Consider the following 144,179-nt stretch of genomic DNA (forward strand, 5'->3'; position numbering starts at 1 on the left):
AACTGTGTATGCATGGTTAGAGAGCAGTTTCCTTTCTGCCTTATGTGTCGTTTCCTCCCGTGCACACTGGGCCTCATTACGAGTTTGGAGGTAGACATGCCGCTTTTAGCGCCATGGCTACCCCCAAACCGGGTACTGGGTCCGGGTCCCGAAAATAGGGAATTACCGGGCCATGCCGGCTTTGGCAGGCCCGGGTCTGCTCGCGGGTGCTGCTAAGTAAGTCTGGGCTGACCAGACGTCCTTAGCGGCACCCGCGAGCAGACCTCGTAATGTGGTGGCCCGGAATGAATGGTGCCGGTCTCTTACCGGCACCGTTCATTCCGCAGCCGCCAGGGTTGTAATGACCCCCACTGTGTTCGTTCTTCCCAGCACCGGCGGGGGGCACCCATCACTCTTGCTCCTCACCCGAGGCCTGGATTGCAGCTTTCCCCCTTCTGCTCCTTGTTTACGCTCCCCAGAGGGTTCAGGTACCTCACGGTCTCTCGCTCCCTTCTGCACGTCGTTTCGGTGGCTCTGCACCTTTCCCGCCCGCGTAGCTCCACCGGATCTGCTACAGGTCTTCCGCAGCAGTTGTCCGTGGGTGCCCGACCTTCCTCGCCTCTCCTATCTGTCTATGGGCAGCTTCTCAGGTGCGGGGGTCGCCTGTCTTGTACCTTCCGCCCCCGGCGCCGGCGTTGCTCTCTCCTTCTTCCCTCAAGTCGTGGGCACCATGTTGGATTCTTGGAGCCTCAGGGTTACGCAGCTCTTCCTCCTTGTTCGGGACCTCTTGGGCCATGAAACTTGCCCTGCTGGCTCGCGTATTGCTCCGGTCCTTGCTGCTACTTTCAATTCAGTGCTTGGTCGGGTGGAAATCTAATCACTTTGCGGAATGTGCAGGAGCTCGTAGAAGGCTCTTCCTCACAACATGGCTGCTGGCCACGCCCCCCTTGCCTGATCATAGTTATTGGGACATGCCTGACCCTCACAACAGTCCTCAGGCCTCTTCCTCATCTCAGGACCAGAGTGGTGAAATGACAAGTTAGTGTGTACTACTCCTACTCCCTCGTCCCAGTACTATGGTGATATGAATGTGGGAAAGTGGGTGTATGTAACAGAGGGTAAGGGTGATAACCTATACAGGTCAGAGGAGGGTAGGGTGCATTCCACAGGTTCTAGATTTTATTTGAGGTTTTAAATGTGGGTCTAGTCTATCCACATAAGAAGGGGTTCTCCTTGTTGTTTTCTTCCTTGTCCTTCTATTGGAATGATCTATCTGGGGTCCGTTTTTCCATATAGATAGGGAGGGAAGTTGACAATACCCCATGAAAGCTTCAGGGACTGGTGGTTCATTGTGAAAGGGAAACGGGGAATACCATGTCTCGCCAGAGGAAATATTCCCTAAATCCCTAAGAACCCTCTACCCATCTAATTCTCCCTTGCATCCCCATCCCCAGAGCCAGGATCCAAAAGCAATGGCCTTTCCCTGGCCACCTGAGAAGAGGATCCAAAGGGAGTAGATGTGAGGAAGCCCTCAGGTGTCTCACAGTCTCCACTTAGGGCATTTCTCCCACTGCTGTTGTGTTTCTGGTCTAGGCGTTTCTTCTATCACTACAGTATCCCAATCCTAGGTAGTATTGTGTTTCAATTCTAGGTTCTCTAACTAACTCCTGCAGTATTTCCATTTCATGCGTTTCTCAAATTACTACTGTGTTTCAATTCCAGGTTAGCTCTCCTACCACTGCTTGTTTCAATTGAAGGTGTTTTCCCACATCTGGTATATTTCAACCTCGGTTGTCTATCCCATTGACCGCCATCTTTCAATTTTATGAGTTCCTAGGCATTCCTAGGCATTTCTCTCTGCTGGCATTTTCTAATCTAGGTTGTAGTCCCACCACTGCTACTCGGTCTGGCATTTTAGGCCTGGCTCACGAGTAGCGGTTGGATGGTAAATGCACCGAAAAAGGCCCGAAAACGGGCAGTAAGTAGACATTTTTACCTCCATCTTTTTGCTGGAGGTAAAACTCCAACTTACCGCCCATCTCAAGATTGGGCAAACCCTTAAATGCGGTGGTAATAGCGTTACCAACACATTTAAGGGCTGAGGCCTAGATCGTGATGAGGCCCTAAGTGTTTCCCATTACTGCTAGGTTGTAATCCATGCACTCTTTCCTATACTGCTCCTCTGAAATGGGGTGGTCTAGCGTCCCTGTCCCAGCCCCCCTCCAACCTGGTCACCCGCCAAGACAGATCCACCACAACCGTGACTGCCAACGCACACTCGAGCTGGGCACACCGACAATATAATTGTCATCCATCACAACCACTTTCGCCCAGAGTCACACTTCTGCACACAGCCACACCCACACACCCTCCAACTCACAAACAAGAGGAGCTCCCTGGCAGTCAAAAAACACCACATCCGCTCTGTCCCCTTTACCCTTGCACCCTCATTCATTAACCCTCCATTTCCCCCTGCAAAATCTTTTCATCTCCAACCCTTCCACTCGAATCCTACCTACAGACCGACCCCACCCCATCCCATCTCTCCACATACCCTCCAATTTTCACACTAGTCAAGCTCTCTCTCTTGCGCACCATAAAACACCCCATCCCTGACCCTTACGCAACTTCCTCTGCCCACACCGCCCTCATTCCCATTCCCCTTTCCCAGCTACCGCACCGGAAGATATACACCCACCCTCCTCCACACACTGCACAGCTTCCAACTCTCAGACCAGAGGAGCTCTCTGGTGCACCAAGAATAACCCCCACCCCATCCCTGCCCCCTATTCAACTACCTCTGCCCACCGCCTCCTCATTTCCAACTCCATCTCCCACCTCCCCATCCCGCCTACCCGGCCGGAAGACCTACACCTACCCACAGCCACACACCACACAGCGTCCAACTGTCCGACCAGAAAAGACCTCTGGCATTCCCTAAAAGAAGACAGCCCTGCTACCAGCATAATCCTTGCGCCAACTTTCAGGAACTCACCTTCCACTTTAGTCCCCCCGCTCCCGCCTCTCTCCTCCACAGCCAGAACCATAAGGACCTCCTCACATAACACGTCAGTGAACTCTCAAACAAGGGGATCTCCCTTGCATTCCAAAGACCCCACTCACCTCCTCCACCCTCTGACCTCATACCCACTTTCCCATGCACTTCTGACCCGTCCCACACCCTCTCCAACCCCACTTCCAGGAAACCCCAGCAGTGCTGTTGACAGCCAAAGCCAACTCCCACTGCTCTGCACCACTACCCCTACCAACATGACTGACCTAACATCCACTTCCCCAGCCACGTCCACACCTCCATCAACAAACATGGCCCCCAGCCACATAACCTCTCACCCCCCTGACCACCACAACAGGACAACCCCTGGCAACTCCTTTCCCGCCCCTCAGTATGTCATGTTTTGCTCTTTCCTGAACTATCACCTCAACCCCCTTCCCTGCAGACCCCCCATCCTCTCAGAATCTGAGGGCAGCCCTCGCACTCAACTCTACATGCCTGCCCAGCCTGCATCGGTCTACCCACCATACCTTTCCTAGTCCCACTATCATGCCCCCTCTGTTACGTATGCCTCCCACTTCCCTCTTTGAACACAACCTTTCCCCCCTTCATCTCCAACCACCCACAACATCACCACCTCACCCATCCTCTGGGCATCAAACCCAAACAGCACCAACCCTGCCACCACTGAATGCCCCAGCGCCACGTACCACGCCCCACCAACCTCTGAGCCAATCACTACCAACCTAACCTCCAATCCCACGCCAGTCCTCTCTCGAAGGCTTGTGACCGCCTGCTCTGTTTTCCCGCTCCCGATCCACCACCCACACTCTCTACTCCCACCAACTGAATCCCTACCTCTGACCAACACCGTCCCTCAGTCACACCGACTGACATAGTCAAACAGATCACACCATCCTTCCCAGTGACCAACACAATCCCACCGGCCACACTGAGCAACCCAGTCCTGGTGGCCCTGGACACCCGGGGAAATACTGGCCCAGCAACTTCCCACAAACTCACTTGCCTCCTAATCAATGTCCGCTCCGTGGCCAAAAACAGACACAGTATCTATAAACTCCTAACCTCTGACAATCCTGATCCCATTTTCATCACTGAAACATGGTTCTCGGATGGTTTCAAACCAATCGCACACAAAGCATTCCCACTGGACTACTCACTCATCACCCACAACAGACCCTGTAGAGGAGGTGGTTTAGCCATCCTCCACAAAACACATTTTCCATCACCTTCACCAAAACACAGCCCTGAAGAGCTACTTGCGAATTCCTACTAGTCAAATTCTCTCTCCTGCCCAATCTCTCGCACAGCTTCCTACTCATCTACAGGGCCCCGGATATGATAGACATTTCACCAACAGCCTATGCGACTCGCAAGCAGCCACATTAGTTGACAACCCAGCACTCACCCTACTCGGGGACTTCAATATCTGGTTTGATGTGCCCAACAACTCCATGACTCAACCCCTTGTCGACAGTCTACAGGCACTCAACCTTACTCTATATATCACAGGACACACCCACACTGCAGGTCACACCCTTGATGCCATTTTCAGCTCCTCCAACCTCATTTCCACGTCCACCCCTAAACCTTCTTCTGGACAGACCACTCAGATAGACTTTGCTCTCTCTGCACACCACCCCTGCCTCCCAAGGCTTCCTCTATCCCTCCATCTCAGTTCAAGTGCTGGAACAAGGTCAACGCATTATCCGACCTGGCTGATGCCCTGCTACATGCTCCCCCCCTCACTCCCAGCCACAGATAGACCTGTACCCATTAAGCTCTTTGACTCCTGGCTAAGCGACTCACTCCTTCCTCTCACCTCTTCCAGCTGTGCTCCCTCCCGCAAAGGACCAAGCCCCATGTGGTTCACCCCCCACCTGAAGGCGTTCAAAACCCAAAGCCGCCCCCTCAAGCACAAATGGCAAGTCTACATAACCCTTCAAAGCAAATCAGTGTAAGAGCACCATCACTGAAACTACAAATCAGAGATCCAAAAGGTAAAAAAAGCCTATTACAATAAAAGAATCCTGAGCTGCCGGAGCAGAAGCAGCAGCAGTAAAGAGCTCCACAGGATCATCAAGAATTCCTAAACCCTTCTTGTACCTCTGCTCACCTCCTCGCAAATGTTCTGCAACTACCTCTCTGAAGACTGCCACAAAACAGCCCTAGATAGGACGGCCACCCTCAACACCCAACTTTCCAACCTCACCACCCGCCCACACCCGCTCTGCAAGTATCAACCCTCCTGCCCTCCGAGACCCCTTCGTTCTGCTCTTTCAACACTATTTCGAGTGAGCAGTTCATCAAACTACTTTCCGACAGCCGACCTTCCGGCTCCCCCCTTAACCCTTGTCCCACCTCTCTCCTCAAAGAAATGTTCAACTCCACATGTGCAGGAGAACTGGTGAGGTCCATCCTTAATGACTCCCTTACCTCTGACAACTTCCCAGAACCCTTCCAAAATCACACATGTCAAACCCCTTCTAAAGAAAGCATCCCTCGACCCTCTCCAACCAATCAACTACAGGCCCATTTCCAACACCCGATTCTTGTCAAAGCTCATCGACTACACTGCATACTCATAGCGCAACTGTTTCGTGGAATGCAACAACCTCCTAGACCCTGCGCAATCAGGTTTCCACCCGTGCCACAGAACAGAAACCACACTGATCGCTATGTGGGATGTTTCAAAGTCACTGTAGACTCTGAAGGATTTTCAGCACTTGTTCCTCCTGACCTCTCAGCAGCGTTTGACATGGTTAACCACACAATCCTCCTAGACAGATTACACTCTCCAGGAATCTGAGATTTGACACTTAACTGTATCGCTTCATTCCTCACCAACAGACAGCAAATCACCTATCTCCCCCTTTCCTCTACACTGCACGCCCAGTGAGCACTGGAGTACCCCAAGGTGCATGACTCTCACTCCTTCTCTTCAACCTTCACATGACTCCTCTGCCCGGGCTCATCTGCTCTCACAACCTCACCTGCTATTACTACGCTGATGAAACAGAAATCATCCTGAGAATTCCCAAATCGACCTCCGATCCTCACCTTGACCCAGAAGCATTTCTCATAGCCATTGACCTTTGGATGACAGTAACCATCTCCTTCTGAACCATAAAGGAAATGGAGGTAATGGTGTTAAAGAGGCTATTTCTTAGCCATAACTCTTTGCTCTCAGCCATCCCATGAAATAGATATACACCATGCAAAGAAGAGACACAGACAGTCAGCTGGGAGCATCTTGTTTAATCAACTGTCATACAGGCTGAAAAAGAATATCTCACTGCATTTCTACATCCATGATGGTTTTGTAAGGTGGCAAAAATTACACAATAATTTTATGCTAATCTGAACCTTATATTTTGATAGGCCAATTTACATAAACCTCAAATACATTACTTGCTTTCCTTTGGACATAAACACTCTCTGAAACACATGATCATTTCCTGTCACAATTACCTCATTTATGCTAACCAGCTTGACTGGTTGTTTTCCACATTTACTCGATCACAAGGCATATGTTTCAACTTTATATTCTATGTTTTGTATGTTGTGCGCAATGTAAGCATTTCTTAATGCTTTTATGTTCTAATAAATGTGTGCAGTGTCACCTATTTTCTAATGTACCTGCCTATAATGAGACAGTGCCTCTGACTTTACAATGTTGGACAGCAGGGCAGGGCACATGTCCTGAATGACATTTTCACCTGTCGATCACCAGAGAGATGGGGAGGATCTACTCCTCTTCAATGGTGTGCGGCAACTGACTTTCTGGCCACCCTCCCTCGGCTCTTCCCCCAACCTCCAGCACTGTCAAAAATCTTGGCTGCACAATGGACTCTGTCCTAACACTGTCTCACCATCTAACAATGTATCTAAATCCTGTCACTTCCACCATAGACTTCTGAAACACATCTTCCCTTACCTCACCTACCCCAATAGACTGGCTGCAATTAGGTCCATTGTCAGGTCCAGACTTGACTATGCAAACTCCCTTTACCTGGGTGCACCCGCCTGGCAACTAAACAAACACAAAAGAGTCCAAAGCTCTGCTTCCAGACTGCTTCTTGCACTGGGACGAAGTGATCACATCTCACCTGCTCTCCACACGCTACAGTGGCCCTACACTGGCTCCCAATTGGAGGAAGGGCCACCTTCACAATTCTGTGCGTTACTCACCAAGCAGTGCACAAAGCCGGCCCCAAAGAAAACCTTATGCATTTCCTCACAACTTGCACCCTAAAGTCAATCACAGCCCTCCTCCTAGTGGTTCCCGCCTCCAATTCATCCATGATTGTAGGGTCTGCCTACTCAACCCTGGCGCCAACATTGTGGAACTCTGTGCCTCCCGGCATTTGACAGAGCCAAGACTACATGGCTTTCCGGAGGGCACTGAAAACCTGGCTAAATTCATGTAAGTGACCGTTTTGGCCACTCGACCTACCACCAACGGCCAAGAAATGGTTTGGAACCCCCATCAATACGGGCAGGTAAGAACAACTGGGACACAGAAGCCGGCATCAGTGATCAATTAAATTGAACGCTATGAATCTGCTGACCCCCTTAACTCTCGGCGATGAACGCCTAGTTGCTCTCATGCACGTTGATTGTGCTAACCTAAACCAGTCTAGAAATTAATGCGCAGGACTCCAAACCCGAGACATTGTAGCACTTATGTCCTTATGGTATAGCTGGGCTTGTTCATTTTCTTCCACCAGGTGTGCACTACATTCTCAGAACAGGAGATGTTTATGTCTATTTATCTGCACACTAATGCCCAGGACTCCGAACCCGAGTCCTAGTAGCTCTTATGTTCTGACACCATGACTGGGCTTGATCATGGTTTTCCTCCAGGTATGCACTAAGTTATCAGTCCAGCAGATGTTTATCTTCGTTAATCTTACTTATTTGGAAACTAATGTGCAGAACTACAACCCAAGTGCCTAGTACTTATGTTCAAATGATATGATTGGGCCTGATCTTGTCGTCCACCAAATATTCAATGTGCTCTCTGATCAGGTGATGCTTACCCTGATCTGTCTGGGATTTAATGCCATGACCTTCTTTACCCAGGACCCGGAATCACCTATGCTCTGAAGCTTTGATTGGGCTTGCTCCATGTCCCTTGTGGATGTGGATAGGCACTATTATGTCCTATCAGATGAGCTCTCTAGCACACTTAGCTCTTTCAAGGGACAATTATGCAGTGTCCTTTTCCCATTTCAAACTGTAAACAAGGATGGAAATACCCAACCACTCGATGTAAACAAATATCCAGGACCCTGAAAAATTGGCCGATTAGGACCTATGCTCTTGAAGTAGAAATGGACTGATTTTGTTCCACCTTCAAGGGAATACTGTTCTGACTTGAGTGTCGTGTAGACTGATGAGACCTCCGTCCCCAAGTGACGCACAGGGGAACAAAATAGAAACCCGCTGTGCGACCCTTGAGGCCACAGGTGAGAGATGTCTTCCCAGATCCATGGAGCCTCTGGAACACCGATGCTGCTGTCAAGAAGGAATGAGGTTAAGCACCAGGCAATCACAATACATGCAGGAAAACAAAAGAATCTAAAGTGTCTTACCTATCTGGTGTAAGGGAGACCCAGGTAACCTAGTAGGGAGGTTCGAGGCTCAAAAAGATACAGCGGTCCCTGGAGTGGTAGAACCGCAGGTAAGCGTGGATACAGGTAGACCACCTGTACGATAGAGCTTGACTTGGGCGTAGAAGTACAGCAAGATACTCAGGGATGATCCAAAGACAAGTCGATGTGCAGTCCAAAAATCCGGCAACAGGTAAACAGTTCCAAGCAAAGGTACAAGGGGTATCCAAGAGAGTCCAAGATCGAGTTCCGTGGTCGAGGTAGCAAGGAGCAAGTAATAACGCCAAACAGGGTCCGAAGCCAGCTGAGAAGCAATGATCGTCCTGCCTCTCAGTTCTTTATACTGTGTGTCCCTGGGTCATGTGACGTCTCTGGGCCATGTGACGTCCATCAAGATCACGTGAGGAACGCCACACTGTATCACGTGACCGACGTGATGACGTAACGCCGTCCCTTCTGCGATACATCCTCCAAGGCAGTTGCCAATGCAGGAAAGGTTGTAAACGAGCCCGTACACCAAAGAAGGTACGGTGTTTTCGGTTCTGTGGGTTCACCGAATCCCTTGAGCCTCGAAGCTGGGGTGGAGATGTTTGGGGAATGTGAGCAGTGTTCTGATGTGGGGAGGCCTGATGTGCTGAGGATCGCCTAACATAGCCCCTCCCCAACGGCCCACGACCCCGTGGGCAGGATGGATGGTCTAAATGGAAACGGGCTACCAAGCGAGGGGCGTTCAGGTCAGAGGCGGAAACCCATGATCGTTCCTCCGGGCCGTAACCCTTCCAATCCACCAGATACTGGATCCCTCCCCTAAACCATCTGGAGCCCAAAATGGCCGACACCTCGAAAACATCAGGAGAGGACAAGGACACCGGCGCAACAGGGGTACGAAGACGGACAGAGTCAGGACAGGGTTTGAGGAGGGAGACATGAAACACAGGATGGATGCGCCAAGAGCTGGGAAGCACTAGACGGAAAGCCACCGGATTAACAACCTTTGATATCACATAAGGACCGACAAAGCGAGGTAGCAACTTCCGACAACCCACTAGGCGAAGGTGACGGGAAGACAACCAGACCCTGGAACCCACCACCAGAGGGGGAGCAGCCCGACGTTTGCCATCCACACGGGCCTTCATAGCAGCCTTTGCTTCAGTGAGATGAACCACTGTACTAGCGTGTAAGGCAGAAAGATCCCTAAGACATGTCGTGGCCGCAGGGTTCGCAGAATCAGAAGCATCAGGGACCGGCAAGACCTTGGGATGTTGGCCATAGAGGGCGTAAAAAGGAGAATAACCAGTGGCTGAATGAGCCGCATTATTATATGCGAACTCCGCAAGCCGTAAAGCGGCCAACCAAGAGGTCTGATGTTGCAATATAAGGCAACGAAGGTATTGTTCCATAGATTGATTCGTCCTTTCGGTCTGTCCATCGGTCTCAGGATGATAGGCCGAAGAATACCTGGTATCAATGCCCAATAGCTTCGTCAGGGATCTCCAAAACCGAGAGGTGAACTGTGACCCTCGATCAGATATAATGACCGAAGGAAGACCGAATAGCATGAACACATGTTCAAAAAACAAATCCGCTAATACAGGAGCCGAAGGGATCCCTTTGCAGGGAACAAAACGGGCCATTTTAGTGAACGTGTCCACCACCACCCAGATGGAGTCGAAGCCCTTCGACTTGGGGAGATCAGTAACGAAATCCATCGTCAACGTATGCCAGGGCCTGGGAGGTACCGGAAGCGGTAGCAACAACCCAATTGGCCGACCCCTTTGATGTTTAGCCTGAGCACATACTGCGCATGATCTAACATAACATTCTACATCGCGCTTCATAGAAGGCCACCAACACCAACGCTTGAGAAGATCTAAAGTGCGCTCTTGTCCGGGGTGAGCGTTAAAGGGAGCGTCATGAGACCACTCAAGGGCCAGATTACGTGTGTCAGGTGTGGGAAGGAACAGGCGTTCATGTACGAACGGTAATCCATCAGAAAACACTGGGTCCCATTCTCGCAACTGGTCAGAATGATCGCTAGTCCAGGATCGAACCGAGTCTATCAGTGACAATGAGGGAGTACAGAGACAAATCACATGACTCTTTCCGAGAACAGTGTCGGGGAATGTAGGCAATTGGACCCCCCCCGGGGAACGTGACAAGGCATCCGCCTTCCCATGTGCCGTTCCAGGACGGTGCATAATACGGAAGTCAAAAGAGGAAAAGAAAAGATGCCATCGGACCTGTCTGCTATTAATGCATTTCAGAGAGGCCAAATCCTGTAGATTCCGATGATCGGAGTATACTGTGATGGGATGTTTAGCCCCCAGAAGATGATGACGCCAAACACGGAAAGCGTCCATGACAGCCAAGAGTTCTTTTTCCGTAACGGTATAATGAGACTCAGTACTGGAAAACTTACGGGAGTGGTATGCCACTGGATGTAATTTGCCTGTATTCGGACATGTTTGTGACAGTACCGCCCCGAGGGCAAAGGAAGAGGCATCTGCCTCGACTATGAACGGAAGATCAGGATTGGGATGTTGGAGTACCGGTGCGGTAGTAAAGGCGGTTTTCAAAGTCTCAAAAGCCTCCTGCTGTTCTCTCTGCCACTGATATGGTACCCAAGGACTAGTCAGGGCCGTGAGCGGGGCTACAATCGTAGAAAAGGAAGAAATGAAACGCCTATAAAAGTTGGCGAATCCTAAAAAGGCCTGCAAGGACTTGAGTGTTTGAGGTACTGGCCAATCTAAGACTGCTTTGACCTTAGACTCGTTCATGGATAACGCCCCAGGGGTGATGTGGAAACCCAAAAACTCAACAGAGGTCTTATGGAACTGACATTTCTCAGGTTTGGCAAATAAGGAATGTTTGCTTAAACGGGTTAATACTTCTCGGACGTGTTTTACATGGTCATCAAGATCACGAGAGAAGATCAGGATGTCGTCCAAATATACAACCATGTACACATCCAGAATATCCCTGAAAATGTCATTCATGAATCGTTGGAACGTGGCCGGGGCGTTACATAAGCCAAAGGGCATGACAAGATATTCGTACAAGCCGTAACGAGTACAGAAAGCAGTTTTCCACTCGTCTCCCTCGCGAACGCGTACCAAATTGTATGCGCCGCGTAGATCAAGTTTGGTAAAAATGGAAGCATCTGTTAAATGATCTAAGAGTGGAGTAATTAACGGGATGGGATATCTATCCTTCTTGGTGATCGCGTTAAGACGCCGATAATCTACACAAGGACGTAAATCCCCCTCCTTCTTGGGTACAAAGAAGATAGGACTTGCCGCTGGTGAAGTGGAGGGGCGGATGTGTCCTAAACGCAGGGCGTTCTGTACATATTCTTTTAACACCAGTTCCTCCGAAGGAGACAGAGAGTAGATCCTGCCCGAAGGAACAGTGGAATCAGGAAGCAATTCGATTGGGCAGTCATAAATTCTATGTGGAGGAAGTACCTCAGACGAGCCTCGATCGAAAACTGATTCGAAAGCCCGATATTCTGGCGGAATCCCAGACATCAACCCCCCAACAGTATGGGACTGTATGACTTCTGGATCGTCAACTGTCAGTGTGAGTTGTGCTAAGGCTCCCAAGACCCGAGAGGGTGTGTCAGGGGCTTGATGGGTCGGGAGACAATAAGTCTGACAAATATCGGACTCAAAGAGTACAGTGCCTGCTTGCCAATTGATCAGTGGATTATGTTCACGTAACCAGGGAATCCCTAGTATGATACCGAATTGAGGTGCGGTGATCAAATCAAAACTTAAGGTTTCTGTGTGTATGTCTTGTATGTTCAACAAGAGGGGTGCAGTTTGATGTCTAACAGGACCAGAAACCAATGCGGAGCCGTCTACGGCTTGGACATGTTCCGGTCGTGTTTTTACCACTAAGGGTAGATTGAGGGAATGGGCCAAATCAATATCTATGTAATTACCAGTGGCACCGGAATCAATAATGATATTGACTGCATGAAGAAGGCCAGTAGAGGGACATAGAGTAGCCTTTACGGAGATGGGTTGAACACGAGCAAAGGCAAGAGGGGTACCCGGAGAAGATGATGGGACACTCGACCTGGTCTCCGGTTCTAAGGTCGAGCCATCCGAAAAACCTGACTCTTCTTGGGGCGTCGAGGACACTCTTTCACGAAATGTCCAGTGGTGCCACAATAAAAGCACGCATTATCTACCCTTCTACGTTCCCTCTCAGATGTTGTAATAGGACTGCGTAACCCTCCCACTTGCATAGGTTCTTCAGTACCGGAAGCGGGAGTATTAACAAGAGTAGGAGGGGAAGAGGCCCCCAATTCAGCTCTACGCTCCGATCGGCGTGCATCTACCTGCAGGACGAGATCAACCAATTCCTGATACTGAGTAGGCATAGAAGGGATCACTGCTAAAGCGTCTTTCATGGTGTTACTCAACCCCCTATAAAAGACCACCGCCCGCTTGTTTTCTGGCCATGATGTTTCCGCAACTAGCTGATTGAACCGGGTGATGTAATCTATCAGAGTTCTTTTGCCCTGAGTCAATTCCAACAACTCCAAATCCCTAGACTGTGCCTTGTGTCGAGTATCGAATACTCGGGACATTTCTAGGACCAACAAATCAAAGTCATAAAGAACTGGGCTATTGTTTTCTAACAGGGGATTAGCCCAAGCGGCAGCTGTTCCAGCTAAATGGGAAAGGGCGAAGGCGGCCTTAGCAGTGGATGTGGGAAAAGCCAAAGGCCTGCATAAGAAATGTAACTTGCACTGGTTAACAAAGGTTCTGAATTTCTTGGGATCACCCTGGTAACGTTCAGGAGCAGCCAGGGGGGAAGGAGTTGGGAGGATTAATGGAGTCGGGACTGTAGAAGTAGCCAAGGGAGGGGGTGTAGTGGAGGAGCTGCCATCTCCAAACTCAGGGTCTGCAGGAAGGGAATGCTGAACGCTCTGTATGGTATCCAACCTTTGATGGATCACTGTGTTCGCGGCGGCCATATCTGCCCTTAATATTGTAATTGCCTGAACTAAAGCAGTTATGGGTTCGTCCGTGGATCCCTGCATCGTCTAACACGACTATACGGCTTCTCAGTCTGTTCTGACTTGAGTGTCGTGTAGACCGATGAGACCTCCGTCCCCAAGTGACGCACAGGGGAACAAAATAGAAACCCGCTGTGCGACCCTTGAGGCCACAGGTGAGAGATGTCTTCCCAGATCCACGGAGCCTCTGGAACACCGATGCTGCTGTCAAGAAGGAATGAGGTTAAGCACCAGGCAATCACAATACAGGCAGGAAAACAAAAGAATCTAAAGTGTCTTACCTATCTGGTGTAAGGGAGACCCAGGTAACCTAGTAGGGAGGTTCGAGGCTCAAAAAGATACAGCGGTCCCTGGAGTGGTAGAACCGCAGGTAAGCGTGGATACAGGTAGACCACCTGTACGATAGAGCTTGACTTGGGCGTAGAAGTACAGCAAGATACTCAGGGATGATCCAAAGACAAGTCGATGTGCAGTCCAGAAATCCGGCAACAGGTAAACAGTTCCAAGCAAAGGTACAAGGGGTATCCAAGAGAGTCCAAGATCGAGTTCCGTGGTCGAGGTAGCAAGGAGCAAGTAATAACGCCAAACAGGGTCCGAAGCCAGCTGAGAAGCAATGATCGTCCTGCCTCTCAGTTCTTTATACTGTGTGTCCCTGGGTCATGTGACGTCTCTGGGCCATGTGACGTCCATCAAGATCACGTGAGGAACGCCACACTGTATCACGTGACCGACGTGATGACGTAACGCCGTCCCTTCTGCGATACATCCTCCAAGGCAGTTGCCAATGCAGGAAAGGTTGTAAACGAGCCCGTACACCAAAGAAGGTACGGTGTTTTCGGTTCTGTGGGTTCACCGAATCCCTTGAGCCTCGAAGCTGGGGTGGAGATGTTTGGGGAATGTGAGCAGTGTTCTGATGTGGGGAGGCCTGATGTGCTGAGGATCGCCTAACAAATACGCTCTTAAATCAGGTGAGAAATCTGGCAAGGCAAGCTCCTGCAAGTGACATTGATGGGCTGTTGCCTGCTATCAATACTCAAACCACACACTAGACCAGGAACACCAAAGCCTCTGCTGCACGTAATAATGTCATTCAGACACAGCACCAAAAACATAGCCTGGTCTGAGGCTGGACCTTCGGGTTCACTGAGTACCAGTCATCCTATCTAGGATGTACTCATAAGTTCAATAGAACATAACTGGATGTAAGTGCACACTGAGATAGCGTCATCCAATAAGCAATTGCAGACTGAACAAGACGCAGCGATGACCATAGACCTGCAATCGCTTAGCCCATTAAAGGTTTGGAATCGGGCAACTCAACACTGATGACACTGCCAAGCAGGGAAAGACAAGCTCAAACTTGGTAATCAGAACAAACTCCAGAGAACTAAAGCTCTGAACCTCTAAAAAAGGGAGATACGGCAGACATTCAGCAACAGGGGACTCCCTCCAATCCACACAAACACTCACAAATACCAATATTCTAATTTTCTTCTCTGCACCAACAAACAATAAAGGGAGATATACCTCTCCATTAATTCGGCATAGCTGCATGCATACTTATACACCTCCATGAACACCTCAACAGTCTTTAGAACGCAGCTAGCCCCAATGAGGAATCAGCCTAGCTGCACACATAATCTCATACACAAGCTCCACCCCCAACAGAATGCAGCTACCCCCAAGTCAAATCAGCCTTGTTGCAAACATTCTACTGATCTCACACAACCACTGCACCACACCTAGCATTAGAATGCAGCTACACACCTCATAAACCGCCCTGGCTGCACACATACTGGGTGCACCCAAGCACTATTTACTACCCTACTCTCTCCAATGATCTGGACTGCTTTCATCCCCCAGCACTTTGAGATCATAACAATGGTAAAAAAGGCATTATACAAACGCCCAAAAACAACAAAAAAAACATATTTTGTTAACACTCCCCCACCGTTCCTCCCTCCCCTTCTGATAACCTCGCCTGTGATATAATTAATGTGTGCTCCATTTGCACCCACAACCCTGACATTCATCACCTCCTACTAGGATCTGATTTAGACCTATTAGCTTTAACTGAAACCTTGCTAGATGATGCTGCCGGCCCCCTCCTCTCCCTTGCTGCACCCACTGGATGCTCCATCCTACGAGTCGACCGTCTAGATGGCCCAGGACGGGCTGTAGCCCTCATTTACAAATCCACCATCCCCATCAAAGCCTCACCTTTGCAGCAACTACCAGGCTATGAGATCCTCCTGGCTAAACTTCAAATTTCCCACAAAAGTACCATTAACCTACTTCTCTATTGCCAACTCTCCCACTCTGGTAATCCAGAATCTGACATCCCCCTCCTCATCTCCCCACTTCTCAAGCCCAAAACCAAATTGATTCTCCTAGGAGACTTCAATCTAGGCCATAATGACCCCTCTGACCACAAGGCATCCACCCTTGCATCCACCCTCTAAGACATGACCTTCACTCAATTAGTCTGCCCCCCAATCCACGAAAAAGGAAAAATACTAGACTGGATTCTCCCATGCAACACCCCCCTCCAAGTATCTACCCCTCTACCCCTCCCATGGTCAGATCACTCTTTGATCCCTTTCACCCTCACCACCACCAACAATACCCCTATCAACTTTGAACCCCGTCGCATCACTGCCAGACACACCCGCAAGCTCACTGACGAGCTGTTGTCCCCTTCCATCCTAGCCTCCCTCAAATCAACCCCCACCAGTTCTCTGCCAGTTCTCTACCCAAAGCCATCCTTCCTTGTTACAATTCCACACTTCTTTCTGCATTGGAAGTGTGGTAACAGGAGGGACAATCCCTCAAAACTACCTCCCCGTAAAAAAACGAAATCCCATAACTGGTACACTGATGACTTAGCTTCCCTCCGGAATAAGAAATGTGCCCTTGAACATCTCTGGAAAAAAAACCGACCCCCGCCAAAAAAGCAACCTTCCAATGCTCAGCCAACATCTATAAATTAGCCATCATTGACACCAAAGCCACCATTTTCAACACTAGAATTTCAAATACAAGTTCCAACACTAAATCCTTAGAGAGCTCGAATCCCCAGTCCCACCTTCTGACTACTTCCCCAAAGATAGAGACTGGTGCAGCCTCATCCAATCCTCCCTGGACACCAAAACGCGGATGCTAAGGGACAAAGCCATTCTTAAAATAATCCCTACTACCAGCCCTGCCCCCCCGCACCCCTGGCAACACCTCTACATCCACTACCCCTCCTCCACAATTTCAGTTCTCTACCGTCTCCTCTCCTGTAGTCCTCACTACCATTCAGCAACTGAAAGCTTCAAATTGTGCTGGAGACACCTGCACAGCCCACATTGTCAAAATGTGCACAGAATCCCTGGCCCATCATAGCAAGCTTCATCAATGCCTCCTTCAAGACTAACTCCATTCCCATGGCCAGCAAAGAGGCCTGAGACACGCCCCTCCTGAAGAAACGTTCTCCAGACCCTACCATCCCTGCAAACTAGCCCCCCATTACCACTGTTCCTTACCTCCTCAAAATCCTGGACCACACCCCCTATTCGCATCTGCAATTACATCTTGAAAGCCACAATCTACTATGCACCCGCCAATCAGGCTTCAGATCCAGACACAGCACCAAATCTGCTCTCCTGGACCTCAAGATCCAGCTAGACCACATTAGGCATAATGACAAGCTCGCCATCCTCCTCCTGGTAGACCTATCTGCAGCTTTCGACCTAGTAGATCACCATATCCTCCGCAAACACCTCACCACCACATTCCACCTCGCCCCTGAAGCCACCTCATGTATCAAATCCTTTGTTTCTGGTAGATCCACCAGTGTCTCTGCAGGTCCAGAATCTGCTGACCCCATTCCTGTTTCCTACGGTGTCCCACAGGGTTCCTGCCTCTTCCCCACTCTCTACAAAATGTACACCAAGCCCCTCTTTGACCACCTAGACAACCTCAACATTCAATATACCAACTTTGCCGACCATACACAGGTCCTACTCAAAATCACTGGTGACCACGACCTAGACTCTACCAACATCAATCAAGTCTTCAGCATCATACAGGCCTGGATGGCCACCCATCATCTCTGCCTCAATGACGGAAAAACTAAGCTCCTTCTTGTGGTCTCCCCACATCGCTTAAAACTCCTCAGCCCCGCCTTCTCTTCCTTTTTAATTGATGGTAATACCATCCCTGTATCTGCATATGTAAAAACACTAGGCGTCTATACGGATGCTAAATTAAATATGCAAAAACATGTTAAAGCTATCACCTCCTCTGCGGCCTACTCTACAAAACGTTTAAACCTTTCTAGGAAATTCCTCACCTCCAACTGTCTTACCTTATCCAGAGCCATCATAGGCAGCAATTTAGATTATTGTAATGCTATCCTAGCAGGGACCTCCACTAAAAACATTAACAAACTCCGACTGATCTAAATCAATGCCCTCAAAGCAGTTTGGAGCATGAAGCACTTTGAACACATCTCTCAAGGCACACTGGCTTCCTATCAAAGCCTGCATCGAGTTCAAACTCCTTTGCATCACCTACCACTGCTTACACAACACGGCCCCCCCTACCTCACCAACCGCATCACCAAGAAACACAACATGCGCAATCTCCACTCTTCCACCACATCAACGTTGAACATACTTAGATTTGCTAGCAAGAGAGCCAGGGGCTTCTGCCTCACCACAATTGCTCCCACATTGTGGAACTCCCTCTCTCAGCAGATCCAAGACGAACCTGCCTATGCACTCTTCCGTAAAAAAGTAGAAACCTCACTATTTAACATATATCTGTAATTCTTCTGACTGCCATACCTACTCTGAACATGACTCACGATCTTTGTCCTAAGATGCAATGTAATCTCCTTATTCTGTATGACTCTAGCTCTACATGTAATGTCATTACCATACTGTTTTCCATTGAGTGCTAACAATGTACTTTAGCGCTGTGATACCTCCGGGGTTTGGCGCTACGAACAAATACAATAAATAAATAAGTTAATAAAATAAAATATTGGATGTATCCTGCTCTGCAACCAGAAAATGACAACTGCGTCTCACTTGTATCTACCCTGTCACATCTAATCTAAAAATATGAACACTACTTGGTGCGCTGATACTTGAACATGAAAAATATATAATACTCATATATCCTTGACTTTATTAAACACTTATCAGTATACTCAAATGATTCTCAATTAGTGCAAAAACTGAATTCCTTGAACTACATGTACCCTTTGTGTTCACTGAAAGTACTAAATTAATTCCATTCGAGCCTTTGATCATGAAAGCAAACAAAAACAAAAAAAAAGAAAAACCTCTTAAACCTCACACCCTAGGATCTATATAGATCCCAAAGTTATAATTCAACATACATCTCCAACAATTCTTGGTATTAAACATTCATATGTAACATGTATTCACAAAATTACAGCTTAGATTCTGGCAAAGAGCTTTTAATCATGAACCTTGTTTGTGACATCAATTCATGTTGTCCATTGTTCTGCAACGTTTGAAACGCAATTCACAATATGAGTAACTGCTGAGTTTAATCAAGTCTACTTAGCACTTAAGGCATTAAACAACTTTGAGCCATAGACCCACAATTTGGGTTTAAACACTTTGAGCCGGAGACCAATACGGGTTTCACACTATGTTCACACAACGCATGCTTCCTCAGGGTTTGTGAATGGAGATGTGATAGGAGCCAAGATTATGTATCTCCCTATTGTGATGTATAGGTGGCAATATTGTCACGTTATGTGTACATAGGTATGTATTTTACAAGGAGCACACACAGCTCATACCCTTCTGTCCTTGATTAACTGTATCTAAAACTGTGTGCACCAGTGTCACTGCAATCATTTCTAAAAGGTCTACCACTTTTCTGATTTGCGAAAGTGTCCTTGAGCCTTCAGTAAATCGGAAAGGTGGTTCTGCCTTCTGTGAAATGTTTGGTTATAATGGAGGCATGTGTGCACAGATGTTAATGGCACCTCACAGGTGCCGTAATTTGCAAAACCAGGGCTTTGCAAGGAAAATCCCCTTGCAGTACCTGCCCTGCGTTCACTAGGGCCATTGTCAGGCCGTAAATCAGGCACATTCAAATGTCAGGCTTTATTGCCATGTTACCACATTATTTCATTAACAGAAGATGGTGTTTTTAAGAAAAGTGTTCTTCCTCCCTGGAACACCTCTTTTCTATGTTTGCACGCACTACAGATTCGAGCCTCGGTCTGCTTGGAAAGGTGGATAACACATCTGCGTTTGGAGCGGACTGCGAGCTGCAGGCCTCTCACTGCTGCCAGCCGTGTTCCCACTTGCCCACTCATGCCTAACTGATCCCACAGAGAAGCCCCACACTTCCATGCACTCACTGTTTTCTTAATGCCTTTTTAAGTAAACATTTTTTCATGTTTCTCTTGCGGCCATGTTGCCTTGGCATTGTTTCCCTTTCATGTGAGGACGTGTGTCCCAAACTGTATGTGTCAACAGCGACGTTAAATCGAGGGATGGGCAATTCATGCCATAGACGTCACTGCCAAGCTTTTAGATGAACTCGCTTCATATGCCATTCTTATCTGTAATGCCATCAGAATTAAAGCATACCAGATGTCCTGAAGTGACAAAATACTGAATGCACATTTACAACCGCTTATTCCATATGTATGACATCAGAATTGGGTCCTCATGGTGTTTGCTCTAAATGTATTTTGCCTTGCACTGGTTTAAATGAGTGAACGTTCAGATATGTCTAATTACAGGTTTGCCATTTATGTGAACAATGTTGTTTGCTACTTTTTTGTATGATTGTGCACAGTGCTAGGAATTGCGGTGCGCAAACATTTGAGGTTTTAACCTTTATGCTCCAAATGAATTTCCTGCAACGCACCGCCCCACATTCTATATCACTTGAAAGTGTAATAGACATTGTTTGTGGTGTGAAAATGTGTTTGCTTCTTTATGAATGTAAAGTAAGGGAAGTAACAGGCCCTTATCGAGAAGAAAATGGGAGAAACATGTTTGTGAGTGTTGACTATTTTAAAAAATGACTGTTCCTCATGCGAACCGGTGTCCAAACAAATGTGTTTAGGCCGATGAACGTTGCCAACAAAAGGAACATTGATCCTTTTTTCCTCCCCCCTTGCCCGTCTCTTGCCCCATTCCTCTTAGAAAAGGCCACTATACCAGTTCGTTCATGTGTTTACCCTCCTTGTAACTCATGTGCAATGTAATCTGATGTATGTGACTTGTATGCTTTGAATATACACCCTACCTTTTGTATTAGCTATGCTCCTCAATTTATAAGCTGATTGCCTACGGGCTACATGTAACTGGTTTCCACAAGTGCCCTGATGCCTGGGGGTTTGTGTGCACTATATAAATACAAACATAAATAAAATAAATAATAAATAGGTACCCTTTCTTAGTATATGATCAAAATGTCACAGTCTCCTCACATTCAAGGACAGCCGAGACGTCATTTGGGGGTAGCCAGGGGTCGCAACTGGGCCACAGTTGGGGGCCACAGTTGCAACCCCTGGGGACTTCCTTGCAACCCAAACTTAAAAAAAACTATTTGTAAAAATAAAACAAGTGCTCCTGGTGTAGCAGGCCTCCCTCGGCGCGGGGGACCTGTCACCCCAGGACCGGTGGGTCCCCAGCCCAGTCCTCATCCATCAGTGTGAAGGCTGGGCCGGGGAGGCACTAAGTAGGAGTTGGAGCTGACTGTGACATGTCGGACATGTTACATGCCATATTGAGCTCCAACCCCTTCTCCCTCGGCTTCCTTGCAGTTCATATACAGCAGCTTCCTGGTTCCTGTTTGTGAGCAGCACAGAGGAGCCGAGGGGGCCTGGAAGGACGGACCGAATCTGCAAGAAAAAGGTAAGAAGGCTTTTCTTTTGTAATATGTGTGATTTGCATGTGTAAAATGCGTGTCAGATGTATGTGAATGGTGGGTGAATGAGGAGTGATGTGGTGTCCATTTTTGAATGCTCTGGGTGGGTGGGTGTGTGTCTATGATTGGATGTAAGAGACGGTGTGAGTGACTGGTGGGTAAATGACAAGTGATGTCATTTGTGGTTTTGAATGTTCTGGGTGGGTGGGTGTGTGCCTGTGTAGAGAATGCATTGAGTGAATGTAAGAGAATGTGTGTGTGTGATTGGCTGGTGGGTGAATGAGTATGAATGTGATGGTGTGTTTTTGAATGTTCTGGGTGGGTGGGCGTGTGCCTGTGTAGAAAATTCTTTGGGTCGAGGTAAAAAAAGGTGTATGATTGAGTGACTGGTGGGTGAATGAGTATGAATGTGATGGTGCGTTTTTGAATGTTTTAGGTGGGCGGGTTTGTGCCAGTGTAGAGAATGCAATGAGTGCATGCAAGAGAAGGTGTGAGTGAGTGAGTGAGTGAGTGGTGAGTGAATGAGCATACATGTGGTACTGTGTGTTTGAATGTTCTGGGGTGGGGTTTGGTGTGTGCCTGTGTAGTGAATCCAGTTTGAGTGAGTGCGAGAGGAGATCTGTGGGGGTGTGACCGGTGGGTAAAGGGGATGCATATGTGTGTAAATCCTGGGGGAATGGGAATCACTGGAGCATTTTTGCCACACCCTTTACATGTTTTATTTGTATTTTTGGGCAAAGGCAAGTTTATGTGTGCCATTCCCCGGCTAGACTAGCATTTTGGTGAATTCAGTCTAGCCATTGCTTACTGTGGCATGACATGTATTACTCTGCAACTTTAAAAAAGCAAGCATGATAAGTAGTGTTGCATGACTTTTTATAAACTGAGCATCTATGATCAGTCAAGCAAGATCAGTTTTTTTATGGGTCTAGACTGTCTTACATTGGAACCAGTTTGGACAGGTTTTCCTATTGTGACATGTCACTTTCAATGGTCAAACCAACAGGAGTATGTACTTACATAGGAGTAAGGGCATATATTGGCAGAGCCAGTTTTGTGCCGGTGCCAGTAATGATACTATAGAAAAACATCTTAAAGCGAACATAAGTATGGTCTTATATGGGAATACTAGCATATGTTGGTGGAGCCAGCATGGAAATGTCTGTGCACAGCCAGCATATAAATGTTTTCATACTGGCATATATTGCAGGGACCGGCATGATAATGCATTGGGAAATGCCTTGTGCATTTTTGGTGACTTGCAGCTATTGTACTTTTTTTCATGATTTACCCTACCACCCTACAAATCCGATTGTTGGCCTTTTACCCACATTGTTGGCCTTTTACCCACATTTTTCCAGAAAGTGTGCTGTGTAATGTACCATTTTAACCCATCATTCAAAACATTTACTCTGGGGAGGGAGAAGAATCACCCCGGAGCTCCCCAACCCATTTTTGTTAGTTCGGGCCCCCTCGCTATGCTCAGTCGCAATCACATACTTGTGGCAAATATTTACACCCTCCAAAAAAACAACTCATCAGCCACTGCTAGTGGCTGGTATATTTGTGGACCAGGCACCGTCCCATTCTCTCTTTTGTTACGTTAAAGATTTAAGTTGAAAAACCTATTTACTTTTTTCACTTGCAGTAGTGCATGCCGCTGCAGCAGCATAATCATCATGGACATTGCGCACACGTGGTGGTCCGGACCAGCCCGGGATGCGGGGTGCCCTGTGTTTTCTTAAGGTGCTTGGGGTGAGAGGGACCCACAGCATGGCTCGGAGGGAAACTGCCAAATTTTGTGCTACACCATTGGGCACCAGTGGGTCTGAGAAAATGGTAGCGTCTAGTGCACGCCTTGAAGTCTGCCAGTGAGTCCCCGGCTGAGAAGTAACTCGTGGGTGTTTTCAATTTTATATAACTTTAATGTGCTATGAATTTATGTGTGCAGAAATGATATTACATTATCATGCATTCCTATGGTGCCCAACTGCAGCCTTTTCATGAGGCCAGTGCAACAGTTTTTGGCGGACCGTTGGACGCAGGCTCAGGGCCTCTGGTCAGACAGGCTGACTGTCGACGAGCTCCTATCAACTTTTCGGTGGTGGAAGAAAGTTCAGAATATTTCCAAAGGGGTACCCCTACAGGAGCCGGAGTTCCGATTCACCGTGGTGACGGACGCATCCCTAACTGGCTGGGGAGCGCACATGGGAACTCTGCAGACACAAGGCTGTTGGTCTCAGAAGGAATCTCTCCTGCACATCAACGTTCTGGAATTGAGAGCGGTCCACTGGGCCCTGAGGGCGTTCCTGCCTCACATCAAGGGATCCACAGTGAGAGTTCTGACGGACAACACCACAGCAATGTTTTACTTAAGGAAACAAGGCGGCACGCGATCCAGAACCCTCTCCATCGAGGCTCAGAAAGTGTGGCACTGGGCTCTAAAACACGATATATCCATCGTAGCTCATCACCTGCCAGGAGTGAGGAACGAGCAGGCGGACTCGCTCAGCAGAAATATGGACCAAATTCACGAGTGGGAAATAGACACCCATCAATTGTCAAAGGTCTTTGAAAAATGGGGGCGACCTCAACTGGATCTCTTCGCCACAAAGGCGAACAGGAAGTGCAAGATGTACGCCAGCAGGTGGCCACAGGAAGATTCGGTGGGAGAAGCGTTTTCCTTCCCGTGGACGGGCAAGTTCCTCTACGCCTTCCCTCCGTTCCCTCCGATACGGAGAACTCTGCAGTGGATACGCAGGTACAGGTGCCGAGTCATCTTGATAGTACCGTGTTGGCAGAGGCAACCATGGTTTTCCGACCTGCTTCATCTGTCAACGGATCGCCCAATAGTGTTCCCGAAGGTGCCCAACTTCTTGTCCCGGGACGAAGGGACGGTGTGCATCACAACCCGAGCAGCCTCAACCTCACAGCGTGGCTCCTGACTTTTCAGAATTTGGTGCCTTGAACATTCCCTCGGACTGTTGGAAGATATTACAGGCTGCGCGGGCCCCGTCCACCAACAGGTCTTACAGGTGTAAGTGGAGGAGATTCTGTACGTGGTGCCAAGGACAGGCAGGAGTGGAACCTCTGAGGGTTACTCCGGAACAGATTCTCCCGTATCTACTACATTTGGCGAAGAGTGGTTTGTCTTCTTCATCACTAAAGGTTCATCTGGCGGCCATCTCCAGGTTCACAAGAGGGAGGAAATCAACGCCCTTGTTTAGTGACAGGTTAGTGAAACACTTCATGAGAGCTTTATTCCGGACGTTTCCCCCAGTTAAGCGGTTTCCACCGACATGGAGCCTTAACATGGTACTTGCAGGGTTAATGAAACCACCCTTTGAGCCGATGGCCACGTCGTCGATGAAGTTTTTATCATGGAAAGTGGCTTTTCTAATAGCCATAACATCAGCTAGACGGATCCCACGACTTATCATAAACATTCATTCATTGTCCTGCCCACCTTCTTCGCGACTCCCTCATCAGCTGCGGAAAAGGTCTTGCATACCCTGGATGTCAAGAGAGCTCTTAAATTTTACCTTCATCGAACTCAACAACTTAGATCTACGCAGCAACTCTTAGTTGCATATGGGCCTTCGACAAAGGGGAAGGCAATTTCAAAACAAGGAGTGGCCCGATGGGTCTCGTCGACGATTGCCTTCTGTCACTCAAAAGCGGGGAAACCGCTACAAGGACGTCCGAGAGCTCATTCGACCAGGGCGACTTCGTCGTCGACGGCGTTTTGGGCGGGGGTTCCACTGACAGAAATTTGCAGGACGGCAGCATGGTCAGTGCCCCATACATTCACCTGCCACTACTGCCTCGACCGACAGCATGCAGACGAGATTCAAATGGGATGAGCTGACTTGTGACATCTTTTTCAATAAGGTAAGCCCTTCTCTTTGAGGAGGGTCTATGCTGGTTTGGATATGTATTTGTATAGGCATATAAATATATAAATATAAATATATATATATATATGTATGTATGTATGAATATACACATGGAGGTAAACGCGTGTGTTTTATGTATGCTTTTTTGGCTTATATGAATGTTACTCGGTGCAGTACTGTGGCATATTTTTAGTTTCGTATCCTATTTGATTATGATTCGCCTTTTGCAGGATGGGGTGGGTGCTGGATTGCATTTACACCTCCTCCATTGTTTCAAGTTCACTGCTGTGCATTCTATTCTAAGCATGTGAATCCATGAAAGATCCAATGCTGGAGAAGGTAATAGTTTCTTACCTGTAACTCCATTTCTCCAGCATTGGTATCTTTCATGGATTCACATGCGCCCTCCGGCCTCCCCAAAATGCAATAATCTTGTAATTTTTGTTTCACCCCGTTCCACTTTGGAGGGGTCGAAACCTGAAGGAAGCCACGGGGGCGGGGCATTTATACCACTACGTCCTAGTGGGGCGTGCGTGCGCGGCCCAAAACGACGTAGATAGGACACTAAAGTGTCGAACGTTTTCCTACGGGAAAAGGCTTTATAAGCTTACCGAGGGTTCCCAGTCTGTCGGCGGGGAATATTTTAAGCATGTGAATCCATGAAAGATACCAATGCTGGAGAAATGGAGTTACAGGTAAGAAACTATTCCCTTATTTATCATGGCACAGATCTCTTCCCAGAATGCTGTCGCTCTATTGCAGTCCCATATCATAGTTCCTGCTATACTTACACCTCCAGCAAGCACTAGAATCACACATCTTCATCTTAGACATTCTTTACGGTGCCCAGAACGTTGTGTTCTGAACATATAGCCTCAACAGTTTAGGATCGCCTACTAAGAACTCGAGAAATGGTCGCACAACCTAACGTCTGGCATGGATGAAAGTAGATGGGAGCTGATTTGCAGAAACATCACACTAATGTCTCTAAATGGCGGGGAAAGGGCAAGGCTGATTAAACATTTTAATTAGGTGTAAATTCATATATTACTGATTCATCACATTTGACATACTTCCTTTTTTCAAATATACTCGAGGAGTTGTACCCAGGGGGACAGCTTTGCATCAACATATATAGATTGATAAACTTCTCACAACATCCCATATTTTTCTTTGTAGAATTTGTTCTACTGTACTAGCTTAGTACTGCCACACAAAAGACGGTACATGCCAATTAGAACAAGCATGGCCAGAGCTTGGCATTGATATTGCCAAGATAATGCTCTGATAACTTACAGGCAATCTTCACTGCACCTAGTCCTCCTCTTCCTCGGCCCAGTCCTTACATATCTGAAGAATGACGGTCTGCCCCCAGTTCCTTCCCACACCTGCTATCAATTTATTCTTTACTAATCCTACTTACCCCATTGCCAAGGGGGTATGAAGCCACTCCAGATGCAGCCAACTTCCTGTCCACTAACCATGACCACGGACAACAAGCCCCCTGGGCAGGAGAGGCAGGCATCAGGACTGTGATGAGGAAGTGGAGGACTAGTTGTAATGAAGATTACCGGTAAGTAATCAGAACATTACCTCCACGTTTCCTCTTCTTTGTCCCAGTCCTTACATATCTGAAGTATCCGAAAGACCAGACCGATTGTCTGTCCAAGCCACAAACCAGGTCGCTCCTGGAATACTGCAAAACACATGCAACTTTATTTCACAAAATAAAAAGTGCATCAAGGAAAATCAGATGGTAACACAGCAGAAGTAAACCCCTCATCCGCCCTTCCCGGAAGAGCCAAGTGATAATGGTGGACAAAGATATTGGGTGAGGTCCATGTGGCTGCTCTTCAAATGTCCATCAAAAATAAAGATCTTCTAGTAGATCTTCTCACCACCCTACCACCCTACCAGGCAGAGGAACCACTCCCCCTGATCGTAGGCCAACACAGGTGATGGACAGTGATGACGCTTGGTGACCCTCGTGCGTCCCTCTGAAGGTGACAAACTGTTGGACAACCTGAAGGGAGCGGTCCTGTTTAAATACGTCAGTAGAACCTCTCTCACATTCAACCGCCTCTCAGGGCTTGGGGTCCCGCAGGCATCTCCTCAGGCGTAGCTGGGATAACAATGCCCTGCCTTAAATGAAATGTAGAAAATAAAATGTAGAAACAACTTTAACACGAAATGTAGGGTTGCACCTCAAAGCAGTGGCCTCAGGCGAAACTGAAAAGACCGGACAAGCAGACAAGAGGTCCCCTAATTCACTGATCCTCCGGGCTGATGCGAAGACTGCCTTTGTGGTCCGAAATGCTATGTCAATGGCATCCAAAGGTACAAATGTCGGGCCCTGAAGACAACATACAACCATGGGGAGACCCCACAGAGGAGAAACACACTCTATCCTAGGCATGTCAAGCGAAAAGTATACAACACCCTGGTCAAAACCTGATCAGACTTAGGCCCACCATCGAAGGAGCCTGACTGCCCTGATTGCCGTCCACTGAGCCCTCAGAAAGGAGACAGAAAGATCCAGCTGAAACTCGTCCTGCAAAACCCTAGGCACCTCAGAGGATGCACAGTCCAACGGGAGACGTTTATTACGCTGACACGAACCTGAGACGTTCCCCCAATGCCTATTGCAGGCTTTCTGCAGGGAGGGTTTCTTAGATACCTAGGCTGCTAGCGAAGCTGGGGAAGATGAGCCTTGATGCTTCAACCCCTCCCTCTCATAAGCCAGTTGTTGTATTGCATCTGGTTTAATGTTAAAATTGAAGGAAGATGGGGTGGGAGAAACAGTGGTTGACCCACTGCCATCCAGACCAAGAGAGGAAACCAAGCCCGCGTACCCAATAAGGGGCTACTAACAGCAGCCCCACCCTGTCGCTTAGGATCCTTTTCAATACACGAGGCAGCAGAGGATTCAGAGGAAACATATACATCAGCTCCATCGGCCAGGGAATCGATTAAGTATTCACTGTTTATGCCACCTCCTACACATTCCTGGAACAGATATTCCGACTGGAGGCAAATATGCTGATGGTCGGAAGGCAAAACTGGGCTACCATGAGACTGAAGCCCTCTGCACTAAGAGACAGCTCCTAAGATGACAGAAAATTCCTGCTCAGGGTGTACATCACCACGGGAAGTGGAGGGTTCAATAGAATCCCCTTGCTCAAGTTGCCCGCTGCAGCTACCATGACAGACCCTTCATCACCTTGTGGGAGATCAAAATTATCTTCTACAAGTTCTGGAGGACAGATGGAGGACAGATGCCAATAGGAGTGCAGATGCCACAGGATAGGGCAAAGATGCAATCTCGCCCAAGGCCTTATGAAGACCGTTGCTACCAGCAGACCTAGGACACTCAACGATTGCCTGGTCGATGCCCACTTCCGCTGACGCAGGCCAGTGACCTCTTGTCTTATTGTGAGAGCCCTTTCCTTTGGAAGAAACATCGGGCCTAGGTTGGACCGAAGGTGGGCCCGGATGTACACCTGATTCTGGGAAGGTCAGAGGTGTGAATTCTTCCACTGACTGACCAGGTAGTGGCGAGTACTGCCGATACTCGACCTGTCGGAGGTCACAAAGGAGTCACCGCTGAGGAAAGGTGCTCCACCACCTGCTCCCTTCCTCTGCGTGATCACGCTGTGTCACTGGGTGGCCCCACCCAGCTGGACGTGCCCAGGGCTTTCTGCTGTATTCCTGAGAGCCAGGCCCTCCGGCAATGCTCACAGTCTCTGGGGCCTCCACTTACCATGGAACACGATTGCCAACATGCTCCACCGCCCACTGAGGCCAGCATAGAGGACGGGAACAAACTCTGTTGCAGGAAGACAAGAACACAGCGCAGCAGGTACCCACCCAAGACGGCTGATGACACGATGGAAGAGGGGACATGACCACAATACCCCTTCCAAGAGGTGCCGGGGCTTTTGTGTTCCTTTTCCCAGATCAGTGTTTAATTAATAAATGTATCTTTTAATAACAAACGTAATACTGGTGATCAGTCTGTAAGTATGGGACCAGGATTTGAACCTGTGTTGCTCTGCATTGTCTTGCTTCCAAGACAAAAACGTTGCCCCTGGGCTATCCTCTCGGTCCCAGTATTCTTCAGAGGGATGTCCAGGGGGTTAAAAAGGAGTCTTTGGGTTGCTTCATTGAAAACATGTTCGCAGGTTCAGCATTGAGGGGCAACAAACATTTATTTTTTCTCTAGTGGGCTCAGCTATGAAAGGTTTGCAGACCGCTGCCCTAGTGTCCAGCTAGTTAATGGTGACTCCCACGACCCAGACAAATGCAGGACATGCACAAATGAGTTCAAGGGTCCTCTGACAAACCTGACAAACGCCATATTTTTCTCCACCACCTCCAAGGTGACAGCGGGCTAGGGACCCCACAAGTAGAACCAATTCATAAAAATCCACACCCAGATTCTGCTTCGCGCTATCAGACTTCCTTTACCTGCGCAAGAGCCCGTAAGAATTAAATAAGTTCTGAACCAGGCATTACACAGTGTGTGGCGACATTATGTGGTGCTGGCCTGCCTACTTCTCCCTCGTGTAATTTATTACTCTTTTAGTATTGGCCATTTTTAAATCTTGTGGGTGGAAGTGGAGGAGGTGCAAAGGCACTACACCGGATCCACTAGTAATTTCTTATCAGATTTCCAAACTAGATTGTATCAATGTATCCCCCATCTAGTCAGATGAATCCCTCATTTTGGTCTTTGCAGAGGACAAATGATGCAGTTGCTAGTAATTCATAAGGACGCCACAAGGCTGTTTGCCAGTCCCCAGTACTGGGCCACATTGTCTTTCAGTTCAGAAGTGCCAGCCTTTACAATGCAGAGTAATAAAGTCTCATGTGGCATAATACAGAACGGGGTCCTGGAGACTCAGGTGGCCAAGGACAGCCAATCACTTTGCGATGCTGACCCTGTAGACCATATATTATTATTATTATTATTATTATTATTATTATTATTATTGTATTTGGCTGACTAGTATTGCCTTTTTGTAGCTTCTGGCAATCCTCAAGTTCTTCAAAGAATGATCGCAACAATGGAACACTTCTGAAGACCTTCCAAATCCAAGAAGCCCAACATATATTGCTTGGTTTCTCAAGAATACACAGACAGGCAGTGCCATTTCTGTTTCGAGTCTGACGAAGGCATGAGCCTACGCACTGCTAGGGGTTAAAAGGGGTAAGCAGCACAAAATGCCGAGGCAGTGCTTTCCCCATACATACACCCTCTGGTGAAGGACCTCAAAGCTGTCGTAACATTTGCTTATCTAGCCTGCAAGCACTAAAGCCTTTCCCCAACACTTTCTTTTCTTTACTTTGTCTTTTATTGTGGCCCCCTGCAGACACTGCAGGGAATGTTTGTGTCATTAGCATTGCGATGGGGGCATCTAAATCTTAAAAGCCAAATTCTGACATGCTGTTGTGCACTGTTTGCTATTATTATTTACATGGGCTTGTTGCTTGTACATCTTGTAATTATTAAGTTATTTATTGAGCGTGGACCTATCCCCGGGAAGAAACAGAGCGCTTTAGAATCATAAGGGCAACAACACAGTGAGGGAAGCAGAGAAAAAAGACCGAGGAGCTAACAGGGGAGGGCAATGGTGGGCAGTTGATAGCAAGGGATGTACAAGCAACCAGGGGAAGATACAGTGGGGAGTAGATCACCAAGTCTCAGGTAGGGTGGGAATGCAGGGTGTGTGAACCTAGGTGTTAGGGAGGTGCCATTGCTTTCTTGAGCTCTTTCTTTTTTTTTTTATACTTTTTTATTAACTTGACAGCACAACAAAGAACAACAGAGGGAGCCACATGGCACCAGCGCTGAAAACAAGCAGTGCGAATATTAGACAGTAGAAATGAATAAAATATGACATATTGGTAAAAGGCAGATTACAAGTTATTGCCTTAACAGGTCATTGACTAAGGGGAAACACCTGGGCAAACAGAGGGGGAAGTTGATGGTAAGGCCAAGGCAGAGATAAAGTCTCGGAATCTCGGCCAGATATCCCTCGGACTGGAGCGCGAACACTGCATCGCACCCCAGGACTGCTCAGTGTCGTGAGCCCATGTAACCGATCTAAGCCATTGTGTATAGGTAGGGGCTCTAGGGCGGAGCCAACATAGTAATATACAGCGGACTGCCAGCAGCATGCAGAGGCCTGCCAGTTTCTTAGAGTCACGAGGCAACCGGGGGAAGTCGTGGAAGAAGCAGTGCAGTGGGGTAGGGGTTATCGGGTGTTCCAGAATGTCGGACAATGTAGAGCAAATGTCTAGCCAAAATTCGGATAGCCGGGGACAGAGCAACAACATGTGTATGTAGGTAGTCTGATCTTCGCCACAACTAGGACAGGAGGGGGGGGGGGTGAGCATCAAACATGCGATGGAGTCTCATGGGTGTATGATGATACCTGTGCAAGATTTTAAACTGGATAAGTTTAAATTTGGTGTTGTAGGAGACCTCGTGGGTACGGGCGCACATCCGAGCCCACCTCTCATCAGTGATCTCAGAGCCAAGGTCCTCCTCCCATTTGCGCCGCAGCTCGGTGAAGTGGGGGGCTGCTCTAGATTGCAATAAGGAGTAAAGTCTAGACACCTTGCCCTTGAAGGAGAGATAGGAGCAGAGCTCCTCCACTATAGGTTCATCAGGGGGTAAGGCGGGGAAATCCGGGTATCTGGCCTTAAGATGTCCACGGAGTGACGAGTACTGCAGCCACACCGATGGTCGGCGCCTAAGTGAGGGAGGAAGGTCAGACCATTCTATAAAGTTTCCCTGTTCAAAGACATCGCGTAGAGACAAGAAGCCAGCAGCGGCCCAGCAAGTGACCACTGAAAGTGGAACGTGCGGAACATCGGGCAGGAAGTTCCACAGTGGGAGATCCCCGTGGAAAGGGTAGGGGATGTCGACCATGGACCAGAATTTGGACAAGGCCAGAGATGTACTGGCTACTGGATTTGCAGAGTTTGAGTCAGGGGAAATCGGTTGGAGGACCAGGGAACCGATCACACGGTCACAGACAGTGAGCTTCTCGAGACGAACATGTGGGGGGGGGTCAGTGGTATTGAACCAGAATGCAGCAAACTGTGATTGGGCCACCACCCAGTATCTGACAAAATCGGGTGCGCTAAAACCGCCCAACGCCTTAGGGGCGGATAGTGTGGAAAGTTTGAGGCGGACGGCCCCGGAGTGCCAGAGGAAGGTATTACATATGCAGCGCAGTGTTCGAAAGAAAGTGTCCCCTGGCCATAGAGGCAGATTGGTAAATCGGTACAGCAATTGAGGCAATACAATCATTTTGAGTATTCCAATCCTGCCTGCAAGCGAAAGGGGAAGTTTAGTCCAGCTGGAGGTTTTAGCCTCCAGGTTAGTTAAATAAGTATGGAAGTTATCATCGCGCAACTGAGGCGCGTGGCGGGAGACCACCACCCCTAAGTAGGTAAAACTGTTAGGAGACCAGTTAAACCCATGTAGGTCGGGGGGCGCCAGTGTGGAGTCTGTAAGCGGAAACAATGTAGACTTAGAACAGTTAACCCTCAAACCGGATATGTCACCAAATCGAGCCACATCTGTCAGTATAGGCAAAAGGTTGACTGCCGGGGATCGAACATACAGGAGGGTATCGTCAGCGTAGAGGGAGACTATGTCGGTCTGGCCGGTCGTGCGTAATCCCCTGTGTGAATGCGATTGTCTAATCATGTCAGCGAAGGGCTCCATGGCAATAGCAAAGATGAGTGGGGAAAAGGGGCATCCCTGGCGGGTACCTCTAAATATCTGAAAAGGGGAAGAGCACCTATCTTCTGTGCGGACCTTAGCCGATGGGGAGGTGTAAAGGAGCTTTATCCAGGTGCGGAAGTTGGGGCCGAATTTACATTTCTCAAGAACACACCACAGGTATCTCCATGAGACTGAATCAAATGCCTTTTGCATGTCCAATGTAGCTGCTACTGCCTGAGTGGAAGGGTAGATTCTGCTGATTACATTGATGAGTCTCCTCAGATTGAGGGATGTGGACCTACCGGGAACGAAGCCGGCTTGGTCCGGATGGATAATGTGGGACATGAACGGGGCTAAGCGGTTAGCAAGAAGTTTGGCAAATATTTTGATCTCACTATTAATCAGAGGGAGGGGCGGTATGAACTGCACTGCGTAGGGTTTTTACCTGATTTAAGGAGCACTGTAATCAACGCCTCCCGGAGGGACGGTGGAAGTATGCCCCTGTCACATGATTCTTCCCAGAGCGTCAGTAGGTGCGGCGTTAGTTGGGCCTTGAATCGTTTATAGAAGTCTATCGGAAGCCCATCGGGGCCAGGGGCTTTACTTGATGCCAATGACTCAATGGCCTCAACAATTTCCTCTAGGGCAAAAGGCCTCTCGAGGGAGGCGCTAGCGTCGTCTGACAAGAAGGATAGAGGAAGGCTCTCTAAAAAGGAATTGATGTCAGAAATCTGGGATCTGTCTACCTCAGAGTATAGGGACGTGTAGAATGCGAGGAACTCGGAGTTAATGTCCTGAGGGGAGGTGGCGAGTGTGCCATCCGGTCTAGAGATTGCCGGGATATTGGGGGCACCAAATTCGCGGCGCAGTAGTCTAGCTAGCATTCTGGCGGGCCGTTCACCCTCGCTGTATTTCCTCGCGATTGATGGGAGTCCAGGAATTTAACCTCGCGCTCGGCAAGGCCCCGGAACCTGTCCAGCTCAGAACCCAGCATCGCCAGAGTGGCCGGGGAGTGGTCAACCGCATATTGGGCTTCGTAGACGGACAGGGTTGATTCGCTGGCAGCAATATCGGCACGGATGTCTTTCAGTATGCCACTGCACTTGGAGATGGCAACCCCTCTAGTGTGTGCTTTAAAGGCCTCCCAGAGCACCGCTTGTGTTGAAACAGAATTCATATTGATCTCAAAGTATTCTTCGATAGAGGACTCAAGCTCAGAGACAAACGCCTGGTCAAGGAGCGCATGGGGGCACATCCTCCACTGTCTTGTTTTGTTGGTGTCTAGTCCCCAGTTTAAAGAGATGAGTACAGGTGAGTGGTCTGATAGTGTCCTGGGAAGGATGGCTAAGCGGGTGATGCATCTGATCAGTATGTCTGTGACGAGCCAACTATCTATTCTGGAGTGTGAATCGTGCACTGAGGAGTAAAAGGTGTATGTACGGTCGTCAGGATACATCAGGCGCCAGGCGTCCACCAGTGCCAGGCGGGGAAGCAAGGTCAGGACAGAGTATGCCGCCCTGGAGAGCTGGCGGGGACGAGAACCCGATCTATCCAGGGTGACATCAAGTATCGTGTTGAAGTCGCCACCCCATAGGATAGGGATTAGGGGGTAGCTCTCGAGTAGAGTGGCCAGGTGAAGGTAGAAGTCAGGGTCATCAACGTTGGGACCATATATGTTTAGGATGACTATCTCCTGATGTTGTAATATACCGGCGATGAGCACAAACCTTCCAAGTGGGTCTATGTGGGAGTGCTGACACGTAAACTTCAGGCTTTTATGTATTAGGATGAGGGTGCCTCGGCTCTGAGTGGAATAATTAGTGTAATACCTCTGGGGTCCCCATTGCTTGGCGAATCGCTCACAGTGCTCCGAGCGGGCGTGGGTTTCCTAGAGACATAAGATCTTCACTCCGTGGCGTTCAGCGTGGAGCTGAATCTGTCTCATCTTTTTATAGTTGCCTAACCCCCTGACATTCCAGCTCATAAAGGTCAAAGTCATATCAGCCATATTTGGAGGGGTGATAGTGGGATAAGCAAAAGAGGATTCCAGTGAAGTGAACGGGGTGGACCCTAGGTGTATGCGGACTCTTGACCATATGTATGAATTGATTGGGCGCGGTGCCTGCGGCGCCTCTGGAGGCTGTCAAGACTTTTTCAAACCATAACATTCCCAACCTACCCCCCACCCACATTCCTCCCCCAATCAGAGGGACGAAACCCAAACAAAACCAAAAAACACATAAATTGTTAGGCATCAACGCCTGGGGGGCTGTTTGCGGCCGGGCTATGGCGCGCCGGACCGGGAGAGCGTAAGGAGAGTTATGCTGCGTAGTAGGACAAGCAGGGCGTTAAGGGTGGATGCGAGCAACATCGGGACCGGATCTATAAGCAGAGGGCTCATCCGAGTTTGGGGTGTGGCCGTGTGCCAGGACACGGCAGCAGCATAGTCGGGTGCGGTCTTAGCCTGGGGGGGCCCGGGTATCGGGCATGATTGACAAAAGTAAGTGGGATGAATGGTGGGGTAACTCTGAGAGAGGGACCCCACAGGAGATGGTCAATACAGTCTACGATGGCACAGCAGGGCGGGAAAATACACCTACACAGATAGGTAATGGCGCAACATCAACAACATAAACAACAATGAAGTGCGATGAATAGTGGTCATCGCGGGGGGGGGGAGCGCGGTGGCGGCCCCGGCCCGTGGCCTAGGTATAATAGCAATTATAGCAAAACCCTAAAGCTTATGTGAACATTGTTTACATCAACCAGGAAAGTGTTCATCAATAAACTTCGAGGCCTCTTCGGGGATGGTGAAAAAGTGTGTTTGGTTAGAGTGTTCGATCCTCAGTTTGGCGGGGAAAAGCATAGACTACTTAACTCCCAGGTCCCGAAGTCTCTTTTTCACCGCCAGGAAAGTCTTACGCTCCTGCTGCACAGCCACGGAGTAATCCGGGTACAAGTGTATCCTAGCCGCCCCGAGATGAAGCTCACCCTTGGCCCTGGCCGCCCGGAGCAAGGCATCGCGGTCCCGGAAATTGAGGATTTTGGCTATTTTTTTTTTTTTCAAAGTATTTTATTGGTTTTGTGATAAAAGTGAGACAATACAAACTTATGAATTAAAGCAAACAAAGAGAAAAACAACTTAAACAACAATAGTCTTCGTGTGATGTAACATGTAGGGTTCGAGATGGTGGTTCAGTCCATGTTATGACTTCTCAGGAAGTGGAGGGGAACAGTTTCAGGGGACATCTGCATTGTGTTAATGCAAGGAACCTGTTACTACAAAACACTACAGGTGCTCAGGGGGGCTTATGGTCTGCGTCGAAGTGCATATCCATCAGAAGAGCCTTCCAGGCGACCAGGGTGCCGCTTGTGGTGTCCCCACAGGATGTAGTTCCTTCCTGCCAGGCTCTGGTTTCTGCAGCTGTCCATCTCGCCATTTTGTTTAACCAACGTTCGTGCCTGGGGCCTGCGGGTGTCTTCCAGGCCATCGCTATGGTCCTTTTAACAAGTATACATGAAATGTCCATTAGCTTCACAAGGTGTTTGAATTTGCTTGGTCTGGGGTATGTACCCAGTAGGCATTCTCCGGGTGACCATTCGTATCTCTCCATTCCGGCGTCTCTGCAGGACTGCTTGGCTTTTGACCAGAGTGTCATCGCTTTAGTGCAGGTCCAGAACATGTGAATCATGTCTGCCCTGTCGTTCCCGCACCATGGGCACACCGGTGGGACCTTCGCGTTGAACGAGGCAACTCTGTGTGGAGTCATGTAGGTTCGGTAAAGGACATTCAGCTGTATTTGGCCAAATCTGGAATTTCTTGACACTTTCTTGGGGAATATTAATGCTCTTTCCCATTCCTTATCAGTGAGTGGGGCTACGAGGTCTGCTTCCCATTTTGCCCTCAGGGCCGCTCCCTTAGGGTTAGGTTTGTCGATGAGCTTGTTGTACAACCTGGAGACCGGTCTCCATCCATCGGAGAGGTCGTACATTTCCTGTAGTAGAGGGTCAGAGGTGGGTTCCTCTGGCCAGGAGTGCCACTGCTTCTTGGCGGTTTGTTTTAGCCTATGGTACCAGAGAAACTGGCCTTTGGATAGTCCTTCGATAACTTGTATCGACTCAAAGTCCCTGAACACTCCACCTTCAAACAAGTCTCCCCATGTATATATAGCAGCTTCCTCCCACCTCCTTGCTATGGGAAGGTCTGCCTCCGTTTTGCACACGTCTACCATTATGGGATGGTCTGGAGAGTACGGGTGTTGCACCTTCCTAATGTAGCAAGTCCTGGCCCATATCTGTCTGACAAGCTCCACAACTAAAGGGGTTTCCGGGGAGCCGCAAGGGGGGTTCCATAGGGTTTCTTTAGGAATTAGGTTGGTGTGAGGTTGCTTCAGTAGCCCCAGTTCAGCTGAAGGTTCGTCCGACAGCCACTTCGTGATGTGACTGAGCTGGGCAGCCAGGTAATAGAGCTGGAGATCTGGAAGTTTTATTCCACCTTCTTTATGCGGCAGGGTTAACGTAGCTAGTGACAGTTTGTGCCTGTGGGGCCCCCACAAAAAGTCCTTAATGATGGCCTCCAATTTCTTGAAGAAGGGAGGCCGTACATAGTGGCAAATGTTCACAAAAAAATACAAGAAACGGGGGAGGATTATCATCTTGACAATCGCCGCTCTCCCCACCATTGCCAGTGGGAGTTTGGACCAGACTTTTATAGATCGCCGGAGGTTGGTGATAGCGACTTCTGTGTTGTGCTCATGTGTGAGCTGTGGGGTGTGGCTGACATCAATCCCCAAGTACCTGAACTTCTCGAGTTGCCATTTTATCCCTATATTTGGGAGGTCTTCTGCTAAAACGTCTCTCAATCCGGCTAGGGGGAATGCTGAGGATTTGTGTCTGCTAAATTGGATTCCAGAGTATCTCGCGTAGTTGTCGAGTACCTCCAGTGTTGTCGGTGCGTTGATCTCGGGGTCTTTTAAATACAGGAGAACGTCATCTGCGTACAATGATATTATGTTATAAACGTTGCCCACCTTGATGCCGGCGTTGAAGAGCTGTTGACGGAAGTATATGGCAATCGGTTCCAGTCCCAGTATGTACAGCATGGGCGAAAGTGGGCATCCTTGTCTCGTGCCTCTCTGTATTTCCCAAGGTTCCGAGACTATTCCGCCTGTCTTGACACTGGCCACTGGAGAGTTGTAGAGAACCTGGACCCATCTGATGAAGCCATTTCCGAAGCCAAAAGCCCGCAAGGCCTCCACTAGCCACTCCCAGTAGATGGAGTCGAAGGCCTTGATGGCATCAAGCGACAATATCGCTAGGTCTTCCACAGAATCGTGAGTTTCGGCCATGATGTGTTGAAGCCTCCTCAAATTAGCTGTGGTGTTGCGCCCTGGAACAAATCCGTTCTGATCTTCGTGAATTATAGACCCTACCACTCTAGCAAGTCTGCCAGCCAGTATTGAGGTGAGGATCTTGCTATCGTAGTTGAGCATGGCTAGGGGTCGGTATGAGTCACAATCGGTGGGCGGTTTGTGGGGCTTAAGCATGGGGATGATTATAGTTTCTCTCATGGTGTTGGGGAGGATCCCGTTTGCGTAAGCTTCCTGGTAGACTTCGTGTAGGATGGGGGTGAGGATGGGCTCGTATGCTTTATAAAATTCCGGCGTAAATCCGTCGCTGCCAGGGGTCTTGCTGGTAGCAAGCGACCTGATGGCCCATCTTACATCGTCGAGAGTGATTTCCATGTCCAGTTCAGTTCTCTGTTTGCTGGATATTTGGGGTAGACCAATCTCTTCCAGGGTATCTATTATTTCTGTGGTGGGGATCTGGGCTTCATGAGCGTATAGTTTTGAGTAGAACTTAGCAAATGCTTTGTTGATCCCCATCTGTGTCCTGTGGGATACACCCTCTGTGTCTATTATTTCCGTTGGTAGGTGTTTAGGGTGCTCTCTTCTGCATAACCAGGCCAACAGCCTACCTGGTTTGTCTGATTCCCTGTGGGATCGGGCGATGTACGTGGCAAAGTCGAATTTTTCCAGCCTGTCCCAGGAGAGCTGACGTTTTTCTCGGGCTGCTTTCAGTTTCATTTCGACCTCTGGGGAGGCGTTAGAAGTGGACTCCAGACGAGTGATCTCTGATTCTTGGGCCTCAAGTGACGTCTTTAGTTGCCTGCGGGTGCCACCAGCTCTTGATATGATTTCTCCTCTGGTAACCACCTTCATGGCTTCCCACAGTGTGCTCCAGGTGGACACGGATCCTTTGTTGATTTGGACGTACTCCTCTAGTCTCTCGGCAAGGTCTTCTCTGAACTGTGAGTCCTCTAATGTCGCGGAAGGCATTCTCCACATGGGGATCGGGGGTCTGGGTCCCCTCTGCCGCCATTGCATGGTTAACGGAGAGTGGTCGGAGATAGATCTCCCCAGGTACTCTGTGGCCATCGCCAGCGGGACCTGGTCCCGATCAATGAACAAATAATCTATTCTTGTGTAGACGCTGTGTGGGGCTGAGTAATGTGAGTAGATCCTGTCAGCCGGGTGTTGTATCCTCCAGATGTCCACTAGATTGAGTTGGTCTAGTGTCTCCGCCATAGTACGGGTTGCGGGATTGCTCTGTTGGGGGGGGGGGAGTGATCTGTCCATAGCTGTATCCATGACACAATTAAAGTCTCCTCCCCATATGAAGGTTTGGCCTCGGTGGTGTGCCAGCTTGGGGCTCAGTGTACTGAGGTAAGACGGGATTCAATGTTGTGGGAAGTATGTGTTAGCCAAGCAGATCGGGGTCTGTTCTATAGTTCCCCACATTATTACGTATCTTCCGTCCTTATCAGATTCACATCCGTGTAACTGGAAAGGCACATTCGGGTTTACCCATATTAGCACACCCCTCGCGTATTTGGAGTATGGGGATCCTCTCACAGTCTCATCCCATCGGTCTGCCAATTTGGACAGAGCGTCCTCAGTGAGGTGCGTCTCCTGTAGCATCGCAATCGAGACTTTCTTCCTCCTAAGATAAGACTGTATGCGGTTCCTCCTGAGGTACGAGCCCATTCCCCTTACGTTCCATGTCATCACGTTGAGTTGTGATGCCATTGGTTCAGTGTTCTGGGTTTGGCGTGAGGCACAATCACGATGGCCTGGTGCGGCATCAAGGCGTGGTTGGTAGGCTGTAGGCGATGGACCTCTGATTCATCAATTCCTGGAGCGTATCTTGTGACCATCTCGATTTTTTCAAGCATCAATGGGGCGAAGACTGTAAAACTAACTAAACTAATAACATAACTCAAACTGGTGCGCCCAGCGACTACAACACTGTCGCGGTGCTCAGGCGCTCCCGCGCCGTCTAAACCCATCCGGGAATCGGGCGCGAGTTGGGTCGGGCAAAAAAAGACCGAACTAGCCCGGTTGGATTTTTCGCTGGGGGCGGGCTGCTGTGAGGCGGCGAGGCCGAACGAGGGTCGTTTCCATACGATATACTGTTAGTTGGATTACCTTCTTGGGTCCGGCTGTTTATGCTTCATGTGTGGGTGGTGCGGAGGGTCCCTGGGGTCCAGTTTTCCTCCCCCGGGGTTCAGTCTTCCTCCCCTAGGTTATCCCCACCGTCAGCGAGGTTATTGTCCTCTAGCCACATGTTGGCTGCTTCCGGGTTTTCGAGAAATATTGCTCGCCCTTTGTGGATGACTTTCAGGCGGGACGGGTACAGCAACCTATATTTAAGGTTCAGTTGGCGAAGCCTTGCTTTAATCGGAACAAACGAGTTCCTCTCCCTCTGCACTTTCTGGGTATAGTCAGGGTATATGGAAATCTTAGAGTCGCCCTGTACGATAGGGCCTGTTTCCCTGGAGTATCTTAATATAGTTTCTCTGTCTTGGAAATTTAGTATCTTGGCTATTATTGGCCGTGGATGCGAGCCGGGGGGAGGTCGTTTCTGGAGGGACCTGTGGGCCCTCTCCACCGCAAATCCCTGAGTCAACTTGCCGGCCCCAATCTCCTGTAGTAGCAGGGTTTCGACATAGGACGTAGTGTTCAGGACTTCATTTCCCTCCGGGATACCCAGGATCCTGATGTTCCCCCGTCTAGCCCGACCTTCGGCTTCCTCTGCCCTTTCTTCTAGGAATGCGACCTTCCTTTTCAGGTTCGAGACTTCGGATTGTAGGGCTGCTGTGGCCCCGGACTTTTCCTCTGTAAATTTCTCCATGGTCGTCACCCTCTCCGTTAAGTTGCGGGCATCTTGGCGAATGAGTTGTATGTCTATTTTGAACTCGTCTATCTTGGAGTCTATATGAGTCTTTAATGAGGCAATAGCGTCCATTATCTGTGAGTGATTATCATTGGGCTCCGCCTCATGCGAGCGAATGATTTCAGTGGAGCCAGCCCTGGCTTGGGTGGGAGTCTTTGCCCGGGCTGAGACGAAGGAGTCCATGGTGGCAGCTCTGGTTTTGTTTTTAGCAGCCATGTTAGAGGCGCAATAGCGGTTGCCCAGGAGCTCTGAAACTGGTGGGGTGGGAGTCAGGGCCGCTCGCTTATGTGGCCTGGAATGGAGTTCTGGAGTGGGCTGTGCCCCAAAAGTATAATATTGTCAGTGGTTAGGAGCTGTCTGGGGCGCAGCTCTCTGGAGTTATGTATTCCACTATATTCCACTGTGCGTTCGGATGCTTTATCTGCTACCTTGGCGCCTTTGTCGCTGCCTCTGGACTCGGGGGTGTTGGTGTTGGAGCGCTTAGGGCTCAGCCGTGTGCCGCAACCAGAGGGCAGGAGTTGTCGCCCCTTGGTGTGTGAGTCTTATTGGGTGGCCCAGCCGCAGAGTTAATGCAGGCTGTAGCTGGGGGGAGCAACAGGGGCCGCACTCACAGTTGTTCCGTGGTTTGACGCACCTCGTCTCCCAGGGCTCCGCCGTCGCAGCTTTCCGAGTCGTTTCTGGTTTCTGTGCCGGAATCCGATCCTTTGGATAAGGCGGCGGATCGCAGTGACCCAGCGGCTGTTGCTCCTCCGGCTCTGCTTCCCGGCGGCGGCCTCGTTGCAGTTGGATGTGGGCCCGGGGGGCAGAGGCTGGTGGTGCCTCCGCGTGATCCTGTACTCGGGATGTGTGCCGTGCTTTTTTGTAGGAGGAAGAACGAGAGTCTGGTGTGGGCTGTGGTCGGATGTTACGTGGAGACCCTCTCCGCCGTCTCCGGGATGTGTGTTGTGCCGCAGTGGAGCTCCGGGGATACAGCGGCTCTCGCTGTGCGAGGTTCCGGCACGTAGTGTCGACCGGAGCCGTCCGGCGTGGTGAGGGGGGAGAAGGGCGAGGGTCTGGTGCCGACCACAGTCTGATGCTGCGAGGAGGCCAGCACCGCTGTGATACTCCTCCTCAGTGTTCCCAGCCGAGTGTGCTGGTGGGAGTACTCCGCACGGAGGCCCCGCTAAGCTGTGTGGGGCGCCATCTTGGGTCCAGGCACGGCAGGGGGAGGGAGCGCGTTCCAGGACCTGCGCTGCCGTCCAGGGGGCCGGAGATTCCGACCCCTCGAGCAGGTTTTATGCGGGATCGCCTCTCGCACCGCTGCGTGCTTCTCAGCGGGCTGCTGTCCCACTTAAGCCGGAGAAAAAAGATTCCGAAACGGCGTCTCGGCCGGAGCTCGGCGAATCAGCCTCTGCACGCCATCGGCTCCAGGCCACGCCCCCGAGGATTTTGGCTATGATGGGACGGGGTGGGGCACCTGGCCTGGGCCTCGCGGTCAAGGAGCGGTGAGCTCGCTCCACAGAAAATTGTGCCGAAAGCTTGGGGTTATCCAAAAGAGTCAAAAGGGTACGCTCTACATAGTCCTCCATTGGCTCCATGATGTTGTCCTCCGGTATGCCAACAATGCGAAGGTTATTCCGCCTGGAGCGGGATTCGAGGTCGTCATTTTTCTTTTCGACAATAGAGACTCGGCTGGTCAGGGTGGTCACAGCTGCGCGTAGGGAGACCAGGCTGTCCTCTGCGGTGCCAACCCTTGTCTCAATCTCAGCAACTCTACTGTCCGTTCTTTCGATATGGGCCTTTATGGATGAGATGGTCCCATTCATATCATCTAACTTAGTGTGGAGCGTAGTGAAACCCTCTCGCATGTACTCCATCATTTTGTGCGCGTCATCGGAGGCTGAGGGAGGTGCAGTGGCCGGTGACTCCTCCGGAGGGTCAGTAAGCGGCTTGGAGGGAGTTTTAGAAAACATATTTAGTGAACTCTGCTTCTTGTTAGACCCTGCTCCCTTGGTCATGGTGATAGGACACGTTTGGCGTCCAGGATCCGGCACAGAAACGGCGGGAGACCCTCCGAGCACCGCCACACAGGCCGCACAGGGGGGGAGGAGGCGAGGTGTGGAGAGCAGTCAGCGAGGCCGGGGGAGACACCAGAGAACACAGAGCGAGACCGTCGGACACGAGGACCAGAGGGGTAGGCCATCCGTGATATTACCACTGGAATGTCGGGACGGTACGTAGTTGTTGAGGCTGGGGATCAGCCCCCATGGAGCGCGCCCGGAGCAGGAGGGTTAGGGCATACAGCAGGGTGTTATTGGTGGGCTGCCCGCAAAGGCCCGAGTGCACTGGAAAGCCACACAGAAGGTAAGTAGTCAGGTGCGCGACAGCGCAATGAAAGTGAGGGCAGCTTATTGTCCGTGGAGTAGAAGTGGAGCTGAGGAGGGGCACTTCACCGTAGATAGCTCAGTGGAGGGTCCAGATCCAGAATTGTGGTTGGGGACCACAGCCAGCAGCCGGGAGAGGTGGGGCAGAAAGGACGACGGTCCAGGAGGGCGAAGAAGTAGTGCTGGAGCAAGGGTCCCCAGTCGTATCAGCCCGTGCACAGCAGCGGAGGCGAGTCGCCGCCTGAATAGCGGGAAGATGAGTGGGAGAGCGATATAATCCTCAAAAAAGACTCCGTAGCTGCAGCTATCCTCCTGTGCACCGGCGGTCCTTCCTCCAGAACACATCAGCTGCAACCCCACGGATTCCTGGCACCCGCCACCCCCTGGGGACCGCGCTACGGCCCTCCGACTTCGCCGGAGGCTGTGTGAGCCTGGCCGCTCTGCCCCGCGGCTCCACCGGCTGCAGCTCTTCCTCCTACTTGAGCGCGCGGCTCTGCGGGCCGTGGTGGGGGAGGGGCGCCGGAGCCCTCCTTAGCGGCCCGGGCCTGCCGGCTCCCGTGGTCGCCCCGCGCTCCATCGATCATCTCATCACCCTCCTAGAGGACCCCACCGATTCATGTCAAGGTGGGGGGGTGCGTGGGGAGGGGGGCCGCTTAGATCTCCCGGCTCCTGCAACCCTGGGCTCTGCACGCGGCTGAGTCCGTGAACCGATCTGCCCTACCCGCCAGGCTACCTCCCCTTGGCTGCTGCCGCTCTTTGAGGTCCCACGGCCGCCGCGCTACATCGCATCATCAGCCTCCATTGACAGTGACTGTGGGTCCGTAGCCCCCGGCGGACACTTGCCCTTGGGCCACTACTGTTCTCTCCGGCCTCCACCTCGCCTGCCCTTCCCCCTCCCCTCTCCTGCCGATCCACCCCAGAACATTCACAATCAAACATCTGTGGTCATGATGATAGCAATCAGAACATTAGTTATCTGAGCATTGATATACCCCCCAATCCCCACTCCACTTGGCTAGTCCGATATGACAAACAGCCCTGTTAGCGGCATGCATTTACTTAACATGACACAAACCACTTTTTTGTGCTATTGGGTACAAGCAGGGCAGGCATTAGCTTCATGCGCTATGAACATTAATACTAGGCTCAGGGCACGCATTGACGGAATGTGCATATAGCACAGGTTAAGTCACTAGAGTATTAAGAACATCTTAGCTTGCTCTCTGTAGTCCATTAAGTGGTTCTGCCAGCGTTCATTCTTGCTGTCTGGAGATAGGATAGCGTGGCGATTGTTTTCTGCAATGCAAGTAAACAAGTCAGCTATAGCCTCTGAACTCTTTAACCCAACATACTACGTCTTCTTGCTGCGTCTTTCTCTATGCAGTATGAAAACTCGCCCCAAACCAAGAAAATGGTGGCCAAAGCCTAAAAATACAAAAAGAGAAGAGTGGGATTCCACATGCAGCCTGGGCGATTCTCAGTTGAGGGAGGCCCTTGACAGAAGGGCCGGAGGCAGTGGGGCCTATCACAGCAGTGAATAAGCCCTGGTCAAGTGGCACAGCGAGTAGAGCGCTCGCTTTGACATCCGTGCAGAGCCTGCCAACGCAGGTTCGAATCCCGGCGGGGCCAAACTCAGCCTTTCATCCTTCCGAGGTCGATAAATGAGCACCACACACCGTGGGTAATAATAAGCAGCGCTCAGTTACCTGAGGGTTCGTAGCGCTATATAAATGCCAAATTATTATTATTATTATTATTATCAGGGCAGAAGCCCTCACGGCATTTTGTGCATGTGGAGGTCCGGATATTTGTCTAGTTAAATTAATGACCACGCCCCAACCAAATCTACTAAAACAGATGTGCTACATGTACCACGACCTTTTTAGGAGTTATATTGCAAATTTAGGAATCCGATACATAATAAATAACTTTCAAAGTGTGGGCCCAAGTGGTGACTTCAAGTGGGGCCAGCTTAAAGATGCACGTTAAGCATGCAGCCTGTGTTCCCCATGGCTTCCTGTTTCACAGCCCAGAGTGGCATGTTCCCCTGGCAAAATCCAGGCAGATTAAAATGTGCCACATATGGAGTATTCAAGAGAGTCATCTGGTTATTTGACCACTGGAGGACGAACCCTATAGAGAGGATAAAAGCTAGAGCAGAGAACTGAGCAAGACACTCCCCTCTTCACTTAGGCTGGTCTGGAGGGAGAGTGACTGGAAGAAGGCAGAGTTTCTGTGCCAGAGTACCTGCAGAGGGGTCCTTCTTCATGCTGCTCCCATCATTGAAGCATGGCCTGTGCTGCTAAGGAGTGAGGGAGAGGATATATATATATATGTCTTTCCAGGGCCTGCGGTAGCGGGCCCGTAGTAATGGTTAAGTTGCTCAACTCATAGGAAGAGCACTTTTTTGGTGGCTTATAACGTCATCCCCCCTCGACAAATCCTTACGAAACATTGGAAAATAACTATATGGCCCCATCAAAGTTATGGAGGAGTGCCAAAATGTGTGTTTTTTCCATAGCGCAATGGAAAAAATAAAATTTGCTCACGCCTACAGCCCAAACCACTGGATGGATTTTCACCAAATATGCGCCAGGAGGGCCGGTTGTGTCTTTGCCTTGTGACTTTATTTTACTTTACTTTAAATTTGCTCATTCTTCCTTTAGCTACAGCTTCTCTTGACTTTGGATTTCTTATAAACACTCTGTAAAGACTTTTAAGAAATTGAAAATTGAAGTTCTTCTTTTCATCCTCTTGTAAAAATCACTTTGGTGATTATATACTCGTAATTAAAAAAAAATAGAAAAAAAATATGCGGCAGGAGCAGCGGATTGGTCCCGAAAGCGGGCTTTTGTAAATTTGGCATAAATCTGTCCAATAGTTTATTTAAAATGACACACCTGTTCGGTCCGCAGACCGGCATCTGATTGGCCCAGAGGCCGACGTGAGGTCCGTGGACATCTGGCGCGCCTGCTGATTGATCAATAAAAAACATGGGGTGCGTCAGATTTTTGGAAGGGCCAGCCATGTTGGAATCGCAGGCACCGGAACCTGTCTGCGAATCCAACATCGCGGTAAAAACATATTAAAAATCACAACATTACAATTGTCAAACTGATCAAACAATCTCTGGAGAGGTGAGGGGTGATGAGGATGGTATGGGATATGCCCTTAAAAAGTCCAAAACGGGCATGTTTATTCTCAGATGTCCGCGAACAGTCCGGGACAGTCCTGTGATGTTCGCGAACATATTAGATGTTTGGGGGCATCAATGCTTATTTGTGCATTACCGGGTTGGTGAAAAGCAGTTTTTGGATGGCTTATAACTTTGGCGCAACTCAATGAAACTGCATGAAATTCTGGAATTTAATTCTAGACCTGAATCTGAGAGGTTTTGGAAAGTGTGAGGCTGTTTTGTCAAAAGGGAACAAAATTGGAGGGGGGTCTCAAAGTATTGTAAAGGCTTATAAATTTGGTGCTATTTGACGAATGTGCACACAATTTTGCAAAATGATTCTAGATCTAGATATAAATGTTTTTACAACGTTTGGTGGAGTTTTGTCAAGAGGAGGCTAAATTAGATTTCTGAGAGCATTGCGGTGGTTGGAATGGCTGTGACGGCGCATGGAGGTGGTCCAGTAGGAGTACTGTCCAGGTAGTCTACAACTGAGTACAATGTTGCACTCGGAGTATTTCACTTTGGTAGATTTAGCCTTTGATACATTCCCAACAGTGGTAAAGAGCTACCACACCCATGATTCTCTATTGGTGCTAGAGGTAGATACTTCCTCTACCTCATCTTCTTGGTCCTCTTCATTGTTTTTGGAAGTACTGCGCTTTTTTTGTTGTGTAGGTCCTCCAGCTGGTGGTGGTGGTGGTGACTTTTGGGGAGGTGGGATGGCAATAGCTGATGTTGCTATATTGGGGTAAGTATGATATTAGTAAATTGTATGAAATTAGCATGCACTGGTAACAACCATGATATTCACTGAACAAACTTTGTTAAAGGAATGTTATGGTTACGTTGCACTAATAAAAACCTATGAAATTCACTGAAAAGCATAGTTAAAGGTACGTTATGGTTACAAGTAAAACAAGAAAACCTCAGAAAATCACCAGTTATGGTAAGCTAAGCAACCTTAAATCACGCCACTACTGTGCACTGCTAAGACTAAAACCCAGGACATCAAAGATGACATCACAAATGTCATTGATGACATCACTGATGACAAATTCAAGTTAATCTGGCTTGATCATCCCAACCCAGGACCGCTGGACTTTCCTTGGCCAAATACACTCTGGTCCTGGTCTCCCTTCCTTTAAACTCGACAACGCTGTTGATTTATCCCAATAAACGTACTCAGGTGCCTCCAAACACTTGGGATTGTGTTTGGTGCTGAGTACTTCTACTTTATCGCTTCCCATCATCTCTTTATACGTGTGGATAGGTAGTATTGTTAGGTCGGAGCCTGAATCGGCCATCACTCTTGTTTCCATTCCGTCCACTCTGATGATGCAATGGGACTTTTCCCTGCTGGCTTTCGAGCTGTTGACCATTATGACAGTGAGTCTTCCTTCCTCTTCAGGCGACGTGTCTCCTTCCTCACCTTCTTCCGGATGTACAGTGATTACTTTTTGCTGCGTCACCTGCATGTGACAGCAATGTGTCCGATCCTCTTGCAGACAGAGCCCTCTTTGTCCCTTGCAGGACATTCCCTGTCATTTGCCAAGAGTTTTGTGCTGGTATATCTGTTCCTTTGTCCCCCATCTTCCTTCTCTGGATTCAGCTGGCTGCTTCTCCTTCCTTCCTCTGAATGTAACGGCCTGGACTTTCGCTGTAACCGAGCTACCAGCAAACTGTTTACATCTGGCTGCCATTTCTTCGACGCAATCTCAATAGCTTTGTCCAATTGGAGTTCTTTCTCCATGATGGACTTGTCCTGCACCTTCCTGCTATTTGTGTGTACTGTCAGCATGTCGCAGATCATACTTTCTGAATGCTTCCCTAAATTGCAAAGGGCCGCCAACTCATGTAGCTTTGTGACGTAGACATCTACGGGTTCGGAAGCTTCTTGTTTGTGACCCTACAACCTAATTCTATGTAGTACAGTGTTTTCCTTGCTGGCAAATCTTTTTACGATCCTCACAGCTTGTTTGAACACATCATCATTCTCCTCCGCCACTGCTTCTGGTGTAAGACTGGCAAACACTCTTTGTCCCTCTACACAAAAGCATTTAGGAGCATTGCTCTGCACCTTGCAGCCGTGTACTCCGTACCTCCCAGCATGTCCACATAAGTTGTAAACAGGGGTTCCGATTGAGGCAATTGGAATCATGGGCCTACCTAGAGTTTGCAGGAAAGGTGGGGCGGGTCGCACCTTGCATGGTTGGTCGCAGGGTTTCTGTCACTTCTCATTGCCAATTATGTTGTATAAATATTAGGACTTCAGTAGCGTTGTAACTTTCACTTTAATAGCACAAACTGGTATTAACAGAAGAACAATAATTAGCATAGTACAGTTCCCTTAACGTTCTTATAAAGTCCAAGTCCTTAGAGCGCTCTTATAGTCTCTGGTGCTTGGATGGGTCTCTGGCTCCACATGCAGGCGGAGCCCAGGAGCTGCTGCTGCTCCGTACCTCTGGAGCCCTGTTGAATGCAGCTACCACTTCCTGTGGCTTCCACACTTCTCCCCACAAGTCTTGTGAGGACTCAGCGTTGCAGAGTCTTGCGAGTAGTCCTAAACATAGGGCAGGGGCTGAGGAGGGTCTTGCAACCATGGCACGGCTCATGTCTGCCTGTCGGAGAGGGGGGGCTGATTAGAGGGGCTCACATACATTGATCAACTTAAGCCAATGGTTGTGCATGGTCCTTTCTCAGGAACAGTTGGATGTGCCAATCAGGCAGCAACCCCTCAAATCTTCCTTTCCTCTCTCTATTCTCATTTAGGAAATGCCCCCCATTATCACAAACCTCCACTGGACTGGCCCGAAACACACAGCTTCTGAAACGCTAGAGTTTACACCACCACTTTCTCATCTAAGGGGGCCACCACACTTTCCAAGATGTTACCAGGAGAATTATATCATACCACTTGTTCAGGGAGAAAAACATGAAGAACACAGTTTACACAGGTCTGCTAGCAGTCTTGAACCCACTAAGTGAGCCACAGACTCCCACAGCGGGATGCATGCAGTAAACATATACATAATACATGCAATACATTACAAGTGACCCTTCGAAGGGCGTCGTAACATGTATATTTCCTAAAAGGACTCATATTTAACAGCACTACATGAACTTAACATTAACAGCACTAGAAGCTGACCGGCCCCTGGAGGAGGCGCTAGAGGGACAGTCTACATAGCTGGCTGCCCCTATGGCCGCCCCATCCTGGGGTTGGTCAAACTCTACTCTTCCTCCCTTGGAGGCGGATGGGGCGCCCCCCAGGGCCCGACATCCAGTCAAGGCAGGGGGCTGCAGCAGTACTGTCTCTTGTTCAGCAGCCCCCCCCCCCCGCATTGTGATTCCCACCCTCCCTCTCCCTTCATTGACCTAGTAATGGTTGAAATTTGTAGATTGAGGATGTTTCCAGGATTTAAGTAGTGTCTTTTATTTCAGGTTGTTCAGTGGCTTGTTGATGCATTCGCATGACCAATCGATTCACATTGATTCCTTCTGTTTACTATTAAGTGTAGTAATTTGACCAACAGTATAAATCATTGTGATATTATGATTATGTTTTTCCCAACAGTAGCTAATTGTCTTTTTCTGTTGCAGGCAGAGTGTCGGGGGCAGTCCTAGCCAGAGTTCAGTTTTGACGCTGCGGCTTTGCCTGTGAGCGGTTCAGGAATGGCCGGGCTCGAGCCAAATCCAAGTGACGGGCAGTGACTACCCTCCAGGGTAGTTGAGGGTACAGCATCTTATGTCAGTTTTCCCGAGAATGTTTACTGACTGGCAGTACAGAACCAGAAGCGTATGTCTGCTCATGGCCTAGTGCAAACAGGGAATGACACGGGTCATCCGGGAAATGTATATTACTTTATTATGTGACTGTGTTGCTCCAAATAAACTGTGACCTTGTGTTTCCATATACTTTACAATGATTTATGTGGTTTATTATAAATGAAATAATATGTTGTTATGCTCTGTCCACAAAGAGGGGGGTGGTTAATGGGGGATCGCCCCGCTAAGAGGCTGACTGACCCCGGAGGTGGCACTAGAGGGATAGCCTACATAGCGGATTGCCCCTCTGGCCGCCCCATCCCTGGGTTGGTCAAACTCTACTGTTCCTCCACACGGAGGTGGACGGACGTCCCCCAGGGCCCGACATCCGGTCTCGGGTGCTTGGGGGGCTCTTATAAGAGGGGGAGTGGTGGTCAATGGGGGATCACCCCGCTATGTGTGCTAGATGGTTGTGTAGGGTATTGCATCTCTCATGCTTTGTGTATAATCGTAATTGCAGAGGGAAGTACCAAAGTCTTCCCTGGCTGGCGGGGTGACTTGTGGGTGAAGTTAAGGTCACTGATTCTGTGCAGTGTCGACCGTGCTCAGGGAGGTCACGTGCTTCCTGCCTATCGGTGTGAGTTCAAGGGATTTTCCCACTGCACACGATTCTCTTGTACTGCGCTGCACTCGCGCAGCTATAGCCTCACCAATCTGGATTCTTATACTAATCTCTGACGTTACAGGAGGTAGCCGTTCTGATGCACAGAACACGTTCATGGAATGTCCGTATGCAAATATTTCTCTCACGCTTAAGGGGAAAGTTCATGGAATGTGTTGCATGCATGAGCTCTTTTACCAGCCAATGGTGCTGCAGCGATTTGCATTATAAAAATGGCAAATACACAACTGTATTTATATAGTGCGCACGCTGAAATATGCACCCTCTCAGGCACTTGAATTTAAGCACCTATAGAAAGGGATGGATTGTTGGCAAGAATTACAAGAAAGAGCTGGTGTGTATGTGGGGCAGGGCTGTCGGGTGCGGGTGCTGCGATGGGAAGGCATTTGATGTAATTGTCTCATTTTTCAAATAGTTTGCGAAGTGGAGTTTTGGAGGAACACATTTGGTTTTAAGCCACTTTGGTCTTTATGAAAGTAGGGGCTTGTCTACACTTCAAACCAACATATAACGAAGCCAGAGTGGGATTCAAGGTTCGAAATTGGTCAGCTAGCCAAAGACGATTAAGGTAAAAACTGCAACCTATTAACTTTATATGGTATAAAATTGTGGCGAAAAATTCGTCAACATTCTATACCATATACAATGTCCCTTTTTCCTTCTCCGTCTTATTTTAAACACATTTGATCAGGGGCTTGGAAAACGGCCCTCTGCTGAACTAACCTGTCATTTTATGCAGCCCCAAGTCCCACACGTTCACATTCCCAGATTAGGAGGGACACCTAACACATTTTTCAGGCTGCAATGGTGCTCGGCTGGTACATAGTGAGATGGGAATTTGCACTTTAAAAAGTAAAACAAAAAAGTCAACTACGTATAAATGGAACTGTGACTATAGGGCAAGGAAAATGCACTTAACATGCACGCGCCTTTAAAAGTTATGTATCTAATTTATGTCGCTTTTCTCTAAATAGAGAATCATCCTGACAGGTGACATTTGCCATGAGTGACAAAAAAGCCTGTTCAGCCTGCACTCTGCACCATATAAATGGCCCATAATAATCTTATGGTCGGTGTGATTCGTTTGTTTTACAGATTGTATGAAAGCAAACAAAACATTACAGAATAGTATGGCAAGCCGCGAGCAGCGTCCAGACAGAACTTCTACCATCAAGGAATTCAGAACATGACACCATTACCTACCCACTTCAGCAACCATACCCAAGATACTCCTTGAGTCAACTAACCTCCTCGGCTGGTGCGTTGGTACCCTGCCTGACCGTTCACTCTGTTTGCAGTGACCATCACACACAGCCTTCTCAGCACGACTACTCAGGATCAGGTTAGGTTCTGCAAACAATCGCATGGTCTCCCACAAATCCGATTGACTCCTTGAGGTGCTTTCTTGCAGCCACACCATCTTCAAGGCTGCCTTTATACTTTTGCTCTTAGGCAGCTCTCTTTCTCTGGGTGTGAAAGTCACATGACAGGATGTCCACCGGACATTGGCACCAAAAACATCTGTATCCCCTCTGGGAGTCTGGCACAGACTTCTATGCTGTATAGAAGAAACAGATTCAGGTGCCACGCATGGACGTCATTTCACCAAAATGCCAGGGGTAGCGGAAGTGACATCACATGACCTCTGACCTCTGATGACATCACAGGAAGTGATGCCATTTGCCCCCTCTTGCCCCACCTCGAAGTGACATCATGGGAATCAATGGAACGCGACCTATCACCCCTTGACAAAACAGGAAGGGACATCACTTATTGTTCCTAAGTACAATACAAAAAATATGGTTGCGATATCACTATAATGTTATATACATTTCATACAAGAATGGATCACTATTTGTATCGTTAATATCAGTGTGCATAGGACAATATTACCAAATTACTGTGAATGCAAGCAGACGTCTAAGGCCAAATGATAATTATGACACTGGTCACATGACACTGGCCACAGCCCAGGAGCTGACATTTTAAAAAAAAAGTTTTAAAAAAAAGTTTTTTTAAAAAATTATTTTTTTATTTTAGGGGTAGCAAGGGAGACCACAGGGGTACCAAGGGAGACCTCAGGGGTCCAACATCGCGGTAAAAACATATTAAAAATCACAACATTACAATTGTCAAACTGATCAAACAATCTCTGGAGAGGTGAGGGGTGATGAGGATGGTATGGGATATGCCCTTAAAAAGTCCAAAACGGGCATGTTTATTCTCAGATGTCCGCGAACAGTCCGGGACAGTCCTGTGATGTTCGCGAACATATTAGATGTTTGGGGGCATCAATGCTTATTTGTGCATTACCGGGTTGGTGAAAAGCAGTTTTTGGATGGCTTATAACTTTGGCGCAACTCAATGAAACTGCATGAAATTCTGGAATTTAATTCTAGACCTGAATCTGAGAGGTTTTGGAAAGTGTGAGGCTGTTTTGTCAAAAGGGAACAAAATTGGAGGGGGGTCTCAAAGTATTGTAAAGGCTTATAAATTTGGTGCTATTTGACGAATGTGCACACAATTTTGCAAAATGATTCTAGATCTAGATATAAATGTTTTTACAACGTTTGGTGGAGTTTTGTCAAGAGGAGGCTAAATTAGAGGGGGGTCTCAACATTTTTTGATTTCTTATAACTTTGTTGCTGTTTGACGAATGTAGACACAAGTTTTCAGAAAGATTAGAGACCCAACCTTGAATGTTTGTGCAAAATCTGAATGGATTTTGTCAAGTGGGGACTAAGATATATGACTATTATATGTATGTACATTTTGACACTTTTGAAAAAAATAAAACATGGGCGGATTTCCAGCAAATTTGTGTAAGGAGCCTTGGCAAGGTCCTGAAAGCATGGTTTTGCTAATGTGTCCATGTTTTATTTTTTGACAGTGTCGTAATGTAGGTAAAAAAATAGTGATATACCTTTGGTGACTGAGCTATAGCCTGTGGCCATGGGCAGTGGCCAGATTGTCTGGGTCATGGCATAAGGTCATGACTTAGACATTCTGGCTACTGGCCATGACCACAAGGGATGGGCAATGGGGAAAAAGTGGCCATGTCCACCAGGGACTGGCCGTGTGGTAAAGTTTTTAAATTGGGATAGATTTGAAAGGAACAAAATGTGCTCATGGTAATATGGTCATAGGGTTCTTTCTTCGCCTTCTGCAGGCTGCCATGGAAAGGGAAGGTTGGATCTGGATGGAGCCCTGCCTTCCTTTTCCACAGCACAAGACAAAATGAGTCTATGTCCTTAATTGAGAAATGTAAATAACGTTCATGGAGTCTATAAGATTTTGTGTTTTAGTTCTATTTTTTAACTGAGAAAGGGGGTTCCTAAAGGAACCCTTTTTTGTTGTTTTTTGATAAAAACAAATTTCCAGGAGAGGTTACAACAGAAGGTGGGGAGGGAAATAAAGAAAGAGGCACCAAGCAATAATATGAAGGGGCAGGTGGACGGGGCCAAATGTTGCGCGTTTGTTACATCTAAGTTAGGGGGCAGTGTTTCTCATGCTCCTTGATTACAGCTTCAAAAGCACTTTGAAATTGCTCCCCCTGCAGAGCGTTTTGTTGCAGTATATATATATATATATATATATATATATATAGAGAGAGAGAGAAAGAGAGAGAGAGAGAGAGAGAGAGAGGACTGTTGTCTTGGAAAGATATGGATCAACAGCCTCTTGTATTGCTTGCAAGGTAGCTGGTGGAATTTTGTGTCCCACTGAAGTAGGCTGTGTGGTTGCAGTATTGGTTGAGGACGATGAGGTGGCAGAAGACAGCCTACTACTTGATAGGAAAGGGACAGCCTTTCTGAGAGCATTGCGGTGGTTGGAATGGCTGTGACGGCGCATGGAGGTGGTCCAGTAGGAGTACTGTCCAGGTAGTCTACAACTGAGTACAATGTTGCACTCGGAGTATTTCACTTTGGTAGATTTAGCCTTTGATACATTCCCAACAGTGGTAAAGAGCTACCACACCCATGATTCTCTATTGGTGCTAGAGGTAGATACTTCCTCTACCTCATCTTCTTGGTCCTCTTCATTGTTTTTGGAAGTACTGCGCTTTTTTTGTTGTGTAGGTCCTCCAGCTGGTGGTGGTGGTGGTGACTTTTGGGGAGGTGGGATGGCAATAGCTGATGTTGCTATATTGGGGTAAGTATGATATTAGTAAATTGTATGAAATTAGCATGCACTGGTAACAACCATGATATTCACTGAACAAACTTTGTTAAAGGAATGTTATGGTTACGTTGCACTAATAAAAACCTATGAAATTCACTGAAAAGCATAGTTAAAGGTACGTTATGGTTACAAGTAAAACAAGAAAACCTCAGAAAATCACCAGTTATGGTAAGCTAAGCAACCTTAAATCACGCCACTACTGTGCACTGCTAAGACTAACACCCAGGACATCAAAGATGACATCACAAATGTCATTGATGACATCACTGATGACAAATTCAAGTTAATCTGGCTTGATCATCCCAACCCAGGACCGCTGGACTTTCCTTGGCCAAATACACTCTGGTCCTGGTCTCCCTTCCTTTAAACTCGACAACGCTGTTGATTTATCCCAATAAACGTACTCAGGTGCCTCCAAACACTTGGGATTGTGTTTGGTGCTGAGTACTTCTACTTTATCGCTTCCCATCATCTCTTTATACGTGTGGATAGGTAGTATTGTTAGGTCGGAGCCTGAATCGGCCATCACTCTTGTTTCCATTCCGTCCACTCTGATGATGCAATGGGACTTTTCCCTGCTGGCTTTCGAGCTGTTGACCATTATGACAGTGAGTCTTCCTTCCTCTTCAGGCGACGTGTCTCCTTCCTCACCTTCTTCCGGATGTACAGTGATTACTTTTTGCTGCGTCACCTGCATGTGACAGCAATGTGTCCGATCCTCTTGCAGACAGAGCCCTCTTTGTCCCTTGCAGGACATTCCCTGTCATTTGCCAAGAGTTTTGTGCTGGTATATCTGTTCCTTTGTCCCCCATCTTCCTTCTCTGGATTCAGCTGGCTGCTTCTCCTTCCTTCCTCTGAATGTAACGGCCTGGATTTTCGCTGTAACCGAGCTACCAGCAAACTGTTTACATCTGGCTGCCATTTCTTCGACGCAATCTCAATAGCTTTGTCCAATTGGAGTTCTTTCTCCATGATGGACTTGTCCTGCACCTTCCTGCTATTTGTGTGTACTGTCAGCATGTCGCAGATCATACTTTCTGAATGCTTCCCTAAATTGCAAAGGGCCGCCAACTCATGTAGCTTTGTGACGTAGACATCTACGGGTTCGGAAGCTTCTTGTTTGTGACCCTACAACCTAATTCTATGTAGTACAGTGTTTTCCTTGCTGGCAAATCTTTTTACGATCCTCACAGCTTGTTTGAACACATCATCATTCTCCTCCGCCACTGCTTCTGGTGTAAGACTGGCAAACACTCTTTGTCCCTCTACACAAAAGCATTTAGGAGCATTGCTCTGCACCTTGCAGCCGTGTACTCCGTACCTCCCAGCATGTCCACATAAGTTGTAAACAGGGGTTCCGATTGAGGCAATTGGAATCATGGGCCTACCTAGAGTTTGCAGGAAAGGTGGGGCGGGTCGCACCTTGCATGGTTGGTCGCAGGGTTTCTGTCACTTCTCATTGCCAATTATGTTGTATAAATATTAGGACTTCAGTAGCGTTGTAACTTTCACTTTAATAGCACAAACTGGTATTAACAGAAGAACAATAATTAGCATAGTACAGTTCCCTTAACGTTCTTATAAAGTCCAAGTCCTTAGAGCGCTCTTATAGTCTATGGTGCTTGGATGGGTCTCTGGCTCCACATGCAGGCGGAGCCCAGGAGCTGCTGCTGCTCCGTACCTCTGGAGCCCTGTTGAATGCAGCTACCACTTCCTGTGGCTTCCACACTTCTCCCCACAAGTCTTGTGAGGACTCAGCGTTGCAGAGTCTTGCGAGTAGTCCTAAACATAGGGCAGGGGCTGAGGAGGGTCTTGCAACCATGGCACGGCTCATGTCTGCCTGTCGGAGAGGGGGGGCTGATTAGAGGGGCTCACATACATTGATCAACTTAAGCCAATGGTTGTGCATGGTCCTTTCTCAGGAACAGTTGGATGTGCCAATCAGGCAGCAACCCCTCAAATCTTCCTTTCCTCTCTCTATTCTCATTTAGGAAATGCCACCCATTATCACAAACCTCCACTGGACTGGCCCGAAACACACAGCTTCTGAAACGCTAGAGTTTACACCACCACTTTCTCATCTAAGGGGGCCACCACACTTTCCAAGATGTTACCAGGAGAATTATATCATACCACTTGTTCAGGGAGAAAAACATGAAGAACACAGTTTACACAGGTCTGCTAGCAGTCTTGAACCCACTAAGTGAGCCACAGACTCCCACAGCGGGATGCATGCAGTAAACATATACATAATACATGCAATACATTACAAGTGACCCTTCGAAGGGCGTCGTAACATGTATATTTCCTAAAAGGACTCATATTTAACAGCACTACATGAACTTAACATTAACAGCACTAGAAGCTGACCGGCCCCTGGAGGAGGCGCTAGAGGGACAGTCTACATAGCTGGCTGCCCCTATGGCCGCCCCATCCTGGGGTTGGTCAAACTCTACTCTTCCTCCCTTGGAGGCGGATGGGGCGCCCCCCAGGGCCCGACATCCAGTCAAGGCAGGGGGCTGCAGCAGTACTGTCTCTTGTTCAGCAGCCCCCCCCCCCCGCATTGTGATTCCCACCCTCCCTCTCCCTTCATTGACCTAGTAATGGTTGAAATTTGTAGATTGAGGATGTTTCCAGGATTTAAGTAGTGTCTTTTATTTCAGGTTGTTCAGTGGCTTGTTGATGCATTCGCATGACCAATCGATTCACATTGATTCCTTCTGTTTACTATTAAGTGTAGTAATTTGACCAACAGTATAAATCATTGTGTTATTATGATTATGTTTTTCCCAACAGTAGCTAATTGTCTTTTTCTGTTGCAGGCAGAGTGTCGGGGGCAGTCCTAGCCAGAGTTCAGTTTTGACGCTGCGGCTTTGCCTGTGAGCGGTTCAGGAATGGCCGGGCTCGAGCCAAATCCAAGTGACGGGCAGTGACTACCCTCCAGGGTAGTTGAGGGTACAGCATCTTATGTCAGTTTTCCCGAGAATGTTTACTGACTGGCAGTACAGAACCAGAAGCGTATGTCTGCTCATGGCCTAGTGCAAACAGGGAATGACACGGGTCATCCGGGAAATGTATATTACTTTATTATGTGACTGTGTTGCTCCAAATAAACTGTGACCTTGTGTTTCCATATACTTTACAATGATTTATGTGGTTTATTATAAATGAAATAATATGTTGTTATGCTCTGTCCACAAAGAGGGGGGTGGTTAATGGGGGATCGCCCCGCTAAGAGGCTGACTGACCCCGGAGGTGGCACTAGAGGGATAGCCTACATAGCGGATTGCCCCTCTGGCCGCCCCATCCCTGGGTTGGTCAAACTCTACTGTTCCTCCACACGGAGGTGGACGGACGTCCCCCAGGGCCCGACATCCGGTCTCGGGTGCTTGGGGGGCTCTTATAAGAGGGGGAGTGGTGGTCAATGGGGGATCACCCCGCTATGTGTGCTAGATGGTTGTGTAGGGTATTGCATCTCTCATGCTTTGTGTATAATCGTAATTGCAGAGGGAAGTACCAAAGTCTTCCCTGGCTGGCGGGGTGACTTGTGGGTGAAGTTAAGGTCACCGATTCTGTGCAGTGTCGACCGTGCTCAGGGAGGTCACGTGCTTCCTGCCTATCGGTGTGAGTTCAAGGGATTTTCCCACTGCACACGATTCTCTTGTACTGCGCTGCACTCGCGCAGCTATAGCCTCACCAATCTGGATTCTTATACTAATCTCTGACGTTACAGGAGGTAGCCGTTCTGATGCACAGAACACGTTCATGGAATGTCCGTATGCAAATATTTCTCTCACGCTTAAGGGCAAAGTTCATGGAATGTGTTGCATGCATGAGCTCTTTTACCAGCCAATGGTGCTGCAGCGCTTTGCATTATAAAAATGGCAAATACACAACTGTATTTATATAGTGCGCACGCTGAAATATGCACCCTCTCAGACACTTGAATTTAAGCACCTATAGAAAGGGATGGATTGTTGGCAAGAATTACAAGAAAGAGCTGGAGTGTATGTGGGGCAGGGCTGTCGGGTGTGGGTGCTGCGATGGGAAGGCATTTGATGTAATTGTCTCAATTTTCAAATAGTTTGCGAAGTGGAGTTTTGGAGGAACACATTTGGTTTTAAGCCACTTTGGTCTTTATGAAAGTAGGGGCTTGTCTACACTTCAAACCAACATATAACGAAGCCAGAGTGGGATTCAAGGTTCGAAATTGGTCAGCTAGCCAAAGACGATTAAGGTAAAAACTGCAACCTATTAACTTTATATGGTATAAAATTGTGACGAAAAATTCGTCAACATTCTATAACATATACAATGTCCCTTTTTCCTTCTCCGTCTTATTTTAAACACATTTGATCAGGGGCTTGGAAAACGGCCCTCTGCTGAACTAACCTGTCATTTTATGCAGCCCCAAGTCCCACACGTTCACATTCCCAGATTAGGAGGGACACCTAACACATTTTTCAGGCTGCAATGGTGCTCGGCTGGTACATAGTGAGATGGGAATTTGCACTTTAAAAAGTAAAACAAAAAAGTCAACTACGTATAAATAGAACTGTGACTATAGGGCAAGGAAAATGCACTTAACATGCACGCGCCTTTAAAAGTTATGTATCTAATTTATGTCGCTTTTCTCTAAATAGAGAATCATCCTGACAGGTGACATTTGCCATGAGTGACAAAAAAGCCTGTTCAGCCTGCACTCTGCACCATATAAATGGCCCATAATAATCTTATGGTCGGTGTGATTCGTTTGTTTTACAGATTGTATGAAAGCAAACAAAACATTACAGAATAGTATGGCAAGCCGCGAGCAGCGTCCAGACAGAACTTCTACCATCAAGGAATTCAGAACATGACACCATTACCTACCCACTTCAGCAACCATACCCAAGATACTCCTTGAGTCAACTAACCTCCTCGGCTGGTGCGTTGGTACCCTGCCTGACCGTTCACTCTGTTTGCAGTGACCATCACACACAGCCTTCTCAGCACGACTACTCAGGATCAGGTTAGGTTCTGCAAACAATCGCATGGTCTCCCACAAATCCGATTGACTCCTTGAGGTGCTTTCTTGCAGCCACACCATCTTCAAGGCTGCCTTTATACTTTTGCTCTTAGGCAGCTCTCTTTCTCTGGGTGTGAAAGTCACATGACAGGATGTCCACCGGACATTGGCACCAAAAACATCTGTATCCCCTCTGGGAGTCTGGCACAGACTTCTATGCTGTATAGAAGAAACAGATTCAGGTGCCACGGTCTTTTGCTCCTAACCGTACCCTTCAGATTTACTGACATATCCCCAATTTAGTGGATTCATTTGACAATTTCACACATGTCAGCTTCCACCGCACCCTGCAGTAAGGAAAGTAAAGGCATAGTCATTCCTCGAATGGAAGCCATGAACAGGTTGAAAAAAATGTATGATCTTTCTCTTGTGGGTGAAGAGCTGGTCACGCATCCACCATTTCAGTCTAGAGTTGAGCAGTGAGATCTAGCGAAATCCCCCTCCGGTACCATGTTAAAGTCACTGCAAGTTATCATCCTGCATCCCCACTGTAGAGTCCATAATCTAAACAAATCAGCATCGAAGGAATCACAGTTGCATTTCAGGGCATAAACATACTCAAGGATGATGGATGCATTAAATATGGTAACAATGGAACAGCATGGAAGCGCAGTGGTAGAGGAGGACGCAGGCCACGGCAAGAGATTGAGGCAAGTGTGGGGGTGACGCCGTGACGGGTAAGCAATGGGTACGGTTAAAGGGGTTGGAACCCATTTGTGGGAGCTTCTGCGAGGGAATGGGGACAAAGGTAGGGATACCCTTTTAAAGAGACGGGTTGGGGTGAGAGCGGGCAGCGAGGGAAAGAGCTCTGGTGTATTGACTGCACAGGAAAGAACCGTGCAGTAAATAAAGGCGGTGCAGAGACATGGAGCCTTATCTTTAATTACATCCTCAATAAGAATCCTGTCTTCATCCTCACCTGTCTCACACTCTCCAACAGAGAAACACACATTTTTATTAAAGATAATGCTCACCCCCTTTTGTCTTATTCGAGCGACTATTCTAAAGGCCCACTGTGAGTAGGCCGCCTCTGTGATATGCGATCTTTCCTAGCCTCTAAGAGAGGCTTCTCTCGAAGAAAAACCATGCCAATCTTTTCTCTGTGTAATTTAGTGAACACCTTTCGCTTCTTCACCCGGCCATCAAGTCCCTTCACTTTCCAAGAGATGATTGTAAGTAGGTCAGCCATTAACCAGGCGAAATGTGTGAACAGATGAAGCCGACTGCACTGACTGAGTGAATAAAACAGATCGAATAAATGGTTCAGATGCGCACTCGATCTCAAGCACCTACTGAAAACTACCATATCACATCAACACGCTTACTCTCTTCTATACACCATCACTCAACTAGAACACAGCGATACTATGACACATTTGGTATAGCTGTTCTCATACCAACACCTGCCACATACTCTCCATCATCCTAACTAAACACAGATGGCTGCACACCCGCTAGGCTAGGCGTTCTCCTCAGGCCTAACACAGCCAGTCTCGGTATCACCCTGCCAGAATGAACACATACTCCTGATCTCCCAACCACCACACCTACCGCTAAGAAGCAGCTATCATATGAGTGACACACCTGCTGCACACATATCCGGTGCTCATACGCACCTTATGACTCTCTCTCTACTATCTTGAACTACGGTTCCCAAGGGCGTTCAACCTACCAGCGCCTTGAGATCATACCAATGGTACATAAGGCGCTATATAAATGCAAAGTAACATAACATAACAGCAAGAACCACCCAAGACATGCCAGAAACCTGCCTTAGAAATGTAATCTTCTTGTCATTGGGAAGGGAGTTCCAGTGGTGTTGGTGGGGGTAGGGGGTTGTTTGCAGGGCAAATTAACCCATGCTTAATGAAATCAAGCCTGAACCAAAAATCCACCCACTATGGCTAACCAATTTAGAGCATATCTCCCTACAGAACAACACGAGACATCAATCTAAAATAAAATCGAAAATAATCAAGCACGTGTCTGGTACTCGATGAGGACTGAAAAGGAACAATTTAACAAGTACATGTATGTACTAGAGATAAAAAACAAGAAGAAGTGACACATCTAAGCGCAGAGTGGCCCGACAGCCCACTGTCATCTGACGTACATGTCAGTGGAAATATCAAGGGGGGATCCTGGGAGTCTGCCAGACATGAGTCCTGGTTACAAGAGCCTTACCCAGAGTCTTTAGCTCACTATCTTTCACAGAGGAGAAATATCCAAAACTTATCAGTCTTGGTCCTGCCCTGGGGCAGTCCAACAGTGAAATGCTAGGCAATTCTCCTCTGAACAAGAGTACCAACAGCAACCCCAGACACGTGTTTCGGTCTGGTTGGACCTCATCAGTAGGGTGGAGCTGTGCCTCTCTAAGAATAGTGAGCAAGGGGTCCACGTCTGAATCCCCTAGTAACTTAGGGTGAGACCCAAAGTTACTTAAAATATGCAAATAACAAGGGGGGTACTGGGAGTCCCTCTGCCAGACATAAGTCTTGGTTACAAGAGCCTTACCCAGAGTCTGTAGCTCACTATCTTTCACAGAGGAGAAATATCCAAAACATATCAGTCTTGGTCCTGCCCTGGGGCAGTCCAACAGTGAAATGCTAGGCAATTCTCCTCTGAACAAGAGTACCAACAGCAACCCCAGACACGTGTTTCGGTCTGGTTGGACCTCATCAGTAGGGTGGAGCTGTGCCTCTCTAAGAATAGTGAGCAAGGGGTCCACGTCTGGATTACCATAGTAACTTAGGGTGATATCTAAAGTTACTTAAAATATGCAAATAACAAGGGGGGTCCTGGGAGTCCCTCTGCCAGGCATAAGTCTTGGTTACAAGAGCCTTACCCAGAGTCTTTAGCTCACTATCTTTCACAGAGGAGAAATATCCAAAACATATCAGTCTTTGTCCTGCAATGGGGCAGTCCAGCACGGAAATGCTAGGCAATTCTCCTCTGAAAAAGAGTACCAACAGCAACCCCAGACACATGCTTCAGTCTGGTTGGACCTCATCATTATAGTGTAGCTGTGCCTCTCTAAGAACAGTGAGCAAAGACTCTGGTTGAGACTCAAACCCGGGATATAGGCCGGTAGAGAGAAACTCACAGAACCCTCCTTACTTATGCATATGAAGTAGCTTTGGGTTTTCACCCTAAATTACTAGGGTAATCCAGACGTGGAACCCTTGCTCACTGTTCTTAGAGAGGCACAGCTCCACCTCACTGACGAGGCCCAACCAGCCTGAAACACGTGTCTGGGGTTGCTGTTGGTACTCTTGTTCAGAAGAGAATTGCCTTGCATTTCGGTGCTGGACTGCCCTTGGACAGGACAAAGACTGGTATGTAGTGGATATTTCTCTTTTGGGAAAGGATGGTGAGCTAAAGGCTCTCGTTGAGACTCAAACCAGGGGTACAGGTAGGTAGAGAGAAACTCACAAAACCCCCTTACTTATGCGTATTAAGTAGTTTTGGGTTTTCACCCTAAGTTACTAGGGTAATCCGGACGTGGAACCCTTGCTCACTGTTCTTAGAGAGGCTCAGCTCCACCTCACTGACGAGGCCCAACAAGGCTGAAACACGTGTCTGGGGTTGCTCTTGGTACTCTTGTTCAGAAGAGAATTGCCTTGCATTTCGGTGCTGGACTGCCCTTGGACAGGACAAAGACTGGTACGTAGTGGATATCTCTCTTTTGGGAAAGGATGGTGAGCTAAAGGCTCTCGTTGAGACTCAAACCAGGGATACAGGCAGGTAGAGAGAAACTCACAGAACCCCCTTACTTATGCGTATTAAGTAGCTTTGGGTTTTCACCCTAAATTACTAGGGTAATCCAGACGTGGAACCCTTGCTCACTGTTCTGAGAGAGGCAAAGCTCCACCTCACTGACGAGGCCCAACAAGGCTGAAACACGTGTCTGGGGTTGCTCTTGGTACTCTTGTTCAGGAGAGAATTGCCTTGCATTTCGGTGCTGGACTGCCCTTGGACAGGACAAAGACTGGTATGTAGTGGATATTTCTCTTTTGGGAAAGGATGGTGAGCTAAAGGCTCTCGTTGAGACTCAAACCAGGGATACAGGTAGGTAGAGAGAAACTCACAGAACCCCCTTAATATGCGTATTAAGTAGCTTTGGGTTTTCACCCTAAGTTACTAGGGTAATCCGGACGTGGAACCCTTGCTCACTGTTCTTAGAGAGGCACAGCTCCACCTCACTGACGAGGCCCAACAAGGCTGAAACACGTGTCTGGGGTTGCTCTTGGTACTCTTGTTCAGAAGAGAATTGCCTTGCATTTCGGTGCTAGACTGCCCTTGGACAGGACAAAGACTGGTACGTTGTGGATATTTCTCTTTTGGGAAAGGATGGTGAGCTAAAGGCTCTCGTTGAGACTCAAACCAGGGATACAGGCAGGTAGAGAGAAACTCACAGAACCCCCTTACTTATGCGTATTAAGTAGCTTTGGGTTTTCACCCTAAATTACTAGGGTAATCCAGACGTGGAACCCTTGCTCACTGTTCTGAGAGAGGCAAAGCTCCACCTCACTGACGAGGCCCAACAAGGCTGAAACACGTGTCTGGGGTTGCACTTGGTACTCTTGTTCAGGAGAGAATTGCCTTGCATTTCGGTGATGGACTACCCTTGGACAGAACAAAGACTGAAATGTAGTGGACATTTCTCTTTTGTGAAAGGATGATGACCTACTTGTACATGTCAGTGGTTCATACTCAGAATGTCAAGTCGACCTCCCCTCTCCCCACCCACTCCTATATATAGGGCTGTGGTCTAGGGGCTGCATTACACAAGCAAGTGCATAGAAGGCGCAGACCACATTGCCATCCGGGGCAAGAGTAGAATAGACAATGAACGGCATGCAAACGTACAGTGGGCACATTGGGCCTGGAAGGTCTCAAATACAGGTTAGCCTCAAAGTACAAAGCGCAGTGCAATGCTGCCCCCCTTCCCTGACAGGCGTGTCAGCAGAACTCACCTGGACAATAAGCACAAGGAGTAAAAAATAATTTGCAGTACAAGGCAGTAATTAACCAGTTGCAGCAATGGGCATGATAAGAGGTAAGACCCAGTATGATTCATTAGTAATGTGCAACGTATTAAGTGTTTTCTTCACACTACATATGGTGCAGGCCTATAGTCTATTAAACCATGTATGAGAGAGAAGTCTTCTACTCCGTGATCACAATTTTGCAAGTTGAGCAAAGAAAGGCACAGTGAGTTAAAGTGATTTGTATAGGATCAGATAATGTGATCAAGTGGGGAAGCTGGGATTTAGACATATTTTATCTTGAATGTTGACAAAGGGGCATAGGACTTGTCAGGGGGAATGGAGTTCCAGTGATGGGTGGCTATTAGGCGGATACAAGAGGAAGATAGCATAGGCAGAGTGGGAAAGAGAGATTTTGAGGAGGGATAGATACTGCAGAGTGTGAGGGGGTGAGTAGTGAGAGAGGAAGTAGGCTAAGTAGCAGGGCAGACCATGGATAGATTTGTAGACTTGAAGAAGGAAAGTTAAGATGAACCATAGCACATGGGCAGCCCTCCCACAAAGACGGTGTGCAGAGGTGGAGAGGATCGTTTTAGGATGAGGCGGGTGTGGGTAGCAAAGGTTAGCACCTTGGCGAGTGGAGTTAAGTAGTCCGATGAGGAGGCTTGAGCAGTAATCCAGCCTCAGTTTCAGGATGCAAGGAAAGACCAAAGGGAGTAGTGGCGAGGTGCTAGAAGCCACGAGATAGATTGCCAGACGCATTAAGCATCAGACAGTGAACTGCCATCTAGTGACAAATAGTAGTCAAGCAGTTAGTTGTACGATAGGAGAAATGTCGGGTACAAGAAGGGAAGGAGAAGATTTGGGATTTGTCAGTGAAGCAATGAAATGAGAACCCAAAAGACGAGATGTGAGGAATTTAACCATTCACATGGTGGGCATGAGCTTGCCTAGGCTTGTTTAAATGTTGTATTAAAAGGAATGATGGTAAACCAAACTCAGGAAAATATGTGGGGCTAATCCACACACATTTCCCTATGCTCACACTACAACAAACACGTAGCCTGTGTACTTTGGGTGTACACAGTCTACAGGGACAGTCTGCCCTGTCATATTTAGTTGGAAGGTGACAGCCAGGAGTACACTATGCCATCTCCATGAAGGGGGCAGACCAACCTTCCCCCTGCCATGGCCAGCCTGATTACCTAACAACAGCTCCATGGATCCCCCTTGCTCTTTTGTCAGACCCTGCAGCTGGTGGCAGCGATTAACATACCAATAGAGGGTACTTCAAACAGGCCCACATGGGGCCTGGCTGCGGAGGTTAACAAAGTAGACAGGACACCCAACAACCTTTCCTATGTAACTGTGTCAACCTGAGGCCAGCTTGCACCCTCACGACCAATGCCTGTGAGCTGTCATGTCTGGGACTGCTGTTCACAGTAAGCTATCCCGCTAGGGGGACCCCATTCATAAGGTACGAGAATGTGTTTTTCAGGAGCCAGAGAGTCTGGTATCTCTGCAGCATCAAGGGAGACCTTGGCACAATTCCTTTCTTGTCACTGAAAGGAATTGTGCCACCATTGCTCGAGCAATTGTGCTCTCGAGACTTGACTATGGCAATGCACTGCTTATTGGTGCTAACAGCTCCTGTCTGGCTAGATGTCAGTCAATGCAGAACAACGCATCATCAAGAATATATCCAGAGGTGAGCACATCTCTTCGGATTTGAGAGACATTGGCTGGTGTTGACGGACCGCATTTCCTTTAAAGCTAGTACAATGGTACATCATTGTCTTTATAGAACAGCGCCATCCTATTTGAAGCTTTTTGTCCCCCAGTATGTACCTCGCAGATCTATGCGTTTGGAAAATATGGGAATGATCAATTGTCTAAACTTCAGACGTTCAAATTGCTTGGGTAGATCCTTCCCACTAAGAGCTGCAAAAAAAAAAAAAAAAAAAAAAAAAAGACTGGAAAAAACACCATGGCTTTCCGCAGAGCCCTGAAAACCTTACTTTTGAAAGAGAATCACCAGGTGTTACAGGGTTTGCACTATTATTCAGCTGTCTTGTACACCTCTTCTTGTTTGTCTTTATCTGAATGTTGCGCCCTGATACCTGCGGGCCGGGGTGCATTACAAATAAAAATGTAATTAAAAAAAGACCTGCCGCTTTAACAGGGACCACATAGAAAGGACCATTTACCAGAGAGACGTTTTTATCAACAACAGACAGGAAGATGGGGGGGGACTTAGTATCACATGGGAGTGTGGCCAGAGATCTTTCTGCTGGGAGAAGGTTGCTGCCATTTTAGTTCTGGGGCACACCTTGTTCCTGTCTTCACCCCCTTACCTTTCCTGTTTCAAATCACTCTGGTTATGACCTCACATATACAGGAGATTGTTGGTAGGGACCCCAGTATTGGTTCATTAAGGTAGGCGTAGCCTACACCAATCACTGTGGCTCACTTGGCTTTAAAAGGGGGCAGAGCCCCTCTTTTGGCAGATCATCTGAAGACTTCACAAGAAGTAAGAAAGAAGAACTCAACCTTGGACCCTGGCTGAAGGTACAGTCTGCCTTGCATCTTCTGCCAGTGAAGGAAGGCCATGACATCCAAAGAGGGAAGCAAGATCCCTCCCCTAAACATCTCACAGGGAACAGAGGGAGATACCGAACTCAGAAGCCCCTCCAGCCGCTCCAGAATTGGTACCCAGCCAGCACACAGAGTGCCCTGCTAGGCTCTGCATCACGCTTCCTGAATATGGAGTGCCAAGGACAAGGCAGCTGCATTCAATACACTCTACAGCTGTGGGCCTTCCACCTTAAAAGACAACACAAGCCAATTGACGAAGTTGGGAGTAGTGCCTCGACAAGCATCTATTGACGTCTGCCTTAATCGCATTTTCGAGCCTGTCGAGTTCCTCCCTCTGCACCCAACAACGCTGATGATTGTCAAGCTACCGTCTCTTTTTTTTAAACGTGTTAATTTTAAACAGGCAAGTTATGGCAATACAAAGCTTAATCACTTGCGACATGTAGCATACAGGAATACCATTTGACGCTCCTCCCACCCCACCCTTTGGTCTTAAGTTCCGTCTTCACGTCCCCGCAGGAGATCTCCATCCTGAATAGTTCTCCTCTCCAGTTGGGGCTTGAAAGTCAGGGCCGGGAACCTTTGGTCAAAATACAATACCGGACCCCAGATGTTGCCAAAGCGATGTAAAGTGCCTGCCCCGGCAGCCGTCACCTTCTCGGCGATCAGGATGTCCCAGACTTTCGTCCACCAGAAAGGCATGAGAGGGCCTTCCGTCGTTTTCCAGGTGCGGGCTATCACGTTCCTGCCCGCAAGTAGGCATTGCGATAATAGTTTGGCCTTGGGACCAGACCTTGGGTAGATCCCGGGGATCGGTGCTCCAAGGAGGATAGGTTCGGGGGCCCAGGGCAGTCGCACCTGAGTGATGTCCGCTATCGTCGCTAGGCATTGTTTCCAAAAGGCTTCAGCCTTTGGGCAGGACCACCACATGTGGAAGAAAGAGCCTATTTGGCCGCATTGCCTCCAGCATTGAGGGTTGAGTGTGGAGTTCATGTGGTGAAGTCTTAGGGGAGGGTAGTACCATCGGAGGAGGATCTTGTAGACGCACTCTCTATTTGTGATGCATGATGAGGAGGTGTGAGCCCGGGACCAGATGTCAACCCACTGCTGGTCTTCAATCGGATGGCCCAGGTCCGCCTCCGATAGGGCCTTATGCCGGGTCTTGGAGGTTAGGAAATCCGTTTGGAGGCGCTTGTATAGAGTGGAGATTCTTCCTCGGGGCGGGAGCTCATTAACGGTCAATTCGATGGCTATGGGGGGACGAGTAGCCGCCTGGTGAGTCTGTGGGTGGGTGCACCAGTGGCGTAGCTGGGTATATGTGAATCTATCTTGTTCCTGGATCCTAAAGAGTTCTTTGCATTGCTCAAAGGTGCAGGGTTGGCCCCCTTCAAAAAGTTGACCCAGGGTCTCTAGGCCTCCTGCAATCCAGGCCTTAAAATTCCGGGGAGACAGACCAGGAGAGAAGGTCGGGTTCATAAACACCGGGGAGAGGGGGCTGAGCCCCGTCAGGATCCTCTTCTGTTTCAACGCCTTGTCCCACACCGAAATGGTGTGAGTGGTGGATGCCAGAAGATTCTGCCACTGTCGCCGTTCCGGAGGGGGGACATGTGGGAGAAAGCATAGCGGGAGGGGTAACTGCGCTTGTTCGAGGTCCACCGATCTAGGGCGGTTGATGAGGACTTGCACTGAGAGAATGATTCCTGACGCGACTCAACATGTACGCCAGCATGCAGCCGTTGGTTTAGCTTCGCTTGATGAACCTTCGTGCCGCCTGATACTTGCAGCGACACCCATCTTAAACTCTCTCACAGAAGCCTGCAAAGTGCCCTGAAGCCAACTCGACCCTGCTGAGCTCAAGAACATCTACAGCACAAGGTACACTATGGTTCTGCCCCCCTGGTCCTTCTCAGAAGCCTCCTAGAGACATTTTAAGACACTGTGTTGCTTCAAAAGTGCACAGAAATAATGTAATGATCCCAGCGCACAGAATGAAGACATTTTGTACATTGAGAGGCAATTACTCAGAAAGAATACTTGGCTAAAATGTAAAAGGGCTCTTTATGACCGTTTATTCTCTATCAGCATACATCACAAAATAAATGCAATAAAGAAAATGAATGATTAGTGTAATGGTTTAAAAATACTTCACCATTGAAATCCCTGCAGAACACCTTTTCATCTTAGCCAGCATCACTGATAAGCTCAGAAAACAGGCCATGCACAAGAGATTCTCCCTTTAATGGGAATGGAAAGCTGTGCGTCCACACTTCCCTGAAGCTTTTCTGTTTGACTTTTCTCAGTGCTCGTCATTTTAAACATTACACAAATGCGTAATGGCATTTTCCAGAACTCTCTGCTTTCCACCTGTTTCCAGTTCCCATGGATCGTCGGATGAATGACCAATGGCAACCTCAAAAGGTAAACTCTTCCCTTTCTCGAGAGTGCGAAAGACAGCATAGCTTCAGCTCCTGCAACATTATCCGGCGCAAGCCAGCGCATTTCTTCAAAACAATCTTTGAAGCAATGCAGAATAATATAAGGAGTGAGCCTCGCTGAAAAACATGTTTGCCAGTGAAACACTGTCCAAACTTCACATTAAATGCAGATCTCACTGAGGAAGAAAATGTCAATTGCTGCGCTGGGTGCACCCAGAATGCATTTTACACAGACTCCATGTTTTAGTCAAAGACATTACAATTCAAAAGAATTACAGACCCATTGCTCCTCTTGTTCTAAAGCCAAGAAACCTTAACTAATTGTTGTGGTTATTAACCATACCGACTCCCCTTCTGTCAGTATCCAGGGTGCATCCCTTTTCCTTCTTTGAATCTGTCTGCTTTCTGCATTCCTCTACAGGGTTGGTTGTATTTCCAAGTGTTGTTAGACTGTCTGTTGTGATTATTAAAGTAGAAATGTTTAATACAATCTTGACTGGACACTCCATTTATCATTGGGTGATAATTGTATTTTCACTGTGTTGAACTAACCAAAGATTCACAGCCTTTCAGGGATAAACCTGCCATTCCGACCACGTTACCAAAATTGAACAAGGAGGTTAATAATTTGCTTGTTATTCAATCTGTTTAGATCCCTTCTGGTGTATTGGAGCTGTGGGGCTAATTGAGGGTTTAGAAACCAATGTTCACCCCTGGACCACTGGCACCCCGGAAGTTGATTAGTCTCAGGGGAGATTACCTTGCCACGGTTGAGGTGCATATCATGAGTAGGAGGGGACCAAGGAAAGGCTCTTGGGGGACACTGACTGGTAAATGGGTTGCAGTAGATGTTTCTGTATTACAGAAGATATAAAAACAGCATGCAGCTAAGTAGGAGAAAACCCAGCCAAAGCAGTACACTGGATGCTGAGGTGCCAGATGGATCGGAGGAAGGAAGAGTGGTTATTTATTTATCTGTTCCTTTATCTAGTCATTTGCATAGTGTGCAAAACCCAAGGGCATCTAAGCGCTTTTAGCTTAAGATAGTTGGTGACATTGGTTACTTACAAAGGTAACAGGTTACAGTCATTGCAAGATTAGGTCACAAGGGTGAAAGCTTGCAAAGCAAGTTCACCTTGATTACAGGAAACTTGTGCAGGTGAGCATCACCACATGGTAAGGGGTGCTACAGCAAAATATGCAGTTACAGCTAGGTAAAAAGCGACGTAAGTTTGGGAGCACACTTTGGAAAGCCTCTCCTCATGGTACGGGGTGCTACATCAAAATATGCAGTTGCAGGTAGGTAAAAAGCAACATAGGTTTGGGAGCACACTTTGGAAAGCCTTTGGAAAGCCTTACCTCATGGTACAAGGTGCTACATCAGAATATGCAATTACTGCAAGGTAAGAATCAACAAACGTTTGGGAGCACACTTTGGAAAGCCTCTCCTCATGATACTGGGTGCTACATCAAAATATGCAGTTGCATGTAGGTACAACGCGACATACGTTTGGGAGCACACTTTAGGAAAGCCTCACCACATGATACGGGGTGCTACATCAAAATATGCAGTTGCAGGTAGGTAAAACGTGACATAAGTTTGGGAGCACACTTTGGAAAGCCTCACCTCATGGTACGGAGTGCTACATCAAAATATGAGTGACAGGTAGGTAAAAAGCCACATAAGTTTGGGAGCTCACTTTGGAAAGCCTTTGGAAAGCCTCACCTCATAATACGGGGTGCTACATCAAAATATGCAGTTGGAGGTAGGTAAGACGTGACATACGTTTGGGAGCACACTTTGGAAAGCCTCACCTCATGGTACAGGGTTCTACATCAAAATATGCAGTTACAGGTAGGTAAAACGTGACATAAGTTTGGGAGCACACTTTGGAAAGCCTCACCTCATGGTCCGGGGTGCTACATCAAAATATGCAGTTGCAGATAGGTAAAACGCGACATAAGTTTGGGAGCACACTTTGGAAAGCCTCACCTCATGGTACGGAGAGCTACATCAAAATATGAGTGACAGGTAGGTATAAAGCCACATAAGTTTGGGAGCTCACTTTGGAAAGCCTTTGTAAAGCCTCACCTCATAATACGGGGTGCTACATCAAAATATGCAGTTGGAGGTAGGTAAGACGTGGCATAAGTTTGGGAGCACACTTTGGAAAGCCTCACCTCATGGTACAGAGTTCTACATCAAAATATGCAGTTACAGGTAGGTAAAACGTGACATAAGTTTTGGAGCACACTTTGGAAAGCCTCACCTCATGGTCCGGGGTGCTACATCAAAATATGCAGTTACAGGTAGGTAGGTAAAAAGCGACATAGGTTTGGGAGCAAACTTTGGAAAGCCTCACCTTATGGTCCGGGGTGCTACATCAAAATAGGCAGTTAAAGGTAGGTAGGTAAAATGCGACATAGGTTTGGGAGCACACTTTGGAAAGCCTCACCTCATGGTACGGGGTGCTACATCAAAATATGCAGTTACAGGTAGGTAAAACGCGACATAAGTTTGGGAGCACACTTTGGAAAGCCTCACCTCATGGTCCGGGGTGCTACATCAAAATATGCAGTTACAGGTAGGTAAAAAGCGACATAGGTTTGGGAGCAAACTTTGGAAAGCCTCACCTTATGGTCCGGGGTGCTACATCAAAATAGGCAGTTAAAGGTAGGTAGGTAAAATGCGACATAGGTTTGGGAGCACACTTTGGAAAGCCTCACCTCATGGTACGGGGTGCTACATCAAAATATGCAGTTACAGGTAGGTAAAACGCGACATAAGTTTGGGAGCACACTTTGGAAATCCTCACCTTATGGTACGGGGTGCTACATCAAAATATACAGTTAGAGGTAGGTAAAACGCAACACAAATTTGGGAGCACACTTTGGAAAGCCTCATCTCATGGTACGGGGTCCTACATAAAATATGCAGTTACAGGTAGGTATGAAGCAACATAAGTTTGGGAGCACACTTTGGAAAGCCTCACCTCATGGTACGAAGTGCTGCATCAAAATATGCAATTACAGGTGGGTGGCAAACAAGCCGGGCACAGGCTATAAGAGGGAGATTACAGTACAGCATTAAGGTAGCCAACATAGTAGGGTGATAGCAGGGGGAGATGGGAAGTGTGATTAGGAGGAGTTGGGTAACGTCAATGGGCTGACCGTGGAGCTGATACTGGCAGGTCTCCTTGGTGTAACCAAGTGGGAAAGGTGGCAGGTGTCGAAGGCACAGAATGCATGTAAGTGGCATCTAGGGATAACGCAGAGGTGAGTGGCAGTGGGTGCGGCAGACAGGGATAATTGCATCATAAGTGGGACAAGGTGGTACCAGAGCCAGAATGATTTACATGAATTACAATCTTTCTGTCAGCGGATAGGCAAAGGAAAAAACGTGTTATCAGGGTGCACAAAGCTTAGCGAAGTAACAAGGTTGCAGCAAGGCACTGCTGTGTAGGGTGCGAGAGTCACAGTATGCAAGGCAGAAGAAACAGAGTCACCGTTGAGCATGGGGCTATTTTGTGGTTGTTTCAAGGGAAGGGGTCCAGGGCAAGAGAAGTTACTGATATCACCTGATGGAACGGCTCTCAAGGTCATCAGTCGGCAGAGCGATGCAAGCAGACAAGTGTTCTGCGTCGGCATTTGGCTGGCGGGGCCAGTCAGAAGTAAGTACTGGTATGGACAGGGACACACAGGGCCTTCAATGCGGGCCTTAGAGCAGATGGGCCACCTCCCGCCTCCCGGTTGAATCGATTGGCTATTGAGAGGAAAGCTAGCCAATGGGAGCGGGAGCAGGCCAGGCACAGCAACAAGGGGCCGGTGCCACAAGAGGGCGGTCATATTAGTAGGCCAGAACTAGTAACATGCAAACATATTCACAAAGAAAACACTTGGTTGCAACATGTGTAAAGAGTTGCAATTGCTTTTTGTTTAACAGTCCCACAGGTAGTGGAGGGTTAGCAGCCCCGAAGGTAGTGGAGGGATCACACCAGTCCTCTGCATTGTCCTGGCTTGCTCAGCAGACCCCCACTGCCACGGAGGCTGTCACGGATCTGTGTAGCAAACCTTCTTTGAAGTGGTTCACCTTTGCTGGTAGGTGAAGTGCTGTGCAGTATTCCTCTCTACTGCATAGGTTTCTACCTGTGACTGACAACTGCAGGGGTACCTGAGGACATTTGTGCAAGCCTCTAAGATAGGCCAATGATCCTTACTTGTATGCCTTTCTCTTTCTATTTCTTGCGTGTATTTCTCTTAAAACGTAAGCAAGTGAACTTCATTGGAGCCACTCTCCTGACTTGCCATTCTCCCTAAGGTCACCCCAGTCTATCATAGAGATTGTGTGTTTGTGTGTTGTGCCCTACCTATTGCATGTGGGGAAACCTTTATTGTTACTGCCTCTGCTGCATGCTGAGCTGTGTGAGGGTCGTACAAGTGTAATTACATGGGATGCTGATAGTCTGGATTGTAGGGCATTTACAGATGTGTGCCATTGTGTGGGTTCTACAACTGAAATAACAGGAGTTACTGCGGGTCAGTCTTGAGTTACATTGGTAAACAAATCCTTGTGTGTATTCTCAGAGCAGCAATGTTGTGGATCCTGTGTTTGAGGTTCATAAGTCAAGAGGTGTCAGTGTGGGTCCCAATACTGGAATAACATGGAATGTAGTAGGGCAAGGTGGAAGTTATGTGGCTTTCAAGTATTGGATCAGTTTTGCAGTATGCATAGTGTGATGAACATGCTGATGCCTCCCTCATGTGTAGGTTCCCTCATCTCACTCTGATTAGATGTCAGAGTATAGTTTCAGCATTCAAAGGGGAACACCCACCGGATCATTCAACACCACCCAACTCCAGTCATCCACTGATGCATACAGGACACTCAAGCATGCAAACTCCCAGCATTCCACACAGCCAGGACATAATTTGTGACAGGTTGTCGACCCATTCATTTTGGATGAGTTGCCAAGCCAGCACAGTGAACACACTAAGCGCTCAAAGCGCTCCTGAGCTGCCTTGAACTGTCAAAGAGAAACATGATTTCCGTTTGACAGCTCGTACACCAGCGCGCATGTCCAATGTGCCTCGCACAATCAGAGCTCTCTGGCTCCTGTACAAATATGCAGGTACCTGGATGTTCTCCCTGCTTTCTGGCTTCTGTTCATGTTGCACGGGAGACTGACATTCAGAGAGCCATAGCAGGATACTGTCCCCCTGCCAATTCCAGGGCGGATTGTGGACTGGGGCTACAGGTAAGAAAACAAATGTGTATGTGAATGTGTGTGCATCTGAGTGTGTAGGAATGAGTGTATGTTTGGGTGCGCACTTGAATGAAAGAGTGCATGCTATGTGAGTACACGTGTATGAGAGAGTGTAAGTTATGGGTTCATGGATTAACCAGTTATGAATGCTGTGAATGAGTATGGGTGGGCGAGGGAATGTGTATGGGTGCACAGGTGAATGTATATGAATGCTGAATCAATTAATGCATATGGGTGGTTGTGTGGACGTGTGGGGGTGCATTTTTCACTGGGCTTCAATGTTTTAGCAAACATGATATCTGTAGTTATGCTAATAGACTGGACTGCATTGCTGCAGCCAGACTTGTTCTGTTTTATGTTTCTAGCATGGCATTTATTACTGGGCATCACTGTGGGCTACATTGATGCAGCCAATCTGGTTACATTTTATGCTTCTAACATGGCCTATTTTACTGGGCATCAAAGTTGAAGCAAACATGATAATTACGTTGTTACGTTGCTAGTCTGGACGGCAATGCTGCTACTACTATGGGTACATTTTCCTTCTGTGGTATGGCATTTTTTTTACTTTGCCTCAAGGTTAAAGCAAAGTTGATATGTGCTATTATGTGGTTAGACTAGTCTACATTGCTGCAGCCAGTCTGGTTACGTTTTCTTGCCGCTGTATGGCATTTTTTACTGGGCTTCAAGATTACAGCAAACAGGGCCTCTTCACGAGTTGGGCGGTAGCCCTTAAATCCGGCTGTAACGGTATTAGTGCCGTCAATACCGCTCCGCTGGATCACAACTGTAATCAAACCGGCACTATTACAGCCAGTGCTATTACAGCCATCTGTAATAGTGCTGGCTGTAATAGTGCCGACAACACACAGAGCTATCATAGGCCTATCACAAGTACAGTACCAGCGTTAATAGTGCAGGAAAACTGGCACTAATACTGCTGGAAATACCCCCATCCGCCTGCTGGAAGTAAATGAACCCCTGTGACAGCAATAAAGCCACAGGTGCAAACTATGCACACAAGATGGCTAGAAAAGACCCACACAGGCCCCAAACACACTTCCCAACACCATGATGCCATTTGTAGCAGGGAGCTATGACATGGATTTCCACATGCTTTGGAGCTACAGAGGCTTGACAACCAGGCCAGGGCACAGGGAGCCCAGGGAGCACACAGGGAGACGATGAGGGTTGAGGAGGAGGAGGAGACCAGCCCCAGCAAGGCGTGCAGCCATCCTCAGGATCATGCCATCACCCTGGGCCCTGACTGATGGCCAGTTGGTAGCAGAGTACAGGCTGGACAGGGCTACCATCACACAGTTGCTAGCGACAATTCAAGGGGACATTAGGAGCAGGATTGCCATCAGCACCGCTGTTCCCCCATTCATCCAACTTGTTTCAGTCCTCCAATACCTTTCAGCACTCAGTAGCAACGATGCATGGCATGGCCCAGTCCACATTTAGTGCCGTCCTGGGCCAGGTGCTGGATGCACTGATGTGCCTATGACATTGCCCACCACCCAGCCACAGGTGAATGAACTGAAGGCACAATTCTATTGCACAAGTGCCCAACGTAATTGTACACATGTTGCACTGGTTGTCACCCGGGATAATGAGGCAGCATACCGGAATAGAAAACATTTCCATCCAATGAATGTCCAGATGACCTGTGGCCCGGACCTCACCATCAGACACTGCTGTGTTCGCTGTCCTGCTTGCTGTCCTGGATCCACCCATGACTCCATGGTGCTGCGCAACAGCACACTGCCGGCCTACATGGGGAGGCACAGAGGACTATGCACATGGTTAGTAGGTGGGTACAAACCGTGCCAGAAATGCATACAAAATCACAAGAAACGAAGGGGGGACATATTCACAGGAAGCCTTGCATGCCACCATGAGCCAGAGCCAGCACCATCACTGCACCGGTACCATGAACGGGCGGCACCCAAGGACACCTGAAACACGGCCACCACACCTGGACCCACACCAGTTGATGGCCACACATTGCTCCAAACACTATAGCACATGGGACCACGACAACCACGATGCGCCTTGTCTGTTCTGCAGTGCTGCTTTACACCCTGACACCCAAGAGCAACTCCACTAGGGCACCATACAGGAATGCAAAGTGAGAGGAATCCACTCCCCATCCCCCAAACCACTGTAGATGATCAGTAGAAAACACGGATGTGAACATCCCTGAAAGAGTGACCCATGAGTGCGCATTAACATGTGTGATAATCAGAATAAAAACTGGGGCCATTTGGCTAATTCTCCACCATCCACTGAGACAGCCACATCCGAATACAAATGACCACTGAACAGTCATTCAGGATGATATGTGCCAATCACACAGAGGGAGCGGCGCAGGTGGAAATTGGGCTACAAGGGTCATGGCGCCCATTGCAGAGCAAACCCATGGAACATGACTGCACGCTATTCCAAGTAGAAGTGGTTACATGACAGAACCTGATGAGTAGGATTGGGGCACGCAACCCCATTCACATAGTGCAGCATCCACCAGTGCCACTTCAGTCATCCCAGCCAACTGTCAGCCGCAAGAGGACAGCCCACTCAACCACACAGGGTGCATGTGCGGGTCAGATGATGCATGGCATGAAACATTATGGATATACACCAATTGGCCAATCACATTGCATGCCCCTATTGCACACAAGAAGGACCACAGTTCATAGTGTATTGATTCTTTGTCCTTGCACACCCATTGGATGGACGTAGGCCTCATGTACTCAATTCATCCCATGCCGGTGACTCAGGATACCCAGAGCTCACATGGCTGATGATCCCTGTGCACAATCCCCAAACACCTGCAGAGCAAGCATACAACCATGCCCACAGTAGGACACGCATCTGTATAAAGCGGACTTTTGGGGGGTCATTTCGAGTATGGAGGTAGCCATGCCGCTTTTAGGGATAGCCATGCCGCTAAAAGCGGCATTGGCTACCTCCATACCGGGTACCGGTTCCGGGTTCACTGAATGGGGAAATACCGGACATTCCGACCTTGGAGGGCCCGGTATTTCCCCATTCAGGGAACCCAGACCCTGTGCATCTAATTCGAGCCCCCATAGGGCTCAATGGAAATGGGGAACATGCTAACAACGGGCCAGTTGTTAGCATGCTGGACCGCTCGCGGAACCTGCTAAGGACGCCTGGTTCAACCAGGTGTCCTTAGCGGGTCCCGCGAACGGACCTCGTCATGAGGCGGTAGGGGGTTAACAGGGCTGGCAACTCTACCGGCCCCTTAACCCCCTAGCGCCAGGGTTGTAATTACCCCCTTGGACTATTGAAAGCACAATTCAGGTGCCTGGACCATACTGGAGGGGCACAAATGCATGCGCTGGAAAAACTCAGGAAGAAAGTCTTTACTTGTGCCATGTTGCAGCACATCTGCTGCCGATGGACTGTGCCACTACCCCCCGATGCAGACGGGCACCCCTAGGGGATGACAGTGATGATGAGCATGTGGCCGGGGGCAGGACTCTTGCACACAGGGATGGGAGGTTGGCCAGACAGGCGCTGATGTACATTTTCTTTAACATGGTGAATGCGCACATACCACGACCAGCACATGCAAAATAAAGAGCACTTGGACACAATCATGATATTCCTTGCATTATCTCAGGTTTCAACAGGCTTTAATGAATGTGAAACTAACCCCCTCCCTCCAACAACTCTCCAACGCACAGACACTCCTCCCCCACCAACTCAGCAGCACACAGACCCCCCTACCTCCACACAGTGCCAATGGGTGCATGTGTCCGGCCCTCAGGCCAACAGTGCAGTGTCTATCTAACGGGATGTGGATGCTTCCCATGAGCACCGGCATCAGGTGAGCGGCATTGCAAATGGCGCTGTGACCTCCGCCTGGGTGACCCCTGTAGGGACCCCTCTGTGGGGGTGGTGGAGATAGATGGCACAGATGAAGCCCATTGCAGCTGCCAGCTGAGCAGATTGTTCGACTCCAGCATGTGTTTGGCATGTGCAGATTTCCCCTCGCACAATTTGTGGACTCGCTGCCCAAACCCCATGAAGGCTGCAGTTCATGCCTCCACTGCCTTACGTGTGCGTGCATTGTCATGCGCTATGGACTTGGCCACCACCCCTAATAGCATGGCTGATGGCCTTGATGTAGAGGTTGTGTGCGCTAGCCATGCCCTCAATCCTCCTCTGGCGTGCCTCTATTACATCCAGGCGTGCCATGACAGCGCCTGCGGGACCTGTTGCTGTGTCCCAGGCAGGGCTGCGCTGTGTTGTGGGGCTGCTGTCGCTGGAGGGGCTGGATTGTCTGATAGGGCTGCTGTGGATGGAGGGAATGCCAGCAGATGAGGCATACGACAGAGTGTCCTCAGCCGCCACAGGTGTGTGTGTGCGGCAGTGGTGTGCAGGAACCTGTGGACTTTGGCTGTGCGTCTCCCCGTGGTCAGGGGTCCCTTCTGGTGTGCCCATTTGCTCCATTGAACTGTGTACCAGTGTCAGGGCAGATCCAGCATGCTGCTCATTGCCGGTTGATGCCCCCTTCTCCGGGGTGCTCTCGTGGGTGCCTGTGGTCGCTCCCATGCACTGCACACACTCACAATGCCCGGCTCCCGGGGATTCACACTGGAGGATGGAGTGGAGTCCTATTCACAATGCAATTTGCCATGGGGGTTGGTGTTTCACCTCCAGCCTCTTAGGTGCCAGTGCCTGCCGCCGCTCCTCCCACTCCCTCGATGGAGGCCATGTCAATGAGGCTGGTGTACAGCTCTTCCCATTGTGCCAGCTCCAGTGATGTTGGTGGTGGACCTCCCCCGATCGCCACGCTCTCGCTCCTGTGCTGTGCCAGGAGGCCCCGGAAACAGACCTTCAGGTTGTTGAATCTTTTGTGGTAGTCCTCACCCATCTTGGGAACATGGCCCGCCACAGTGAACATCTCACTGATGTCTGCCCGGATGCACTTATGCCGCTGGGGCCCTGTCTTCTTTTGTTGTGGCCCATATAGTTCATCCTGGTGGGAGATCACCTCCTCCACAAGTATTTCCAGTTCACTGTCAGAGAACATGGGCTTGTGCAGGCTATCCAGGCCGGATCTGCCCCTCACACGTTCCTGGGACATTTTCTGAACTTTTTTTGGAGGGGATGGCTTCCAGGGTCTCAGATTTTTGGTGGATTGTGATTTCCAAAATGGCCGCCGCTTTGTTTCCTGTTCCAGCAGTGATGTATTTCCCATGGCGGTAATAGCGTGCGCTATTGGCACACGCTAGTAGCGTGTGATGTGGGGTGCCGCCGACTCTAATGCAATGTTTGCTGTTTTTTTCGGATTTCCAGTCTCTATTATCGCCGAACGGGATTAGCGTTAACATGTGCGTGTACGTGTGCCCTCTGACTCATGATAGGGTGTTGTTTTGCACCACGACTCCCGGCATTAATGCAAATACCTCTCAACAGTAATTATGCCCGGATATTGCCCAAATCGTAATGTGGCCCACAGTATAAATGTTATGTGGCTAGACTGGTCTACATTGGTGAAGCTAATCTGGATATATTTCATACCTGCGACATGAAATTTTTTACTGCCAAAGCTAACAGGCGCATGCTCGTATATGATAATTCTGGCATGTATTGGTGCAGCCTGCATGAACATGTATGGGCACTGCAAGAATGAAAATGTTTTTCATACTGACATCATGAAAATGAGTTGTAAAATGTTCTGTGCATTTTTAGTGACTTGCATCTATTGGATTTGTTCATGTGTTACCTTACACAATCAAATGTAAACTGTGTGGCTGTTGACCCAATTTTTCACTGAAAGTATGCTGTAAAATGCTCCATTAAACCTATTACTTAAAAATCCTTCTCAGGAGTTGTGATTGGCTTAAGGTGAACATCTAAGTATACATTACATAGGAACAGAAATTGTGATTGGCCGCCCACTGGGAGGTGGACAATAGATGCCTTCCTTTAAAATATGTAATCCTAAAAACCGTTAAGCACATGGTTTTCAATTGGTCTTCAAACTGTAAGGTCTTTCGTAGTATGGGCCTCTAAAATTGGTTGGCACGCTTGTGCCATGTCTGGAACATTCCGTTCACTTAGCAGCACATAAGCTCAGATCCAGGTGCAAGGAAGTGGGCCTGACTCTATCACCCCACGTAATTAGTCCAACATCTCTCATCGCCCATGCCTTCTGCCATGAAGATTATCTTTGAACTTGGCCTTGTAAAGTATCCTTGTCTCTGGGAATACATTGGAGTGCAGACACTCACTATTGTTGTTCTAGGGCTCCAAGTTAGACTCTAGTTTCATCCTTGGCTCATGTGATAGGAGATCACGATTTGGTCTATTTTGCAGGTTTTAAATGCCTTAATTGAATAAAACTTAGCACTCTTGGTGTTCTTTCTCTGCACCTTAACAACTTAACAAGAGGTGATTCATCCTTCACACGTTCACTTTTTTCAAAATTAGATAGCTGACCTTGGCTGCTTCAGTTTTGATACCAGGCCAGACAGCCTTGCCATGCAGTTCCACAATTTCAGCTTATTCTTGCTGCGACACAATTCTCCCTTTCTTCTTCATGGGTCCTGGTTTACAAAAATTCATGATACCGATATCCAGTTTCTATACAGTGGAGGATTCACCCGCATTCTATTCACTACATATAGCCAGCTTCTATGATGGCCTAGTCTACCTTGCATTTCAGCTTCTGTCCAATTATTGAACGGTTGATTCTCTGCAGCACTTCGTGCACATGTAATCTTTTCATATTTAAAAGTTAACTTGTCTCTTTACTACGTCGTTAGTTTCTATAGGATCCATGCATCCTCTTCAGCCAGTATCTCAGGACGTTGCACACAATAATAATAATAATAATAATAATAATAATAATAAAAAATAATATAATAATAATAATTAATAAATATAATTATAATTATAATTTGGCATTTATATAGCGCTACAAACCCTGAGCGCTTCTTATTATTACCCACGGTGTGTGGTGCTCATTTATTGACCTCGGAAGGATGAAAGGCTGAGTTTGGCCCCGCCGGGATTTGAACCTGCGTTAGCAGACTCTGCACCGATGTCAAAGCGAGCGATCTACTCGCTGTGCCACTTGACCGGCCACTTGATATGTCTCTCGTGACATCACTAGCTTCTCTCTTTGCTCTTTTTCATATTCCTTCAGGGGGTTTCTCCCTCAGATTGTCGTCTCTTCGGGGATACATTCGATAGGGTTGTCTCAATGGGTATCTTCATTTGAATATACGCTGCAGTATTGGCACCACTGCTGGTGTCAAACACGGCCCAATCTCAGATTTCCGACATATAAGGGGCAGGGGGGCGGGATTTTCTGCAGAGGAATGCAACTGCTCCTCTACAATGTCCTTAGGTAGCCCTTCCCTCTGGAACGCTGATGTTTGACGTGGTGAAATTTGGTACAAATTTGGCTTCCACCCACTTCGATAGATAGTCGACCATGATGACTCTGTACCAATGTTCGGGAGACATCGCTTCCAGGGGCATGAATAAGTCTGGTCCTATCTATTGCCACACTCCTTCAGGAACTTCTGTGGGTATGAGTGGTGCCTGTCTTGTATTCAACCTGCTATCGCTGTTCAAGCACTTGTGACATCTGACTATCATGGTACAGATGTCTTGATCCATTGCTGGCCACCAGTAGGCCTCTCTCATTCAATGCCAAGCCATGGTGTTCCCAGAATGCCCTCAGTGGGCCCTATACAGGATGACTTTTCTCATGCCCACTGGCGGAATCACCCTTGATGATTAGTCTTTCGGCCTCAAATATTTCTACTGCTACGTTCCAATAAGGCCTCATGCCTTCAGGGATGGCTCTTTCCTCTGGCCATCCGCTCCTGACCCATTCCCTGAGCCTTACCATTGTGGGGTGCTTGCTGGCTTCCTCGTACGAATGGCCCACACTCATTTCCAGGAATTCAGCATTCTTCAGATCCTGAATGGACACTGCAACACATTCATCCTCTAAGAACGTGGTGGTCTTCTCTCTGTTACCTGGTAGCCTGGACAGGCAGTCAGCTTGGGCATTCTTCCAACCGGCTATGTGCACTATATCGAAAGTGTCCTCCTGGAGCTTTGCTGCAATGTGTGCTAGCAGGGGCATGGACATTTTTGTCCCTCTGGGGCTTCACATGTGGATCAGGTGAATAACTTGAATTTGGTGCCCCAGATGTAAGTTCTGAAGTATTCCGCCGCCCACGTGCAGGCCAACATCTCCTTTTCCACTGTTGAGTAATTTCTGTGAGCTTTGGATAATGCCTTGGAAACAAATTCCACTACGTGTTCTGTATCTCCCCTCTTCTGGGTCATAACAGCTCCCAACCCATACCCACTGGCGTCGGTGGTGATAATCAAGTCCCTCTCGGGTTTGAATGGTTGTAAGCACAGGGCTTTCACTATTTTTCCCTTTATGGCTTCTATCACTTCCTTTTGTGCCTGGGACTATGTAAACTCTGCTCCTTTCTTGTGCGGATCTCTTAGTGATGCGGTGACCTCCAAGAAGATGTGGGTAAACTTTGCGTAATATTCTGCAAGCCCCAAAAAGGATCTTAACTCGTCTTTGTTAGTTGGTCCTGGGGCTTTCACGATGGCCTGTATGAAGTTTTGCTTGGGACTGATCCCCTGACAGGATAACTTGTATCCTAGGTATTCAAATTCCTTGGCCGTCAGCATGCATTTATCATACCTCAGCTTCACCCCTGCATCTTGTAGCTTGCTGAGTATTTTTCTTAGTATGTTGTCATGCATATGCTCGGCTTCAGCGTACACCAATATATCATCTTGAAAGTATGAGACATTTCCAACGTCCCACAGCAACAAATCCATCATCCTATGGAATGTGGAGGCGGCTGATTAGAAGCCAAACAGCATCCTGATGAAATGATAGGTGCTGAACGGACTGATGAACGCAGTTAGGGGCCTAGATTACTAATGAAAATGTATCTTGTGATAGGTATCTCTCATTCCCAGCTTGGAGAATATTTTGGCCTCCTTCATCATCAGTATTAGTTAATTGTTGGGAAAGGTATAGCTGTCCATAATGACCACTAAGGTAAGGCTGCAGAGGTCTAGGGATACTCTCAAATCCTCTGAGTTATGTTTTTTTGTTAGTACCACCGTGCTTAACCACTCCAAGGTTTCCACTTCTTTGATGGTGCCTTCTTTCCCCATCTTTTTGAGTTTTGCTTTCTGTATGTTTCTGGTTGTCGCTGGCACAGGACACACTTTGTGCTTTACAGGGACAGCGGTGGTTTTGAGCAATATCTTGTGCATGTAATTCTTGATTCTTCCCGGTCCTTTGGTAAACAGCTTGGGGAAGTCTTCTTTCGATACCGGCACTCCTCCTGCATTGACTGCTAATACTTGTTCCTCCGTGCTTAGATCCAACTTAATCTTTAATCTGGGTTGATCGTCCCACCCCAGGACCACTGGACCTTCCTTGGCCAAATACACTCTGGTCCTGGTCTCCCTTCCTTTAAACTCTACAACGCTGTTGATGTAGCCCAATAAACTTACTGAGGGGCCTCCAAATACTGTGGGCTTATGTTTGGTGCTGAGTACTTCTACTTTATCGCTTCCCACCACCTCTCTATACATGTGGCTGGGTAGTATTTTTACGGTAAGATCCTGAATCGGCCATCACTCTCTTTTCCATTCCATCCACTCTGAGGACACAATGGGCCTTTTCCCTCCTGGCTCTCGAGCTGTTGACCATTATGAAGTGGGTCTTCCTTCCTCTTCAGACGACGTGTCTCCTTCCTCGCCTTCTTCCTTATGTACGGTGGTCACTTTTTTTGTTGCACCACCTGCATACGACTGCAATGTGTCCGATCCTCTTGCAGACAGATCGCTCTTTGTCCCTCGCAGAACATTCCTTGTCATTTGCCAAGTGTTTTGTGCTGGTGCATCTGTGCCACTTGAGGGGTTCCTTTCTCCCCCATCTTCCTTCTCTGGGTTCAACTGGCTGCTTCTCTTTCCTTCCTCTGAATGTAATGGCCTGGGCTTCCACTGTAACCGAGCTATCAGCAAACTCGTTATGTCTGCCCACTGTTTCTTTGACAGCTCTCGCGATCTCAACAGCGTTCTCCAATTGGAGTTCTTTCTCCATAATGAACTTGTTCTACACCTTCCTGCTTTTTGTGTGTACTATCAACATGTCACTGATCATACTTTCTGCGTGATTACCAAAATTGCAAAGGGCTGCCACCTCACGTAGCTTTGTGAGTCATCTACGTGTTCGGAAGCTTCTAGTTTGCGACTGTAGAACCTAATCCAATGTAGTACAGTGTTTTCCTTGCTGGCAAATGTTTTTACGATCCTCCTCACAGCTTCCTTGTACACATCGTCATTCTCCTCCGCCACCGCTTTTGGTGTAAGACTGGCAAACACTCTTTATCCCTCTACACCCAAAGCATTTAGGAGCATTGCTCTGCGCCTTGCAGCTGTGTACTCCGCACCTTCCAGCACGTCCACTTAGGCCATGGAATCCTGGGCCTACCTGGAGTTTGCAGGAAAGGAGGGGTGGGATCGCACTTTGCATGGCGGGTCGCAGGTATTTCCGTCACTCCTCGTCGCCAATTAAGTTGTATAAAGATCAGGACTTCAGTAGCGTTGTAACTTTGGCTTTAATATCACAAGCTGGTATAAATATATGTACAATAATTAGCATGGTACAGTTTGCTTAACTGTCTTATAAAGTCCAAGTCATTAGACCTTTCTTTTAGTCTCTGGTGCTTCGATAGGTCTCTGGCTCCACATGCAGGAAGAGCGCCGGGAGCCAATAGTTGTGCATGGTCCTTTCTCAGGAACAGTTGGATGTGCCAATCAGGCAGCAAACCCTCAAACCTTCCTTTCTTCTCTCAACTCTCATTTAAGAAATCCCCCTACGCCCCCATTATCACAAACCTCCACTGGACTGGGCCGAAACACACAGCTTCTGAAACGCTAGCGTTTACACCACCACTTTCCCACCTAAGGGGGCAACCACACTTTCCAAGATGTTACCAGGAGAATTATATCATACCTATATCATACCACTTGTTCAGGGGGAAAAACATGAAGAACACAGTTTACACTGCTAGCAGTCTTGAACCCCCTAAGTGAGCTGCAGACTCCCACCGTGGGATACATCCAGTAAACATGTACATAATACAATCAATACACTAAGTGACCTATCAAAGGGCGTAACATGTATATTTCCTAAATGGACTCCTATTTATTAGCTCAGAATATGAACAGCATTTGTGTGCTAGATGGTTGTGTATGGGTCATGTACCAAGCTGCAACTTTTTAAGAGCAGATTGAAAACGCATCTACTTGAATAATGTCCGCTCAATAATATGACTCTGTACTTTTTGCAATAGAACCTATCTTTTCCGTTGTCTGCTTCTCGCGGTTTATCTTTGTTTCCTGTTTGTGTGTCATGTTTTGTGCTATTATGCCTCCGAGCTCGTTACAAATAAAATAAATAAATAAAAATAAATAAATGGTATTGCATCTCTCATGCCTGCAGTATAGTTGTAATTGCAGATGGGAAGTACGAAAGTCTTCTCTGGCTAGCGGGGTGACTTGTGGGTGAAGTTAGAAAGCTCACTGATTCTGTGCAGTGTCGACCTGTCTCAGGGCTCAGGGAGGTCACGTGCTTCCTGCCTATCGGTGTGGGTTCAAGGGATTTTCCCACTGCACACGATTCTCTTGTACTGTGCTGCACTCGCGCAGCTATAGCCTGACCAATCTGGATTCTTATACTAATCTCTGACGTTACAGAAGGTAGCCGTTCTGATACACAGAACACGTTCATGGAAAGAGGCGGACCAGCCCCCATAGGGGGCGCTAGAGGGACAGCCTACATAGCAGGCTGTCCCCTCTGGCCGCCACCTTCCGGGGGGTGGCCAGCCTCTACTCTTCCTCCCCCAGTGAGGCGGAAGAGGCGTCCCCCGGGGCCTGACTTCCGGTCGGGTTCCCCGGGGACACATATAAGGCGGGAGCTGCAGGCAGTCGTCTCTTTATCCTGCAGCTGCGCCGTTCTTGATCCCCACCCACCCGCACCCTGTTCTTCGGGAATTGATCAAATAAACTGTAAAAGAGTGAGTAGCGAAGAGAATAGTAGCATGAATGGAATGCAGTAAGAAAGGTTTTCAAAAAAATGGTGAGGCGTTCGTGTCACCGAGAGGGTCAGGTAGATGTAGTAGCAATTACAAAGAAGAGATACAGTTTTTAATGCAGTAAAAATTGGTTTTCAGTGACATGGTGAGGCGTTCGTATCACCGAAAGAGTCAGGTAGAGGTAGTAGCAATTACAAAGAAGAGATACAGTATAATGCTAATGTGTTGTGGTATGTTGTGTCTAATTTTCCTATTTCTGTTACAGGCGGAGTATCGGGGCGGTCCTAGCCAATGAGGGAATTTCACGCTGCAGCTTCTGCGGCAGCAGGTCAGGATTGGCCGGGCTCGAGCCAAATCCATGTACGGGCACTGGCTCCCCTGTTTAGGGCTTGTACGCCAACAACCTCCTTGTCAGTTCTCCAAAGTGTTCTACCGGTAGTAACCGGTGTTGGCCTGGTAGTAACCAGAAGCATTTCAGCTTGTGCCTTTTTTGCAGGTAGGGTGACACGGTTCACCCTTACCTGAGTGTAATGTAATGTGTGGCTGGGACCGTCCCAAGTTTATTGTTGCTCCAAATAAACTGTGACCTTGTATATTCCAAATAACCTTACAAGTTGTCTGTTGTTATTTCATGGTGTGTGTGATATATTGCCCACAGGAGGTGGGGGCGACCAATGGGGATCTCCCTGCTATGTCAGTATGCAAATATTTCTCTCACGCTTTTGGGACTTTTTGCCCATGCGAAACTTTATAGTCAGTAAATATTTACAAAGCCGGGAATTTCTGGTCACTTCCTTGACGAAACACTGATTTGTTTAGCACAATTTCTCTGCTGCTTCCTGCTGCTTCCTTCTGTGTCTTTCCGTTGATTGATGTGTTGTTTTTCTGCTAGAGACTCTTCCCGCACCAAGCAAGTTGTTTAGTGCCCTGTCCTGCCTGTTGAATGGCAGCTGAGCCGGGTTAGTACCAACAGGGTGTGGATTTATAAGCAAAGGTTCAGGCAGACTTACAGGAGGTGGGTGTCAGTAGTGGTGTTCAGGCTCTGACTGGCCTCTAGGACAATAGGTCAACGTCCGAAGGTGTGGCTGAACACTCTAGTGTAGGCCAGTTTTTTACAGGCAAAAGGGGCCAGTTTGATGAGTTACTGCACTGTACAGCTGTTAGTTTTGACCCATGGTACTGACCAAATGTACTTTAAAATGCACTGTTTTCAACATATTGGACAACAAATGTCCCCTTAGATCGGACTCAAACATGTTGGGAAGTACTGTAACAAATGGCTATTTGGTATTGTGGCCCACTTTTTTATTGGTGCCCATACCAATTTTATATCTCGCTCCCACCCCGGTGTAATTGTTTCTAAGTACCCCAGAATTCTCCACCTCAAACCCAGGGCCACCATTTCATGGCCATGGGGGCACGCTTAATCTCAGTCCCAGCTTCTAGCACAGAGCTGGAGGGTGGAAGATACATGGTTCGGCACAAGAATAGAGACGCCTTCATGTTCAAGGTGCCTGCTGAGACCTGCCCAAGGTACTCTGTCTCTGACACGCCGAGCTATCTCAAAGCTGGTTGATGTACAGTGCATCTATTTATTTCTGGGGTTTCTTCAGTACAAACCGCGCCCAGAAAGACATTGCACTGTGGTGTATTGGTTGCATCCCTAGTGAATGGATTCGATAGCCCCAATGCAGTTCCCATTCGTATGGCAGTCTTTTAACTAAAACACCATCCTTCTTTTATCAATAGAAGATTAGATAAGGAGCACCTATTTCTCAGCACAGAGTCCTCCTTTGGAGCAACTCTGGAAGCTTCACACATAGAAATCCCAGAGAGCGAGGCGCAAATACTTATTACCAGGGTCGGACTGGCCGTTTCGGTCTTTCGGCCCGTGGCCGAATGACTTTGGGGTCCCCTGGGGCTGGTTTTCCGGCAGCCACCTCTGGGCCGTTTTTTTTTAAAAAGAAAATATTTTTTTTTTTTATTGGCAGGCCTGGCCGGCGGCCCCGGGCCTGGCCTAGTGTGTGTGTGTGTGTGTGTGTGCCCTGCGCCGAGCCGCATCGCGAATATTCGCGGCCAAGTCAGATGGGGGGGGTGATGAAACTCCTGGGCTGGGCGAGCCAGTCAGTGAGGCAGGGCATGGCAGGGAGCCAGGAGGGGGAGGCGCCTCGCGCCGACGGCACTATGAGTGAGTCTGCCCTATCATAGCAAGGTAACACTAGATGTTACCTTGCTTTGATGATTGCATCTGCATCTGCATGCATCATAATTTATGATGCATGCAGATGCAGATGCATGTGCATAATTAATTCACGGGTCACGGCGTCGTCGTGTCGGTGGGCCTGGGCCACCGCCAGGCCAGCAGCCGTGCCGCCAGTGCCACTGCAGGGGGGCCGGAGTGCGGCCTGCCATGTGTGTGTGGCTTGTGCCCGCCGGCTCACGAGCCTCTGGCCTGCGGCGGCCAGCAGAGAGAACGTTACTTGTTTAATCTGTGTGGGAGGGAGGCAGGCTGAAGCAATTGCAAACACACACCAAACAAAGCTATTGTAACACCTGCCTCCCTCCCCTCCGAGTTCTGACCCTGGCTGGGGGTGCAGCCTGCCTGCAGGGCTGTGGGCTCCGCTGAGCTGGGGCCGGCACTGTAAGAACAACACAGTGATACATTTCACACTTGCTTTCAACTTTGCAGGAAGTAACACTTCTTTGCAAAGTTGGAAGCAACTGTCTTCAACTTGTGCTGGGGGCTGGGCTGGGGACGAATAACCCAATGAAAATTCGGCTGGGCAGGCTGCCCCTGCCCAGCCAATTTGCCGCCAATTCAAATCACCAATGCATTATGCTGCTTCTATATGAGCCCCCAATGCAAGCACACACCGTCACCACCAGATCGAGTCGAGACCGACAGTGCCAGTGCCCACACAGGAGGACCACAGGGCATCACTGAGGCGGCCAGCCCAGCAGACAGTGGAGTGCCCAGTGCCAGTGCCGGCCACAGCCCACAGAGCAGCCAACAGCCAGCCAGTCACTAGGTAAGGAGTGGAGTGGGGACTGCTACTGAGCAACGTAAACATTAGGGCAAAAACATGCATAACAAGTGCATGTGTCTCAGCCACACCGTCCCTTTTCAGGGGCTTTCCCTGCCATGCAATGTGAGTGTGCCTGGGGTGGGGTTACAGGTCTACTGTGCCAGTGATGCGCACGCACACGCACATCCCGCTCCTCAGACCCATCCCTCATTACCCGCCTCGTGCCACGGAACTCATTGGCTCCTTTCTCATTTTCTGAGCATCTGGGACTGGGCGCTATGTTGCCGCACGCAAAAGGGGTGACCGTGTTCACTGGGCACTGTAAATGTGCCCAGCCCCATGCCATGTGAGTGTTGGGGAGGGGGGTGCAGGTCTGCTGTGTGTCACGGCGCAGCTTCTTAAAAATGAACTCGGCTCATATCGTGACTGGTCTCGCGGGACAGACACGGCCAGGGCCTGTAGCCGACACCCTATGTAACCGAGCGGCCAGTAATATGGCCCGCAGCTGGAACATAACTTACCTCACACGTGTCTCTATTTATTTGGGAAGTGATGTGTCAATTGGCTCGAACAGGGCTCTGATGGGTCCATTACCCCAAAGCAGGGCTAAACATATTTCTACTTCAAGTCACCTGTTACATCCTGGTTAATAAGGCCCCGAAATTAGGTTTATTAGGCAATCTCAGCTGGTAAAGTCATTAGCAGCCAAGGGAGGTGCCTCTCCGATTTTTCAATAGTTCTAATAATCTTTCGCCCAAAGGATCATCTTTGGCCATTATGATTTATAGAAAAACATGTTGCTAAATAAATTTTAAAAAACGGCTCTGCAGCTGTTCTGAGCTTTGTTACAAATGATGCTAATGTCCGTGCGTAGTAAACCCGCGGAGCGGCATCCTGTATGTGCAAGGTGATCTGCCAATAATTGCATTCTGCCCAGTGACCATCTTCTGCAGTGCCTTGTGGTGCCAAATGCAGAAGGAGCGCCAATTCAATCTCACCCTTGCTGCTGTGCCAAGGGGGTGGGGATCATACAAATGTGACCTGACCAGCAACTAGGTGAGGTACAGCGGTGCAAGTTTGGCTGTGCCTGTGAGGCAACTCTTGGTGCCACCTAGAGTGCCACCAGAACTGGCACCACTCCGGCTAATGGTAGGTTTTGCACATTATTACACTTTTATCTCAAATGTTTACTTAATGTGTTCCAGTGAGGCGCACACGCCCTCCTGCTGCACTGAGCGCACGGGCTCACCTCCCCGCTCAAGTGTCGGAGGCCGAGGAGGGCTGAGTTGCCCAACCAGGAGCCCCCCCCCGCTGCCAGCATCTAATCGCTATCCTCTCTCCCCTCAATATAAAGCGGCGCCTTCAGCGGTTCAGGGAACTGCTAAGGTGAGAGGCACTGCTGCCCACTTCTGCTGCCTCTGAACCTCTGATCCTGGGCTTACCCACTCCTCCTTACGATAGTTATTCTATTTCTGAAAGCATGCATGCCAAACTTCAGTAATTCCATTCTGGAGATGATGGTCCAATCCTAGTTATAACTTTGCATTCTGGGACTTGTAGTCCTGGATTGAAAGGGTAACTATAGCACTACAAAGTCAGAATGCAAAATTATAAAAAGGAATGGACTAGCATCTGCCAAACGGAATGGATAATGTTGGCATGTATGGAGCGGGTGCGTCCGTGCATATTATTTTAAGATATAAAGCACGCTCTTTTTTTTCCGGCATCTGATTTGTATGTTTGTTTACGTTTTTTCTATGGAAACCCTACACATTTAGGCAATAGGCTACGTACTTTTTAAGTATTCCTGCCTTGCCTATAGGTTTTTGTGACAGACCCCAACGTATTGATCAGTCAGAAGTGGTTATATATTTGTACACCAAGCTCCTTTAAATGGTCTGCGAAGTGCACGTTAAGCTACTGAGTGGGTAGATAAAAGTTGTTGATACCGAAATTGTACTTCTTTATCTGACACATCATTTACACCCGACGATTCACTTATCTTGCTCCCTGCTTAGTTCGATAGCGTTATTTTGTTTTTCTGAGTATGTAAACCTATTTTGAAAGCGAGTTTTTGTTTGTTAACTCTTTTAACATCAGATGTGTATCTGAAAATGTATTTCCTGGATGGCACCTAAAATACAGGGATGATTTAGGCAGTAGGCTACTGCTTTTAAAGCAGTCCTACTGCCTACAGATGTGGGTGACGTCACGTAGCCTACTGTTTTTTACATGGGCAGGCAGGTGATTTATGTGACTCCAAGGCAGGCTGCTTGAGACCGGCCCAGGACAAAGCATGCAACACATTAGTTAGTTTGTCTGTGCGGTGGGCGGGTGATTACTTTGAGTGATGGGCTCAGACCAATCCAGTGACCTGACAGCTAAATGACTCTGCCCTGCACTCTGCCGGGACAGGCCTAGGTGAACCACCAGTGTGGGCAAGGGGCAGAGCGTACCACCATCACACAGCATCTGCCTATAAGACTGCGGGGGTATCAGGCTCCATCATGTCATTCAGTGTTCATCTTGCACTGCAGGAATAAACATGTATTGCCCAGGCTGCTGTTACAGAGCAGTGGCAAACATTGCCTACCAACTCTGTGTGATTACCTTCTGTGAAGTTAGGTAATTGAATTTGGTGTTAACTTACCATTCAGAATTATACATTTTAAACATTTGAACATCTTTCCATGTTGTGCTGTTTCATGTGATGTGTATTTTAGAATGCTCCAGTGGTGCCAACAATGTATGTTTTGTATTTTCCTGTGATGTAATTGTTATGCAAAGCATTAGTTTTGAAACTTGAAAAATCCTACATCTTTTTGGCCACACAATGTTGGCAATGGCAAGTATGCGTGTATACCTTCTATAGACCCCTGCAGCCTGACACGGGGTGGTACCTCTGTCCCAGGGGCTCTCCCCGACACCGGAGCCCCCCTTTCCTCCTTGTTCCCTTCCCCCTCTCTCTCCATTACCCTCTCACCGAACAAATAAGTCGAATCTTCCCGAGTCCGGTAATTCCACATTCCTGGTCCCAATTCCAGCTCAAGTCTTTCCATCTTCTTCGACCAAAGGCTTTCTGTCCATTTGTTTTAAAATGTTCAATATTCTTCCTTTTCTCTCATCAAATGTTACTCAGTTTCCTCTGCACACCTGCCTTTTATAGTTTCCAGCGTCTTTTCATTTCTCTCACTTCAGACTCACCTTTTTTTGTCCTTAACCTATCTTGCAAACTTCTGTTTCCGTTTATTTTTTGACTTTTACCTTCTCTTTTGTGTTAATATTTATCAATTTCAAACTATTTTCCTACCCTGCTAAGTCACCAAGTGTTTGTTTCTGATTTAAATTTCCTTTCATTGTGTATATCCCTACTCCATAGTCCAAACTTATTTTTCTTTAGACCCCACCCTTACCGTACACTTCCTCTGCCTGCATACACCCGCTCCCTTTTTGCCTCCTACCTGAGTACCAAAAGCATACCTGCGTTCTTCCCCAGCCCCCACCAGGGCCCATCAATCGCTCTTTTTGCACTTGTTTGCCCCTCTAGAACTTACCTTCCTCCCCAGGCTGCATCTCAGGTTCTGCCCTTATTGGCCTGCCTTGCCCCAGCCTACCTCCCCAGGCTCCATCTCTCTTGCTGCCCTGGTTGGTCTCTCGTGCCCCAGCCCACCTCCCCCGGCTCCATCTCTCTTGCTGCCCTTGTTGGCCTCTCTTGCTCCAGCCCACCTCCCAGGCTCCATCTCTCCTCCTGCCCTGGTTGGTCTCTCGTGCCCCAGCCCACCTCCACAGGCTCCATCTCTGTCCCTGCCCTTGTTGGCCTCTCTTGCTCCAGCCCACCTCCCCAGGCTCCCTCTGTGTTCCTGCCCTTGTTGGTCTCTCTCGTGCCCCAGGCTCCATCTCTGTGCACCTCAAATGTTGTGTATGTTTGTGTGTGTCCAGCATGGACTCCGCTATGTTTACACTCTGTTTCCATCATGTGACAAGCTGTTTCTGTAATTCTGCGCCACATTGTAAGTTTGGCGGTATCAACTATGGTAACACTGCTCAACTGAATTCCTCTTACTGCATGCGGCTACGATAATACTACAACTGATTTAGGGTTGGTGCCAAGTATAAGTTATTGCCCGCTTTTGAGGCCAATTGAGCTGCATTGGGGACATGTGGTAATATTGCATGGGGCAAGACCTCCATTGAAGATGAGGCAACAAGCAGGCAGCATATGCATGGCTGCAAAGGCCATTATCGTGTGTTTCGGCAAGATAGGCGCTACTCTGGAATGCCATCTGTTACCACCATACTTATAGTGAGGCCGACAGTGGCAGACTGGCCCATAAGGAACTTGGGAACACTCCAGAGGGGCCTATGCCTCTGAGGACCTGTCTGGGGCTGATCCAGTTACGAGCTTTATTTTTCCACCATCCGACAAGTATGTCATAATTTTTTCACTGGTCTATTGCAAGACTGAGCTCAGCTGTTCTTGGTGAGGGCAGCAGTCAGAATTAGGTGGCACAGCCATGGGCCAATGTATTGCCCTACTGCCATGCTTTCATGCTTAGTCTCCCTACCTTTCCGCATTCAGTTTCCAGTGTTACATGCCTTTCGAAACGGAGCCTATAGTATGGATATTGTGAGCTAAGGGGGGTGGGGTGGTGCTGGGCATGTTGAAGGCTATAGCTGTACCAGTTCCGGTGATGAGTGCGAGGAGTTTGGGTTGTAAAAGCTACTGGACGTGAGCAGTAGCTCGCTGTCCCTGTTACTGGAAATGGTGTTACCTTGCGCTATCTATTGCCTGACATATGTGGGAATACACTCCTCTACCTGTTACTAAATGGGTGCAGCAACGTTCACAGAGAATGATCAGGAGCCGATTGTGTTTGAGCTGGCTTAACCATACCTGGGAGCAGGCTGTACCAGTTATGCTGTACGGCCCCTTGGGCATCAGAGCTGGTTGTATTTGTTACTGGGCAATGTGGGCATGAGCAAAATGTAACCGTATCCGTTTTGGAAGCTGGCTGTACCTGTTCATTGGCATGAATAGTTAGGTAAAGAGTATTGCATGCTGCTACATTGCTCTCCTTGATAGAGATGGATTGTGGCCCTGCCCATGGTAAAACATGACTTTTTTTCTGCGGGGAGGGGTTGCAACTGGGGGAAAAGATGAGGGAAAAAGTGTCAGTACTGAAAAGTCAGTTGAGCTGGGAGCAGCCTCAGACTGGCCTGTAGGACAATAGGCCCAGGGCCAACCAAAAACACAAAATGCTGGTGTGGGACCATTTTTTTGGCCAAAGTGGGACCCTTATTGGCCCATGTGGGCCAGTTTGATGAGTTAATTCACACTGCGACTAGTAGTTTTGACCAGTGTTGCTGAATAAATATTCTTTAAAATATACAATGTGCATGTCACTTTATCAAAAACCTCCCCATAGGTACTATTCAAACAGTATCACAAAAGGAATGAAAAGCCATTTGCAAGTGCGGGCCACATTTTCTTTGGTGCCTGAGACAATTGCATGGCCCAGTCTGACCCCGGATGATAGCTAGCCTTTGTTGCTGACTGTGTGCAGTTCGGAAGCACCCCACAGTGTCTTTGTCGAGGGCATAGGGGCATTGGTATCCCGAAAGGGGCCAGGGACAGGCGGTGATGTGTAAGTTGGCTGTAGAGGCGCTGTCTGGAGGGAGGGGTCTGATGTTATTCTGTGAGATGCAGTAGTTGTTCTTCGAAGAGTGTGATTGGACGTGAAGTGTTGGGGCACACAATTAAAATAGGGTGCCAAGGGCAAAAACCAGTGGCACAACCATTACACCAGGGCAACAAATTCATACAAGCCCACAGAACTGTATTCAAAGTAATGTTATTTTATGAGTTGTGTTGTAATGTAACAGACACATGAAGCCTCCATACAAAGCATTTTCTGACCTCTCCCTAAACCTCATTCCGGTTTCCCTACCCCCCTCCCCTCCTATCCAACCATCGTCACCCCCACCCTGCTTCCCTGCTGGGGTTGCGGAGCCCTGTATAAGCATTGACTTGCAGCAGGTCCCAAAACCGCAGTGGGGGTGGTTGGTTCATGCCACTCCTGTGCCTCGGAGCTGTGGACCTCAATATGTAGCATTTTCTGTAAAAGTCAAGAATTTGAGGGCCACTTTTTTTGAGGCGAGGGGTGGGCCACTTTTTGTGGCGAGGGGTGGGCCACTTTTTGAGGCGAGGGGTGGGCCACTTTTTTTTTGTTGTCCGGGCCTATTTCTTGTCCCAGTCCGACCCTGCTTATTACACCTGTAGTCTCTGAAGCTGACCAGGGAGAAGGCAAATGTGATAGAGAGATTGAAACAGTGTATCCTACATCTTCAAGAAAACCGAGGACCATTATTACAAGTTTGGCTGTAGCAATAAAACAGGTGGTATTTGATATGGCACCAGTTTAATGAGTCACCCGATTATGAGTATCTACTGCAGGCGACATTTGCTGCATGAGGGATATTGAAAATACAACCTGCACTGATCAGAAATAATGGCTGTGATATATACTGCCCGATTACGAGTTTGTACACTGCATGAAAACCATGGTAACTACTCCTCGGATTATCATATCACGAAGAGAACACAGGCAGTCGTGTTATGAGCATCTGGGTAAAATAGGAACTCCGCTGGTGTTACTTATTAAAATCCAGCCAATGAAATCTATTAGCCAAAGCATGTCTCAACCTTTAACTATATGTTGAACATGATATAGCAGAAACATTTTTGGCAATTCATTTGAAAATTAAGAGTCCAGACCTCCTGCTGATTAATGTGTACTTGCTCGGAGTAGATTCAGATATAGTTAACATTTTTACATGTATTCAACTATATACGTATTTATTACAGGAGACTATTAGATAGAAACCTATAGAAGGCTATTAGAAAAGTAAATATGTTTACCAAGATGAATGATCAAAATGACAGAAATAAAATGAAGAAGCACGTGATCTTTACTGATGTGTTGCGATTTCGAAATCAATGACCAACAAGCACACATACTATTCTAAGAGCCATGCAAATGTTGACTATATGTTCGCTAGAAAATAATTAACAGACAATTTGGTTGCATTCAAGATTGAAAATATTTGTATATTTGTCCAGACGACTATTGAAACAAGCTTTGGCAGTCTTTTGTGTAGGCATGGGATGGCATTTGCCACACACTGCCATAGTGGTAATTCATGACCATTGATGGTATCAGGTGCAAATTGGTGAGAGTACTTGAACATATAATAGCAGTGCCTGGCAAATGCCTAATACATATATACAAGCCAACACTGTTGACTTTGCCAATGGTTGTTTTTAACAGAACCTCAGTGAAGGACACGTATAGTGCTTCTAAGTGGAGTGACTGAAGGCAGACCTGGTTAAGAAATTTTGATTAGACCAGTAGTGCATTTACAGCTCCAGTTAAGAAATGTAGCTCTCAGAAGCCTGCTTTGGTGTAAAGCGCTATATAAATAATAAAATACAAATAAAAATAAAAAGCACTAGCAGGTCTTTTCGAGTGCAAAGTTTGATGGTAAGGCTTGTGAACCTAGCTCAATGAGATCCCTGGAGGATTTGTTTTGCGGGGGGGGGGGGGGGGAGGGTTCAGGAAGTGGGTGGAACAGGCCATAGGGATTAGCAGGGCCATGGGCAATCAATAGGTGGGTAAATAACCAAAAAACACCTACAAGCTAGTAGTAGTAGTAGTAGTAGTTTTTCATTTATATGGCGCCTTTATTCCAATAGTACGGTCTCCACACGCTTGGAGGGATGATCGCCTTGGGGGTAACCAGAGTCCAAAGTATGGGAAATTGTCAGAAAGAATAGAATGCGTGTGCACATCAGGCGGAGCCAAGGAGTTATCTATGATGGTCAGGCATGTGGAAGGGTGATGGTAGGTGGTCATGAGAGTGAGCAAGTGAAAGAGACTAGTTATGTGTCCAGTTAGGCCGAATTTTTGTCGTAGGTCATAGCTGCATTCTGATGCAGGAGACTCGTTATGTATCTAGTTAGACCGAATTTGTGTCCTATGTTGTAGCTGCATTCTAATGGCAGAGATATTGTTCTTCATGTATTAGTCTGGTGTTTGGTGGAAAATGCGTGCGAGTGGAAGGCCGTGCCTGCGGCTGGTGTCCACCAAAGTGGTGCTTAACTACGTACCTTGAGGCTGAGTAGGAACTTTGTCTTTGGCTTTGGTGTGGCTGACTGATCCGAGTCATCCAGTCTGCTCAGTAAATTGTACTTTACCTTGCTCTGTAGAATATACCATGGAGGCACAGACTGTGAGACGGCCTAGGTGTCGTGAGATAATTATGAGAAAGTGAGGATCTTCAAGTTGCTGAATGGAATAACCACGTTCTTCTTCTTCTGGAGTGCCATTTGTTCTTAGCTGTACTCTAATGCAATAGTTTTGGTTTATAGCTGGTGCTCTAGCTAGTAGCCAAAACAAAAAAAAACATCTGGCATGTAGTTCCTAACCCCTTGGAATCTTGCTGTCTCACTAAATAAAAATGAAGATTTTGTCGCCAAGGTAAACAAAAAAATACATAAGCCAACAATGTGAGAAGTCCCTACTGAGAAAAAAAATAAAGTACATTAACTTGTTCTGTGGGCACTTCGCAACTCTAGGTGACCTCAATCTTATTCTAGATCTCTGTGCCATACCAGAGGAGAATATCCATTTGTATAGCAGTCTGGGCCTTCCCATAAGTGCAGCCTACCCTGGAATGCCAGACAAATCTGTTCTGAGCAAGAGTACCAAAGGAAACTCGAAACAAAAGTATTATCATCGAGGGCTGGCTGCGGTAGAGCTGCCTCCCTAGCAAGGGGTTCATGGCAGGATAGCCCTACACATTTATGTGAACCCCCAAGTGATTGATTTAAATCTAGCCAACAAGGTGAGAAGTCCTATACTCAGAGGAAGCAATTGGTAAAATGTTCTGTGGGCTGCAACCCACTTTGCGGTGGAAGCCTGTTGTCATGCATTTTTGGGTTGCCTAGCCAGAGTTTCCCGGACACGTCCTTGTCAATGCTAATGTAGCAGATTCTCTTTATTGTTTGCCAGCATCTTGTGAATATCGTGTAGCCTCCCTCTGGGTGTCAATGGGGAAGCCTAATGTACCAGCTGTGTTTATTTAAAACATGTAACATGCTGTTGTACGTTTTGGATACAGGAGAGGGTCGGCAGTGCCTGCTGGCCCAAGGTGTCTACCACGTGTGCTCTGCCTCAGACCATGGCCAAAAACATTCTACCCTAAGCTTCATTAGCCATCCGATCCTGCAGATGTATGGACCTCTTCACCACATCAGAACACAAACAGAAAAGACTAGTAATCAGTTCAAACTGACAATTCAACTGTGGGTGAACAGAGTTAATTAAAGCTACCCTGTGTAGAGTAGTAACTACTCTCCCTAGGTAATGGTGGTTTGCAGACAAAAAGTCCACGGTTGCGGAAAAAAACATCCATTGGAGAATTCTCTAACATGAGCAGAAGGGTATAGTTGAAGTACCTTTTCTATCTTTAGGTAGTGTACACAAGGTAAAAGTTATATATTTTTTTTATTTTTATTTTTTTAATAAACTTTATAAACGTGATGTGCTCTGTCCTCTGTAAAAGAGATTTTAATGTTGTGGATGAAGCACAGAGTCAAGGTAAAAAAACACTTATTTTAAAACAAATCTCTTTAAGGTGCCATGTAGCTGAGTGGGATCAGTATGAGGCAGACAGAAGTTCAGGTTTAAAAGGAACAGATTTATTTGTGTTCATTACACAAGCGTGCCAACTTAGAGGAAGTATGACAACACAAGAGAATGGCTTCTCCTTGTGTATCAAATTTACAAGTTAGGAATTCTCAACTCGAGGTCACTTTCCATGTTGCGTTTGCAATTCTCAGTCACTCACAGTCTAGTGGTCGGAGTGTCCCCACACTTCCTTCTTGGCTTGTGGGTCTGTTGATCAAGGTGCCCTGCTTATTGTCCATGACCCCATGGAAGACCTCCCACCTGGGTCTTGGGACCCCACATCCACTTGCATGTTAGGCCTGGACATTGCTAGACCATGATCTGAATCCAGATATAAGAGGTCATATGGCCAAATATCAGCAAAAACACCTGTTAAGTCCCTCTCATCCTGGAACAGCACCAACAGAGATCACCATCAGGCAACTTACATTTGTACATTCTTGCTGGTCACCAGTGCACACAGAAGATAATTCACTGCTGTACATACCACAGGCCAAGACGGATCTTCATGTTTTCTGGGTTAGCCAAAATACTGGTGCAAACAAGCTGCACAGCGGTTATCAGATCAAGCTTCTCTGACCATTTACCACAGTGTTCGCGAAGGGTAGCCTCTGCTTTCCCCCTACTAAAATGGTACAACCCTGTGAGGCTGAGCACCCAGTTATAACATAGGTACGGAAAACAATGACCAAAAAACAGTGCCAAAACAATAATGTTTTATTTCATCAACGATGACCCTGAGACAATGCAAATGTCCAAATCCTAATAACATAGCATAGTAACATAGCATAACGTGAAGAAATGTAATTGGACATATTAGCGAGATCAACTATTCCACGTAATGTACTCGTTAATGATACTGTTGTGATGGTTCCCAGGTATGCCAGAGGTCGTCTGGTGGTCCGTCTGACTTCCAAGGGCCCAACACCCTTCCACAGAATAAATGGAGGACTCAGCCAACGGTGCTAGGGAGCATTTTCATTGTAGTGCTTAATTGCTCACACCTTAGAGACTCCCAGCTCTTTTGCTGGACTTTAGGACTTTTTAATTTTAACCATGTAGTGAGTGAGACCTTTTCCCCACTCTCTCATGTGTTTTGACTTGATTTGGATTATGCGTTTCCTCTGTTTTTGGAGTCTCACAAACTCCATAGGCATCTACTTATAATATGGGTACCTCAGTGCAGTCTCACATAGAAATCCTTTAGATTTCTCATAAGGTTTAAATACCTTTTCTTGTGTGAACTACTGTTCCCAAGAAAAGTAAAGCGAAATTGACTTTACTTACCTTTTTCTCTTTGTAGGTCCAGCACACACCCTTTTATGTGGAGTGCTGGAGGGTTACCTAGTAGCCCCTTATCCTACATTCTCATGTAACATTTCTATGTTACCCTCACTACTTTTAATGGGTGGTGACAGTGGTTTAATCTTTCCTACCATTGTGCTTTTCTACCGCAGGCTGAACCCTCAGCTGCAGTACAGCACCCATCCGTGACCATTTCGTCAAAATGGCCCTAGTTTTCTTTTTTTTGCCATTTTCTGTTTGTGGGATCTTTCTTGGGTTTTACTCTGTGCATTGAGCCAGGTGTGAGCCCTTTGTTCGGTTTGCCTTTGGCAGTCTTCATCCCTGAAACCCGCCTCTGGCTCCAGTTTGTCTTGATGGACAGGATGTGAGGGAGGTTCCCCAAACTTCTCTGTCCTTTGTCTCTAGGAATGCCTGAATGCAACCACGCTGCTGTGTGATTGACAGCCTAGGCTGTGCATGAATGGGAGAAACCTGCTTAAAAGGTAAGGGTTTGGGACTAGAGGCAGAGTCGACCACTGGGAGAAATACCCAACGAAGAAACCATGAACGAAGCTTGCTGCATCCTCCTGGAGCTTTAAATTCCCCGGTGAAGCCCTGCTGCTGTGCTGAAACTCCTTTTTCAAGAACCGAGTGCCAGGGGTCGAGAAATCCGTAGTCGAGTCTGAGATCCAGCTAGATGCTCCAGGAGTCTCTTAAGGACCCTCCAGAAGCAGAACGACCAGAGCTTGAGTCCCCTCACCAGAGTGCAGGAACCAAGGATTGAAGGAAGCCCAAACGTTATCCGAGATCCACGACGGTGCTGTTTGCTAAGCGCTGAAACCACAAAGTGCCTCTGAACCGTAAAGAGCCCATAGCTGCCGACAACCTCCCAACTACCCCACGACTGAGGCTCAGGAACACAGGGTTTTCACCACTGTAACAGGAAAAAATCCAGCTGGACCACTCTTCTTCAAACCAGAGGTACTGCTTAGACTTGGGGTACTTACCCCATTGTCTTTTTAGCTGTGCTTTTTTCAGTTGGGAATTGCATTGGCTTAGCAATGCTCTCCTTTAGTTGGCCATTGAGGCGTTCACACATCTCGTTTGATTGAGGGTGATAAGCACAGGAGAATTTGTGTTGAATGCCCAACAATGTTGTTATATGCTTGAACATCTCGTTGGGGAAGTGAGGGACATTGTCAAACCGCAAGACCTCACACATGCCCTATCATGGGAAGGCTTCCTGGACCAGAAATTTCACTGTCCTGAGGGAGTCAGGATGGGAGCAGGGACCTGCCTCAAACCACCGAGAGAATGGGCAAACAACCGCTATCATGTAGCGGTATACTTGGCAGGCTTGAATCATGTCGACATAGTCGACGTGGAGGTGCTGGAATGGACCAGCTGGGTGAGGTATGACTCCTCTCACAACCCTCAACATATGTCCTGCCGTAAACTACTTGAATGTCAAGCAATTACTCATAAATTTGGCCACTTGTTCCGCCAGGTTAGGACAGAACCATGTTTCTCCAATATGGGCGGCAGGCACCTCCTTCCCCGTATGTGTTGGATAATGTTACTGTGTCATTGCTGTGTGCAACAATGCTAGAGGCATAACCACTTTCTCTGTGTTACTCTGTCACCATAGGACGTCTGTGGGAGATACTGTACATCCCCTCTTAATCCACAGACCCTTCTCCTCCCTGTGTGCAGTTCCCTGCATCTCCATTATTTATGTTTCTGGCAATACATTGTACCCCTCCTTTAGTATCATTGTCTTTGCATAGTCACAGGCATGTGACAAGGCCTCCATTTACACAAGTTCCCCAAAATAAGCGCCGCACTTCAAGTGTGTTCTCAAGTACCTGGCGGGTATCACTGAATTCCTGCAAGATTTCGGGGCAGTCATGCAAATATTCACCCTCCTCTAAGACATCCGCGACGAAGATCGCTGGATTGACAAGTCTGCACCTTACTACCTTGATGGATGGGTTTTGATAATATTACCTAGTACCCGGATACTCTTTGTCTTGTGAGTGTGCTCTTTGGTCTCACCAGTATTGCAAAGTGGGCATGCTCCACATAATGAGTGCTGCTGCACCCCATGGTAATACTCGCTGACTTGTCCACTGCGAATGTTGCTGCAGCCAAAGATTGTTCACACGGATAATGTCCCCCATTACTAGGTCTAATTTCCCATTGTAATATGCTAGTGGCTTTTGTCCCAAGCTTGTTTTCTGTGTCAGTACTGCTGTCATCACTACCCCATCGGAGTGTGAGAACAAAAATAATTCCTTTTTGTAGTCTGGGATCCTTAACACTGGAGCTGTGTATATCGTTTCTTTCAGCTCATCGTATGCGTCAGTCATCTCTGTTGTCCATCGTATGATTTTTCCTCCTTTTTTTTATTTTTTTTATTGAAAAACAACAGTTTTGACATAAAGAAAAAACTTTTGTTTCAAAACAGAAAATGAAGAAAAAGGAGAGAATCAAGATCATAAACTCTGTTCCTTCACAGCAAAAGTCATCGCTGTCATTTGTCATGAACCGAGCAGACTCCTGTTCTTTTCAGCGCTGGTGAGCCTATATTGGGTTGGACAGGAAATTTCAGCAGTACATTCAGGTAATTAACAATTGCACACACGTGTTTCGTGTTGTTGCCAGATGAGATCATAAGCCACCACGCAGCCATGTCTCCATCTAAAGGGGCAAATTGACCCAGATGTTTCAAACGAATGCCACAGATTGCCTGGCAATCTAGGATTAAATGATTTAAGGATTCCACCGCATCCAGACAAAAACGACAACAGTTATTATTCGTTGATGGATTTTTCCTTTGCCATAGGATTTCCTTCGACTGCAAAGTATTTAGACGAAAGCGGAGGAATTGGTCACGATAGTGGCAAGAGTAGCTTTGTATCAGGTAGTATGGCTGTGTATTTAATTTTTTCTGTTCAATTCCTAACCAGCTTGCTGCAACCAGTTTTTCCCGTTTCTCTAAGTTGGTGATCCATGCCCAGGCTTAAAATTTTCTCTTGGCATGTTGTGGGCGAGAAAAAAGGTCAAAGTTGCTAATTTCAGCCGCATCAATCCAATCTTGCACTCTTGAATACCATTGACTCCGCAGACAACCAGTTTTCGGCTCGTCATTGATCGCAAATATCTTGTAAGCTGGAGCTCCACCGATCTCTTTCATCTTACGCATTAGTGAAATAGATTTCCATAACACCTGGCTGAACAACGAGTTTAGTGATAACTCATGTCATATCAGTGTCATTGATACACAGGACGGAAGGTTGAGGACACGTCTCCAAAAGTGGCCCTCGAGTTGATTCCATTTTGGCTCGCTGATGTTCCAGCCGGCTTCTGCGCCAAACATTAGAATTGGTACTACCTTTTGTTGGTAGAACAATAGCACAGGCGTAAGGGAGAATTTTCCAAAGTCTTTATTTATCTTAACCGCTTGCAGGGATAGTCTTGAGGTTTTCAATTTTAGGTCTTTTACCCAATGATCTTCGCAGATTGAAGTGTTGAACTGGACTCCTAAATAGCGGATTGCGTTGACAGAAGTTAAAAGCTGGCCATCAACCTTCCACTTAAATGAACAATCTTTTCAGCAGGTCCCAGGGCCGATAGACAGTATTTTCATTTTGTCTGTGTTGATGGTAAGTTTGTTAATAGACAAGTACTCATAAAGACTGCATAGTAGGCGTTGAAGTCCAATCTGTGTTCTGTCTTTCAGGACCAGATCGTCAGCATATGCAATATATCTTACCAAGATCTTATTTATTTTTGGAGGGAAGCTATGGGCTTTCTCAAGATGAATCGGAAGATCCACTAAGAATAGTTTGAATAAGTCCGCTGCGAGTGGGCAGCCTTGTTTGACTCCCCTTGTCGTAAGTATATTATTTGATAACATGCCGATTTTGTTGAGACGAACTCGAAACGACGTCTTCGAATGAAGTGCAATAATTGGATTGAGAATCCCAGCTGGGCAGTTCCACTTACGCAATTTAGACCAGAGCAAGACACGATTGAAACAGTCAAATGCTTGCTTCATGTCTATGAATGCTAGATGAATCTTAGTTCTTGTTTTTATAGCATCAAGTTTCAGAATTGTAAATATTGCAAGATTGACGTCTACTCCGGTTCCTTTCGAAAAGCCTGTTTGTCGAACGTCAAGGATTCCAGCATGTTTCGCCCAGTTGACCAATTTCATCCTGAGGTTCGAACCAAAAAGTTTGCCGATTGAGTCTAGAAGGGCGATGGGACGGTAATTTTCTGGAGCCTCCCAGCTGCCTTTCTTGTGGATCGGCACCACAATTGCAGTTAACCAAGAATCAGGTCGTTTCTTAGAGGCAATTTTCTTAAACAGACACTCAATAAAGGGTGCCCATTGACGTGTGTTTTTTTTAACATCACGTTGCTCACCATATCTGGGCCAGCTGCACAAGAGTTTTTTAGCAGCTCAATAACTCTGACAATATCCGCCTGTGACATTTGCACATCCCAGGGCACTGTTTCAGCAACCTGAGCTGGTATGATCTTGTTGCTTTTAGAATTAAACGCTGCTGAGAAGTGTTTACACCACGTGTCACCCGTGATTGTATTCTGGGTTGAATTTAGGCTGTGTATGTGGCCCATATTTAAGATTTGCCGGATGTCACATGTGTTCTTAGTGATTAGGAATTTCATCATTAGTTCCGCACGATCTTGCTCCACAATGTTTTTATGGGATCTTGCCCAGTTTCTATAGCTCGCTCTTCTTGATTTTACCTCTTCAGTCTGTTGAGCAATGGTGATGTTTTTTTCTTTTTTAATAGACGCACATCTCTTCTCAGCTCTTTCTTTTTGTCGTCCATCACTTTACTAAATGGATGATTGTGACTTTTGACTTTTTGATGTGGGTCTTTTTTGTTTACTATGTAAATTGACAAAAGGGGAGTGTAATCCACGCCGTTTTGCAAATTCATTAATCTTTCTGTTAAGTTGCCAATTATATTCACACTCAGTCGAAGACGATTGCCACTAGAATTCGCTTCCACTGGTGTAGCATATCTCAAGGCAGCTTCAGGAGCTGCTAATAGGCATCCAAGTTTTAATAGCCTATGATCGCTATTGGGCATTTTCAAAGATTGAAGATTGGTTACCTTGGACTCGAAATTCCTGGAAACCCAAAAATAATCAATGATACTGTGTGATGACAATCGGTGCCATGTCGGTTGCGCCGGAATGTCGCCTTGGACGGCACCGTTCAGCAACACACAGTCCCGCATCTTCATTGCGTCTGACCAATGTTGCTCTTTCACGCCCAGATCTCCATAGGCGAGTTGTACAGTTTAAATCACCACAACAGATGATCGTCAAATTGTTGTATTTCAGAATTGTCTCATCCATTAGCTCGCAGATCGCATTAATGAAGACCTTTCCATTTATTTTGGCTGGATTCCAATAACAGCTGATAATCAGCAATGATGTATTTACCCTTGCGGCATCGGTCGTTGAGTGCAGAATTATGCCTTGAATGAAGGGGTTTGGATTTGAGCACGTGGGTGTAGACCAATTTTCAGATAGACGCACCATCGTCAATAGGCCTGCACTTGGACGTCCTTGTATGTTTCGGACGGCTGGATTAACAAAAATTGAGAATCCATCTCTCATAGGCGCTTCAGAAAGCCAAGTCTCTTGTAAACGGATTGCAAAAACATTGTCTAAGGGAACCTCAAAGCCTTGAAAGAGGTGATGGAATCCTCTGGTGTTCCACGAGAGGATTGAAAAAGGGGCATCCGCGAGTTTCGATCATTGCTAGTCAAGTGCTTTCCGTCTCGGTCGAGCACCTTGCTTTTCGTATTGATGACTCGATTGACTCTTTCTCACTTCCACAGATAAGCTGCTACGTAGCTGGTTCACATCAACAGCTTTGTTTTCTGCTAGTCTGCAAGCCGGAGACTCAGAGCTTCTGTTTCCATATTGTGTTTCCGGTTCGACTGAGATGTCGAATCCAAACATTAGGAGGTCGTCAACCGCTTTAAGCAGAGTGTTACGAACTCCTGCCGATTCGATGTGGAGCAGAACAGCATCGGGGCATTGCTCAGTAACATATTCTACGATTTTGATATCGTCAGAGTTGATCAGACGCAGGGGTGGAATATGTTTAAATAGTCTCAGCACATTTGCTCGGTTTAAGTTTAAGTCATTATCATCTTTGTGGATGTTTTCCAACCTGAGTTTACAATTGTATTCGGCAGCTCGGTGAGCATGTGGTTTATGCTCCTTTAATGTAAATCGAACTTGCTGTTTACGCTGATTTGTAGTTAGTTTTGGATTCAGGCTCAAAGCTGCCCCATATGATTTCTTTTCCTCTATGTTAGAAGGGGCTATACTCATTGCTCGATCGACTTGCGATTTTGAGGAAGAGGAAGACGTTGTGGCATTTGTAGCTCGAGACGAAGGATGTAAACAGGGCAGATTTTCGTCGCTAGAAGTATGAGACTTCACATCATCAGCTGAGTTTGAGTATGTAGTAAGGTCACATAAAGCGGTTGAAGCTGAGTTTATTGATGTGACCGATTGACAGTCGTCCGAATTTATGCGACGCCGTTTTGCGCCAGGTTTTAAGAACATTGACTCACAGTTCTTTTGGGGAGCTGTGGATTCCTTGGCGCCATCAATATGGCGCTTGAAGAGCCCCAGCCTCGGTGGTGTAGTGAGATTTCGTTAAAGCTTTTCGTAGAGGAATGAGTGAGTTTCTTTACTTTCTTCACTGTTGTGGTGGATTTGTTTTTTTTGTTAACTTGTGGTTGTTTCTTAACTTCTGTTAAGACTGCAGGTGTTTTAGCAGGGCAACCCACAACTCCTGTTTTGGCCAAACCAGTGAAGATGCCGAATGAAGAGAATTCAGCTCCTTGCAAAGCCACTTGGGGTGGAACCTGTACAGGTAGCCTCTCTTCATCGAGGGGCGAACATGCAGCTGCGATAGACAAGTCAATTACCGGCTGAACTTGTAGAGGATCACTATCAAAAGTGATCTGAGTGTTTCCTGCCACAGTATTTTGAGCGCTTTTGTTTTCGTTGGCATGGGCTAGTATCGACTTGTTTTGGGCCGGCGTTAACAGATGAGTACCTGCATCTTCCTCAGAAGCTTGTGGCCCAGCAAGAGTACTGGAAGATGGAACGGGGGTCCGTGTGGCACCTCCAGAGTTGTTTGAACAGCGTTCTGTACATAACATGGGAGCTAGTTCTCTAAGCACCTCCAAGAGACAATTTATCTGGAGCTCATGTCGCTCCTGTTGCGTGACAACTAATTCGCCAAGGCGCGATTGCCACTGCAAACTGTTGTCTTTTTCTTCTTGCATCTGTTTTTGTACAGACTTGGTGAAGTGATCTAGATGATCAAGTTTTGTTGAGAGATTTGATAAAACTGCCGCTTGATCTCGAATCGTTTCATTCAGTGATTCATAGAGTTTTACAAACGGGATCATCGCTTGGGATGAGGCCGCCAGCACATTGTTGTGCAACTGAATTGCGGCGCCCACCGAAAGATTGATTTTGGAGTGAGGCGTATTTTGACCGTCTTTTCCTGGACTTGGAGCAATTGACGGCTCCGTAAGAGAAGTGAGAAACTTTGATGGAGTTGCAGGAAGAGCTGCAGCATTTGGCTTTTTCGCACTTGGACGCCCTTCAGATTGTTTGGCAATAGACGGCAAATTTGGAGCGTTATCTTTTTCTTGATGGCTTTTTCATGGCGTTAACAAAGAGTTTGTAGGTGCAGAAGCTGCAGTTATAATATGTGGAGGCACCATGCTCTTGTGATTCAGATTAGAAGGAGTAGTGGTCACCTGCTGACTCTCATTTTTACGGAGCTGCTGGTTATATGCTGATTTGTGAACTTCCTTTTGTGGGTATGATTGAAGTGGTGTTTCAGGAAGATTGATTACACACCCATTTACTGGTTTTGCTGAAGGATGATTAGAAATCTTGGAACCTTGCACAGAGGCAGCCTCGTGTTGTAGATGGCATTGGATTTTTTGGATACCGAGGCCGTCCGCCATTGCCACAGATGACTGTGAGGGAGATGCCAATGGCCGCAGTTCCTTAGTCGGCGTGTCAGACGCCGCTGGCAGGACTGTGGTTGGGTCCGCCGGGCTACTGTGAATAGCCGTTTGAAGTATCAAATCTACAGTGGCCTGATTACCACTGGTTCGCGCGTCAGATTTTTCAGGGAGGCTCTCGTTATTACCTTCTAAAGTATTTGTAGCTGGTCGCTCACCTATAGCGGCATTTACATGACCATCCGGTTTGCTAAGTAACAAGACTATACTTTCAGCAGGTCTTTCGTGTGTGTCAAACGTAGCACTTATGATTTCTGCGTCTTTTAAGTCAAATGGACAAAAATACTTCTCGGGGAGAACAGTTTGCCTTGGAACGACATCAGCTATTTCTTCTTGTGCAATTAGCGGGACGGAATCGGCTCCAAATCGGCCAGAGAAAGCAGCACCAGAGCTCGGAGAGTCAGTTGCTTCTGGTACGATAGAACTTGCAATCTGGCCTGTAGAGTCAACAGACACATTGGAGACTTCATTAGCGATGTCTTGATGCACATGGGCACTAGTCAGGTAGGCAAAGTCAAATTCAAGCTCGGTATTTTTGACGTGGCCGGAACATCATGCAATGCTAATTTGCTTACCTTGGGGCCAACCGCGGACTTCTCAGGCAGCGCAGTCCAAGGATTTAACATGCAGCGCTGCTGCAGCGTCTTGCGACGAGTCTGTGGGCCGCTTAAAAGGGACACTTTCTGCGGAACAACCATACCGGCGTTCCGTCCCTGGTCGTCCTGGCGACCTGAGCGCACCGGGCGAACTGGGCAAACTGGACTCTGCCGGACTCCATGCCGCGATCCGCGTGGCAAAAGTGTTTTTAAACACAACAGTAAAGGTAGAAACAGGACTCCGGTCGCTGCAGCTCCTCACAGGCACAGGCACACACGAGCGGGCCTGGGCAAACTGGACTCTGCCGGACTCCCTCCCTTTTGTGTTTCCTTCAGTGTACTCAGTAGAGGCCTGGTGTGTGTGCTGTAGTCAAAGTCCCAAGCCCTGCAGTAGTTGCATAACCCCATGTATTGCAGCATCTCTCTCACTGTCGTGGGTTTTGCTGTCCTGCGTATTGCACCCTTTCTGGTGTCACCTGTCGGCCATTTGGGGAGATCATCTGTCGAATGTATAGCACTTCTTTCTGACAGCATTGTAGATTGGCATTGTCCACTTTGTATCCCTTCTGTGCTAACACCATCAGCATGTGCACTGAGTCACCCCTACACTGTTCTTCTGTCATGCTGCATATCAAAATGTCATCTATGTACTGTATGACTGTGCTCTCTGTCTGTACTTTGCCTAGTTCCATCTGGAGGACCTTATTGAATATGGAGGGTGACTCACAGTACCCTTGGGGAAGTCTTGTATGTTTCCACTTCTGGTTTTTATGTAGACAGGAAGTCAAATCTTGTGAATCTGGGTGTAGTGGTATCGAGAAGAAGGCATTCTTCAAGTCTATAACCGTGAAACAGTCAGCTTCTGCTTGAATTCTGCACAAGATTGTTGCTAGATTAGGAACCAAAGGATACTCTGCTTCTACAATATGATTGAGATGGTGCAAGTCCTGTATAAAATGCCATGACCCCCTCTTTGCTTTCTTAACTGGGTACACAGCATTGTTGCATGGTGATTCTGATGGTACTAGGATGCGTTGCTTCACTGGTGCAGCAATTGTCTCATAAATGCCCTCATCTGCCTCCCTTGAGAGTGGGTATTTCTTTGACTCTGGGTAAAATTGCACCTGCTTTCAGCTTTATTTTCACTCCTCCCACCCCCTTCAGAAGCCCCACATCATAGGGAGCAGTGGTCCATAAGATGCTGGGCACCTTGGCCAGATCCTCCTCGCAGAAGGACGGTGGTGCTTTTGGCGCCATCACCATCCTCTGTGGTACCTCTCTGTAATGTATCCTTATCCAATATGTCACACTCATTTTGAACACCATCTCATGGTCTGATCTGTTGTCTCTGAATAATTCTTCGTCTGTCACTGTGGTGAACCTGTACCCCTCAGCTACAGCAATCACTGTTCCCCATGACCTTCTTGTGTTGTCCATCCCATGTACTGCTATCCACTCATCTCCCACATCCACTGCTTCCAATTCTAGTGGCACTATCGTCCCTTCTGCCACATCCAATGGTATCTCTGGCCTGAACAAATACTCATTTGGAATACGCCACGTCTTCCCTTGAATCCCTGGGAGCCATGCAATTACAATCTCAGTCCCATATTGGAACAAGTCCTCATCCACTGGCACCCCCCTCTGTACCTCCCATCCACAATATGCTTGAATGATTTCCTTATATTGAGAAAATGTATTCCGGGTGTGGAGCACACTATTCCCTTGTCTGTAAATGAGATTGTCATGTTGCGTCTGCTCATAATGTCTCCCCCCAATATGTCTTCCCAGATATCAGCAATTTAGGTGCTATCATTAGTCGAAGTTCTTTATATAGTTCAATTCCTTTCCCGTCTGGTCCTGTTGATTTCCCGGATCAGAGGGCCATTATTGCTTCTGTAATTTCTTCAAGCGTGAACGGTTGGTTAAGTATTGATTGTGTCTCAGGATGGAGGCATGGTAACGGGATTTCTTCTAAGTAGCTTGATAGGTCGCTGTCAGTACATTCATCTGCATTGGCATAGTGTTTCATAGTATTGGTGGAATTCACCATTAAGTTCTTCGTGTGTAGTTAGTATGTTGCCTGAGTGCCCTCTAATCCCAGTGATATGTTGTGTCCCTTTTACCCTGCTAATCACACCCGCCAGAAAGCGACCCGGTCTATCTGCGTCCCCGTATCGCTCTGCCTGGTTGGGTTGAATCATCAGTTGGACCTCTCTGTCAGCCAGATCTCTAAACTTCAATACATTCCCTTTAAGAAGTCCTAACAGAGCTTTGTTCTGTGTCGTGCCATATTCTTTTTCAAGTTGTCTCAAATTAATTTCAACCTTACCCAGTTCTTTTCTCGTTGCTTTCAAACCACCCGGAATCACTGAGATAATTTCTCCCCGCAGCCATACTTTAAATGCTTCCCAGAGAGTGGAGTAATGAAACACAGATCCCTAATTTTCTTGAAAGAAATTCTCAATCTTATTATGTCGTACCGAAGGAAGTTTGCATCAACGAAACATGAGGGTAGCATTCTCCACACTGGGTGGGGAACCCTGGGACCTTCCCATTTTATCAATCACGACACTGGTGTGTAATCGGAAATAGTTCTAGGGTCTATCGTGCACTTTGCGACCTACGGCATCAGCCCTGCAGGCATAGACCAACCAGTAATCAATCCTGGAGTGTGCATCTGTCAGAATGTACCAAAGTATTAACTGAAAAGGATACAATACTCAAAAGGATACAGGAGGTAGGGTCTTCCGGATCCCTGTTCACACGATTTGATAGTTGTGAAGTCAATTGAAGACCTTCCAAATGATACAACCCTCTGGCTGATAAAACAGGCAGAGCGATGGATCACTGGAAAGGGCGTGGGTAAGGTATAGAAAGCCAGCCTAGAACAAATTAAAGTATCATGAATAACTGCTCCAACCTGAGTATGATGAATTAGATAATGACAGGAATGTTCACACTGACCTTTAGTTTAGGGTAGAAGAATCCAGAAGTCTCTTGATGAAAAATGAAAGTAGAACAAACGGCAAGGAAGGGAAAATTAGTAAGGGAGACTTATCCCGAACGGAACGAGGCTCACGCTAGATACGGGTTGAATTCACCACAGGATAGCGTCCAAAAGTTCAGTTCAATGTCACCTTCCAATAATCCTTGAAAAGCTTCCTTCCCACGTAAAGTAATGTCTAAATGTAGGGATCAATCCTTCTGTTAATCTCACAGATGCAGGAGTTAGAAATAGCGCTCTTTTTGAGGAAAAAACAAAGTACACGCGGTCATAAACAGCCGCGAAGAAAATAACGTGTGCGTGTGGATTACACGCGGGCAGGATTCACGCAGTCTTGGCAGCTGCGCTTGAAGACAGAGTGCGCGTGTGGATTTACACGCGGGCAGGATTCACGCAGTCTTGGCAGTCGCGTGTGAAGACAACGTGCGCGTGTGGATTTACACGCGGGCAGGATTCACGCAGTCTTGGCAGTCGCGTGTGAAGACAACGTGCGCGTGTGGATTTACACGCGGGCAGGATTTACGCAGTCTTGGCCAGCCGCACTTGAAGACAGAGTGCGCGTGTGGAATTACACGCGGGCGGTGTTCCCGCAGTCCGGAACAGCTGCGTTTAATGACAACGTGCGCGTGTGGGATTACACGCGGGCAGGATTCACGCAGTCTGGGCCAGCCACGCTTGAAGACAGAGAGTGCGTGTGGATTTACACGCGGGCAGGATTTACGCAGTCCGGGCCAGCCGCGTATGAAGACAGAGTGTACGTGTGGATGTACACGCGGGCGGGATTCCCGCAATCAGGACCAGCCACGCTTGAAGACAGAGAACACGTGTGAATTATCACGGCCTGTAGGAATAGCTCCAGGAATCAGCGTGCGGCGGAACACACGCTATAGAAGGTCCTTAAGTAGCTGTAGAAATATGCCAGGATGCAGATCAGAGGTTCAGCTACACAACGCCAATAGATTCGATCAGAAGCAGCGAGTGAAATTTCTACGCTGCTTAAATACGTAATACCGTAGTTCACGTGACGAAGCAAAAGTCACGTGAAGTTAGCGACGTGCAAAGTGCAAACGTCGTTTTCCCGGTAACGTATCGAATAACCTCCATTTGGAATAGAACGGTCTAGCTGTTCTACGAGCGTAGCGTCCAGCATGCATGACAGCATCGTGGAACGATTAATAAAAAGTATATTCACGAATACTAGGATTACAATCTCTCCATACATCCACAAGTTTCATTTGCAGCATAATTTGTGTTACCATGTGACCTGTGTTTATTAGGTCATGTTGGGTATCTCTTGATCAGTCCCGAACACAGTCCAGGATGGTATTAGTCTTAACCAATAGTGTATCTATGCCCTAAATCTTCCCCCACAGAATCACATATCTCCCTAACAGGTCTACACTCAGCCTTTCTTCCTGAAAACACAATGAGTGGTGTATCAAAGTCATCACCCCTCAAGCCTGGGTTGAGTAGTCAGTATAGCCTCACTGGTTCCCCCATCCGATGCAAATTCATTATTGAGTGCCCCTTGGGCATGGGTCTCCTGTAGCATTAGTACCTTAGGGCCATGGCAGTTTATATATGCTAGTAATTTTTTTTGCCTTAATGGGGTTGTTCAGACCACAGCCATTCCATGATAGAAAGGGGATCTCATCACCTATAGTATCAACTTTGCTTCATATAGTGGGTACCTCTTACTTGTGTTATTTACTGGAGTCTCATTCCCGTGCTTATTTGGAAACACGTCTGCACTTTAAAAAAGAAATAGGAACACAACTTTATGTGCATTCTACAACATTTGGTAATCACATCCATCTTTGACCCCAACTTGACGGACCTCATCCCCCACCCTCATTCCCAATCAATTCCCCAGTCTTTTGACGTTCCCTTCCGTCATTGACCCCGACTTGACGGATAGCATCCCCCATTCATAGTCTTCCCCAACTTCATGATGCGACTGGAAATGAACTATGGAAACATCCTGGGGAGTGTTGCGAACAGCTGTTGTGATCATACAACAGGTCATCGGAAGAGCAACCGGTCTACATGTATAACTTTGTTGCATATCCATAAGTATGGGTAGCGTAGACGGGCTCAAGTCAATGCAAGTATAGTTCATTCAACGGCCTCTGCATCCATTTTGTTATTGTGCGGTTGAGGACTACGGTTTCGGCTGTGGTCTCGCTGCGGGAGAGGGATTGAGGCCTCCACATATGCAATGGTCTCGGATGGATTCTCAAAGAAATGTGCACAGCCCCCATGTTGATTCTCAGTTTTGCTAGGAACATAAGGGCGTACGGAACGTGCCTGGCACGCAGTAGTTTCTTGACTAGATCATAGGATTTCTGCATGGATTGGACATTGGCTGCAAAGTCGGGATAAATGTGAATATCGTGGGCCTCGTAGCGAAGCTGGCCCGCTCCCTGGACATCTACAGTATGAGATTTCTGTTCCGATAATTGAGTAGCCTTGCTATGATGGTGCGTGGGGGAGCTCCTGGCTTGTGGACAGGTGCCAATGAATGGTGGGCCCGTTCGACCAGGAAGTATGATGAAAACTTTGTGGTGTCAAACAGCGCCTTCAGTAGGTCCTCGACAAACCCCTCCATAGGGCCCCTGGATGCTGCCTCAGGTATTCCGATTATATGGATGTTGTTGCACTAGAGCGTGATTCCAGATCGTCACATAGATCTTGTTTATTTCCTGTTTTAATTGTCTTATTTCACAGTTGTGTGTGTTGACCTTGTCCTTCGTTTCTCTGATTCTAGCGACTACTTCGTTGATGCAGCTGCTCTCTTTCTCCAACTTGGATTTCAATGAGCCAGTAGTAGAAACCATATCATCCAGCTTCATGTTTACTGCCATTTTATTTTATTTTATTTATAACGCGCAAACCCGCAGGCCCGGAGGCATCAGGGCGCAATTTATACAAGGTTACAGAAATGCATATACACAGGAATAGCAATACATAAATTTACACAAAGGAATTTACACAAAAGGAATAACAATACATGATATAAACAAGGACATTAGGTGACTTAAATGAGTCTATATACATATAATACAGTGGTACCGGAGCCGCTGAGTAATAACCGAGGTCGGCAGGTCAGAGTAAGTAAGACAGAGGCGTTGAGCGGGACTTAAAGCTGGTCGAAAAGCCAGGACCTAGTATTGGCTTTGAAAGTGTAAAATGACTCTTCAGCTCTAATTGTAGCAGGGAGGGAGTTCCAGAGCTTGGAAGCTAGGACCGGGAAGCTTGAACCCCCTGCTTTTTGCAGTTTAAATGTAGGGATGGCTAGACAGTGGGACTGGGCAGTTCTTAGTGGATGGGAGGTCGAGTGTTGCGACAGTCGACTGCCGAGGTAGATGGGGGCCTTATTAACCAGGCATTTGTGCGTAATGGCGAGTGCTTTGAGTGAGATTCTTTGCTTGACAGGTAGCCACTTTAACTTAGTTCTAGTTTCTGTGATATGGTGGTTACGGGGAATGTTTAAAGCGGCACGAATGGCATTGTTTTGGGTAGTTTGGAGTTTATTTAGGTTCTCTTAGCTGGTGCCTAAGTAAAGAGCACTGCAGTAGTCGATTTTAGCCATGATGAGGGTTCCCGCTAGTGTGACACTGTTGGAGGTAGTAAGGAAAGGTCTGCAGGCTGCAATGAGTTTGCATGTGTATGCAGAAGCCGATCTGACAGCATTCGTTTGTCGGGTTAATGATAAAGTAACGTCAAGGTAGAACCCTAATGTTTTAGTGTCTTTTGAGACTCGAATGTTATTACCGTCTATGGTGAATGACTGATATGACGGTTCTAGTCTGCTCAGGCGTTGTGCAGTGCCCAAGCTCAGGAGCTCCGTCTTGTCATCGTTTAGGCACAGCTGGTGTTGGGCCATCCAAGCCTGGATGACCAAGTAGACATCATTGAGGGCCTTGGTGTTAGCTAGATAATCACCAGTGATGGGAATGAGTATCTGGGTGTCATCCGCATAATTAGTGTAGGGGACACCCAGATACTCAAGCACATCAAAGAGTGGTTTTGTGAAGATGTTATAAAGTGTAGGTGACACACAGGATCCCCGGGGTACACCACAGTGAATTGGGGAAGGGTCGGCGGCTGCGGATGGGGCAAAGACTCTCATGGATCTGTTGCTCAAAAAGGATTTGATCCAGGCTGCAGCCGAGGATGAGAAGTTAGCAGCGGAGTGGAGGTGCTTGCAAAGGATTTGGTGATTGACCAAATCGAAAGCGGCCGAAAGGTCGAGAAGTAGTAGCATTGCTAGCTTGCCCTGATCCTTTAAGACCTCGATTTGGGTTTTGAGGTCTATTAAAGCAGTCTCCGTCCCGTGTCTGGGACGGAAACCAGATTGTCGTAGACCTAGCATGTTATTGGATTCCAGATAGTTTTGAATCTGAAGGTATGCAGCACGGTCTAAAATCTTAAGCAGAAATGGTACTGTTGTAATAGGTCGGAAGCTGGTGGGAATGCTTGGGTCGAGGGATGTTTTTTTGAGCAGAGGGATCACCCAAGCGTCCTTCAGGTTATCCGGGACAATACCGGTTTTGAAAGATGCGTTAATGAAGGCCGTGATGAATGGGGCCAGCTCATGCGCCGAGTCCTTAATAATAGGGGCTGGACATGGATCACCTTGGCAGTTGGAAGGTTTAATTCTAAGAATTATGTTTTCTACCTCAACGACGGTGAGCGATGAGAATGTAAATGGTGTGGTGTTCGCATTGTCTGGAGAGGAGGCCTTGGCAGGGGAAAGAGCGCGGTTGTCGCGCTTCAGGCTGTCCTGCTTGTCTTTAATTTTCGCTTGTAGTGTGGAGATTTTATTTAGTAAGGCTTCTTGGATGTTAGCACACCATTTACTATCTTTCAAGCAAGTGTCAGGTGGGGCGACTGGAGTTTCAAGCTCTTTTACGATTTTGAAGAGTTCCTTAGTGTTCGAGTCAGCTTGCATAATGCAGTTATTAAGAGATTCCTTTTTTGCAGTGATAATGGCATCTTTATAAGAGAGTGAGGCAAGAAGGAAACCATCTTTGTGCACGTCAGAGGGATGGCTTTTCCATCGATTTTCGGCACAGCGTTTCGCTATGCGGAGTATTCTTAACTGTGGCGTGAACCATGAGTTAAGATGAGCTTGTAATTTGGCCTTCCTAAGTTTGATAGGTGCTATTGAGTCAATAGCCGTTAGCATAGTTTGGATGTACGTGTCTGCTAAGGATGTAGGGTCAGAGCCGGTGTTGGTGGCTGCATCAAGGGTTGGGATTAACAGTGGGAGGAGTTTCTCCTTAGTTATATCTTTTTTGCTTCTAGTCGGGAGTGCTGGGGCTATTGGAGTCGGGGTGCGTGAGGTTGCTTCAATGTTAAAGGTTACGATGTGATGGTCAGACCATAAACAGGGGGTGTTGCTGAGAACCTTAATGTTGCAATTGGAACCAGCTAACCAATCAAGTGTTCTACCTTTGATATGGGTAGGTTCTTGAATGTACAAAGTGAGGCCAAGATCAGTTAGTACGCTCTCCAGGTCCGTTGCCACAGGATCCTTTAGGTCACCAAGACCTAAGTTAAGGTCGCCTAGGATAATTGTTTCTGTTTTATTTTTAGTATTGTCCAGGAGGAGGGTGATAATTTCACTGGCAAAGGACGGTGCCGGTCCTGGAGGCCTGTAGATAAGGAGCAAGGTGGCCGTTTGATTGGGGGTGAGTGCTAATTTGACTGACAGCAGCTCAGCTGATACAAGTTTGGCATCAGGTATCACTCTTAGGTCGAGCGCATTTTTGTGGATGAAGGCTACACCCCCACCTCTAGAGTGGGCAGTGGGGCGGTCACATCGTGTGATGCCGTAATCAGGCGGTAGGGCCAACGTTACTAAGGGGCCAGAAGCAGCATGAAGCCAGGTTTCGGATATAACTAGGAAGTCCAGGTCAGATGTGGTGATAAGGTCAGCTATGTCTAGTGCATGTACAGTGAGGGATCTGGCATTAATAAGGGCACCCTTAAACATGTGCAGTTTAACCCCTGTGGTAGTAGGATTTGCGACGAGGAGTTGTTGCGGGAGTGACGTAGATGGAATCTGGTGCCTAGTCTCTTATTTCTGAGACGGAGGGGGCAAGGTTGGTTAGGTGTGGATTTCCTAGCGAAGTGTTCCAGCCATAGTGTAGGGTCATTAAGGTATAGGTTGATCTGTCCTCCAGCAGAGGCTGCCGGGCTCATTCTGGGAGACACCATAAGTCGTGGGGAGGCAAGACTGAGAGGAGGCTTATCAGGTTTAGGAGGGGGTGGTAGGGTGGTTACCGTATGTAGCTGAGTGACTTGGGCAAGTCGTAGGGCTAGAGTGTAATAAAGTGGAAGGAGAGCATTGATGTACATGATGGTAGTCCTAGTTACCTGTGTAAAAGGGAGAGAGCCAGGAGGGCACTACAATCAAATGCATAAATGGGGGTCACCTAGAATCGATTTAGCAATGAAAGGCAGAAAGGCACAGTAATCAAATGCATAAATAAGGGTCACCTAGATTCGATTTAGCAATGAAGGGCATAAAGGCACAGCAATTAAATGCATAAATAAGGGTCTCCTAGATTCGATTTAGCAATGAAAGGCAGAAAGGCACAGTAATCAAATGCATAAATGGGGGTCTCCTAGATTCGATTTAGCAATGAAAGGCAGAAAGGCACAGCAATCAAATGCATAAATAAGGGTCACCTAGATTCGATTTAGCAATGAAGGGCATAAAGGCCCAGCAATCAAATGCATAAATAAGGGTCTCCTAGATTCGATTTAGCAATGAAGGGCATAAAGGCACAGCAATTAAATGCATAAATAAGGGTCTCCTAGATTCGATTTAGCAATGAAGGGCATAAAGGCACAGCAATCAAATGCATAAATAAGGGTCACCTAGATTCGATTTAGCAATGAAGGGCATAAAGGCACAGCAATCAAATGCATAAATAAGGGTCACCTAGATTCGATTTAGCAATGAAGGGCAGAAAGGCACAGCAATGAAATGCATAAATAAGGGTCACCTAGATTCGATTTAGCAATGAAGGGCATAAAGGCACAGCAATCAAATGCATAAATAAGGGTCACCTAGATTCGATTTAGCAATGAAGGGCATAAAGGCACAGCAATCAAATGCATAAATAAGGGTCACCTAGATTTGATTTAGCAATGAAGGGCAGAAAGGCACTCTAATCAGGCGCAAGATCAAGGACACTTGTTTGAGTAATCACCAAAGGGTGCCAATGAGCGAGGGACAGACATAATGGTACAACAGATGACACGTATAGCCGATGCTGGAAATTTACGCTATACTAGTTTAAGAAACGCTTAGAATGGTGACCACGCCTAGCGCGCTGACGATAACCCAGATAGCTCTGGTTTGCACTCTAAAGGTGGCCTACCTAGTGCAGACCTTAGGCTAGGAGCTCCTCCTCCTGCCTCCGGCGATCAGTGAAGTTCGAGGGTGAAGTCGCCAAGTCTGTAGAGTCTTAGTGTTAGCAGCCTTGCGGCTGCGACGCGGCAAGACAGGCAAAGACAGGATCTGATCCTTAGTGGAGATCCTTGGTGTGGAGGATCCAGCTCACGCCTTCCGGTGGATGCAGCACCCGGAAGTAGGCTGGGAGCAGTTTGGGTCGGCAAATCAGCTGCCGAAGTAAACGTTGCTAGGCAACGTGTTGTGGACGAGTGTGCGCCACCATTTTAGGCCGCACACATTGAGCAGTGCTCAGAATCAAATCGGGTACATCAAATGGAAAATGTTAGCGAAAGCGAGTGCATCTGCGTCTCGCGCATATGCCGGGGAGGCAGGGAGGCCCTGGACACCTACCCCGCATTAGAGGATGTGATGGCCGTCGCCGCTCCTCCTACCTGGATTCCTTCCTGGATCCAGCTCGATGGTGGCAGCAGGGGCGCCTGCCCTCGGTGGCTGCTGCTGTGGGAATGGCAAAGACATAAAGCCACTTTGCATTGCCGCCAGCAGGTGATCCTCGTGGGCATCTCCAGAGGTTGAGACGTGATCTTCATTAGCCATTGGGTTTGTAGGAGCAGGGGCCTTGGCTGGGCTGTTGGTAAATGAGTCCATGGGTCTTTTCTCTCCCTTTCTTTTTGGAGGTTTTAGTGATCTTCTGGGTCCCCTCGCCCTGGGTAGTTTGGATATTGGACTTCCGGATTGAGTGTGTGCTGTTACCAAAAGCCTATATTTTGGAGCGGATTCTTGTGCATGAATGGTGGCCTCACAGAGGCAAATTAAAATTTGATATGGTTCTCACCATACTTTTGGAGCGGATTCTTGTACATGAATGGTCGCCTCACAGAGGCAAATTGAAATTTGATCTGACTCTCACCGTACTTCAGGGGTATTGTGCACCGCTGCGCAGCCCACAGATAGAGATTGGCCTCTGATGCCTGTCCCAGTGTATCGTGCAGCTGGTCAGCAGATGATCCCTCAATCATGCGTTTATTTACTACAGGATGCTCAATGTTATGCTGCTGTGTGCAATGTGGACTTTGGATTAAGGCAGTCCGGATTCATATACATGCCAACTAACCTACCTTCATGCTGCATTCAGGTGTCAATGTGCTGAGGGGGGGTGCACCAGCCGCACGCACGTGTTAAGGTGTGTTTTAGTTCCCCTCTGAGGGCCACTGGCAAAACCGCGTGGTTATGGCATGTGTGTCACGGTGGGGATGAGTATAATGATCTCTGGCGCGAGGCCAGTGAAGCACTGTTGGTCTGCCTTCCCAACAGTGGCAGGATTCAGTTCCTCAGTTTGCAGTGAGGAGTACAATGTTCCCTGAGGCCCCCTGGTGCGAGGCCAGTGAGGCACTGCTAGTTGAAGTTTCCAGCCCTGACCGGATTCAGTTCCTGCAGGAAGTCCTAACGCTGGGCTGCCCCACATGTGAGCCTGCCCGGCCCCGAGCAAAGCTATGTGAGCACTGATAGCCTGCACACCAAGGGAGCTCCAATTAACCCTCACATTGATCTAACGTGGATGACAGGTATGTCCGGAGGATTCCTGGGATGTGCCGCACACCACGAGACTGGACGCGAGTAGTCGACAGAATATTTCAGCATTGCGGATATTCGCGGGTGTGCAGGGGTTCCGTTGTTGCTATAGTCACATTCAGATGGTTACGTGTCGGTATGGCGTGAACAGCAGCCCCAAGACAAGCTTAACGTGAGCACCGTTTAATGCCGCCGGTCGGGCCCCCTTGCTCGGTGATCCCGCACAGCTCAGCTCTCTGGCTCTCCTGGCATTGTCGGCCGGCCGCAGCTCCTCCCTGTTCTGCCGCACTTTTCTTTAGTCTGCCGCTCGGAACATAGAAGGCGAATCTGGGCAATTTCCGGGTCGCCGATTCTGGCTCTCAGCAGCTACACGCGTACACCTTCAGGGTTCAAATAGGTGGTGTGCACCAGGATTAAACAGAACAGGAGCTCTGTCTCAAGTGGCCATCTTCTTGGCTGCTCAGCAGCGCTCCCCACCACTATTTACATAACTTCTGTCATCCGTGCCCTCGAATCAGTAGCCTAGGTTATTCACCATAACCTTTTACCACGAAACCAAACAGGCCCTAACCACAGAAAAGGACATCTACCTCTGCTCCTGTGCCTACTAACCTCGACAAAGCTAAACAATACTTGACAATGCTATACAATACTCGACAATACTCTATGATACTCCACAATACTCAATACCAGCCTCACACCCCCCGTTATTTGCCCTCTCCCCTCACTTGCCGTGTGACTGGGTAAATACTTACACTGCGTGATCGGCTGACGCTGCTCGGCTGTCGCATCTCCCAATGCTGCCACTTGGCTCTTCTGGTCTGCTCTACTCCTCGTGGACCGCAGGTAGGATATTTCCGAGGCTGGTGCCTGACAGCCTTTACATGGGGCACGCTTTTCCCGTTCTCTCGAATCCAGTGAGACGTCCCGCAGCCTCAGGCTCTGCGGCAGGAGCGTTGGCTTCGAGCCGGGCTAACATAGCCCAACCATCGACTCTGCTGCCAACTTGTTGGGATGGTTCCTAGGTATGCCAGAGGTCATCTGGGGGTCCGCCTGACTCCCAAGGGCCCAACACCCTTCCCCAAAATAAACAGAGGACTCAGCCAACGGCAAGTTAGAACTGCAGTTTATTGCAAAAACCAACAGGGATCATGCAAGACAATCAGAATTCTCCAGTACTTATCAACTTTACAATGTTAAATGTTAATGTTAAAGGACATTTGTACCGCGCACTATCACCACCGAAGTGGTCCCCTGGCTCTCTGGCGGCTATGAAAAAGGGGAGGAGAGGGGGTGGGTTAGTGGGAATAAGCTGGAAAAGTGCAAGAGAGCAGTGATGTGCTGTTGGCAGCCTCAGCCCGGTGGGTCCTTTGGCTGGGCTTGGGGTGTTTTACGCTCGATAGTCGTTGTGTGCTGTTGTGCAAGTCTATGTGTGGTTTGTTTTGTTGTTGCATTGTTGTGAAGTTTGTGCGGATTGCTGCGTTTAAGGCTTGTGGTTGTGTTTGGTTAGAGTTTGAGAGGTGTATGTAGAGGGATATTGTTAGTTGGTTGGTTAGTTGCCATTGTTGTCCTTGCAATTATGGGATTCCATCTAGGTGCGGTGCATGCTGACATTCACATTCTGAAAGATGATGTTAGGAAAGGCAAAGAAGCGAAATTAGTGCAGAAAAAATTGTCAAAATACGCCATAAAAGGGGCGATGTTGACTAGTGGGGAAGGGTCAGGTTTGCATTAAACTAAAGGCATGCCACAGGTGAATAACCAAAGGCAGTTCGATCAGCGTAATAATGGATTCATACCACAAGGTAGGGGAGGCTTCCGAGGCAGAGGCTTCCAGAATAAGCAGGGACATTTCCAGAATAATCAAAGTGGATTTCAAAACATACAAAATGATAATGAAGGCATGAAGGGAGGGCAAGTTAGGAGACTTCCTGTATGTTAGACATGTGGAATGACAGGACACAGTGCACGTATGTGCAGAGGTCAAGAGTTTGTGCAAAACGGGCAATTCTCAAGAGGGCTTGCCCAAGATCAGACATTATATCAGACATGAGCGCTGGGAGAGCAGCAAGTACAGCATCTTAGGAAAAGTGCAAAATGGATTTACTGCAGAGGGCAAGTGCAGTGAGCCCATATACAGACTCAGCAATATACAAACATGGAATACATAGTGACACACAGGAGTGAAGGTGTCATTATGAAACAAAGGAATCCTTTTATAGGAACAGGTGAATGCGTGCACTCACAGTGGGACAGCCTCACAGGGCGACTTGATGTGCTCAGAATTGTTAGTGGCACTAAGCCTCAAGGAGTACCCAAAATTAATATGCCAAAGGGAGAACAATTTTTGTTCTAATGGTAGACATTGGGACTGTGTGTCCATACAGCAAAGACAGAAAAGTGTTGAATGAATATTAGAAGATTGAGGGTTTTTATTGAAGACTATAAATGCCGTTGTTTGTCTAGTGATGAATTATTAGTCTCTGGAGGAGAGTGTGTTATTGCAAATTGTTGTTATATGTGCGACAGACATGTGTTCATATTTTGAGAAGGGAGTGAGTGACAAAGCCTAAACATGATGATTCTATTTAGGTGATTAAGGGAAAGTGTGTTTTGGGAATATTTCATTTGAATATGGGTACATTTAAAGTGGCATGCACAGGGCAAGAGGCCCTATGAGGTGTCTTCTGGTGAGACTAGAGGTTTTGGTGTTATAACATAAGCATAGTGTTGCACAAGGCTGTATGGCCTAGTTGAGGAAAGAGGTGAGGAGAAAAAGGTACTTACCAACTGTAAATTTATTTTGACTGGATGTTCCTCCCACGTATTCCCCATCCCCGACAAATCCACCTCCACCTCCAGCCTGCCGGCCCCGGAAACGCCCTCCCAGCAGAGGGCGTCGCGCGTCGACATCCATCGATTCGGCGTCCCCCGAGGGCCCCTGCATCGGCGCTGACACCAACACAGACACAAACAGTCTTGCGCAGCGTCCGCTGCTCAGTTCCGCCTTGAGGTGCTGTTTTTCCTTGTATGAGATGGTTAATACCCTTGAAGGAGCGTAGGCTGCAACTACAAGGGAAGTTTTACTGTGGGGAAGGATGGGAGGTGCAATAAGGAATACGTGGGAGGAACATCCAGTCAAAAGAACGTTACAGTTGGTAAGTAACTTGTTCTTCGAATGGATTGTGTCCTCCCATGTATTCCTTATCGTTAATAGACTCCCAAAGCAGTAATGTGTAGAGGAGGCGGGAGTAAAAAGAAATGTTTCCCTTTAAACATGCACAGAGTGCAACACAGCTTTTCCAAATCTTGTCTCCTGGCTAGAGGAGGAATCAAGACTGTAGAATTTAGTGAAAGTATGTGCGGACGACCATGTGGCAGCTGCACATATGTCCTTAATTGGAACTCCTCTTTGGAGAGCTGAAGAGGCTGCGATTGAATGAGCCCTGAGATGTTGAGGGGGCTCTTTTCCTGCCAATTCATAGCACTCTATAATGGTTAATATAATCCATCTTGAGATGGTTTGTTTTGTAATAGGTAAACCTAATTTGTGCTCTGCATACCCCACAAACGATTGGTCTGCTTGCCTAATCCATGCAAGTCTGCTAATGTAAAAACTCAAGGCACGCCTTGCATCCAGCCTGTGCAATCTCTCTTCCTCTTTCCCTGGATGGGTAGGAGGATAAAACGAGGGTAAGGTTATCTTTTGTGTGATGTGGAATTCCGAGACCACCTTTGGGAGAAAATTTGCTTTCACTTGGAGAACTAACTACCTTATCTTTGTGAAAGATAGTATGTGGAGGTTTGCAAGACAAAGCTTGTAATTCGCTCACTCTTCTGGCAGAAGTTAAAGCCACTAGAAAGACTGTTTTAATAGTGAGAAACCTTAATGAACAGGAATGAAGGGGTTCGAATGGAGTACCCATTAGAAATTTCAAGACTAGGTTTAGGTCCCACAGTGGAACCTGAAAAGGAGTTGGGGGAAAAACATTAGTTAACGCTTTCAGAAATTGAATCACTATGGGCAATTTGAAGTATGAAGGCTCCTCTGCAGTGCGCTTGAAGATTGACAGCCTTGCGAGGTAGCCCTTGATTGTGCCAACTTGAAGACCTGAATTTACCAAATATAGCAAAAAAAGATAACACCAATGGTGTACTACATGAAAAGGGTTCTATATTCTTTTCTCTATCCCAGCTGCCAAATTTGTTCCAACGGCAGCGGTATTAATATTTTGTTGCTGGCCTTCTGGCTGAAAGCAACACCTCCATTATGTCATCCAGGAGATCCCAATCCCTGTATGTCAGCCTTTCAGAACCAGGCGTGAAGGTTGAGGGTCCTGCTGTCCGGATGGAGAACCCGACCTCCCTTCTGCGAGAGAAGATCCTCTCTTTGCTGAAGACGAAACGGGGGACAGATGGACATGAAGATCCAGGTACCACCTTCTCCTGGCCCATTCCGGGGCAATTAGGATCATGGGTTTCCAGAATCTTCTCAACCTCCTTATCATTTGAGGAATGACGGGGACCGGAGGAAACGCGTACAGAAGTGGAAACTCCTAGTCCACTACGAACGCGTCCCCTAGAGCTCCTCTCGGGGGAAATTCCCTTTAGCAATACTGATCGCACTTCCGGTTGATACTGGTGGCGAACAGATCCACTTGAGGGGTTCCCCAAAGCCACTTAAGGGGTTCCCCAAAGGGCGAAGATCTCTTGAAAGACTTCCTGAGCTAGTTCCCACTCGTGGGAGACTGTGTGCTGCCTGCTCAGAGCGTCCTTGTCAAGATCTTCTCCCCAGCTAGGCGAACTGCCCATAGAGAGATTCCTTCTTGAATTGCCCAAAACCAGAGCTGCATTGCCTCTCTGCACAGTGGCAGTGACCCTACGCCTCGCCTCCTCTTTTGTTGAGGTAGTGCATGGCCACTGTGTTGTCTGTCATTTTCAGGACCTTCTTTCCCTGTACTGATGGCTTCCCAGTTTCGTTGTGATTTCACATCATCACCTGGGCCGTTCCTCGAAGACTTATCCCCATTGCCGATTGGGTACCAAGAGTGGTAGCCCCTGTAGTAAGACCCTATATAGGTTATTCTACTGGTCCTTGCATGTCAGGTGGCGGACCTGCCCTGTCCCTAAGATACTTTCTATTACATTGTTGCAGAGTAATGGGCTTACCATTGGCTCTTTCCCCTTGCCATCCACCCCTGGGTCCCTTCAGCACAATTAGCATTTTACAAACATTGTTCAAGTGCAACAGATTACATATCCTGTACTAATCTACATGGCACAAAAGAAAACTGATTTAAACCGGGAGAACAAAACTGATTTAAACAGTGAATTGCATCAGTCCCTTACTACTGACTACTAACACTGAAAAAACTCACTAACACATAATCTGCAACTATTTAAATAGTGCCCTTTAAAGCAATATTGTATTTCAGACAAAGATTTGTAATAGCTATCTCAAGTCGCTCCCGCATTTTCCCTCACATCCTTTCCAGCCCCTGTTACACAACCCGAGTGATCACCTAAGCAACTTCTTGAGCCTGCACCTCTCAATCACACCTACGTGCAAATCAGCATCATTGTCTAGCCATACGGGAGCTCGTATGTATGTTTATAGAATGTGCTTTGCCCATGTCCGTGGTATCTGTTCCCTTAATCCCCCTTCTTCCTGCAATCAGTCGGTCAGAATGTTATGCTACTTGATTGTATTGCTTTTAACTGATTATAATTGTTTACCATATTTTCTTAAATGTTTAGCAATCTCTTTTTTTTCGATTACTTTCAATGCAGGCTTTAGATTAATGATTTCTTCATAAGGGTCTTCTGGCCTTTAGGATTACTCCTACCCTTCATTCACACCTCACAACCCGCTTTACTCCACACTCTGTAAACTAAAACCATAAAGCAGTGCGGATGAAAAGAAACTGTGTTTAATGGCTTCCAGTTCTATGTCTGTTTGAGACGCCTCTTTCCCAGAATGGGCAGGTTGAATTGGGTCACGTGAACACGAAACGCGTCCAAAGACCTTTTGACTCTGGACTGTACAGACATGCTGGCATGGAGGGCTGCATGACTTAATTCCCGCTGGTGTCCGATCTTAGGGCGGTGCATAGTAACATCTATGGTATTCTTTCATGCATCATGTATTACATTATTTGTTACACATGGGGCTAACTATTGGCACCAAGCAAAAAGAAAATCAATCTCTCAACTCGTGCCATTCACAATATCCGCACCAATCATATGAATATACTTAAAATGGATATGCTTCCAATGCGCTCAAACTATAGGTCCCCTTGGAAACTAAATGCAAAAGAGCAAGTGTTCAGGTGTGCCCTGGGTTAGTGCTTGGTCATATGTGTTTAATTCAACAGATTTTTGAATTTCTATGACAAGACTGGAAACGAGCATTATGCTTCAACTTCTTTTATTGCTACTCCTCAGCAGTTTCAACAAACCAATAAACAAACAACAAAGTGAAAGCACATCTCAATAGGCTTTCCTCTTTTGAACTACATTCCCCATAGTCTCTGTAGTCCATCTCCTTTCATGCTCAGCTATGACCACTTCCTGTCCCTGAACTCCTCCTCTTCTTGTACTGCTCTTCAAGCAGATAAGTACTATTTTAACCATCTCCCTGTATGAGGTGAAAGGATAGAATTTCATTTGATATGATTGAGCTGTTTATGCCAGCGCAGCACAGGAACGTAGCAAAATATCTTAGGGACATAAATCAATCGATTTTAATTGTTGTGCGTCAGGGGAGCGCAAGTTTATGGCTGCGCGCGTGATTCGCGTCGCGAGCAGGAGAGCAAATGTATTAACTTATAAATAATTAGCCCGCTCGTGCGGGCCTCTCTCCCACAGCACGAACCCCCCTGTGCCGCATACCGGGCACTTCAGGGGTTGTGGCCTGGCGCCGTGGGAGCCGTAAGATGCTCGCGGAGCGGCGAGCAAGAGCCGAGGCCCTCCAACCTCCTCCTTTGTGAAGGCGGAGCCCGCTGCTGCGGGCGAGCGTCAAGGTCCTCCGACCCCCTCCTTGGGAGAGGCGGTGCTGCCTCAGGCATACAATCACAACAAAAGACGGAGAGGTTGAGAGAGAGTGTGGAGCCCCAAGCAGACCCTCAAATAAAGGGCTTAACCCTTAAAACATAAACAATAAAGCTTGTGACTCTGAAATTACCGCTTTCTTGGAGTAACAGGAAGGACTACCTCAAGTCCTCAGATCATGTATGATCATTCAATAATGAGGGGATACATTATTAATAAATCTAAAACAATTGCATATTTTAATTAGTATTATACAAAAGTGCATTTCACAAATTCAACATATAAACAATACAAATACCTTCTAACAGAAATAATCAAAAGAAGGCTAATAAATATTAGAGAGAGCATCACTGCGAAAAATTGGTGCAAACCAATTTCAAAGGTAAATCCCAAAATGGGGGCCTCGATGGTTAAGTGGCTTGTGTAGTGCAATATCACATAATCATACTTCAGTTAATCACTCTTCCACTCAACATCATTCGTACCAAACATTTACTCATATATTCTTGCTGATTCATTCACACATGAAAACTTAGGGGGTTGATCCTTGGGAATTCATCAGGGGCACATTTATAGTTGGAGTTGTTGCACTACAGCAGTGGCTTGATACTTTTGCGTCCGTTAGGTCTAATCAAAGCCCAAGTGAATTGGTTGATTTCAGAGAAAATCCAATCTTTAGTTTCATGGAATTATGGAGAGAGGACTCCAGGAGATAGCTTCCCCTACAAGAAAGCGGGTCAAAAAATGGAATGTAAATTTCCATTATCAACATTGTATTACAAATATGTAATAATACTCTGGAAGCATAAAGTATTCAGTACCAGATATGAAAGAGCTTACAATTAGCTAGGCTGGATCGGTTTCAAATGGCATTAGTTACTCGAATCCCCTCCACCCTTAACAATCAGGTTAATGATAAACAGCCCTGATTTGGGGTATCATAAACTGGACTTGAAACAATTCGCACAAATGGATGAGATAAAAAACAACAATAGCAACCCTTCTTGAGGGGATCGGAGAGAAGACACAGTATTACAGGCAGTGACGAACCTCACGACCCCCACTCCAGGGGAAGAAGATGATGGAGAGGAGAACCCTGGCTCGGAAGAGGAGCCGATAGAAGGAGACCTTCCCTCCCAAGACGAGGAAGAGATAGGGGAGGAGGAGGAAGTGAAACCCAGCGGGGGGAAGAGAGCCCGCAAAGAGAAACACCTCGAGGAGGTGGAACAAGACATGTTCGATCCGGACAGCATATGAAATCCGAGGTCATCGGACTGGCAACCATCACCAAGGGTAGCACAGTACATGACCATGAGACTCAGAAAAGCGCTCGACAAAGAGGTCCGACAGCACCTTCGAGAGGAGTGCCTGAGACCAGACCTTCCGGGCAAAGTGGCCGAAACTCCGGAACTAGACCCCAAGATGCTCACATTTGTATCTAAGACAAGTAAGGATCCTTGCAAGGGTATCGATAGATCTTGGAGGAGCTGCCAAGAGAAAGTCCTCGACCTAGGCGGTCCACTCGCAAAAATCATGGACCTGACGGAGAGAGCTAGAGACATGGGGGAAGAAGTAGACGCCCTAGCAGGCTGGGCTCAGAGAGCAGTATGCCTCCTAGGCAATGCTAACTGTGCCATCGCCTCAGAACAAAGAAGGGGGCTGTTACTGAAGATCGATGCTAAGCTCAATGACCTCGCCTCATACGAAGCAGGAGAGGCGGCTCAAGGACTCCTCTTCGGAGAGACTTTCGGAAAGGAAATGAGACGCTTTGTCGGGACCTACACTTCCCTAGAAAAGGCGCAGGCCTCCATCCGCAAGATCTTTCCCAACCAAGTTTTTGCAGGGGCCAGTCGACACAGGGGCCACTCGGCTGGGCGAAACCAGGGAGGTAGAAGACCCCCTAATCCTAGGGCTCAGTACTGGGAGAACAGACAGCAGGATTCCTTCTTCTGAACCAGAGGTCGCTTCCCAAGAGGACGCAGAGGAAGGGAATCCGACCGAGGGCAAGGATTACACAAGGTGAGAGCAGCGCATTACCCTCCAGTAGGGGGGAGAACTGGTATGTTCTGGAGAAACTGCCTGGGTGTCGCAAACAGTCCTAGGTATGCACCTAGAATTCGTGGAGCCACCCATCCAGGGGCGCAGACCACACCAACAGCGATTAGAGCGCGCAGAACAGAGGCCATGAACTACATCAGCTAGCGAGAAAGAACGCCATAGAGACACTGACGTAACAGGGGCCCCCGCAGCCCCCGCGGTGCGGGGGCCCCCGCGACTACATGTCCTGGGAGGGGGCCCCACTTGGAGTAAAAACAAAAAAAAGGAAAAAAATGCATGTTTTACAAAAAAAATATTTATTGTTTCTTTTTGAATTCACTCTGTATTTATAAAGAAATTATTTCTGTAACAGAAATTATTTCTTTAGGATGGCAGAGTGAATACAAAAATAAACTTTCTTTTTCAAGTAGGTCACTACCCCCACCCCTTGACATGAAGGCCCTAGGCTGGAGGCCTCCATGTGATGGGGTGGGGGAAGCCCTATGTCTTCAAAAATAAATAGTTTATTTTTGAAGTCACTCTGCTTTTATAAATAAATGATTTCCGTTATGGTTCAGTCCTTAATGGAAATAATTTCTTTATGCAGTCAGAGTGACTTCAAAAGTAAACAATTTATTATGGCTCCCTTCAACCCCATGAAGTGTGCGTGTGTGAGTGTATGGCGAAAGAGTGCACACAAATGTATGGGTATGCGTGTGTCCGTGTATGGTGAAAGGGTACACACTTAAATGTATGGGTGGCTGACTGGGTGTGCCTGTGTGGTGAAAGGGTGCACACTTTAATGTATAGGTGACTGTCTGTGTGAGCGTATGGTGAAAGGGTGCCCACTTAAATGTATAGGTGGCTGCCTGTGTGAGTGTATGGTGAAAGGGTGCACACAAATGTATGGGTGGCTGGGTGTGTGTTTACGGTGAAAGGATACACACTTATATATATGGGTGGCTGCCTGGGTGTGCCTGTATGGTGAAAGGGTGCACACTTAAATGTATGGGTGGGTGCCTCGGTGTGTGTGCCTGTATGGTGAAAGGTTGCACACTTAAAGGCATGGTCTAGTAAAAAATGTTATTGTCCCTATGGGTCGGCCATGTTTTTTTAAGCCCAAGTGGCTCGATTTTAGAAAACTTTCCTATGGACCTTACCTGAGTTTTCGTCCATTAAACGCACGCGAAAACAAGCACCAGGGAGCCGCCATTTTCTGATAATCCTATCTTTTCCCCGATCGCCCTGGCTGACCTGCTTTTGCGGCACTAAATCAATTCCCCCGCCCCTGAGCCTGTCATCAGCAGACTCGTACCGCCCATTTCCCAACGCCAAAGCACGTCTCGTGTCAACATTCGCTGCGCTTCAGCTAATGACGTGTCGCCATGGACATGGCAGGACGCCTCTTTCCTCAATAAGTATAAACAGACCGTTTCACAACACACAGCAGCAGATTTTCGATTCCATTCCTCTTTCTGTGTTACTTTGAGTATTCTGTGACTCGTTTCAGTGCTCTGGTCAGCTACCTTCGCCGCTTGTAGCCCGTGTGAACAGATACCAGTACCACCGCTATAAATTATTTTAGTTTGTTTAACACACAATGGCTACAATAATGCCCTACATGTATGAGCTCGAGTATACCGAGGTGGAACTACTGGAAAGGGAAGCACGCGAAAACGATAGGGATTCGGGCGGCAGTTGGCAGGACGAATCAACAGATGAAGAGCCTGGGCCTATTCGAATGGACGGCGTCTCCACCTGGTGCACATGCAATCGGTGCGAGCTAATGCCAACTGAGGACGAGAACTGCTGCTGCCGAGAAAACCCGGGATGCCTGGCCTACATTTCGGAAGGCGAGCCACGACCACAATGCATCACCAAGCTGCCAGACCTCAGGGCAGCCTGCCTCACACGGGCCGCATTGAGAATAATGATGGTGCTTATGCACGAACTTCGCGCAACTGTTCTTCCTCGTAATCCGAGTAACGAGTAAGTATACTCTGCTTGTCATGCCACTCCTATTTCATGATCTTCTACTGTATCCAAAATTACATCTACATATCATTGTAACGCATGTAAGTCGTTCAATAGTGTGCATTGTCTAGATAGCATTTGTCCGTGCAGAATGCCATTAGTTACAAGAATTGTCATTGACAACAAACGTTTATTAAACTTATCTTGGTCATTTAAAAACAGTTTGTTTCATTCCTTTTCACAGGTGGTACAGGCTGGTGGCCTATCGTTCCTTTACATGGTGGCTCCACGGGAGGCTTGGACACCGCATTCGAAGAGTGATACCCGCCTGTGCCGTTCGTGCCATTAGAGAAACGTTCCCGAGTGACAGCGGTCAGTACAGGGGATTTTATCTCGCTGTGCTGCAACCTGACCTGTATAATCTTTAAAGTCTTGTATTTTTGTGTCATGAAAATAAGATACAAAATAAAACACCACATATATTTTAACAACATTTGTTTCGATTTTTTAAATTAATCAAGTGTCTCTCCATTCAAGGATGGACGTCAGACATCTGTGCTCCAAATGGGTGAAGGTCTGGTCGCTGTGAAGCAGGGTGGTCACTATCTATCTAAGCTAACATAACATATTCTCGATAATGCATGCACTAAATAACACTTGTTCAAAGTCTTTCAGTAGGTTATGTCTCTATAAAAGTCACACATATATCTATACTAACAATTACCATTGGATTATACAGGCCTTAGGGTCTTGACCACTATAATACACCGGTTGAAGTGTGGGTCTGTGCTCACAAGAATCTCCGGTATGTGGCATTTGTTATTGATAAGCAACGATATACTATCATTGATATAAAGGCGATATACTATATATTGATATAAAGGCGGTTCGCACCGGTGGATGCGCGCTGGCATGGGGGGCTGTCAGGGGCGCGAAAGGCCAAGGTGGCAGACTACATGTACACTTCAAAAGGTGTCCCACGCCAAGGGGCCATTGTTCACATGGTCTCCTCAGACCCCGTGTCTCCAGGCAGGCCTCCCCTGAGGCAGAGCGCCTCCCTGCAATCCACATAAGTGTGTCTCAATTCAGCAGTCTTCCTGTGCCTTATCTGCACGCCCCAGGCCCATCCATCCCACCCCCCTGTATCAAAGGCGGTTCGCGCCGGTGGATGCACGCTGGCATGGGGGGCTGTCAGGGGCGCGAAAGGCCAAGGTGCCAAACTACATGTGCACTTCAAAAGGTGTCCCACGCCAAGGGGCCATCAGTCACATGGCCTCCTCAGACCCTGTGTCTCCAGCCAGGCCTCCCCTTGAAGCAGGCCGCCCCCCTAATACCACAACATACATACGTCATTCATTCACAAACACACCCCTGTTTCTAATACTTTAAAAACCACTCGATATGTCTCATGAGAACATCTTTGTGCTTTGCAAGGCAACTCCTGAACGTGCTACCTGGGAACCACTGAGATCTATGCTAATCTGCTCGTCGTCGTGCTATCCGTGAACTTCTGTGACCGCTTCGAGCATACCCATCAGTGCGCTACCTGTGGCCATCCACCTTTTCTTCCGCAACATACTGCTCTGCTTGCTGAATCCAACTGTTTGTTGGTCAAGGTCATGTATCCTGGTCATATTTCGCAGATTTTTAAATTTCTATCTATTTGCGAATGGAGTACCCAATAGTGCTATGTTCATTGGTCTCATTGCTATTGACTTGAATTTCCATTGCTATGCTAACAATAGATCTATTTATTTTCATCTGTGTCAATTGTCATCGAATTGCATCCTTTGGGGGTCCAGTCTATGATGTAAGCATGTTTACTTCTCGTGCAATACAGAACATCCAAGGGATGAGTCACATGTTCAGTTTTTAGTCACATCATTAATACATTTCTGCAACTTATGCAAATACTAAGCCGCACATAATGAACTGGTATAGTTCCTGCGACCAAAACAAACCGTGCATTGATCATTGTATGATTCATTTACTTTTGTATAAAATCTTTATTCTTGAAGATTGTATAATAATGTCGATATTTACTTTTCAGATTTATCAACAATGCCTGCCTGTTCGATTAGCGTTTGCCCTTCGAAGACCCATGCGAAATCTGAAGGCACTACAATGCATGTATTCCCGAAAACTGTTGATCGAATAAGAGAATGGGTCAGACATTGCGGATATCCACTGGATGAGCTGGAAAGTAGAGTCCAACAAGTCTTACAGGACAAGAGGGGTGATCGATACAGCATCTGCAGCCGGCACTTTTCCTTGGACATGTACACAACATCTTGGGTAACAAAGAAGAATAAACGGCGAACGACACGGAAATTGCTCGAAAACGCTATTCCCACTCTATTCGTCCACATTCCGCCACCGGTGAGTCAAGTGTCCGGATTTAGCTTTGGGCCTTGCGGTAGTGTGTAGGTATCCGAACGGATTAATTGATATTGTAGGTGTTCTATCCCTTGTAATAATTTCGATATTGACATGATTGTATAGTTTTTTGAATAATCACATTTACCAATATATTCTTTTTCGATTTCATAACCCACAAACGCAATGTATATATATGGGAACAGGGAACTGTGCTGTATTGAGCATTTTACAAGTATTCTGTCGCCTTACATGGCTATTTTTAATATTGGCATTTCATTATCAATCATTAATTTACCTTTACAACTTCTTGACTATCCCTTGAATCTGAAGCAAGAACATTCTACATCCTTGACGTGGTTGCAGTTATCAACCACTTCTAGCGCGTATCAGGTAATCTTACTAGGCTAATCCGCTACAGACCTGTTTTATGCATGTCAAGTAATATTTTTATTTTATCGTGTAATCATTTTACCGAATGTTTCGTTAGTGCTTTCCAATTGATATACACCTTAGTTATCGTCCACTGGTGTTTGTTTTCCGTTATAATTAGTGTTATCCATACTAATGCAAGTACTGTCTTTCAGGGAGATGCTGAAGCGTCCGCCACATCTACAACATTTTCTGGATTTTCTGGATTTTCTGCCAAGTACTGCACCTACCACTTTCAGGACATGGATAGTAAGAAAATTATGAGTTTGGTGGTCGTGCAGGTAACACATTGTACATCCTCAGTGGCCATGGAGAAACTAGGTTTTATAAAATCAGTGGAATATCTACAATCGAGGGGAATGCACATTGCCTCATAGCCACGGATAGACACGTTTCAATTGCCAAGACAATGAGAGAGCAGTTCCCACATATTAAACATCAATTTGACATATGGCATCTTGCTAAATCAATCAATAAGAAAATCTCGGCTGCAGGGAAAAAAAAAGGTTTTGAAAGTATTTTGCAGTGGTCACATTCTATCACCAACCATCTTTGGTGGAGCTCAAAAACTTGTGAGGGGTCAGTGGAAATACTACTTGAAAAATGGTGGTCACTGATGCACCACTGTATCAACGTTCACCGCTGGACAGCAAATGAACATTTCCACCAATGTGAACATGGCCCTTTGTCCCCAGAGGAGGCACGGAAGAAGAAGTGGTTGATTGCATCTTCACCGACACACAAAGCCATTGAGAAGATTGTTTTCGACAAAACTCTATCAAGAGATTTGAGAGGACTGACAGAATTCTGTCACACAGGAGATTTGGAGGTGTTCCACAATATGTGCCTAAAGTACAGGCCAAAGCGCTTGCATTTTAGCTTTCGGGGCATGAAACATCGCACTCTACTAGCGGTCTTGGCCCATAACAGCAATGTCGGACGTGAACAATCTAGGACTAGGGGTAAAGTAAGGATGCCTCGCTACACTAAGGTGTTTTCAAAACGAAGTAAGCAATGGGTGATCAAACTAGTCTATGATGAAATGCAGTTCGACTTTGTGAAAGGCCTTATTGTTGCTGTGTTAGAGAAGCACAGATATGGAATTTTGGACGTTTCTGTGCAGAGCAGTGATCCATTGCCACCGAACATTGCGACTGTGCCATGCCCACCCGAAGCACAGGGTGGGCATGGCACAGTCGCAATGTTCGGTGGCAATGGATCACTGCTCTGCACAGAAACGTCCGGTTTAAATAATCCCGGTTTAAATAATTGCAATACGATTGTCTTTTTGTAAATAAATGTTATTGTACAGTGTACCTGTAAACCTAACCCCTACCTTCACCATCATGGGTGGCCAACAAGCTGGGTGTCATCTTTGAATTCTCTCTATTCACCTCACATATGTGTATGTATATATTTTTCTCATGTCTCATCTCATGTAAATGTAAATGCTGTGCACTGTTAACGGAGGGGAGGCTTGCGTATTGCAAATAATAAAACAAACAAACAAACAAACAATAAATCTCACTTTTAACTCAACTCCTGTGGTACTTTATACTTTCCCTGACCTTCCGCCAAAAATTAAATGTCTCAATTTGGGCTGCAAAGCTCGCAGACAACGGGGACAAAATTGGGGCACTTGGAACGCGCCAGCCAAGCGGGCAGTGGCATTTGGGAGAGAAGCCAGTTCGCATTTGCACATTGAGGCGCACTACATAGATGGATTCTAAACTTCAAGTTCTCACAGATGCCTATACTACGTGATGTTGCAGATAAAGAATGCGAAGGACAGCGCCCAGATGAGGCCCACAAGTCGCACTGGAAGTATAAGGGTCTATTGTTTTTTGACCTTGAGCCAGGGACCATGCCGAAAGAATTACATTTGAAGGGAGTGCGCAATAACGTAAGAGACGATAAGGCATAAAATTCAGAAACTAGACTGAGTTTCATTTTAGGTCAGTATACGAAAAATCGTTATCAAGAGCACGGTCCGTTTTACAGACTGCATTACGAATAGACACAATGGAAATTTCAAATATAATGTAAGTAAATCTTTACATGCTTTTATACCGGAATGAAGATTTAATGAATGGATACATGAATAAATTAATGAATGAAGAGCTAGGAAAAGCAAGTAAAAATGTTCGTAGTGGTCACATGGGCATGCAGGTCCACTGGTCTCACCGATCTCGGTCCTTGGCCCAGCCACTTTTCCCTGCACTGCCTTCCTGCACTACGGGACTGTCTCTGTATCCTTCAGCCCCTTCTCCCGGCATTTACCTTGCACTTGCCACCAGCTGGCCCTATTATTTAATTTGTATTCAACTAACCATGTACAGCCCTTCCCCATGCGCGATCAGAAAGACACCTGGCCTAGTAGGATCGTTGTCTGTCTGCCCTTGTTCCCCACTTGCCTCGTCACGCCTAGAAACACTTGAGTATAGGCGCATTACAAATGCCATATCATATATCATATCATTCCTCACGCATGTAGACTAACTGTCGTTTATCATTGTGTGTTGGCCTCGATTTATCTTGTTACTTTTCGCATTGATTTTAGAGACGAACATACTCCATTGAACTATCCTTGCAAGCAAATAGTTTCTGATCGGCCGTAATAAATAAAATGAGTAATATTAATGAAGTTCGGCTAGCGAGACTAATTATCATTTTTTTGTTTTCATAACAGGTATTTGATCCCATTCTGCCACTGCCATCTGTTTGAGACACCGGCGGATGGATTCTTCAGCAGACACCTGCAGCTTCGTGTCAACAACTGGAGCACGATCACCATATTATGGGACGATCGCCAAGGGCCCACATGCCCTTACGCTGTACTAGTGGCTAGAATCAACATAACAACCTTTAGTCTGGACTAGTGCCTAGTTGATGTAACAGCCTTGCGGTTCACCGTGCTTCCAAAGTGATTCTTTTTACGAAAATGAACACCCTGTGTACCATAAAGGAACAGCGCGTGACTCAAGATGAAACGGAACAGTTATTGCGGATACAGATAAAAGAAAATAAATGGCTTCCGGAGTTCATATGGCAATTGCTGAATATTCTCTAAACATTTAATGTCAAATAAATGTACTTTACCAAATGTACCGTGTTGCTGTTTCATTTTAAAGTACAGTTTCATATTCCGAATTGTGGCGCGCTGTGTTGTGAGTTGATCTGTGTTGGTTTCCGGGTTCTGTGTGGAGTCGCGCAGAAGACGACTGGGCGCGTTTGCCTACGCAGCACAGTAAGGTCACGGGGAGAGACGGGGAATATGAATGTTTTGATAATGTCAGGCTCAGGGGCGGGGGAATTGATTTAGTGCCGCAAAAGCAGGTCAGCCAGGGCGATCGGGGAAAAGATAGGATTATCAGAAAATGGCGGCTCCCTGGTGCTTGTTTTCGCGTGCGTTTAATGGACGAAAACTCGGGTAAGGTCCATAGGAAAGTTTTCTAAAATCGAGCCACTTAGGCTTAAAAAAACATGGCCGACCCGTAGGGACAATAACATTTTTTACTAGACCATGCCTTTAAATGTACGGGTGGCTGCCTGGGTGTGCCTGTATGGTGAAAGGGTGCACACTTAGATCTATGGGTGGCTGCCTGGGTGTGCCTGTATGGTGAAAGATTGCACACTCAAATATATGGATGACTGGGTGTGTTTGTGTATATATGGTGTGTGTGCTTGTGTTCAGGGGCGCAACAAAACCTACATGTCAGGGGGCTAACCTTCAAATGTTGGAAGAGGCGCTAACTTCACGTGTGGTGGGGAGGAGCAAACTTATTTGTATGGGGACATCTAACTGCTTTACACATTTTAATGAGACTATTCTAGTGCCGCGTCAATGATACAAGGTGTTAACTCTCTCCTTTAAGTCTGAAAGCACCCATTTATGGACTGCTGTGAGAATGACTTGTCTCCTGTTCCCTCTCTACCTTTCCTGGCGTGCAAGTACTAAACCCACATCACAATTTCAATTGCCTAAAATAATTTGACATTTGAATGCAGGTACTAACAGTGAAATGCTGGTACATTAGTCATTGCTGGGCCGGGCCCTTGTTAACAGTGAAACCCAGGTGCCGTTTAACATCTGTGTCCTTTTCTGTCCGGCAACTGCTCTGTAGGTCAGCCAGGTCAAGTCAACATAGATCACAATTTCAGTGGCGGGGGGGGCGGGAGTGCTGAAGCCCAGTCAGCTCAATGGTGTTGCACCCCTACTTGTGTTTAATGCCTTGATTACATATTGGTAATCTTCATTACTCCGAGCCCTTTTCTTCCTCATCCCAGTACTTGTGTATGAGGCAGTTCTTGTGTATGAGGCAGCATGCCTCATACACAGGTACTGGGATGAGGTAGAGGTACATGAAGGTAATGCCTGCCTTAGCTACCTGTAATCTTCATGAATCCTAGTCCCACTCTTCCTCATGCCAGTACTTACGCATGAGGCAAGGAGCATCATACGTAAGCACTGGGACAAGGAAGAGGGACATGGAGGTAATTCTGGGCCAATGAGCTGATTTTGGAGTTGGGGTATGGGATGGGAGGGAGAGGTGATGTGTGGGGGCGGGGGGTGGGATTGTGCAATACATCATAATGGTCGTCCACATCCATTCTAAGCAGGTATGTGTAGTAATAGTGGCTAGAGAGGCAATTTGGTGCAGCCAGTCTAGTCATTCCTCAGTTTGGTATGACTTTTTTTAACTAGGCATTTCTGATAAAGAAGTCCTTCTAAGTGTTACTACCTGGCTAGGCTGGCATTTGGGCTCTGCCAGTCTAGCCGTTTCTTACTGCAGCACTCTATATCTTTCTGGGCATCTGTGATAAAATTACATGATATGATAAGTCATATATAACGCGCGTGTTTTTAGGCGCGATACGACAAGGGAAGGAAAACAGGGAGGACATGACAAATTATCTTATTAAGCCTTGTGTCATTCAGATCGTGCAAGTGTGAGAACGAGAAGTGCAAGGGAAAAGGGAGGGGGTGGGGGAGTGCAAGGGATAGGGGAGGGGAAAACAGGGCAGCAATGCTCTGAGTAAGTGCAGCCAGGGCAGCGCGGCTCTGGGTAGTGCAAGGAGAACAAGGGACTGTAGGTTTACAGTTACAGCCCCTAACTGCATGGTAGGCTCGGAGGAGTGCAAGGGTGACTGATTAAGAAAGAGCCTGGACTCAATGAGATTGAGGGTAGCCAAGCAACCAGTTGGTAGGTCAGGTAGGTCAGCAAGGGAGGGGGAGAGAGAAAGCAAAGGAGAAGAGGAACGTTTTGATCTGCTTCCGGAACTTCAGGTGGTCCGGCTCAAGTTTGGGAGGGGCAGGGAGGCCATTCCAGAGGGAGGCGCCTGCAGAGGAGAGAGATCTCCCTCCCCCGCCCCCTCTCTGCCTGGAGAAGCATCCAACCCTTAGGGCTTGAGAATGAAGGTACTTTGGAAGAGAGCATTGGATGTAGTGCGGATCACAGCCACAGAAAGCCTTGTGCACAATGCGAAGGGTCTTGAACTTGATCCTTGCAGCCAACAGGAGCCAGTGGAGAGATTTCATGCCTGGAGAGCTAGCGTCGTGGGCTTGAGGCCAATAATAAGTCTTGCAGTCCTGATCTGGATTAGTTGCAGAGGGCGGAGAGTAGAGGAAGGCAGATTAAGAAAATGGCTGTTGCAGTAGTCCAGCCTAGAGAGAACCAGGGCTCTGCAGACAGTGAGCTTCTGGGGAAAGTGAGAAAGGGAAGAGTCCCTTTGAGGAGGTACAGCTGGTAGTGGGACTTCTTGGCGACATCCGAGATGTGAAGAGAGAAAGAGAGAGTGGAGTTGAAGATGACACCAGGAATGAGTGAGAGAGGAGAGTAGGCTGAGGGCAGCTCAGGCGGAGGGCGGATTGTCATCCGCATAACTCTGAAAGTTAGAGAAGAAGGTCAAGATCAGGTGGGCCAAAGGGGCCAAGTAGAGGTTGAAAAACCAGGGTGAGAGGATAGAGCCCTGTGGAATGCCACAGGTAGAGAGGTGGCAGAGTGAAAGGGACCAAATTGGACCTGGGAGGGGCGGTCAAAGGGGAAGGAGGTCAGCCACTACAGTGCCTGATCCATGATGCCCAGGTTCTCACAGAGTCGATTGATCAGGATGGCGTGGTTGACTGTGTCGAAAGCAGAGGAAAGCTCAAGGAGGATGAGGACAGAAGGAATGCTGAAATCAAGGTTAGTGATCAGATCTTCACAGGTGTTCAGGAGAGCAGTTTCCATGCCTCTGGCATCTCTTAAGCCAGACTGATGGTCATGTAGGCAACCAACAGATTCAGTGTGGAGAGTAAGCTGGGAGATGGTCAGCTTTTCCAAGAGTATGGGAGAGGGGAAGTTCCAGTGGCAAACGAATGATTACAGAAATCGGCTAAGGCTGGAGCAAGGGTGTCAATATGGTCCTTGATGATTCTGGAGGAGCAGGCGGGCACCTGTTTCGACTACACTTCCATAGATGGGACTTGTCTAGAAACCTAGTCCGGTGTTCGAGAGAAAGAGGAGTAAGAGGAGAAAGGAGGAGGAGAGGGAGAGATGGCCAAAGGGGGGCCGAGAGAGGAAGAGGGAGAGGAAGAGGAGATAGTGGACAGGATGTCCTGAGTTTTAGCAGAGAAATGAGAGGCCAAAGCCGTACAGAGGGCCTGTTGAGGGAACAGGAGAGGTAGAGACTGCAACAGGATTGTCCAGTTCCTTGCAGATTTTAAAGAGTTTGGCCCTGTTGTTAGAGACCGCAGAAACGCAGGCTTCAATGTGTGCTCTCTTCTTGATGAGTCTCATTTCTTCGACTGGCATTTTGGCGCAACCAGTCTAGGTATGTCTAAATGTGGCCTGGCATGCTTTATTGTAATATTATTACGTGTCTACACTGGTATACATTGTGCAGCCAGTTGGACATGTTTTCATTGAGCATTGGCATTTTTAATAGCAAAGCATTAATGTTCAGGTGAACTGTTGGTGACTTGCATGTATTGGATTGGTGTTACCCTACAAAACAATAGCATACACTGTGGCTTGTTAGCCAATTTTTCTCAGGAAGTTTGCTGTATATTGCATTAAACACATATTCATATCTTTCTCCTAGTGCAGTGTGCGGCATACCCCTTCAACAGCACGTTTGTGCGTATTGCACAAGTGTGGTAATCTAGGCCGGCCCAGTGTGTGGCGCGACCCGTGATTTATTGCTGAGTTGTAGGGGGCCCCCTCAGCATGGCTCATAGGGGGGCCCCAAAATCTTGTGTTACGCCACTGCATAGAGAAGTGCCCGGAAGACCCCAGTTTCATAAGCAACATGTTTCTGGTGCACAGAAAGGAGAAGGTACGACCGGTTATAAACTTGAAAGAATTGAACGGTTGGATTATCTACCATCATTTCAAGATGGAGGGCATCCATCACCTCCGAGACTCTCTCAGAGAAGGAGATTGGTTGAC

Source organism: Ambystoma mexicanum, chromosome 1p (assembly GCF_040938575.1).
Source record: "Ambystoma mexicanum isolate Mex_15411 chromosome 1p, UKY_AmexF1_1, whole genome shotgun sequence".
NCBI lineage: Eukaryota > Metazoa > Chordata > Amphibia > Caudata > Ambystomatidae > Ambystoma > Ambystoma mexicanum.